The sequence below is a fragment of the Aotus nancymaae genome, unplaced genomic scaffold (genome assembly GCF_030222135.1).
Source record: "Aotus nancymaae isolate 86718 unplaced genomic scaffold, 86718_ANA_hifiasm-v0.15.2.pri h1tg000008l, whole genome shotgun sequence".
Lineage (NCBI taxonomy): Eukaryota > Metazoa > Chordata > Mammalia > Primates > Aotidae > Aotus > Aotus nancymaae.
In genome coordinates, this window is record NW_026988419.1 from 35905367 (window position 1) to 36049545 (window position 144179).

The following is a 144179-nucleotide window of genomic DNA, read 5'->3' on the forward strand; positions in this document are numbered from 1 at the left end:
GTATTAGTTGCTATCATAAGCCTTCCAATAGCAGAGTGTTTTAAACTATTTAAGGATGTTGGAGAAACTAATTACACACATAACTGTCTCTCCTTTGTGATTAAGTAAGTCTTTTTATGAAAATATTTTAATACAAATTTTTGTACTCTGCTGTTTTAATTAGCATATGATGTTTTCAACAAGAGAAACTTCATGTGGAAAGAAATCCTCAAAAATGCTATCTAAAGACTATAGTGCTGTTTTTTTAAACTTTACTTTTCTCCTTTTAGACTCCAGAAATAGTTTCTTCATAAAGCTGACTTCCTTTCTGGAAATGATTTTTGTTTCTAAATATGTTGAGAATCCATTCTTCTCATTTTCTCTCTCTCTCCACCCCCCTCTCTCTCTCTCTCTCTCTCTCTCTCTCTCTCTCTCTCTCTCTCTCCACCTCTCTCTCTCTCTCTCTCTCTCTCCACCTCTCTCTCTCTCTCTCTCTCTCTCTCTCTCTCTCTCTCTCTCTCTCTCTCTCTTCTCCTTTTGCTTTCTTGGTAGTAATTGAGAGGAAGGAGGGTAGGCGCAGGACAGAGAGAAGAGGGAAAACAGAAAAAGAATTGTATGGCACTATGTCTGAATATATCTTCTACTTGTAGATAATTACATCCAACTTGCCCTTTTGCCTTTTTATTTCCATTTTTGGGCACCTCTTTTTATCATCCACGGGATAGACAACGGGATAGACAAAGCACCGTTGGTGCCCTGAGCGACAGAACTCTGGTAGGGGGCTGGCTGTAAATTGACGTGGCATGGAAATTCTCTGCTAAGTTTTAGCAGCTTGCATGTTTCTCTAAGATCAAGCCCAGCCTCCTGGAGCTGTAGCTTAATCATGGGTTCAATGACTTTACAGAAAAATGGATAGAAAAATTATTCATCTCCTTTCTTTGGACCCAGATGTTTTCTTTTTGGTTATCTATGGTTTAGCTGAAAACAAAATCAAAGCAGCTAAATCTGTAACTTTCTTTTTGCAGCTTAAACAACAGATTTTGCTGCTCTCCCTCCCCTTTCTCGCAATATAATTCCTTACAGATTTTGCCATGGGGTGCGGACTTAGAAAGCTAGAAGACCCCGATGATAGCAGCCCTGGAAAAATATTTTCTACCCTGAAGAGACCGCAAGTGGAAACAAAGACAGAATTTGCTTACGAATATGCATTGCTGGATTTCACTCTACAAGGTATTTTTGCTTCTATTTTGTTTGTTACATGTTTCAAAGATAAGAGACTACTAGTTGTTTATAGTGTTGACTTATAAATTTTTAAACTATTCTTCATAATGAGATTGTATATTCAAACAATAATGCTTTGCTTCTTAATTGTATTTTATAAGATTGTTGTTTTGTTGTTTGCTTCATTTTTTTGGTAACATGGCTCATATGTACCTTCTAAAATTAGGAAAATTGTTTGGAAATGCTTCTTTTGTTTTTAAATCAAATACTTACTTATAGAAGGATTTATGAAAAATGCCTGATTTCCAGGACAAATAGCTATAGCTTTAGTGACGTTTGTATTTTGAGAAAGATTTGAAAATCACAAGAAGGTATTATGTAGAAAATATTACTTGCATCAAATTGTGGAAGAGTGTTTGCTGAGACAATTCTGAGGCTTCCAATTGTGTTAGACTCTGTGATTATGGTAGTCATTTGGTATTTTTGACCAAACTAAACTATAAGGTTTGAAAATGTAGTTAAAAAAAGAGAAAAAAAAGATAGCCTTCTGTGAGACACTTCCTTTGCTCAGTGCCCTGTCCCTAACAGAGAAACTCTCTGTTCCAGAAAGTTGGAAACACAAATAAACAAGCCCAGATGGCAGCTCTGTGGAAGGAATTGAGGCGGTTCGATTTCACAAATGCTTTGCCTTGTTTCTTTTGGAAACTTTAGAGTCCTGTACAACTGCATAGACAAAGCAGGTTTTAAAAAGAGCTATATCTTTAATTATGAGGTACTAAAAATGAAATTTAGAGTGCCTTGCTTACTGTTAAAGTTATCCACTATTAGTATTTAAAGTTCTTATTATAGTTATATTTTTAATTCTAATGAGCCACACATTTTATCAGTTCACAAAAAGTTTATACTAAATTATCATGTTGAATATTATCTTAATTTCTTTTCAAATTTTTTGTTTATACACATTCTTTTTTTTTTTTTTTTTTTTTTGGTTTGCTCTAGAAACAGTGCATCTTTGTGCAAGAAGCAAGAGCAGCCCATTTTTCTTTGTCAAAAATTAAGCTGGCCAGCAAACAAACTCCCTTCCAGGGACATACACAAAATCTATACATAGACTTGTAATGTGTTCACATCCTATTTTTATTTAAAGCTAAAGCTACTGAAAGAAAAAATATTAATATTATTAATTTCTTAATTTTTTTTAATTATGAGAGTTAGAAATGGATTAAGATAATGGTGATTATCAGAGAATCAACCAAACAGTTGTATGAATTTTTTCTATGCTTTTTCAAAAATCTTCATCTGAGAAAATATTTGTAATGTGGTGCTATGTTCACACCATCGATTTTCCTTGTCAGTTTCTTTTTTAGGACTGGTTTCTATAAATCTATAGGAGACAGACACATACTCTCCTTAATCTTGAAACACTGTCTATCAACAAATTCAGGTCAGAACCATTTTGATCTGTATCTTAGGATTCTCTGCACAATCCATTGGAGGATCATTGGGTTTAAAGTAACTTGAAAAGTTTTTCTGATTCATTTCCTTCCAACAATATTTACATCTCAAAATAATTTGTATAAATGCAGTCACCCTTGAATCAGAAATATCTGTAGCTTTATTCAAAAGTCATTTGGGTTTTGTTATTATCAGAAGCCCTTTTCTCTGTGAAAGGGGTATGATTTCTACCTTCCACTCTAGGTGCTTAGAAGAGACAACAAAGTATTACACTGTAAAGTGTAAGTATGGGCAGAGTGTGTAAATGTTAGCACATAAAGCAGGCACATACTTTAAAGCTGCACCTGGTTCCTATTTGGTAGAGGCGCCTAGTCTCCTGGTGCCCAATTGCTCTCCAGTGTTTCCATATGTTTTTGCTTTAGTTTTTTCTTTGTTTCTGTCTTCTCCACTGCCTTTGCTTCAGAAGCCAGGACTGAGCATCAGCCCAGCTCCACAAACCACCTTCCAGGTCATAGTTTCCCTGCCGCTCTTCTGTTGTCTCTGACCTCCAGCCGCCACTCCAGTGTATATAGCAGTGGGTCATGGGTGGGTTAAAACATGCCAGCCTTCTGTTTGGCACTGGTAATTCTCTCCTGGGGTTGCTGGGAAGAGTCTTGAATAGTGGCACCTCTTGCCTGTCAGAGGCCACCATGGAATGAGCAACCTTTCAGGAAATAAAATGGCAGGGTGACAGCTGTGTGTGCTCATGATGAGGCCCGTCTCTTACATTATTTTCCTCTGTTTTTTCCAAATAGAGGCCATGGCACAGAAAGTAAAGTTCCAATGGGGGCAGGAGGAGGAGACCCTCTGAAAATCCACAGTGCCCTTTCCTGCATTATGGTGGTTGTAATTTTCTTGAACAACTTATTTTCCGTTCAATTATATATCACTTTCAAAGCTCCACCCAGAAAACAAAACAACTTCACCTCCCATTTGCTCCTTAACTCTGTCTCTGTCTCTTTCTCCTTCTCCCTTCCCCACACTTTTCTTTTTCTTCTTAGCCTTTGACTCATTATTTACATCTTTATAGGAGAAATAATAACATAGTGTTGAAGCATACAAAGCTCTGGAGTCACAGTTTTGGGATCCTGCATCTAGGCTGAAAACTGTGGCAAATTTGTAAACCATGCTCTATCTCAGTTTTCTCATCTGTAAAATGGGTATTCTCATAGTGTTGACATCACAGAGTTGTTTAAGGATCAAAGGAGGTAATACAAGATGATCTTCTTGGAAAAATATCTGGCACTTAGTAAGCACTTGATAAAAGTTAACTGTTAATGATCCTTCCTCTGAGAATATCCTCTGTCTCCACATTCCTCCCTTAAACCCAGCTCCTGCAGGATACTTTTTGACCAACTTATTGAGGTCATTAAAATAATTCCTTCATTTCCCCTCTGATATATAAGCATCAAGTATTGGTTACTTGTATGTTCTCTTCAAGGATTCATACACATCTTTCTTATTCTGGCCATAAAATTATTAGTCTGTGCAACTATAACGACAAATGTTTTTGGAGTCATTCCTGATTACGCTGTTATGCTGTGTATCTTAGGGACTATAAAAGAAATAAAATACATAGCCCCTTCTTTCAAGAAATGTAAAGTCTCATCCAGGTAGACCGAGTTTTTCTGGAGCTTTATGCCAAGTCTACCAACTGCACTAATGTGGGTTCAGTAAAATGTTTGTGATATGTTTTCTGGATTGTTGTATAGTAATGATTTCTTTCACCATATCATGATAAAGTAACAATTTGTTACTCCTTTTTATTAGTGAAAATTTGAAGTTGCCTAGAAATTTCTTATAGTATATCTATTTATATTTGTTTATGAAAGTATATAATGTATGTATATATGAGTGTGTTATAGAATTTCTTAACAAAAAGTTAAAATAACTCTGCAAATGATCCAAAAGGGTTAATTTACTTTCTTGTACAATTTCAGGAAACAATCTGAATAATAATAGCCTAAAGAGTTTTTAGAGCATTTATAGCTTTATGAGTAAAAAGAGGTTCTACAATACTAAAACCCAACAGAAAATTGGATGATAGCTTCCTTAATTGAATTTCTGGTAGAAATACATAAAATATGAGTGAAATTTTGCCAGCCTCTAGCTTTCTTCGCTATTATTAGAACCAGAAATTCTATTGTCTTTCATCATCACCATTAACAGCAATAGATATATATTATATATGTACTCTGTAGAAAATGCTGATTAGGCCGGGCGCAGTGGCTTACGTCTGTAATCCCAGCACTTTGGGAGGTCGAGGTGGGTGGATCTCTTGAGGTCAGGAGTTTGAGACCAGCCTGGCCAACATGGTGAAAGCCCATCTCTACTAAAAATACAAAAAGTAGCCAGGCATGGTGGTGGGCACCTGTAATCCCAGCTACTCAGGAGGCCGAGGCTGGAGAATTGCTTGAACCCAGGAGGTGGAGGTTGCAGTGAGCAGAGATCGCACCATTGCACTCAAGCCTAGGCAACAAGAGTGATACTCTGTCTCAAAAAAAAAAAAAAAGAAAGAAAAAGGAAATTCTGATTGGCATTAGAAATATAAAGAATAAGATAGTTTCTGCCCTCAAATGTTTTGTATTCAATTTGGTCAAACTGGACAAGATCATGAACTCCTCAAGGTTAGGAACTATATCATCTCCATCTTTGTACACTCTGTGTCCAGCACAATGTTTGGAATATGAGTGATGGTCAATATTCTTTGTTGAATGAATGAATGAACAAAAAATTACAATACAAGGTACATGTGGAAGAAATCTTGTACTACAAATGTCAGAAAAAGGAGAAATCAATTTTGAGTAAGATCAGTGGAACTAGAGTTAGGACTTTAACTGATCCTTGAAGAAAGTGGCTTAAACAGAAAAAGATTAAGAGGTTGAAGTAAGTTCAAGGGCCAGTGAACAGAGCAGTGAGCTAAAAGAGGTTTTTTAGGGAGGAAGCAGAAAGTAAGATTGTAAACTAAGGGAGTATGGGAAGGTTCTGGCTAAGCTAGGGAGTTAAGACCTAATTCTATGGAAGATAAATGGCATTAAAGGCTCTTTGAACAAGTAGTTGATAGGTGCAGAAAAGTGTTTTAAGAAGATTCATGTGGAATTACAGTGAGGAGGGATGGAGGCAAGAAGTCAAGGCTAATGATGATAAGGACTTTAGGGTGAAGGGCAGCAATAGGGATAGGATACAAAGGGTAGATATAACAGATGCTTTGAAGGAGGAACTTAGCCTGTCACTGCCTGGATATGAAGTGCAGAAAGAAAGAGGCAGCCAGGATGACTTCCCAGTTTTGAGTCTGAATGGCTATAGAAATAATGAGGCCTCTTACAGAAGTGGGGGCACCCCAAAGGGAGTCTGTTTGTGGTCAAAGAGTAATTCCATTACAGTCATGTTCCATTTGAGGTGGCAGTGGAAGATCTTAGTAGGGGCACTTACTGATGCACAGCTGACAGTGAAAATTTCAAGAGAGAATTGAAATAGAATTTTTTTTTTTGAGACAGGATCTCACTCTGTTGCCCAGGCTGGAGTGCAGTGACTCAGTCACAGCTCACTACAGACATGACTTCCCAAGCTCAAGCAATCCTCCTGCCTCAGCACTGGAGTAGCTGGGACTACACATGTTCCACCATGCCTGGATTATTTTTTAATTATTTGTAGAGACGGGGGTCTTGCACTGTTCCCCAGATTGGTCTCAAACACCAGTGTTGGTAAATTGTTAGAACCATTTGGGGAAAAAAAATGTTTGGGATTATCTACTTAGCTAAAGATATACCCAACAGAAATGGGTGCACAGGTGCACCATGAGGCACTACAAGAATGTTCATAGAAGTGTTATTTGTAATAGCCCCAAAGGGTAAACAACCCAGAACTCCAAAAAAAAAAAAAGAATGGAAAAATAAATAGTGGCATACTCACACAATACTGCAGAAATCAGCAAATACTCTCTAAAGTGTTGGATAGTAAATATGAGGTCTCTGTCACAACTATTCAACTCTGCTGTTGCAATGCTAAAGCAGCCATAGACAATATGTAACAAAACAGGCCACAGGCCACAGTTCACCAGCTCTTACCACACTGCAGTGAAAATGGAGGAACCACAACTATGCAAGACGGATTCCACAAGCATAATGTTGAGTGAAGACAGACACACAAGTCCATGCTATATGATTCCCTTATATGGATCAAACAGAAGTATAGTGTTTAGGGCTGCATTCTGGATAGTAAACTAAAAAGAAAGTCATTATCATAAAAATCAAGGTATTGCATAGGGGACAGGAGCGTTGTGACTGGAAAGGGTAAAGGCTTCTGAAGTGCCACTACTTCCTAATTTTTGAATGGATAGTGACTACCCTAGTGCAGGGGTCCCCACTCCCAGGCTGCAGACTGATACTGGTCTGTGGCCTGTTAGGAACAAGGCCACACAGCCAGAGGTGAGCATCAGGCCAGCAAGCATTGCCACCCTATTAGCAATGACATTAGATTCTCATAGGAGCATGTATTGTGAACTGCACGTGCAAGAGATCACACTTCTTAGGAGAATCTAACTAATGCCTGATGATCTGAAGTGGAACAATTTCATCCTGAAACCATCCACTCCCACTCCCCATCCACAGAAAAAATGCCTTCAATGAAATCAGTCCCTGGTGCCAAAAAGATTGGGGTTGCTGCCCTAGTGTTGGTAGTTTTAAGTATGTTTTGTGTCTTTTTCTTTTGTATGTTACATTTTCACTCACCCCAACCCCCCAAAAAAAGTCAGAAAAAAAGGCTGAATAGGAAGTGAGTAGGGTTAAGGCAAACAAGGCTGAAAGACAAGATGCACAAATATGCAGAAGAGGGAGAAAATTCTGTCATCTGGAAACTGAAAATAAAACAGAATGGTAGAAATATAGCATATTAAGGAGATAGCAGGGAAACATAAGACTTCGGGAGTTAGATCATAATTTGATCCTTCATATATCTGCCTATAATAATGAACTACATAGTTTAATAGAGTTTTATTGTATTTTAAAATTGCAGTTAGAAAGAACCAAAATAGTGAGTAGATAATCATGCATTGAGTAGATCATCTAAGAGAGAACACTGGAATTCTGCAGAAAAGTGAAAGAAATACCTAAAACAAGGAAGGAAAAGGAAGTAAGGTAGCCTGCTTTGTTGGGATCAGCTGAGAGAGACTCACCAGTATGAGGAAAGGTTAAGTGAGAGACCCTTAGTAGTTCACCTTCCCACTGTGGACCCTGCAACTCTAACCATGGGAGAGCTCCTCAATCCTTGAGGGCCCTGAAACTAACATAGGGAGCTGCCAAGAGATTGTGCCACAGCACCATCCCAGGAAGGAAGGGCATACTGGGTGCCAAACACTCCCCAAGACTTAAGCAGCTACAGCAAGGCACCATTTTAGAGCCCCGTCCCCAATAGACTGAGTGCTGTCCTAGATCTCTGTGGTGCTAGGACTGAGTCACAAGAGAAATGCGAACTGTTGCCTCTTGACTGAGGCACAAGCAACTGCATGTGCCTGAGAGACACCCAAGGTGCAGGCTACTGCCAGGTGCAGGTACATGCCTCTGGGCTGAGGCATGAGTGACCACAGGCTACCACGCCAGGGCTGAAGTACGACCAAGGCATAGGCTATCATAGCAGAGGCCAAGGCACAAGCATCACATGTGTTCCCCATCTGTCTAGGCTGCCACCACTGAAGGCAGCACCACCTTCCCCAGTGGCAGGAAAGCAGTATGGCCACTGCTGCCCCCAAGCTGAGCATTCCACTGGTGGCCTGGGGATCATCCCAATCCTGCCTACCATAAATGGTGCCTGCACATGCTATCAGGGGACTGAGGACAGCTCCTTTATCCTAGCTTCACTCCCCTCAACGTGCCAGAGCACACAGCTCAGAGGTCAAGGGACTGTTCAGCTAAGTCCACCACCACTGGCACCTGAACATTCCTTCCAGAGACCTACCCACCTGGCTACTACCACCATAGCTTAGCATGCACCCACCTGCAGGTGGCTGCTACCACCTACCTGCATGCGCCCACCTGCAGGCCTAGAGACTGCCCTACTCAGCCCATAACAGACACTCTCAAAACCAGGGTACACTGCTTGCAACCCAAAGGTTGTCCCATTCCTGTCACTGCAATCACCCACACCACACTGGCTCTCCAGGGGGCCAAGGACCCTCCCATCCACCCAGCCCACTCTACCACTACTGGCAAAAGTAAGCTACCTGGAAATCCAATAATTGGCCCACCTGGACCTGCTAACACCAGTGCCAACATGTGCTTTACTGGGTCCCAAAGATAGACATGCTCAACCCACTGCTGCCACCACTGGGGCCCAAATACTGGCCTACCTGGCATCCCAGTCCCCAACAAAACTTCACTACAGCATCCACTAACAACCATAACCTAAGCCTCCATGGAAATCACAGTTACAACTGATGCTGTTTACAGCCAAATAAGTCATACAGAGACTAACTACTCCGTGCACCTAAAATCAAAGCCAAAGCATCCTACTCAACCAACACCATAGATACATCCTCAGGAAAAATCTTTCCTATAAAAGCAAATTCAAAAAATTGGAAGAAGTGGCTGTTACACCAGATGCACAGATATCAACATAAGAATGCAGGACACATGAAAGCACAAGGAACTGCAACACCTCCAAAGAAACACAATAATCTCAGGCGACAGATCACAAACAAAAAGAAATTCATGAAATTCCAGAAAGAGAATTCAAATTATTAACTCTAAAGAAGCTCAGTGAGATACAAGAGAATTCCAAAAAACTATACAAAGAAATCAGAAAAACAATTTAAGATATGAATGACAAACTTACCAGATAGATATAAAAATGAATCTAGCCAGGTATGGTGGCTCACACCTGTAATCCCAACACTTTGGGAGGCTGAGGCAGGCAGATCACTTGAGGTCAGGAATTTGAGACCAGCCTGGCCAACATGGTGAAACCTTGTCTCCGCTGAAAGAAAAAAAAAATAAAAATTAGCCAGGCATGGTGGCACATGCCTGTAATCCCAGCTATTCAGGAGGCTGAGAAAGGAGAGTCATTTGAACCCAGAAAGCAGTGAGCCCAAGTGCCACTGCACTCCAGGCTGATAGCCTGGGCAAGTGAGACTCTGGACGCCATCTCAAAAAATAAAAATAAAAATTGAACCAAACAGAAATTCTGGAACTGAAGAATTCATTGAATTAAATACAAAGTACATTCAAGAGCTTCAGCAATAGACTAGATCAAGAAGAAGAAAGAATCTCAGAACTCGAAAACAAGTTTTCTGAAATAACCCAGTCAGACAAAAGTAAAGAAAAAAAAGAATTTAAAAGGATGAACAAAGTCTTCATGACATATGGAACACCATGAAGTGACCAAATACTCAAATTACTGGAATCCCAGAAGGCAAAACAAGAATGAAAGAGCTAGAAGACCTGTTTAATGAAATAATCAAAACTTCCCAAGATTTGAACATTCAGGTACAGGAGACTCTGAAATCTCCAAACACACACAAATGCAAAAAGATCTTCTCCACAGCACATTATAATCAAACTGTCTAATGTTAAAGACAAAGAGTTCTAAAAACAGCAAAAAGAAAAGTATCTAGTCACCTATAAAAGAACCCCCATCAGACTAACAGCACATTTCTCAGCAGAAACTTAACAGGCCAGGAGAGAATGGAATGAAATGTTCAAAGTGCTCAAAGAAAAAACTGCCAGCCAAAAATACTACATCCAGCAAAATTATCCTTCATAAATGGAGAAATAGGGTTGAGTGCAGTGGCTCACACCTTTAATCCCAACATTTTGGGAGGCTGAGGCAAGTGGATCACTTAAGGTCAGGAGTTCAAGACCAGCCTGGCCAATGTGGCGAAACCCTGTCTCTACTAAAAATATAAAAATTAACCAGGCATGGTGGCAGGCACCTATGTAGTCCTCACTACTTGGGAAGCCAAGGCAAGAGAATTGATTGAACCTGGGAAGTGGAGGTTGCAGTGAGCCAAGATCTCACCACTGCACTCCAGCCTGGGTGACAGAGTGAGACTTTGTCTCAAAAAAAAAAGGAGGAAATAAAGTCTTTCCTAGCCAAGCAACAGCTGAAGGCATTCACAACCACTAGTCTAGCCCTACAAGAAATGCTCGAGGGAGTCCTAAACCTGGAAAGCAAAAGAACATTTACCATCATGAAAATCGGCAAAAGTGTAAAACTCACTGGTAAAGTAAACACATAAATGAGGAACAAAAAGGACTCAAATGGTACCACTACAAAATACCACCAGCTACAATGATACAGAAAGAGCAAAAGAAAGAAACAAAGAACATACAGAACAACCAGAAAACAATTAACAATATGACAGGAACAAAAACTCACATATCAATAATAACCTTGAATGTAAGCAGATTAAATTCTTTACTTAAAAGATATAGACTGGCTAAATGGATTTAAGAACATGATCCAATTACATGCTGCCTATAAGAAATGCACTTTACCTATAGAGACACATATTGACTGAAGTAAAGGGATAGAAAATGATAATCCATGTAAATAGAAACTAAAGAAAACAGGTATAGCTATACCTGTATTAGCTAAAACGGTCAAAATAGTAAGTCAAAAACAGTAAAAAAAAAAAAAAAAAAAATGACAAGGTCATTATATAATGATAAAGGAATCAATCCAGCAAGAGGATATAACAATTCTAAACATATATACACCCAACACTGGAGCACCCAGATTCATAAAGCAAATATTGCTAGATCTAAAGAGAGAGATAGACTTCAATGCGAGAGTAGTGGAGTACTTCAACCCACTTTCAGCATTAGACAGATCATCTAGACAAAGAAACATTGGATTTATTTATTATAAACCAATAGATTTTCATTTTGAGCAATTTTAGTTTTACATAAAAATTGAGCAGGAAGTATAGAGGGTTCCTACATATCTCTTCACTGCTCCCCCCACCACCATTTCCCTGATTATTAACTTTTTAAAATAATGTCAACTTTGATTTTAGATTTAAGAGGTACATATGCAGGTTTGTTATATGCCTACATTGCATGATGCTGAGGTTTGGGGTACAATTGATCCTGTCACCCAAGTGGTAAGTGTACTGCCCAGTAGTTCATTTTTCAATCCTTCCCCCACTCCCTCTTTCTAGTAGTCTCAGTGTCTATTTTTGCTATCTTTGTGTCCATGAGTACCCAATGAAACACTGGATTTAAACTGGACATTAGATCACATGGACCTAATAGACATTTACAGAACATTTATCCAACGACTTAAGAATACACATTCTTATTAGCACATGGAATATTCTCCAGAATAAATCATACGTTAGGCCAGAAAATGAGTCTCAACAAATTTTTTTTTTGAGATAAGCTCTCACTCTCTTGCCCAGACTGGAGTGCAGTGGCACAATTATCGATCACTGTAACCTTGACCTCCCAAGGTCATGTGATCCTCTCACCTCAACCTCCCAAGCTGGGACCACAACCATGCACCTCCACACCCAGTTAATTTTTTTATAGTTTTTGTAGAGCTAGAGTCTCACTATGTTTCCCAGGCTGGTCTCAAACTCCTGGGACAAGCACTCCACCTGCCTCAGCATCCCAAATTGCCAGAAGTAGAGGCATGAGCCACTGTACCTAGCCAAAATTTTTTTTCTTTATTTTTTTGAAATGGGGTCTCACCCTGTCTCCCAAGCTAGAGTGTAGTGGCACAATCATGAATCACTGCAATATCAACTTCCTGGGCTCAAGCAATCCTCCCACTTGAGCCTCCTAAGTGACTGGAACTACAGGCACATACCACCACATCTGGCTAATTTTTGTATTTTTTGCAGAGATTGGGTTTTGCCAGGTTGCCTAGTCTGGTCTTGAACTCCTGACCTCAAGCAATCTGCCAATCTCAGCCTCCCAAAGTGGTGGGATTACAGTCATGAGCCATCATACCCAGCCACAGTTTTTTAAAAATTGGAATTATATCAAATATCTTCTCAGACTACAGTGGAATAAAACTAGAAATCAATACCAGGAGGAACTTTGTAAATTATACAGATACATGGAAATTAAACAGCATACTCCTGAATGACTATTGGGTCAATGAAGAAATTAAGAAGGAAATTAAAAAATGTCTTGATACTAATAAAGATGAAAATATAACATATCAAAAACTGTGGGATACAACAAAAGTGATACTAAGAGAGCAGTATATAGCAATAAATGCCTACATCAAAAAAATTAAAAAGATTTCAAAAACAGTCTAACAACAATGCACCTGAAAGAACTAGAAAAACAAAAACAGAACAAACCCAAAATTAGTAAAAGGAAAAAAATAATAAAGAATAAACTAAACAAAATAAAGGGAAAAACAATACAAAGGATCAACAAAACAAAAAGTAGTTTCTTCAAAAAGATAAACAAAATTAATAACTGCTAACTAGATTATCCAAGAAAAGAGAAGACCCAAATAAAATCAGAAATGAAAAAGGAGACATTACAACTGATACCACAGAAATACAAAAGATCATTACAGACTATTATGAACAACTACACACTAACAAATTGTAAAACCTAGAGGAAATGGATAAATTCCTGCATACATACACCTACCAAAACTGCATCAGGAAGAAATAGAAAACCTGAACAGATCAGTAGTGAATAACAAAATTAAATCAGTAATGAAAAGTCTCCCAACAAAGAAACTGGACAGATTCACTACCACAGAACTGTACAGATTCATTAACACATTCTACCAAACATATAAAGAAGATCTAATATCAATCTTCCCCAAGCCATTTCAAAAGATTGAAGAGGAGGGAATTCTCCCTAATTCATTCTGTAAGACCAACACAACAAAAAAGGAAAATTACATGCCAATATCTGTGATGAACATAGATGCAAAAATGTTCAACAAAATACTAGCAAATCAAACTCAATAGCACATCAAAAAGATAATACACTATGATCAAATGGAATTTATACCAGTGATGCAAGCATGGTTTAACATATGCAAATCAATAATCATGACACATCACATCAACAGAATGAAGGACAAAAAACATATGATCATCTCAATAGATGTAGAAAAAAAAATTTAATAAAATACAACATCCCTTATTAATATAAACTCTCAACAAACTAGGTATAGAAGGAACATACCACAAAATAATGAAGGCCATGTATGACAAGCCCACAACTACAAGAAAACTACAAAATACTGAGAAAAGAAATTGAAGGAGATCTGGCACAATGGCTCATGCTTGTAATCCCAGCACTTTGGGAGGCCAAAATGAGAGGATTGCTTGAGTCAAGGAATTTGAGACCAGCCTGGGCCACAAAGTGAAAAATCCATCTCTAGAAAAAATTTAAATTTTTAAACTTTTTTAAAAAGAAAGAAATTGAAGAGGACATCAAACAAATGAAAAGACATCTCATGCTCATGGATTGGAAGAATTAATGCCGTTAAAATACTGCCCAAAGCAATCTATAGGTTCATTTCAATCCCTATCAAAATACCAATGTCATTTTTCACAGAAATAGAAAGAAAACTAAAATTTTTATGGAACCACAAAAGAGTCAGAATAACCAAAACAATTTTAGGAAAAAAAGAACAAAGCTGGAAGCATTGAACTACCTGACTTCAAAATATATTACAAGGCTATAGTAGCCAAACAGCATGGTATTGGTATAAAAATAGACACATAGACCAATGGAACAGAATACAGAACCCAAAAATAAATTTGCATATTTACTGTCATCTTCAACAAAAATGTCAAGAGCATACACTGAGGAAAGGACACCCTCTTCAATATATGGACATCCATATGCAGAAGAATGAAACCAGACCACTATCTATCTGTTACCATACACAAAAATCAACTCAAAATGGACTAAAAACTGAAACATAAGGCCCAACACTATAAAACTACTAGATAAAAACATAGGGAAAACACTTCAGGACATTGACCTAGGAAAGATTTTATGACTAAGACCCCAAAAGCACAGACACCTAAAATAAAATTAGACAAATAGGATTATATTAAACTGAAAAGCTTCACAGCAAAGGAAGGAATCAACAGAATAAAGAGAAAACTTACAGAATGAGAGAAAATATTTGCAAACTATTCATCCAACAAGGGACTAATATCCAGAATATACACAAGGAATTCAAACACCTCAACAATTTTTAAAAATTACATTAAAAAGTGGGCAATTGACATTAATAGACAGAAGACATACAAATGGCCAACAGGTATATGAAAGAATGCTGAATATCACTAATTACCCAGGGAAATGCAGACCCAAACCACAATGAGATGTTAACTTTCCCCAGTTAGAATGGCTATTACTACAAACACAAAAAGAGATGCTGTGGAGATGAGGGCGTAGAGAAAAGGGAGCAGCAAGGCCAGCAGTATCCAGAAGTTCTCCCAAGCCCACAAGCTCATGTGAACTTTTTTTAATAAAAGCCACATTCTTCCCCTTAAATCATTATTTGTGGTACAATCTTCTCCCAAATTTCTCTCCAGATTTCATTCAAAGATGAAGCTAATTAAATCCCATATAGTTCCACCTCTCAATATTTTTTACTTCATTTGTAACATGGCTTTTTCTCATTGTAATATCATTAAAATGAGGAACATACAGTGGAGCCTTATGTGAGAGACTCCTGAAGTGAATATCACCTTTAACTCTATTTATTTGGATTCTCACTATGTTCTTAACCATCCCCACTTCCATGATCGAAATAATTTTTACAGATTCCACGTCACTGCCTATGTTCTTCTTTGTTTCATCTCTCTTCTCGAAGTCCTAGATAACGTGAACAATTGTTCCTGAAATTGCTAACCTAACTTTTTTTTCCCAGTAGCTAACTTTGATTGCTTGCCTTTTTTATGCAATAATTTCATTTCTTAATTCCCCTTATGAGCAGTATTTCCAATTTAACATAGTGACCTAAGGAACATGCTAGACATAGAAAGATATGAATAAGGTAGGTTCCTTTCCCTTAAGGAATTCTCAGTCTAACAGCAAAGACATATAAACAAATAACTATGATACAATCTGACAAGGGCACTAGTAGAAGGATAGGCAGCCCAGAGGAAGGAATTATTAACTCAAGCTGGGGGAACAGGGAAGGAAATGAAGGCCTGGTGGCATGAAACAGAGTGGCAGGTTCAGAAACTCCAAGTCCTTCCAGCATCCCAAAGCAAGACATGTAAGAGAAAGACTAACAGAGTGGAAGCTGAATCAATAGGCAGAGGCCAGACCATGAAGATGCTTTCGTATCACGCTAAGGCATTTCCACTTCCTGCAGTAAACAATTTTCTTTACATTTTTTAAGGATTAGTATATAGTTCTAAAAATAAGTTTAGGTTATGTTTCATTCCTCAGTCTTAAGAGTTGCTTCCATTTTGTTATAGTTTTTCAGTTCCTTTGTTTAGAAATCAGAGTTGCTAGTCAAAATACTAAAGAGTAAAACCAAATGAATCACAGAATTGCCACACCACCAAGCAGGGCTGGGCTGTTTACAAGGAAGCCCAGCTGTTTCTTCAAAGTCCAGGATCATTCTCTTTGTTTTCATTCCTACTCATAATGGTGAAGAAAATATATTGTAAGTAAAATAGTAACTTAAATCCAAAAGAGGGTGAAAATTGGAGGAAGTGGATCCTTCCTGGTTTATGTAACTTTTCTGTTGAGTGTTATTTTAGTTTTTGAAGTTGGCATGAATACCCACTGGTGGTGGATTTCTGTTTCATCGAATGGATACTAATGTCAGGGGAGGAGGGAATTTCCTCTGGCCCTTCTTTCTCATCTGCTTCTTAACCTCTTTCCTGTGCTCAGGCAACCAGCAGCAGTTCTTTGCTGGACACCACTCACCACACTGACAGAGGTCAACAGCCAACTAGACCCATATCTGAAATTAATTTCATATGCCTTGTTACTTAAGAGATAATCAAAATGCAGGTCTATTTCTAGATATTAATTCTTAATCATTTTTCATACAATGAGAAATATTGTTGTAGAAAATAAACTTGTTATTCAAACTAATACTGCTGAAACAACAAGAACATTTACCCAAATAACATACTCTTTTTCCTTTTACTATTCTAAAGTCTATACAGATAGTGCTATTCTACAGTTTCTACAGATTTGCTCTTCTTCAAGGAATGGTTTAATGGCAAATCAATTTTGCATTTAAATTTCCGCTACATTTAGACTTTTTATTTATTAAAGAGAACTGCTGGAAATCTTTACTTTTTCATTCACCTTTATGCAAGCATTTACATCAGTGCCATAAGAAATCATATGTTTAGCTTCCCAGATAAACTTAAAACACAGTGCTTCTGAAAGAGTAATTAGAAATAAGAAAGCACTTGACAAGTGCTGTTTAATAAATGCCATTTCTCCCATTTCTAATTATTAGGTTGATATAAATTTTATTTTTGAGAAATTATGCATCTCTTCTGGGAGCAGTGGCTCACACCTATAATCCCAACACTTTGGAAAGCCAAGGAAGGAGCCTTGCTTGAGCTCAGGAGTTTGAAATCAGCCTGGGCAACATGGAAAAACCTCGCCTCTACAAAAGATACAAAAATTAGCAGGGTGTGGTGGCACACACCTATAGTCCCAGCTATGTGGAATGATCGCTTGAGCCCAGGGGGTGGAGGCTATAGTGAACCATGATTGTGCCACTGCACACCAGCCTGGAGGGTGGAGTGAGACCCTCCCTCAAAAAAGAAAAAAGGAAAAGAAAAGAAATTATGCATCTCCTCTTGTCCAGTCATAAAAATTGTCGGCTTTTCAAATTATTGTGTCTCCTATGTATGTCTTCAATATCTATTAATGGAAATATAGTCACTCAAATGAAATCCTAAAAATGAAACTGCCTTAATTGAAAAAAAAACATGTAAGACATTGTATTTCTGCTTTAGACATATCGGTGATATTATATGTCTACTAATTTGTAAGGTCACTTTTCCTTTTTCTGAAATGACTTTAAAAATGTATAAATACATTTTTAAATTGTACACCTACAGGTGTAGGCTCACACCTGTAATCTTAGCACTTTGGGAGGCCAAGGAGGGCAGATCACGAGGTCAGGAGATCAAGACCATCCTGGTTAATACAGTGAAACCCTGTCTCTACTAAAAATACAAAAAATTAGCCGGGCGTGGTGTCACACACCTGTAATCCCAGCTACTCAGGAGGCTGAGACAGGAGAATCGCTTGGACCTAGGAGGGGGAGGTTGCAATGAGCCGAGATTTCATCAGTGCACTCCAGCCTAAGCAACAGAGTGACATTCCATCTCAAAAAAAATTTTTTAAGTGTAAATACATGTTAAATTAACTTTATTTGAGATTAAGCCATTGGAGATTTTTTTTTTTTTTCTTCATAGACAGGGTCCTGCTGTGTTCCTGCTATGTTGCCCAGGCTGGTCTCAAACTCTTGGGCTCAACAATCCTCCTGCCTTGGCCTTCTAAAGTGCTGGGATTACAGGCATGTGCCACTGGACCTGGCCAAGATCTTTTCCTACTCATTAGTATTATCACACATAGGTAGAAATAATGTATAATTCAATCTTATGAATGTGCAAATTTCTCTTTGCTTTTGATATTTCAGCTTCATCAAACCCAGCAGTCATCAAAATAAATTCAATTCTAGATATCGTAACAAAAGTGGAAGACTATTATCTTAAAGGATATATTGTTGGGGCTATTCATCCTGTTATACAACCTGTGGGGCAGCGAAAACACCTACCTGCAAGTTACCTCTATAGAGTGGTGCTGTCGCGCTTGAAATTAAGGTAAGCACGCTGCTCAAGAAAGAAGCAGGTGAGAGTGACAGTTCTCTTTGTCTAAAAGAAAAAGAAATTTTGAATCAAGTGACAGAGAAGAAAGAATAATTGAGGGTTTTAGTTTAAAGCACATTTTCCGCAATGGAACCTGGATCGGAGCAAGGAAATTTACACCTCCTTCCTTAAAACTCCTGACTGATTTTTGCTTCTTGCAGACAAATGGGTCCTAAGTGAGGATGTCAATGAACAAAGGGAAAGCAAAATAGATTCCAGAGGCACCTGGAAGCTCCTGTAGGCACTTCAGCAGCTGCAGGAGTAGCAGTGAGCTACTGATATTATCACTAAGCTAAAGAGCTGACCAGGCCTACCAGGTCCACTTTCACTAAACTTTCTGACTGTCCTGCATTGTTTTATAATAGTGGCAACAGAAACCATCTCTACATTCTAAAGCTTTTTTTTTTTTCAAGACAGAGTTTAGCTCTTGTTGCCCAAGCTGGAGTGAAATGGCACGGTCTCAGCTCACTGCAACCTCGGCCTCCAGGGCTCAAATGATTCTCCTGCCTCAGCCTCCCGAGTAGCTGGGATTACAGGTGCCCGCCACCATACCTGGCTAATTTTTTGTATTTTTAGTAGAGATGGGATTTCAATATGTTGTCCAGGCTGATCTCAAACTGCTGACCTCAGGTGATCCACCCTCCCCGGCCTCCCAAAGTGCTGGGATTACAGGCATGAGCCACTGTGCCCAGCTCATTCTAAAACTTTTAATAACAGAAAGACCTAGTATGACAAGTTCTCACAAATTGGATAGACCTCTGCCCTTTTCCCAAAATAGAATTTAAAAGCTAACCCTTGTAGTGTTTTTTATTTTAATACCTACTTTTCCAAACAATACTGCAGCCATTTTTGCCAGCCTAGATTGTAAATTTGATGGTTTTCATAGTAAAATACTGTTGCTCTTTCCAATGAAAAATAAAGATAACCGGACAAATATCTTAGATTAACACATTAAATTTTTTTACATAACTCTTCAACTACTATGTCACTTAATGCCAGGGATGCGTTCTGAGAAGCGTGTCCTTAGGCCGTTTCATCATTGTATGGACATCATAGAGTGCACTTCCACAAACCTAGATGGAACAGTCTACTATCACCGAGGCTATATGGTATAGCCCATTGCTCCGAGACTACAAGCCTGTACAGTCCCTTACGGACTGAATACTGTAGGCAATAGTAACACAGTAATAAGCATTTGTATAGCTAAACATGCCTAAAGATAGAAAAGGTACAGTAAAAATACGTTAATCTTATGGGACTGCCACTGTATGTGTGGTCCATTGTTGACAGAAACATCATTATGCAGTGCATGACTGTATATCAAAACCATCTCAAAGACCAGGGAAAAAACTGTGTTTTCTCTTTATTGTGATGGATCAACAACGATCACTTTATGAGAGGGCTAAGCAGAGAAGGAAAAATGAAATTAGAGGGAAACCAAGAAAATAGGAGACTTTAAAAAAAAAAAAAACAAGAAAGGGCCTTAAAAGGAACACCTGGAATCCCAGCAGTTTGGGAGGCCAAGGTGGGCAGATCACAAGGTCAGGAGATCGAGACCATTCTGGCTAACACGGTGAAATCCCGTCTCTACTGAAAATACAAAAAAATTAGCTGAGCATGGTGGCACACACCTGTAATCCCAGCTACTCGGGAGGCTGAGGCAGAAGAATCACTTGAACCAGGGAGGCAGAGGTTGCAGTGAGCCGAGATCGTGCCACTGCACTCCAGCCTGAGTGACAGAGTGAGGCAAGACTCTAAAAAAATTCCAGGTGTGTTTTTAAGGGACAGTGTCTCCCACGAAGTAATTACATACTTAAACATGTCTGGTGGGTTGTACAGGCTTCAGCTTTCACTAAAATATAAAGCCTCATCAGATATTTACTAGTTCAAGCATTACTAAGCAAACATGACATTTTTGGACAGTAGTAATGCTCATGTCCTAATTACAAATCTTATCAACCATGTGTGAATTATCTTTTCTGCTTTAAAATTACTTCAGATAGACTTAGCAGTATCCTGGCAAGTCTAAGAATAAGCAAAGAAAAAGGATCAGAAAAGAAGAAAAAGGAAAAAGGGCAATATTTATTTGCATTTAACTAGAATTTTTACTTGTGCTTTTGTTGGATAAGCTATAACAACAACCTAAAATTATTTCTTATAACTTTTATTAAAACAACAGACTTGAAGCTTTTCTTTCTTTCTAAATTACAAATTAAATTAATAGTAGTTTAAGGAAATTTGAGTTAATAGAAGTTACTGTGTTTTTCTGGTATTTTTATGTAAGAAGATAGCCATAAGGCTTGAAATAACAAAAAACGATTACTTTGACCTAGTTTGTGAGTTGCTCACTCATTTTCACATGGGCATATTAGCTGAAAAGTAGCAATTGGCCTCCAATCATGAACATATTCCCTCTGTTACAGCCCAAAGAATTCAGCAGCACTGAGTGGACAAAGACGCCCAAGGCTTGTGATTGAGGAATGTCCTCTAACTTCTGAGGCACAAACAAATGACGCAGCAAAAGAACTGATAGAAAAGGTACTAAATTTATGCACTTTTTCATGGGCTATTGAGAAACATTTGGTATTTCTTCTTTGTCAGTTTTCTTTTTTACCCTAAAAAGAATAGGAAAATGAAAAAAAAGAGAAATAAAAATAAAAATGTGATAGAATATGTTAGGAAGAATAAAAAAAAGAAAAAAGACAAATAAAGAATAGGCAAATGAAAGGTAACTTTTCTACCAGAATTTAAAACATATCGAAGCACTTGTGCCAAATTGAAAAGAGTTTAAAACAGAAATACAGGCCAATGAAACAAAATGGACAATCAGAACTAAATGTAGACAAATATAAGAAGTTTAATGACAAACCTGATGAAATAAAATGGAGGAGCAACCATTATTTAATGAATGCTGTTGGGAAAGTAGATAATTGCTCTGCAGAGAATAAATTCCACATTTCAGATGAGATAAAGAGGTAATTTTTAATATAAAAAATAAAATGAAGAGTAAATATATACAATGACTACATTAAGGAGTTTGAGTATATAAATATAACTTAACTGTACTAGGAAAATTAAGCTTAAAAAGGAAGAATCGAAGGGAAATCTGCAACAGATGTGTCCTATGAGAGCTTCATTTTCAAAATATACATCACAGGAAAGGAGTACAAATCCATGAAAGTAATATGCAGTCTTAAATAGACAGACAGAGACTATGGACAGCAAATATAAAAGTTAGAAACATCAAATAATTAGAAGACACTTGGTAACAGGTTCAACCTAATAATGTTTAATGTAAATAAAAACTGAGAACTCACCAGTGTTAAATTGGGAAATTTAATTAAAATTAAGTGTTAGCAAAGCTTTAAGAAAAGTTAAGTCCAGGTGTGGTGGCTCACACCTGTAATCCCAACAATTTGGGAGGCCGAAGTGGGAGGACCACTTGAGGTCAGGAATTCCAAGACCAGCCTAGGCAACATAGCAAGACCCCAACTCTACAAAAACTGAAAAAAAAAAATCAGCTGGACCTGGTGGCATGTGCCTGTAGTACCATGTAATCAGGAAGGTAAGGCAGGAGGATCACCTGAGCCCAGAAGTGAGCCTGCAGTGAGCTGTGATCAAGCCACTGCACTCCAGCCTGGGTGACAGGGCAAAACTCTATCTCTGATAATAACAATAATAAAAACAAAGAAAAGTTAACATTCATAATACAAGTGGAATTGTAACAAATTAATGCAATATTCTTGAATACCTATTTAGTAAGAAGAATCATAAATCCTGTTTTGTTTTGTCTTGTTTTTTTTTTTTAGAGAAAATAATCTGAGTGCGGTGGTAAAATCATAGCTCACTGCAGTCTCAAAGTCTCCAACTCAAGCAATTCTCCTGCCTTAGCCTCCCTGGTAACTGGGATTGCAGGCATGTGACACCACACCCAGCTAATTTTTTTATTTTGTAAAAACAGGAGTCTGTGTTTCCCAGGCTAGTCTTAAACTCCTGGGCTCAAGTCATCCCTTACAGATATGTCAATGGGAAAAGTGCTGAGTGTGAAAATAAGCATTAAGTTCTCAAAAATTATTTCACTGGCATTATAGCATATGCATTAGAATCCTATTCTTTAATCCTCCAAGTTTTAAAATACCATGTAGGTATGATTATCTGTGGTTTGGGGATAGCCAGTTATAGTTGCTAATGATTATTTTCCATTTAGTTACAAAGTCACACTATTCAATAAGGGTTTTTAGGAAAACTCTTTGAGACTCAATTTGGAAACAAAGTATGCATATTGTTTATTAGTACTATTCGGGGAAATTTTTTTTCTGGTAATAAATCCACTGCAGCAAATTTCTTTTGAAAACAAAAATGTAGCTACTAATTTAGTCTTAATAGATCATCATCAGAGCCCTTGTTTTGCATTTGACTTCCTGGACACAGTTAAAGATCTGTTTAAAAAGGAAAGTACTGTTATTTCAGCAATTCGAGTAACGGGGTTATTTCATTAAGAGAAAAGCTTCAGGAAACATAGCACATGAAATATTTGAGCATTGCTCCAGGTATGAACAAGAGCCATAGATGAATGCCAAATATTATTTTTGAGTGGCTGCCTTGTGTAGAGTTGGTTGTTGAACAGCTAACTTTAAAGTTCTAACATTATACCAGTGTTCACCCTAATTTTAAAATTAGGTTTCTCAGAATTTTAAACTAAAAATAACATTTTAAAAATAACAATCCTCCAATTTGAAAAATGGAAAAAAAATTAATATTATATTTGTTACCAGACCTTTCCAGATAAAATTTCCTAGTAACAGAAAAAAGCAGCCAGGCACGGTGGCTCATGCCTATGATCCCAGAACTTTGGGAGGCCAGGGTGGGCGGATCACGAGGTCAAGAGATCGAGACCATCCTGGCCGACATGGTGAGACCCCGTCTCTACTAAAAATACAAAGATTAGCTGGACGTGGTGGCGCATGCCTGTAGTCCCAGCTACTCAGGAGGCTGAGGCAGGAGAATCACTTGAACCCGGGATGCAGAGATTGGAGTGAGCTAAGATTGCACCACTGCACTCCAGCCTGGTGACAGAGTGAGACTCTGTCTCAAGAAAAAAAAAAGAAAGAAAAAGAAAAAAGCTTTTCTGCATCTTTTTGCTGAAATCAACTAATAAGACCTAGAGAAAGCACTGACAATAAATTCACCCATTTCTACCTGCAGAATGCCATATCTCTATCCCTCCTTATTCTCTCCCAGGACAACTGATATAAAGGAATATTTGTGGTTATTTTAAATGGTTACAATCTCAATATGTTAATTCATGGGAATAAATGCTATTTCACCAGCCCTAGTCCCTTGTCCTAGCTCCACACACCCACACTCTCTGCCCCTTGTCAGAATTCTCCTGCTTCACTGTAATAACCTAACCTGGGTTAGCCTAACTGACTCCATCTTAGCTGCAAACCTAGCTTCCCTCTCCCTACCACAGCCCCTTTGGGTGCATAACTGGGCCGCACTGACGCTGTGCTTCTGTCATGCTGACTCTGTGCTTGTCCTACCATATAACTAATGTAACTAACTGCATCCTGCTTGGCAAGCACACCTGCTATTGTGTATAACTCTCTTTGAACCCCCCTTGGTGATTGTTTGGAAATACCCTTAGCAACCAACAATACTGGGAACCTCCTCCCAGCTGATTACTAGCTAACTTGCCTGTTCTGCTTCCATAAAATTCCGCTTCAGCTAGGTACCCCCCTCCCCTACCTAAATCAAGGTATAAAGGAAAATCAAACCCCTTCCTCGGGACCGAGAGAACTTTGAGCGTTAACCATCTCTTGATCACCAGCTAATAAAAAGGACTCTTAATTTGGAGCTCAGTGTGTGGCGCATTCCTTCTAACTCGCTTGGTTATTACATCACAAGCTGGAGCTGAGTGAATTAAGTTATCCCCATTGACTGGGCATTGCTCTCTGTTCTGCCCCAGTTCCTCTTGGCTTTCCTCATTCCATTTCATTCTGACTCTAAATGTTTGCATTTGCAACCTCCATCAGAATTCTCTCCTCTCCTTCCAGGTAACATTTAAAACATTTAGTTTAAATGTTTAAAACAGTAACCATATAAAAGACATTGCTATTTCTTCGTTTAACTAACAAGTATTTATACAGCACCTATGAGTACAAAACACTGCAATACAAAGAAGGATAAGACATAGTCCCTGCCTTCAAAGGAGCTGCCAGTTGAACACATGAAGAAGACAAATAGAACAAAGAAATGAAGTAAAAACAGAGAGGAACATGCCTTAGGTTTTTGGCTGTTATATTTAAATAAGAGTTAAATCTTACAGATATGTCAATGGGAAAAGTGCTGAGTGTGAAAATAAGCATTAAGTTCTCAAAAATTATTTCACTGGCATTATAGCATATGCATTAGAATCCTATTCTTTAACTGATAGGATTGAATCTAATCCTATGTATTTGGCCCAGATAGCAGACAATAGAATAAAGACATAAGCTGATCAGAATGCTTTGTAAGAGTAGTGGTATGAATTGGGCTTATGCTTTATATCCATGTTTGTCTAGAATCAGTCTTTTAACATTTTTCTTTGTTACCATCAAATAAACAAAACTACATGTTTTTTGCTTTTAAATTAATAAAGCTCTTGTTTATTAATGAAGATGTATTTGGTAATGCTAGTTTTAGGGATTTCTTGGACTAGGTATTAATTTTCCTCCAACTGGAGACATTATTGTTAAATGATCTGCAAAAATCATGCTACAGAATTACTAGTTCTTCCCAAACAGCGGCCCTTCAGAGAAAAAGTAATTCCTGTTTTCATAATTTTTAAAGTATATTTGGTTCTGTTTGAAGGTCATGATGATCGTGTGGCATGGTCTTGGGAGCAGAGCTATTTTACAGGTGATTAATTAGTTTATGAAAGAGTTTTTTGTAACTGGTCAAGTTACTCCATATTCTAGTGGATTTCCTCAGTAAGCCTAAAGGTTAATTGATAAAGTAATCAATGAAAATAGAGCTTACATTTTATTCTGCCATTTTTTTTAAATATCAGATTAATGCCGCTGCTAAAAGAGGAATGAAATTTGTTGGATTCATATCGCAGCATTATTCTCCATCTAAATTCTGCAATGGAACCAACCATGATGGAGATATAGAATCAATGCTACATGTAAGACACGGTTCAGATGAAAACTGTAGAAGTTGGAATGAAGGGACATTAAGTGGGCAATCATCTGAAAGTGGAATTGAAGAAGAACTTCATCATGAAAGTGAACAATATCAAATGGGACAAAATGGCAGCCCCAGTTCCTCTAAATCAAGAAAGGAAGAAGGTAATAGATACGATTGGTTGAAAGAAAAGATACTATAGTTTAAGCAAAATACATTTTTGAGGTTTTCTTTTAGAAATAGGCTAAAGATTACAACAACTAAATGAACTAATGTAAACTTGTCATGATTTTTAAAAGTTATTACAGTCAGCAATAAGGCAGGGCAGTTTTTTAGACAATTGTGTCTGGCAGGACATACAATGCCATCCACATAATGAAACTTTGTGTTGAAGACTGGTTTCCATCTAGTCATAAAAAATTCCCTTGTAAATTGGAGGCTGTACATGTGTACCAAATAAGTGAGTCTATTAAGTCTAAAAAGCTGTTCTGATCTATGTTTGTACTAATAAATAGCGTGTGAGAATTTTTGTTTTGGCCTTTCCCACTTCATGGGTGGTTTTCACCTTTGAAATTAATTGGCTTTCTTTAATCATCAACTAGAATATGAAACTGGCACATCGTGATGAAACAATTAATATAACAATAGTGCCTGTATTCGAAAATAACTTTGAACAACAGTTGTATTCTTCTGTGCCAGCTAGCAAGTTTTCCCAAGAAATTGAGAATATTTTATTTACGCATTTAGGACCATTCAAAGTTTTCTGATACCTTTGTGGGCATGCTTTTAAAAAAGCACTATCAGAGAAAAGCAAAGCCTACACATATGCTCTGGAACCAGATATCTCAATTTCTTTATAAAAAGAGGGTAATAGTAGGAACTTCCTCAGTGGGTTGTTGTGGGAAGTAAATAAGAAATGTCTACAAAGTGCTTCACCCAGTGCCTGGCACAGAATAAACTCTATGTTAACTGCTATTAACTGATGCTTCAATCAGTCTTGGCACTGGAGGAGCACACCTCGGTATCAGGCTTTCTGGGTCATGTTTTGATGTGCTTAGCATCCTATACATGGCAGAGATTCATTTAGCCACAAAAGTTGCACCTCCTGAAAAAATAACTAGGAGCATTTACCAACTTAGATCTCACCCATCTCCACCACCACCACCATCATCCTCTTTTCTCACCTGTTCCCTAGCTAACAACTTCCCTGATTTTTCTGCAATGTAAAAATTATAGGAATGTATATTAGTCTGTTCTCATGCTGCTAATAAAGAAATACTTAAGACTGGGTAATTTGTAAAAGAAAGAGGTGTTTAATTGACTCAGTCCAGCATGGCTGGAGAGGCCTTGGGAAACTGGCAGTCATGGCAGAAGGGAAAGCAAACATGTCCTTTTTTACATTGTGGCAGGAGAGAGAAGAATGAAAGACTAGCAAAGGGGGAAGCCCCTTCTAAAACCATCAGATCCCGTGAGAACTAACTCACTGTCTCTAGAACAGAATGCAAAAAACTGCCCCCATGATTCAATTATCACTACCTGGTCCCTCCCACAACATGTGGGGATTATGGGAACTACAGTTAAAATGAGATTTGGGTGGGGATACAGCCAAACCATAACAGAATGTAAAAGTGAGCAAGAGATATTGGAATTATAGTAGGAGAGCAATTCACTATCTCCCACCCACTGCTACCTTTAAACTCCATATGAGTTCCCACCCTCACTTTGAGCAAATCAGATGTCTATTTCCAGTCCTTTAAGTTCTAAATCCAATATAGTACTTAATGTAACTACCAATCATTAGATTCCTCTCTTTCTCTGTATTTTTAAACTATATACTTCTCAATAACCTTTCTGCAGCAGTGGTTTTTAATCAGAGGAGGGAGAATGGGAGAATGCACAAAAGACCTTTCTGAGTATCTGGTGAAATCCATGGAACCCAGATACTTTGGTCTGTCATACAGGTGATGTTAAACTTCCTAAAACACAACCATAGGTGTAGATCCTTTGACCCCAAGTTAAGAATTTGCTAATTCCTAGTAAAGTAGAAGGTATGATCCAGCATTTCCATGTCTGTTCTAGAGTCAGTCTCACACATGTCCAAGGAGATAGAAAGTTTGTAATAACAAAAAAATTGAAAATAATGTATATGTCCACTAAAAGGAGAATAGAACATTGGCATTCTATGTAGCAGTTAAAATAAATGAATAAGGTCTATATGGTTATTTACATTTTAAAGACATGTTGAACAAAAAGTCAATTCATATCTACAGTATGATACCTTTTTTAATGTTTTCAAACTGTAAAATGTTACATATAATTTGTGGGTATATAAAGATGCATTAAAAGAATAAAAGCTTGCGTGAGAATAATAAACACCAACTTCATTATAGTACTTATTTCTGGAGAATAGAATTAGAGGATACTACTTAGTAGCCTCGACTGTATCCATTTCTCATTTCTTTGAAAAAAATAGGCTGAAGCAAATATAATATTGATATTTAATTAAGTTGAGTGCTTGTTTGTATGCTTGGATTATCTCATGACTAGTGAGAAAATTAAGAATCTTTAATCAATAAAATTATAATTTTCCTCTTTTTTCTCCTTCTGAATGCCTAGCCTCAGACAACAAATTATATACAGTCTTCAATGTTTTTGACGATGATTCAGCCTCCTGGACCTATCAGGAAGGCATCCTGTCAATGAAAGTAACGAGAAAAGGATCAGTCATTAGTACACTTGATGCCGATTGGCTGGAATTAACTACATTTTATTATAAACAAGGCTTGTCTTTAATTGATTCTTTTGTATTCTGGGAAACATCTAAGGGTAAGTTTTATGTTAATGATATTTTATATCTAAAGAATTTGAACTTGTATCAAAATCAGTGAAAATGTTTTTGCCTCCTAAGTTCTATGGCTGAAAGGACAGATATTATTCCTAAGGAAATAAATTCCAACTGTTACACAGACATGGAGCTTTAATTTAAAAGCTTAAAGCTCCTTAAGCGCAGTGGACACCTGGTGTGTGGGCAGAATTATAACGTAAAATGTTCACTGTTGGGTTGTAACTGGGAAACCACTGCATGATTTACTAGGAGAATTTTCCAAATAAGATGTATTATAATCGTCCAAATGGGAGGTTTATGATGGCATTTCATGGTTACTATTCATATTTATTACATTATCCCAATTTTGGACACTACCATGTATAGAGTCAATCTATACCTGATTCTTTCTATAATTTGTACAGAAAAGTAATCTTTGGTTTAGAAAGTGATGTTGGCTCTGTTCTTATTTCTGTCTTCATCTTGTCTTTCATCCCTCTCTAGCCTTTCTCATTTAGTTATAATGGAGTATGTAATCATTTGTGTCTATCACAAAAACAAAGACAATTAAAAATTCTCAAATATGACTTTCTAGGGAGATTTTTTAAAGAGATGAGTGTTGAAAAAAGAAGAAGAAAAGGTAGTAAGGAAACTAGAAAAATGAATTAGGAAAGGTGAAGGTTATGAAAGCCAGGATAATTAGGAACCCTAACTCTATGAGGTTAGAGGAAAGCATGAAAAGCAAATTAGATCTCCCTGTACCTTACTATTGTTAAATCAGCCTAGTATTACCTTAACTGATGCAACTAAAGACTTTGGATGATACTTTAAAATCAGGAGTCATGTTCCAATAGGCCCTTTTAACTAGCAATATTAAGGATCAAGCCCATTGGAGCACCCAGAAATATAACACCTTGCATAGTGCTTGGCACATAGCAGGTGCTTAATAAATATTTCTTAGTATTTTTCAGTAGGCCAGTCATTGTGGCTCACACCTGTAATCCCAGCACTTTGGGAGGCCAAGGCAGACAGATTGCTTGAGTCCAGGAGTTCGAGACTAGCCTGGGCAACATGGCGAAACCTCATCTCTATAAAAAATACAAAAAGTTAGTCGGGCATGGTGGCAGACACCTGTATTCCCAGCTACTCAGAGGTGAAAGGATCAAGGCTTCAGTGAGCCATGATTGTACCACCACATTCTATCCTGGGTGACAGATTGAGACCCTGTCTCAAATATATATATATGCATATATAAATAAATTAAAAATATTTCTTAGTATTTTTTGGTTATTGGAAGCTTCTTCCAACTTGACCTTTTACAATAACAGCAAAGTTTCATAGGAAGAGCATGAGCTTTAGAATCAGACAGATCAAGGTTTAAATCCTATGTCTTCTACTTATTAGCTTTGTCATTTGGGAAGTTTGTTGAGCTCATTGAGCCTCAGTTTCCTAAAGAGGAATAAAAATACTCCTACTTTTTATTTTTGTGAGAATGTAATAAGATATAATAAATGTAAAGTGACTCCTATAATGCCTAGCCAACAGTCAGAGTTCATTTTCTGGCATTAGTTTTCTTTCCTGCCACTTGTACTTGTTATGTGCAATTACAGTACTTTTAGTGTGGATCATCTATTTAGAGGTCGGTTTATGCTTCATAATCTCTCTCTCTCTCTTTCTCTTTCTCACCTGTTTCTCTTCTCTCCAAAACGTCTAAGTTGAAGCCATTTCAAATTTTGATGTGTGACTAACTGCTGAACAGAGAAACAAAACATACTCTTTTTGCAGTCTCTCTCAGGCATCCCTGCCTTGGGTCCCGCCTGATGAAAATAAAATTAGCCACAGCAGTTGCCAGCCAGGCTCTGTGTGGCTTTTGTTCTTAAAGCCTCAGAAGCTATTTAGAGAACCCCAGGGAGACTCCCTCTCTCAGCAGCTCGTGGGGGGTGGGGGGATAGGGAGGGATGCAGAATCTCCCCCTCTCAGCAGCTCTGGAATGTCTCATTAGACATTTGACATTACACACTATACCAAGCCCCTCACAAGCCACATCAGTCTGTGGGGTCTGCCAACTGGGCATGTCATTTGGGACTTTCCTGGGAGTACACAGGGAAGTTGCCGAGGGGAAATTGTGACCAATATCTGTGTCACTGTGAGAAGCAAGTCAAAGGAAGCAGGGCTGAATTGGTGGTTTTGTTCTGGGACGTTTGATGCCTGACATCTAAAGCACATGAGGACGGGTGGTGGGGGCAGGCAATGCATATTTTTGGTCTTGCTTCTGTCCTCTTCCAAAATATTGTCAGAAGTTAGCCCACCATGAGGAATGGAAGAACAAAACCAGACAGTGCTCCGAAATTTAAATATATTACCCCACAAATCACATTGAATAAAATGCCTCCCTCCAGAAACACAGAGAGAGGGGGAACAAATGTTTAGAAAGTTTTCGCTTCAGCAGAGTCAGAGGTAAAAGTTGTAAGATCTGTGAAATTCCTTCTCAGTGCCCCTCCACACTCACTCTAACAGCCTTTTTTGCTGTGAAGCACACCCTGGGACACACAGGCACAATCACCCTTGAGGCGACTACACTTCACCAGCCTCCAAATGCCCCACTGCCCCCAGAGCATAGTCTTCCTGCACCTTAGCATATCACATCTAAGGCTACATTCTGATTTTTTTCTTTTTTTTTTTGAGACAGAGTCTCACACTATTGCACTCCATGGTGTGATCTTGCCTCACTGCAACCTCCGCCTCCCAGGTTCAAGTAATTCTCCTGCCTCAGCCTCTTGAGTAGCTGGGATTACAGGTGCGTGCCACCACACCCGGCTAATTTTTTGTATTTTTAGTAGAGACAGGGTTTCACTATGTTGGCCAGGTCTTGAACTCCTGACTTTGTGATCCGCTCATCTGAGCTTCCCAAAGTGCTGGAATTACAGGCGCAAGCCACTATGCCTGGCCTTACATTTTGAATTTTTATGAATTCTTATCAGCCTTTACTTGTTATTCATTTCAATCTTTCCACTCCTGTAAAAATATTTGTGTGGCGCTAGTGGAGGAGAGGTAGTACAATGAAGAGTCGGGATGGAGTAATAACATTCAAACGTCTCTTTACTCATTTCATATGTGCCAGGCCCCATGCCAGGCACTGGGTTTATAATACTCTTTCCTACTCTCAAGGCACTAGCTGTGTGGCATCGGGCAGCCAGGCAGTAAAAGTGTCAGAACATATATATCTAATTTTAAAACTAAGAAAATTGCGTGACATGACCATAGAGGATATTGTGGCGAGAGTACCAGGGAAGAATCCGCTTCAAGAGGTGGTCAGGAGGTCCCCTCTGAGAAGGCAGCCATCACACTGAGGCTAGGCAGCTGGAGAGGAGCAGGCCTGTGAGAACCAGAGCTAGACCATTCTAGGCCGAAGAAACACATCTAAAGGTACAAAGACCTTTGGGCAGGAAAGAGGAACTGGGAAAAGGTCTGTGTTTCTGGAACAAGGCAGGCAAGAGAATGGCTGTGGACATAGTGGAAGAGGTAAGCAGCAGCCAGTCCCTGCGGGGTCCTGAACAGGAAGAATGCAACGACCGCAGCAAACACCTAGTTTGTACTTTCTATATACCAGCGTTGTGCTAAGCACTTTGCATTCATCAACTCATTTAGTCCCCACAGCAACCTGTGAGGTAAAGATGATGATTTCCTGGTTTTTTAACTTTATTTATTTATTTATTTGTAGATGGGGTCTCACTCTCACCCAGCCTGAAGTGCAGGGGTACGATCATAGTTCACTGTAGCCTTGAACTCCTGGGCTCAAGCAATCCTGACACCTCGGCCTCCCGAGTAACCAGGACTCCTTGCACGTCACCACACCCAGCTAATCTGTTAAACTTTTTTTGTAGAGATAGGTCTCACTTTGCTGCCCAGGCTGGTCTCAGACTCCTGGTTTCAAGTGATCCTCCGGCCTCAACTTCCGAAAGTGCTGGGATTCCAGGCATGAGCCACTGTGCCAGGCCGTGCTTATTCTCCTTTTACATATGAAGGAACTGAAGCACAGAGATTTTAAATAAGGTGCCTGCGTTCACACAACTGGAAGGTGGTGGAGCCACCTAGATAGAGTGTGTGCTTTTACCAAGATATTTATTCCAATTCATTCATTTAAGATTTAAAGAGAATCATGATCTCATTTGAATTTTTTGAAGAATTTCTGGCCGGGAGCAGTGGCTCATGCCTGTAATCCCAGCACTCTGGGAGGCCAAAGCAGGCTGATCACCTGAGGTCAGGAGTTCAAGACCAGCCCAGCCAACATGGCAAAACTCCATTCTCTATTAAAAACACAAAAATTAGCCAGGCTTGATGGGCACTTATAGTCCCAGCTACTCAAGAGGCTGAGGCAGGAGAATCTCTTGAACCCAGGAGGCAGAGGTTGCAGTGAGCCGAGATCATGCCACTGCACTCCAGCCTGGGCAACAGAGTGAGACAGAAATGGAAGAGAAGGGGAGGGGAGAGGAGGGGAGGGAAATTTCTTTGTCCTCATTATGAGAAATGGATTAGAGGGCAAGAGTGAAAGTGTGGTGGGGAAGCTGCTAAGAGGCTGTTGCAGTGGTCCCTAGAGAGATGATGGTGGAGATGGAAAGAAGTGGATAGGCTAAGATTCCTTTTAGAGTTATCATATGTGCCTGCCCTCTACTTCAAAGATGGTTCTGGGCCCACCTCTGGTGGGCAGTTGAATACCAAAAATGACATGGTAAACAAAATACTAAAATGGAGTGTTACCTCTCAGCACCTTTATAGGAATGTCAATGTCATATCTAGCTAAAAGACAAGACATATCCAGAAAAATAAGCAATTCCCTGGGAGCCCTTCAAACATGTGCTTTTCAAACCAGGGTTCAAGTACCCTCAGGATATGCAGCCTTGTGCCAGGGAGCACACAAGTTCATAAGTTCACAGTCTACAACTCTTCCTGGAGTGTCAATATTACTTTAAGATTGAGTGGCTTGTAAGATGACTATATTTGAAAAGAATGGGCCAGCACAGTGGCTCCTGCCTTTAGCCCCAGTACTTTGGGAGGCCAAGGTGGGAGAATCCCTGGAGGCCAAGAGTTTGAGACCAGCCTGGTGGTAGAGGGTCTTCCCTCTGTGTTGATGGCGGCTGACTGATCAGGGTGGTGGTTGCTAAAAGTTGGGGTAGCTGTAGCAATATCTAATTTAATTTTTTTCACTTTTGAGACAGAGTCTCACCCTGTCGCTCAGGCTGGAGTGCAGTAATGTGATTTCAGCTCAGCTCACTGCAACCTCCGCCTCCTGGGTTTGAGCAATCCTCCCACCTTGGCCTGTTGGGTAGCTGGGACCACAGGTGTGCACCACCACACTGGCTAATTTTTGTACTTTCTTTTTTAGAGATGGAGTCTCACTATGTTGCCAGGCTGGTCTCGAACTCCTCAGCTCAAGTGGCCCATCTGTCTCAGCCTCCCAAAGTGCTGGGATTACAGGCATGAGCCACTGCACCTGGCCAGCTGTGGCAATTTCTTAAAATAATACAGTGAAATTTGCTGCATCAATTGGCTCTTCCTTTCAAGAAAGATTTCTCTCCAGCATATGATGCTGTTTGATGGCATTTTAACCACAGTAGAACTTCTTTCAAAATGGGAGTCAGTCCTCTCAACCCCTGCCACTGTTTCATCACCTAAGTTTATGTGATATTCTAAATCCTTCTTTGTCATTTCAATAATGTTCACAGGATCTTCACCAGGAGTAGATTCCATTTTAAGAATCTAAGCTGGGCACAGTGGCTCACACTGTAATCACAGCACTGTGGGAGGCCAAGGCGGGAGGATCACTTGAGGTCAGGAGTTTGAGACCAGCCTGGCCAACACAGTGGAACCCTGTCTTTACTAAAAATATAAAATTAGCCAGAAGTAGTGACATGCCTGTAATCCCAGCTACTCGGGAGGCTGAAGCAGGAGAATTGTTTGAACCCAGGAGGCAGAGGTTGCAGTGAACCGAGATCATGCTATTGTACTCCAGCCTGGGCAACAAGAGCAAAATTCCATCTCAAAAATAAATAAATAAAAATACAAAAATTAGCCAGCATGGTGGTACATGCCTGTAGTCCCAGCTACTCAAGAGGCTGAAGCACGAGAATCACTTGAACCTGGGAAGCGGAGGTTACAGTGAGCTGAGATCATGCCACTGCACTCCCGCCTGGGCAACAGAGTGAGACTCCAAAAAAAAAAAAAAACAGAAGGAAAGAAACCACTTCCTTTCTTTGCTCATCCATAAGAAGCAACTCCTCATCCATTCAGGTTTTACTATGAGATTGCAGCAATTTAGTCCTGTCTTTAGGCTTCACTTCTAATTCTAGCTCTCTCACTGTTTTCACCACATCTGCAGTTACTTTCTCCACTGAAGTCTTGAACCCCTCAAAGTCACCCATGAAAATTGGAATCAACTTCTTTCAAACTCCTGTTCATGTGGATATTTTGACCTCGTCCCATGAATCACAAATGTTCTTAAAGGCATCTAGAATAGTGAGTCCTTTCCAGAAGGTTTTTAATTTATTTTGCCCAGATCCATCAGAGAAATCACTATCTGTGGCAGCTATAGCTTTACAAATTGTATTTCTTAAATATACGACTTGAAAGTCAAAGTGACTCCATGATCCATGGGCTGCAGAATGGATGTTGTGTTAGCAGGCATGAAAATACTAATCTTCCTGTATATCTTCATCAGAGAGCTCTTAGGTGAGCAAGTACATTGTCAACAAGCATAATATTTTCAAAGGCATCTTTTTTCTGAGCAGTAGTTCTGAATAGTGGGCTTAAAATATTCAGTAAGCCATGCTATAAACAGATGTGCTGTCATCCAGGCTCTGTTTTCCATGTCTAGATCATAGACAGGGTAGATTTAGCATAATTTTTAAGGGTCCTAGGATTTTTAGAATAGTAAATGAGTGTTGGCTTCAACTTAAAGTCACCAGCTGCCTTAGTTCCTAACAAGAGAGTCAGCCTGTACTACAAAGTTTTGAAGCCAGACATTGACTTCCCCTCTCTAGCTATGAAAGTCTCGGATGACATCTTCCACTATAAGATTGTTTTACTTACATCGAAAATCTGTAGCTTTGTGTAGCCACCTTTATCTGTTCTCTTAGCTAGATCTTCTAGCTAACTTGATGCAGCTTGTACATCAGCACTTGCTCCTTCACCTTGCAATTTCATGTTATGAAGATGGCTTTTTTCATTAAACTTCATGAACCAACCTCTGTTGGCCTCCAACTTTTCTTCCACAGCTTCCTCACCCTCTCTCAGCCTTCATAGAATGGAAGAGAGTCAGGATCTTGCTCTGGATTAGGCTTTGGCTTAGGGACTGCTTGTGGCTGGTTTGACCTTCCATCCAGACCACTAAAACTTTCTCCATATCATCAAGAAGGCTGTTTTGCTTTCTTATCATTCATTCACTTTTATTTTCCTTCAAGAACTTTCCCCTTACATTGACAACTTGGCCAACTGACACAAGAGGGCTAGTGTACCGCCTGTCTCAGCTTGGACATGTCTTCCTTGCTAAGCTTAAACACCATTCCCAGCTCTTGATTTAAAATGAGAAACTTGTGACTCTTCTTTTCACTTGAACATCTAGAGGCTGTTTCAGGGTTATTAACTGGCCTAATTTCAGGGAATGGGGCCTCAAGGAGAGGGAGAGAGATGGGGGAAAGGCCAGTGAGTGGAGCAGTCAGAACCCCCACAACATTTCTCAGTTAAATTCACCATTTTATATGGGCATGATTCCCAGTGGCCCAAAGCAATTACAATAGTAACATCAAAGATCATTGATCACAGACAAACATAACAGATAGAATAATAATGAAAAAGGTTGAAATACTGCAAGAATTACTAAAATATGACACCAAGACATGAAGTGAGTACATGCCTTTGGAAAAATGACACTGATAGACTTGCTCAGTGCAGATTTGCCACAAACCTTCAATTTGGAAAAAAAAAAAAAAGTATCTGCAAAACACAGTAAAGCAAAGCACGATAAAACAAGGTAGGACTGTGCTAGCGCATCCCAATACCGAGAGCGAGAAAACAGACCTGGAGCCACAAAGCCCAGCGTTTTCACATTATTTACTCCCAAAGTAAGAAAGAGGCAGATTATAATTAACTACGTAATTATCACAGCATACAACTAATTTTAAAACACATACCTTTAAAAGGGAACTTGGGACACGTACAATTGTAAAGACGATCTAGTGATGCGCTAAACTTTCAATCAGAAACAAATTTGATTCCACTAGTCACTTCGGTGAGACGGTAGATAAGTATGTTTAAAGGAAATGAAATATATATTTTAATTAGAAAACCAATTTCAACTAGGAAACTAAACTTTACCGGGTTCTTGGGAACCACTCTGAACAATGCAAATTCTTCACGGTGTTCTGCCCTAACCGCGACTGATGTCAAACAATAATAATAATGATTTTTTCTCTTAAAATGTATAGCCTGATAAAAATTAAAACAGATAATTACATTGAAATTACTTTTGTCTTTTTTTATCTTTAAAGATAAAAAGCTTAAAAGATCATTTGAAAACTTTGCAGGCCTTTAAAATTTAGATCTGTCAACCAGGGAAACTTTGATGTGACATTGCGCTGCATAAAAACCAAAATGTTTAACCAGCACATGGCCATGGGAAAAATGTCTCCTATAGCAAAATAGGAGACAAAAGAACTTCCATAAAATCAGTTTCGTGTAGGCCAGCTGGTTATTGTCAACTATTCAAGAAAAAGTCAGAGAGGCCCTCCCTTAAAACTTCCTTCCCAGCAGGAATTCTTTTGACAATGACTTCTGTTTAGGGTCTTCCTGTCCCTGTTTTTCTTTTTTTTTTTTTTTGGCCCATCATTGAGGTAAAACATTGTTCTGTGTTCAGGTCTTTTGAAGTAATCTTACCTCGCATTAATTTTAATATCATGCCTTTAATTTCAAATATTAACATTTTTATGTTGTTTCTCTTAATGGTATAATTAACATGCATGCAACATATCGATCCGAAACCAAATTTTGATTTCAAGAGATGACAACTTCCAGTTGCCTTTTAGGTTGATTTTCCACTTGCTTCTCACTCTACCATATTATTTTATCTTGTTTTTGCTATTATAGTTTTTATGCATATAGTTGGATTTTAATTCAATTAAGTAAAAAAAAAATATTGATCTTTGGGGAAAAAGAAAAACTTTCAAAGAACAGGAAGATATTATTGATTTAGCCAAAACAAATGTTTTTAATTGAAATGTTTTTCCTTCAGTTTCCTATAAGGGTTATTTAAGGATTTAGACGGTTTTACGAGCCACTTAGTATTTACAACCCTTCTTAATTGTATCCTCTTCCTCACAGGGGAACATTTGCCTAAATCTTTGGAAGGATTTTTTATCTATGAAGAAGAAGGTTCTGGAGTTCCAGGTTCTAGTAGGAAAGGAAAGGATGCCATCGTAGTAGAACAATGGACTGTGATTGAGGTAAGCTGCACTTTTCTGACAATTTAGCTCTCTATATAAATATAATACATAGTATGTAAATATTATATATATACACATACATATTTATATGTTTGGTTTGGGGTGGTTTTTTTTTTATATAGGGTCTTACTCTATCACCCTGGCTGTAATGTAGTGACTCTATCACAGCTCACTGCAGCCTCAACTTCCCCTGGCTCAGGTGATTCTCTAACCTCAGCCTCCCAGGTAGCTGGGACTACAGGCGTGCACCACCACACTCAGCTAATTATTTTGTATTTTTTGTAGAGATGAGATCTCGCCATGTTGCCCAGGCTATATATTTTATTTTACATGTTAAAGATCTTCATTGCCTGGCACATGCAGTATCCTTAAACATATATTTGTTTAGTGTTTAAAATCTCATCACAAATGCATGAACAAACTTCTTTCAGATTTGTGAAAAGGTAATTTGCTTTATCCAGTGTTAAATGTTTTTGCAAGATAGAGAAATAATTATCTATGCATAAATAGCAGTAGGTTCCCCAAAATTTTAAGCCAAAAAACCATCTCCTGGCACTGAGATTCTTTTTACACCATTCTGTGACAACTGATTGAAAGAAAACAATCCAGTCACTCACCTAGTGTTTTATCTCCAATCAACCAATGTGACTGAGTTTTTTTTTTTTAACCCTATGAATGACTTTCAAAGGCAAAAATGTCCAAAAGATGTTTTCTCTCTCACCAGGCCAAATATATACACACAGCATTGTCCTTCACAATCAGAGATGACATTGCTGCTGATACCCTGAATTCAGATGTCACCGAATGGACTGCCCTTGAGGTGCACACACTGAATTCAGGTATATTCTGTTGTGTGTATGAGGCCCTCCCTGACAGGCTCTTTCAGGGAACCTTTTGCCTTTCTGACCTTATACAGGTTAAAGTGACATAGCCCATTTTCAAAGAAACTAGAAAATCCATTGAGTGGGGAAAAAGGATTTGGGGGAAGAGGTAAAGCTCCAGGCAAAACTCAATTCCAAATTGAGTAAAAAGCATGAAAAGACTCCCCACACCCAAGCGCCCCTCACCTTCAATACCCCAATTGCCACTCCCCACTCTTGTCCTCACTTCCTAGTCCCTAGACCAGTGTTTCTGAAAATGTGTTCTGGAAACTCCTTGGATCCGAATCCCCTATGGGACTCATGTTAAAATTCAAACTCTACCTGGTATAGCAGCTCACACCTGTAACCCCAGCACTTTAGGAAGGTGAAGTAGGAAGATAATTTGAGACCAGGAGTTCAAGACCAGCCTGGGCAACATAGTGAGACCCCATCTCTACTAAAAAATTAATCAGGCATAGTGTCATGCACCTGTAGTCCCAATTACTCAGGCAACTGAGGCAGGAGGATAGTTTGAGCCCAGGAGATCGAGGTTAAAGTGAGTCATGATTATGACACTGCCCACTAGCCTAGATGTAGGAGTGAGACCCTCTCTCAAAATAAAATATAATAGCCAGGTGCAGTGGCTCACACCTGTAATCCCAGCACTTTGGGAGGCTGAGGAGGGCAGATCATCTGAGGTTGGGAGTTCGAGACCAGCCTGACCAACATAGAGAAACCCCGTCTCTACTAAAAATACAAAATTAGCTAGGCATGGTGGCACATGCCTGTAATCCCAGCTACTCAGGAGGCTGAAGCAGGAGAATCACTTGAACTCAGGAGGCAGAGGTTTCCGATGAGCCATGATCACACCATTGCACTCCAGCCTGGACAACAACTGCAAAACTCTGTCTCAAAAAATAATAATAAAATATAATAAAATGTAGATTTCCAGCTCCCCAATCCCATATATTAAATTTCAAGAACCACTGCCCTAACAAGACCAAACTTCCAACAACCAGACAGAAACCTCTCTCCATTACCAGTGTTACTAACTCGGTTCAGTGATTAGAAGGAAGCAGAGCAGAACATGAAGCCCAGGAAGCCTGCAGCGATGAATGTGAACTCTCCTCATCCTAACAGGCATCACCCTTTGTTGTAATTGTGTAGTTGGTTGTCTTTGCTATTAGACTATGAGCTCTTATGCTTTTTCATGCAGGGATGTGAAATCAAAACAGATTATGGCCCTCTGCTGCACACTCTGGCTGAATTTGGATGGCTTCTGACAAGCGTGTTGCCCACACCTGTGTTAAGACATGACAGGTAAGGCAAAAGCATTCTTACATACTCTCATTTAATTCTAATATATAATTTCACTTGTTAGATAATTCAGTTTAACAAGTATTTGTTTAATGCCTACAAAAAAACATTTCACTGAGCTTCTAATTTGATTTTATAGACCTTGGAGGTTAGTAAATTCAGTCTTTGGCATTATAGATGTATAAGCTGTTAGGCTCTGCAGCACAAATGCAAAACTGTCCTCACCTCAGCACACAGCCAGGTTTAGGACACAGTAGGGTTCCAGAGCAAGCAGGATGGGGGAGCGCTTCTGCCACCTCCCCTCCAGTGTGGTGAGTTAGTTCCCCTCAGTAGCTGTTTCCATTAAAATAAATAACTGCATTAGAACCAAATGCCAATATTTCACAAGTACTAACTTTCCTTTTCCTTTTCTCCTTTTACCAACTTTCTTGGAAAGGAAAAATTGAGTCTTACTTTTTTGAGACAGAGAAACAGAGACCAAGTAAGTCATTATGTAAAATGCTTTGCTATTCCTGGGACCCAGAGATGTGTCCTCTGCCTGCTTAGGCATCCAGGAAATGACTGACTGCCAAAGCTGTCCTGCCTGGGCAGGTGACTACCTGCAGAGGACAGTGCAGCACCAACTGGGCCTTCCCTTTCAGCAAAGTCAAGTATGCGTTAACGTTCTGAGTGGTTGTCAGCTGTCATTAAGGAAGGCAACTTCCCCTTCCTTAGTCTAACCCACTTCACTCACCTTCTCTGGACTTCCTGGTTTAGCAACTTAGCCCTGTCCAGTATCCCAATACCCTCAACATTTAAAAACCTTTGATTGGCATGGCTTTATCTTAAAAGCCACACCTTCGTCAGGTAGGAAAAGGAATTTGGTGGATATAAAGACAAGACACTCAAGCTTGAAGAACAAAAAAGGAATGTTTAAAATAAGCAAAACAATTAATTTACTTCCCAGAGCTCTGTAGTAACTGTTCTCAAATTGAGTGATGACCCCTGAAGCATGATTTCCTAACCTTTTCCACTCTGTGACGTACCTGTCATATAACAGAACGGTAGTAATTCTCAAGATTCAGTCTTCATGAAATGAGAGAATTCCCTGACTCCCTTTGCAGGACATGTGACAAGGGTGTGGCTTGTCTGTTCAGCGGCTGTGTGCTCAAACCCCTTATGGGAGGGGGAGCACGCAGATGGGCAGGTGCAGGAGCTGGGGCAAGTGCTTTGGGGCTCCGGCCTCATGGTAGCATCTAGGGTTGGGTGCCTGCGACTCCCAAAGCCCAAGTAGGCATGTGTTACAGTGCTCTTTTAGCTTTGCTGTCTACAGACAGCTGAAATGTTAACCAGCTTAGTGTCCTTTTGGTACCTAGGTCCTTGTCCAGGGTCCAGGAAGAATCAAGTTGCACAAAGAATTGAGGATGGTGATTGTGGAGGTTTTACTGAGGGTGGAAGTGGGATGGAGTGGGAAGATGATCATCTGGAGTTTGACCATCCAGCAGCCAATCTCTTCTCCAACCATCTTCAGCCAAACTCCTCTCAGCATTCAGATGCTCCTTCTCTTCTCTCTGCCATGCCATTCTGAATTTTAAACTTTAGAAATCAAATCTAAAAGGCAAAAAGTCAATCAATAAATAAAAACGTGGAAGCTGTGCATAGTTTCTGGCCCTGATGGAGCTTGTGAGCTGGTTAAGCTTACATTTCATGCATAGTAAACAAGGGGCTTCCATTCTGGTCAGGGCAGATCAAGCTTATGTATTTGTCAATATAATACAGTAACTCATCAGGCTGGGTGTGGTGGCTCACGCCTGTAATCCCAGCACTTTGGGAGGCTGAGGCAGTGGATCACCTGAGGTTGGGAGTTCAAGACCAACCTGACCAACATGGAGAAACCTCGTCTCTACTAAAAATAAAAATTTAGCTGGGCGTGGTGGTACATGCCTGTAATCCCTGTTACTCTGAGGCAGGAGAATTGCTTGAACCCAGAAGGTGGAGGGAGCAGTGAGCCAAAATCACACCATTGCACTCCAGCCTGGGCAACAAGAGTGAAACTCTATCTCAAAAAAAAAAAAAAAATACAGTAACTCATCAAGGGCTAAGATGAGGTGGCTTAGTCTATAGGTTCTACAGAAATATTAAAAAGAAGAGACTTTTTAAACTGTCAAAGTTAGATAGGATCTTCAAATACTAAAGAGATTAAAGGGCAGCAGCATCACTATTTAGCAGATTTCTATCTAGGAATATGCTCATAACTCTGTATAGAAGATAGTAGAAAAATGTAATTTTAACAGTAATCGCCCTTATGCAACAAGGCACACTACAACACACAATGTCTACTCTTCTTTTGTATGCCAAGGAACATTGTGTAATATTGGTGTTCATTTTGTTCCTTTGCATTTTGTAATTTGGGTCCTGCCAAGTGCCTGCAACACAGGAAATATAGGATGAAGGTAAAAGTTCATGGTCATTTGGTAACAAGGATCGTTGGTAAAGCTTGTTTATCCTCTGCCTTTTTATTCTTGTGCAAATGTATTGTCCCTATGACAGTCACATGCTGTTCTTGACTGCTGTAGTACACACAATGATGGGAATCATTGTCAATTATGTAGTCTTTAAAAATAAAGAAAAACATTATATACAGCTGACCTTGGTCAAGGTAGAGGATAGAGCCTGAAGTTTTTAGTCTCTGAAACTAGAGGAGTGGTTAGGAGCCCAGGCTTTGGAGCTAAGCAGATCTTGTTTTAATTATAGCTTCATCATTGTCTAGCTGTATGATTGGGGCAAGTCATCTAACCTTTTTAAGATAAATTTCCTGGCCGGGCGCAATGGCTCACACTTGTAATCCCAGCACTTTGGGAAGCCAAGGCAGGCAGGTCAGGGGGTCAGGAGATTGAGACCATCCTGGCCAACACCGTGAAACCCTGTCTCTACTAAAACTACAAAAAAAATTAGTTGGGCATGGTGGGACACACCCATAGTCCCAGCTACTCCGGAGGCTGAGGCAGGAAAATCACTTGAACCCGTGAGGTGGAGGTTGCGGTGAGCCGAGATCGCACCACTGTACTCCAGCCTGGGCGACAGATGACAGAGCGCAACTCCGTCTCAAAGAAAAAGAAAAAATAAATTTCCTTATCTGAAAAATGGTATGATAATATCAACTTTAGTGGATTATCACAATGGCTAAGATAATACATGCAAAGTACCTACATAGGGCCTGAGCATATCAGGATAATGTTTTGGGACCTAATCCTTAGCAGAACCAAAATTCCTGGTAAGTTGAAACCAATGTCCAGGCATGATAGCTTGGCCTATCCTAAATCAGGATGTTTCAGAAAATGTAAATACTGTAGTTCGCTATATAAAAAATCATCACTGAAGATGACAAGACAATAAAAGCAACAGAAATACAGAGTGACATTATTAAGATATCTGCTTTCACATATTCTCATACCCAGAAAAATGAATGTCTATCATCATCTTTCTTTTATGGCTCACATGTCAAAAACATAACAAAACTACTGCTAGTGAAAACGTTCTTCCTTATATGTGTTTGTCTTACATGTAACAATAGAGTCTTAAGTAATTTCAACATTTCTGTGGCATAAAACACTCAAATAGAAAGTGCATAAAATGCAAGCCAGGTGTGGTGGCTCACATCTATAATCCCAGCACTTTGGGAGTTCGAGGCAGGCGAATCCCCTGAGGTCAGGAGTTCAAGACCAGCCTAGCCAGCATGGCAAAACCCTGTCTCTACTAAAAATACGAAACTTAGCCTGGCATAGTGTCGCATACCTGTGGTCACAGCTATTCGGGAGGCTGAAATACGAGAGTCGCTTGAGCCAGGAAGCAGAGGTTGCAGTGAGCCAAGATTGCACCACTGCGCTCTAGCTTGGGCAACAGAGTGAGAGTCGGTCTCAAAACACACATGTCTCAAAACACACATGTGTAAGCTTCCAGAAGCAGACTTGCTGGGTCACAGGGCACTTCTTTAGCTTTGTTAGATAAATACCAGATTTTTTTCAAATAGATTGTTTCCATGTACACTCCTATTAGCAGAATGTCAGAGACACCATTGCCTCAACACAAAATACTATCATAGTTGCAAATTTTGCCATTCTGATTAAGACTATATAGTCTGATCTCAGTCTGACTTTCATTTATAGTTTCCTAATTACTTACTGAGATTGAGCACATTTACATATGTTTACTGGCCACTTGGATTTTTCCTTCGTAAAGTACCTGTTTAAGTCTTTCTGCCCACATTTAAAATTCTAAGGTGTTTGTTTGTTTTGAGACATAGCCTCATTCTGTAGCCCAGGTTGGAGTTCAGTGGCATGATCTCCACTCACTGCAACCTCCACCTCCTGGGTTCAGGCAATTCTTCTGTCTCAGCCTCCCAAGTAGTTGGAATTACAATCACTCACTACCATGTCTGGCTAATTTTTTTCTTTTCTTTTCTTTTCTTTTTTTTTTTTTTTTTTTTTTTTGAGTTGTTTTAGAAGAGACAGGGTTTCACCATGTTAGCCAAGCTGGTCTCAAATTCCTGACCTCAGGTGATCCGCCTGCCTCAGCCTCGCAAAGTGCTGGGATTACAGGCGTGAGCCACCATGCCTAGCCTAAAATTCTATTCATAAGGCCAGGCACAGTGGCTCACACCTGTAATCTCAGCACTTTGGGAGACTGAGCTGGGAGAATAGCTTGGGCCCAGGAATTCAAGACGAGACTAGGCAACATAGCAAGACCCATCTCTATAAAAAAATTTTAATATTAATTTTAAAAATCTCTACTTATAACTTATTTAAGTATAACAAATAAAGAGTCCTTTATTATGCATGCTGCAATTATCTTCACTAATTCTGTGGCTTGTCTTTTCACTCTATGTCTTTAACAAAAGTTTTCGATTTTAAAATCGGCAAATGTATCTGTCTTTACCCTTTTTGATATATTGTTTAAGAAATCCTTCCCGTCATTGAAGTTAGTAGAGAAAAGAAAGAGTAAATTATTTTAAAATATGAGGCATTTTAATAGTTCAAATTCATATAAAATTCTGTAGGCTATGTTTATTGTAGGGTCATGTAGATGAAAAGTTTTGTGAGGAGTAGAAGGAAGAGTTAAGATTGATACTAAATGGATCAAGGAACTTCATAGTTGTAAAAAGACCTAGAAAAATAAAAAATAAGGACCTAGCAAACCCTGTTTTTTGTTTTTTTGAGACAGAGTCTTGATCTGTTGCCCAGGCTGTAGTGTAGTGAACCAGTCATGACTCACCTAGCAAAGCTTTTGTCTCTTCTGCAAAGCCTTTGCTTTCTTGTCATGATTGGTTTTTTTATTTTTTGAAGTATGTTCCCTGGTTTCAATATATTATCACAGAAACCAAATGACCATTTATTTATAAATTCTTTGATTCTTTAACTTTCTACTGAGCACCAGTTTCTGCTCATTAATGTGGAAGATGCAGAGATGAGAAGAAAAGCTCCTGAAGGAGCTTAGATCTGGTGGAAGGAAAATGTGTGTGCAAGTAGCTATATCATCTGGTCAAAGGGATTAAGCTCCCTAAGAGGGACCTGTGGGAGCCCTGAAAAGGGGGTGCTGCTCTTCAGTTGGAAGGTTAGAGAAGACTTTATGAAAGAGGTCACACCTGAAACTAATCTCAAAAGATGGGCAGGGTGGGAACAGGCAGAGGTGGCAGAGTGGACTCTCCAGATGGGAGGGAGAATGCCACAAGCTGAAATTCAGAGACAATCAAAAATGTCCTTGGTTTTTATATCTTAAAGAATGTAGAACAACTCTCTTCCACCTATCTATAAATTCAAGTACTCTAGCTCTCAAAGATACTTGAAATTATAGGCACATATTGAACCAAGAAGAAGTTCAAGTTATCCTTTTAAGTTCCTACAAAAATTATTATTATTATTTTTTAGAACAAGTCATGCTCTGTTGCCAGGCTGGAGTGCAGTGGCGTGAGCTCAGCTCACTGTAACCTCTGCCTCCTGGGTTCAAGCAATTCTCCTGTCTCAGCCTCCGGAGTAGCTGGGACTGCAGGTGCATGCAACCACGCCCAGCTAATTTTTGTATTTTTAGTAGAGACGGGGTTTCACCATTTTGGCCAGGTTGGTCTTGATCTCTTGACCTCATGATCCACCCGCCTTGGCCTCCCAAAGCGCTGGGATTACAGGCAAGAACCACCGCACCCAGCCCAAAAATGTTTTTTAAATTTAATTATCAGCCGGGGTTAGTGGCTAACACCAGTAATCCCAGCACTTTGGGAGGCCAGGGTGGACAGATCACCTGAGGTCAGGAGTTTGAGACCAGGCTCGCCAACATGGTGAAACCTCGTTTCTACTAAAAATACCAAAAAAAAGTTAGCCAGGCATAGTGGTGCATGCCTGTAGTCCCAGTTACTCAGGAGGCTGAGTCAGAAGAATCGCTAGAACCTGGGAGGTAGGGGTTGCAGTGAGCCCAGATTGCACCACTGCACTCCAGCCTGGGTGACAGAGCAAGACTCTGTCTCCAAAAAAAAAAAAAAATTATCACTAAAGATATTATCAAAGCATAAATAGAATTGCTTTTTAGTTTCATTTTTGTTGCTTGTTTGTTTTACAACTAGTGCAAACCACTCTTGGCAAAACTGAATTCATTTGGCGGAATTTTAAAGCAAAGCTTTCAATGATTAATCAATAATTAACAGCACTTTATGGATGAAACTTTTTGTAGAGAATAAGATGTGGGCTCTGTCCTCTGAAATCATCCAGGGCATTTGAAACATCCTCTCAGGTCCCATAATGACCACCATTTTGCTAAGGGAAAAGTATTCTATCCCAGCTCTGTAAATAGCTCAGGAACCACTGGGAACCATAAGGGACTTACTTGCTCTACCAAATAGATGTCCCTCTATAAGACTTCAGACTTCTTTCCCTTAGGTCTACCGTAATTACAGTCTCGAAACCAAAACAAGTTCCACATGGTCTCACAGCTGGTCTGAAAATAGTAGGACCTATTTTAAATCAAAATGGTCCTCAGAAAATCAGGGACATAGAAGTTTCAGACGTATCTCAAATTAGGGATCTGACTCTGAGGACCTCCCCAAGAGGTAGGCAGATGCTGACCTCCCAAAGTCTTATTTGGGCATCTGAATGCTGTCTAAAGTTGTCAGCCTTTGACAAACCATCTCCACGTTTGCTTTTCATCTCATTAGACTCCCCAAACCACTCCTCATAGAGCCACTGGAAGGCATTACTCTTCAGTTTCAACCCAACAGTTTTAAAGCTCATGCTTAGGCCAGGCGCAGTGGCTCAGGCCTGTGATCCTGGCACTTTGGGAGGACAAAGCAGGTGGATCACTCGAGGTCAGAAGTTCAAGACCAGCCTGGCCAACAAGGTGAAACCCTGTCTCTACTAAAAATACAAAAAATTAGCCAGTGTGGTGGCGCATGCCTGTAATCCCAGCTACTCAGGAGGCTAAGGCAGAAGAATTGCTTGAACCCAAAAGGCAGAGGTTGCAGTGAGCCACAGTCATACCACTGCACCGCACCTGGGTGACAGAGTGAGAATCTGCCTCAAAAAAAAATTTAATTAAATAAAGCTCATGCTTAAAAAGCTTCTGCCCTTTCAGAGGCAATCCCCTTCACACCGCAGGAGGAATAGGTTTGACAGTGCTCTTGCTTCACTGAAGTAGCTACAGGGGGTTCACCTCCCCTATGCCACATGTCTCACCTCTCTGCATCCTGTGTTAAATATCAAGCAGAACGCTGGCAGAGAGAATCCTATTTCAACATACAGGCGATGATTCTCAATCCAGGATCGAGCACTGTAAGTCACACCATCTGAGGACTTTTTTCCTTGACGTACACCCCTAACCTACCTACCTCCACCTCTAACCCACGGAGCCTTTGATAAGCCATCTCCTTCCTCTTTCTCCATCCCCCACTGCCTCGGGATCCACCGATAGAGATACTCTCATAATTTGGGATTGCTGCCAGGAATTGTGTCAGACTGCAGAGGGAGTAACTCCTCACCCACATTCCAAAATATAAAATTCCTTTATATTTTAGACAAGTCAGGTCAAGAATACATTGAGAAACTGCAGATGGTTAAACGTATGTGTCTTCAGTATGGCTCTAGGCAGCCTATCTGGCTAAAATTGTCCAAAAAACTTAAGGATGCATGTCACATTAGAAGAATATGGTAAAATAGACATCAAGGATGCTTCCAGAAAATAAGTCCTTTTTGGTTCCACAGTCCATACCAAGAGGAACTCTTGGTGGGTTTTATTATTCAAGGAAAACCAACAGTGAATGCCTTTGATAGAAGGAAGTATCACCAAGTAATCCCCAGGTCCTGCGAAGTCCACACTTCCAAGTCTGTGTCTTCTGGTGATGGTTCCCAAGTGTATTGTGCATTAGGGCCACCTGGGGAGCCTGGTGAAATGAAGATTCCATAGGCATCGAGTGAACCCTGGAATCAACAGGCACCTCAGTGTTTGGAATGCACAGTAAAGTTTGTAAAGCCTGCCGTAGGCCAAACATTACATCTTAGTGCATTCAGAATTGCCCCATCCACAGTTGGTCTGTAAGCAATCCTGTAAGGTCTCCAGCAATCCCTACCCCAATGTGCTCCTGCTTGCTCTTCAAGAAGAATAATTCTACCCTGATCCCTCATTCCCGTCTTTGGATCGTTCCAGGCCTGGTTCTTTCATGTGATTCTCTACCTGGATCACACACCTGGAACATGAATTAGAAGGCCTCTTCTCCATTCCCATGTACGCTGTCCCTTGAATTTGTTTTTCTTTTTTCTTTACTTTTCCTTCCTTCTTTCTTTTAAGATAGGTTCTCTCAGCAGGACGCAGTGACTCATACCTTTGGGAGGCCAAGGCAGGCAGATCACCTGAGGTCAGGAGTTCAAGATCAGCCTGACCAACATGGAGAAACACTGACTTTACTAAAACTACAAAATTAGCCGGGCATGGTGGCAGACGCCTGTAGTCCCAGCTACTCGAGAGGTTGAGGCAGGAGAATTGCTTGAACACAGGAGGTGGAGGTTGCAGTGAGCCAAGATTGCACTCCAGCCTGGGCAACAAGAGCAAAACTCCATCTCAAAAAAAAAAAAAAAGGTTTTCTCTCTCTGTCACCATTCTAGAGTTCAGTGGTATGATCATGGCTCGCTGCAGCCTCAACCTCCGGGCTCAAGTGATCCTCTTACCTCAGCCTCCCAAGTAGCTGGGACCACAGGCATGTGACACCACACTTGGATAAATTTTTTTTTTTAATGTTTTTGTAGAGACAGGAGTCTCAGTATGTTTCCCAGACTAGTCTCAAACTCCTGCACTCAAGGGATCATCCCCCGTCAGCTTCACAAAGTGCTGGGATTACAGGCATGAACACCATATCTGGCTGTCCCTGGAATTTGCCCTCTGGAAGATATTCTTGATTCTGAAACTTTTCCTCCCTTCCCTTAACTGCACCCTATATTTCACTAAATGAATGGAAAAGTGGAAAGAAATTACATTTGTTGTACTTATTCTAGTGGCAGACACAATGGGAGGCTCTTCACACATGCTTTTTCTTCACTTATACTTATCGAGGTCCCTGACAGAAAACAGTCAGAGAATTTAAGGTTTAATTAATTAAAGGTGTCAACTACTAGATACTATGACAGAATTTGGATTTGAACACAGGAACTGTCTAGTTCCAAAGCCATGGCTTTTTCCAGTATACTTCATGCTTCCAAAACATATGACCAGCCTTTTCTGTACACATGCTAATCCTATCCATGTACCAAAGCCTTATGATGATTTGTTCCCAAAGTTACTATATGTTTTACATAAGCTTTTTGCTCTAATGAGATTAGACTAGAAAGAGTCTTTCAAAAATGAAAATAAAAAAGAAGCAGTCTCCTGTTACCACTTTGAGAAAGATTTGATATTTCTCAAAATTCAGTGGTATCAGTAAGATTGGGATTTTCAAATGGTGTGTAGTTGACATATAACTCTAAAGCCAGAGTTTCAGTGTTGCATTCATTTTCCAGAAAAAGAGCTCAGCATAAAATGCAGCTAATAGTAAGGTTTTGTTGGGGTTTTTTGCATAATAAAAGTCGTAACTGAGCAACATTAGCTACAGACACTCCTCCCCATAAATCCATGGAGACTCTGTGAAAAGCATTTCAGAGGAATACAAACCCCAAGTAGTCTTTGGCAAGGGGTAATTTGCCATGATGATAGTTAAATAAGGAGAATACTGAGTAGCTGACTACAAAGAAGCATCTGAAAGTAAAACTAGCTATAGTTGAAGTCCCTCAATTGAAAATGAATGTAAATTTTCTCACATTTGGCAGCCTAAATTGGTCTCTTATGTTTATGAGGCAAATTTGACAATGCATACCAAGAAGTTTAAATCATAAGCTTTGACCTAATAATCCCACTGCTAAGTATTCATTTCAAGAAAATAATTCATAAGATGAATACAATACATACTTTTTATAACAGCATCATTTATTTATAACTGGCAAGAAATTGGAAGCAACCTTATTTTCCAATAATAAAAGAAAGGTTGAGTACATTTCGATATTTTAATTCTTTGAGTTATTATGCAACCATTAAAAATATGATTACAGTGTACAAACAAAAAAAGATTGTTCAGTGAAGGGCATAGAAACAAAATATAAATATGCAGTGATTACAGACATGCAAATACACAGGCTGATAAAGACTAAGGGGAAACAAAGAAACAAAAATATTGATGTTAGCTTGGTGAGGTTACAAGAGTCTTTAAACATTAAAATTGTTTTCTTTTTAGTGACCATATTCAGTTTTTTAGCGGTTGTTCTTGTTTTTTCAGATGTGGTTTTTATAGAATTATGTTTTACATTTTTTCCATCACTGGAAGAAAAAAAAGAATTATGTTTTATAATTATTTTCGGTCAGAAGATTATTTTACAAAACTACATATGGAACATTCTAGCCAATTATGAAATATAGAGAATTACTAATTCACAAATACTAATACTATTGTTTTAATTTGCAGTGAAGGGAATTTGGCTACAAAGCAGATCGTATTCCTTCAGAGGCCAGTTATGTGGAATTCAGCTGTTCAAACACCAGATGTGAGTAAAATTGATGTTTTATTAACTGAATGTTATATTGAAGCATTTAATCCTTAAACTCTCATTGTAATTCCAAATGAGGAAGCGTGGACATGATATGGAAACAGTCCTCTGAACCAATCTATAAGGGAAATGTGCTAGCAATCAGGCAACATGAAATAGCTCCAAAGGGGATTCTAATATGCCATCTCAAAATATGCCATTTCGACATGAGGATTATTTTGAGCTGAAGGCAATTAAGAAACAGCAGACACAGGAGGAACTCTCTGTCCTCTATCTTTCTGCTGAAAAACAGGGCATACATTTCACTTTATAAAGGCGATGTAAATTTCCATTTGTAAAGGTGTCTAATCACCAGAGATAATTCCTACTGATGAGTCTGCAAAAACAAACCTTACTAAAATAAGCTTGATCTTCCATTAGTTTACCCCATGTATTTGCCTTCTCACAATTTACTTCCCCAGAAGCCCAAACTCCTTTTCCTTTGTCTAGTCACCTGTCCACAACTTATCACCCTTTGTTAAAATGGTATATAAACTCCCAGATCTTCTACACCAAACTGCCTCATTGAGGTTTTGCTACTTTTCTGTGAAGAGACTGTGTGCATTGAAAATAAACCGTTTCTCCTATTGATATGTCTTTTGTCAGTTTAATTTGTAGTTCTCAGCTACTGAAACTAAGAGGATAAAGGAACAGTTTTTTTCTGCCCCTACAGCTTTAAATCTTGTGAATGAATGTGCCTGATCTTGCAACACATCGATGCAACCTTGGCTATCTTGACCTTGGGCAACACTTTTATTTTATATTATCTTCTCAAGTCTATATTTTTTCAGCACTTTGCTGAAGGGCTATTCTGAGCTTCAAGTGACATTGTTCTTACTGGATGCACAGCTAGAATACAATGATTGAACGAGGCAATCTGGGTATTAATAAAGCATAACTTGCAAAACAAGAAATTTGCAAATGGACCAGAAAACTATTTAAAGTGATTCTTTTTTTGTACCTAAATCAAGAAAACATTGTTTTATGTTTGGGGGCAAAGCCGCAGGTATTTGAAAAAGAAAACATTATTTAGTAAATTTTAAAGTTATCTAAACTATCAAAGAGCTAGACTGACTGTGTGTATAATACAGCCATGTTAAATTGTCTCACATTAATTTTGGAAAGAGGCTGGCTGGCTCGGTAGGTAAATAGGTAGAGAGGTAGAGAGGTAGATGGGAAGATGGAGAGGCAGGAGAATAGAATGACCAAGTACACAGATATTAGAAAGATCACATTAAAGCCCACAGGTGAGCACTGCACCCCTCCACAACAATGAGATTGACTCAAGTTCATGTGTTTATTAAGAAATATTCTGGGCCGGACGCAGTGGTTCACGACTATAATCCAAGCACTTTGGGAGGCCAAGGTGAGTGGATCACCTGAGGTCAGGAGCTTGAGACCAGCCTGGCCAACATAGTGAAACCCCATCTCTACTAAAAATACAAAAAATAAACTCAACTGGGCAGGGTGGCGGGTGCTTATAATCCCAGCTGCTTGGGAGGCTGAGGCAGGAGAACTGCTTAAACCCTGGAGTGGGAGGTTGCAGTGAGCCAAGATTGTGCCATTACACTCCAGCCTGGTCAACAAGAACAAAATTTCTTCTCAAAAAAAAAAAAGAAAGAAAGAAAGAAAAATACTCTGTCTAGGCCGTGCAAAAGGGCTCACACCTGTAATCCCAACACTTTGAGAGTCTGAGGTGGGAGAATTACCTGAACCTAGGAGTTTGAGACCAGCCTGGGAAACATTGGCACACCCTGCATCTACAAAAAAATAAAAAATAAATTAGCCAAGCATGGTGGCACATGCCTGTAGTCCCAGCTACTTGGAATATAGAAGTGAGAAGATCACTTCAGCCCAGGATTCAGCGCTGCAATGAGCTGTGATAGTGCCACTGCATTCCAGCCTGGGTGACAGTGAGACCCTGTCTCAAAAAAAATTAAATGAATAAAAGAAATATTCTGCTAAAATAAGCAAAGATGGATATATGTAGAGAATGGCCAGAAAAAGTTGTCTTTTCTTTTTCCCCCAAAGCAAACTTCTCATCATGTCACAACCTCTTTATTTTTTCTTTCTTTTTTTTTTTTTTTAACAATCTACAAATGGCCATTATTTTTAAGAAAAATCATCAGAATTCATAGCCTCATGGAGTTTTAATTTACTGAGGGCCATGAAGTTGTGTTTGTGAAAATATAAGCTCAAAATCCAGCTACTTCAGAGTCTCTTTTACTTAATATTAGATATCAGGTTTTTAATTCCCTGAAAATACTTAGGCCCTTTTTGTTTATCATATTTTACTTTTTTATGAGACAGGGACTCCCTGTGTTGCCCAGTCTGGTCTCAAACTCATGAGTTCAAGTAATTCTTCCACCTTAGCCTCCCAAGTAGTTGGGGTTACAGGTGCTCACCACTGTACCCAGCCCTTTTTTGTTTAACTTTAGATACATCCAGTAGTCTCTAGTCGTAACTTTTCTTTAGGTAATCTTTATATTTCATTGTAATATGAAATTACTGGTTCATTTACATAATGGGAAGTATATATAGTTGACTTGTATCAATGACAAATCTAACAATAATTATCTTATAACTTACAATTCTGCTTCTGAATGGATTTACTATTTCTTCATTTGACAAGTGTTTAATTTTTCTAGTAAGAAATCTCAGGATCTTGAGATTATTTCAGGGCAGAACAGATTAGGTAGGAGCCAAAGTGTCTAACAGCTACAACAGAAAGCTGATTTGGAAATTCTTTCAGTTTTTACTTAAGGAAATAATTTCTTACTGTACTTCAAAATGGTAGTAATACTTTTGGGAAAGTAAACTATTAATATCACTATCGAGTTAATTTATTACCAAAAAATTAATTCAGCTATTTCATACATATTTATGAAAGTTGTATTTATAATATGCCTTGAAAAAATTTATGCAGTCAGAGATCCATAAAAGCACTCTTCTTTGTTAATACCTTGAAATCAGTTATAGTTTGGAAGGGGTTGATGGGGGGATTGCTTCATTTATAAAGTCTTTCAAAGAATTTTGTTCAAAGATGTTTAGTTTTAAAAACAGTTGCCAGATATTTCAGACATTACAAGTGTTGTCCTAGGATTGTCAGTGCATTTTCATTAAACAATAAATTTCATGGGGAGTCTGACCTTTGAAAAGAATCTCTCTTGTTTCTTTTACTAAGACTAATGTCAAGAAATATAAGACTTTTTCTATCCAATTTCACTCACCACAGAACAGTACTGTTATATTCAACAAACCCATTTCATGCCCTTGTTGAGGAAATTGAGAATTGCACAATGAAGAAAGCATATCATCGGAATGTTTTCTTCTGAAGTTATGGAGGCCTTTACTTTTGGAATTTGTTTTATATTTCACAGATATATCTTACGCAATATTCTAGATATTTGTGAATGTTTTTAAACATGAAAAATGTCATTTCAAAATATTTAGACTCTCATTTACTGCCTCAGTTTTCTCTAAGCTATTAAGAGATAATTCATTTTAGTAAAACTAGAAAACTATTAGGGAAAAAACATAGGAGAAAATCTTCATAAAGTGGAGTTAGGCAGAGTTTTTAGGAGCCAGGTGCAGTGGCTCACACCTGTAATCTCAGCATTTTGGGAGTCTGAGGCAGGAGGATCACTTGAGTCCAGGGGTTTGAGACCAGCCTGGTCAGCATGGCAAAACTCTGTCTCTACAAAAACTACAAAAATTAGCTGGGCATGGTGGCGAGCACCTGTAATCCCAGCTACTTGCGGGGGTGAGGTGGGGGGATTGCTGGAACCTGAGAGGTTGAGGCTGCAGTGAGTCATGTTCGCACCACTATACTCCAGCCTGAGAAACAGAGTGAGACCTTGTCTCAAAAAAAAAATGGTTTTTACACAGAACACCAAAACCATAACCTATTTAAAAATTGAAAAATAGACTTCATCAAAATATAAAACTTTTGTTCTGTGAATGACATTGTTAACAGAAGGAAAAGACAAGCCACAAACTGGAAGAAAAAAAAACTCAGAAATTATATACATGGCAAACGATTTTACCCAGAGGGTATCAAGAAAGGACTCTTACAATTCGGGAGTAAGAAAACAATTTAGTTAAAAAATAGTTAAAAGACTGGAACACCTCACCAATGAGGATATGTAAATGAGAAATAAATACATGAAAAGATACTTCAATCACTAGTCATTAGGGGTGTGCAAATGCAAACTCATAATGAGATATCATACACCTGTTAAAATGGTTAAAATAAAAAATAGTGACAATACCAACAACTAGGGAGGATGAGGAGCAATCAGAACTCTCATACACAGCTGCTGGGGATGGAAAATGGTATATCCACTGTATTAGTCTGTTTTCACACTGCTGATAAAGACATACCTGAGACTGGGCAATTTACAAAAGAAAGAGATTTAATTGGACTCACAGTTCCATGTGGCTGAGGAGGCCTCACAATCATGGTGGAAGGCAAAGAGGAGCAAGTCACATCTTATGTGGATGGCGGCAGGCAAAGAGAGAGCTTTTGCGGGGGAACTCCATTTTTAAAACTATCAGAACTTGTGAGGCTTATTCACTATCATGAGAATAGCATGGGAAAGATCTGTCCCTGTGATTCAGTTCCCTCCCACCGGGTCCCTCCCACAACACATGGAAGTTATGGGAGCTACAAGATGAGATTTGGTTGAGGACACAGCCAAACCATATCATTCACCCTGGGAAACAGTTTGGCAGCTTCTTATGAAGTAAACAGACACTTACCATATGATCCAGCAGTCCCCATCTTGGGTGTTTACCCTAGAGAAATAAAAACTTATATTCACACAAAAACCCTACACACAAATATTTGTAGCAATTCTATTCATAATCACCTCAAACTGGAAACAACCCAAATGTCTTCAACAAGTGAATGAATAAACAACAGTGGTACATCCATACAATTAAATACTCGGAAATAAAAAGGACTGGGCACGATGACTTACATCTGTAATCCCAGCACTCTGGGAGGCCAAGATAGGTGGATGGCCTTGAGGCCAGGAGTTTGAGACCAACTTGGGCAACTTGGGACCCTGTCTCATAAAAAAGTAAAATAAGATAAAGTCTGTTTCTACAAGTAAAAAATAAAAATAAATAGGAATAAACTTACTGATACACATAACTTGGATTAATCTCAAAGGTATTCTGATGAATAAAAGAGCCAGCCTCAAAAGATTACAGACTGTATAATTCTATTTAAATGACATGTTCAAGAAGACAAAACTATAGTGTAGAGAATAGATCAATTGTTGCCAGGGATTAGGGCTGGTGAAAGGGTGTGATACAGGGATATATAGAGGAGTGTTTTGGGGTGGTGGAACTGTTCTGTGTAGCAAATGTGGTTAAATCTAGACACATATTAAAATTCGTAGAATTGTACATCCCAAAGTCACTTTTACTATATGATAATTTAAAAAATAAAATGTCAAAGGATCATTTGCTCTTTCAATTGCATATACTATATTTTTTGTGTCTTTATCCTTCAGTGAAGACTGTCCTTGGGTCATGGAATGCTTATGAAGCTTAGTGAAGTTGTTAACTTCTCTTCTCTGTGTGGTGTTGAAAGGCCAGGGTCTTTTTATCTTGCTCTTCCTTTCATCTATTTTTATTTTTCTTTATTTTGGGGAGAGGCCTCTAAATGGATTCAAGGAAATGATAGCTATGCTGAGTAGGGTCAAAGACTCTAATCAGGACTTTATCTCCAACTGTTAAATGCGCTTTTCAAGTTTTCTTCCAAGACCTTTCGTAATTTTTTGTTTCTTTTGAAGACTCAAATAAAACTCATCAGACTTTTTGTATTACATAAAAGTCTCTATTTCAGTCAAATTTTTGAGTCCATACTTCCCCTTGATACTTATTTACAAGAGATAAAAAGTCACTTAAAGAATTTGGTTGCCACTAACTCAGAGTCAGGTTCTTACTCAGCGGTGGTCTCCAGAGTAGACAACAAACTCTGAAAGGGATTCCAGGGAACTGGAGTGCAGGAGAGACACAGCTTCAGCTATACTCTCCAAGCCCCCATTTCCTCATCTATAAAATATGGCCAACATTAGGACATGCCACAGGGCTCCTAGGAGATTCAGTTAGAAAACATATGTAGATGTGTCTGGCACAGTGCCTAGTAATATGAGATGTTGCTAATTTTTCATGGGAATATTTTTCTTTTAATACCAGATGATTAAGCACTACTAACTATATGGAGAAACTGAAGAAAAATCTGGACACTACAAATGAGCCTCCATTTTCTCCAGCTAAAAATGACCTTCAACTAGTATAGAGAAGAGTAGTGAGCCGGTCATGGTGGCCCTCACCTATAATCCCAGCACTTTGGGAGGCCAAGGCAGTTGGATAGCTTAAGCCCAAGAGTTTAAGACCAGCCTCAGCAACATGGTGAAATCCCACCTTTACAAAATATACAAAGATTAGCCAGATGTGGTGACACACGCCTGTAGTCGTACCTACTTGGGAGGCTGAGGTGGGAGGATCCCTTGAGCCCAGGAGGTAGAAGTTTCAGTGAGCCATGAGCATGCCTCTGCACTCCAGCCTGGATGACAGAGACCTTGTCTCAAGAAAAGAAAAAAAAATGTAGTATATTGATATTTTTTGATATTCTAAAACACACTTACAGCCATGCACAAATACGCATATATAAAGCAAATATGGCAAACTATTAACAAGTGTTGGATGAGGTGGTAGGTACATGGATGTTTATTATACTATCCTTTAAACTTTCTGTATACTTGAAGTTTTTCATTACTGAAAAATTGGGGCAATTATTTTAAGTTAAAAAGCATGGCTAGGAGTGGTAGCTCATGCCTGTAATCCCAGCATTTTGGGAGGCCAAGGCAGGTGAATAACCTGAGGTCAGGAATTCGAGGCCAGCCTGGCCAACTTGGTGAAACCTTGTCTCTACTTAAAATACAAAAATTAGCCAGGCATGGTGGTGGGCACCTATAGTCCCAGCTACTGGGGAGGCTAAGGCAGGAGAATCACTTGAACCCAGAAAGCAGAGGTTACAGTGAGCTGAGATCATGCCACTGCACTCCAGCCTGGGCAACAGAGCAAAACTCCATCTCAAAAAAAAAAAAAAAAAGCACTAGCCACCAACAACTTTTTTCTGTGCTAGTCGTTAATTAGTAAATAATTAGTTACTAAGTTGCTCCAACAAAAAGACCCAGTGGAGACTGGCTTAAATACAAAGGAAGAATTTTCTCTCTCTTGTAATAGTCTAAAGCTGGGCAGGCACCCTAGGGTGAGTAATGGCTCTACCTGATGACTGGTCTGCCCTGCCACCCTCAACATATGGCTCTTGCCTCAGGACTGCTGCTGCAGTTGTTACCATGTCCAGCCAGGGAGAATCAGAAAAGAGGAATTCCAAGCATGGTTCTAAAGCAATGACCCCCAAGTCATAGACCTCATTTCTTCTTATATTCCTTTGGCTTGAACTTATTTTTGTCACCACATGTATGTGCAGGGGGGTCTGGGAAATGTAATCTGGCAACCGCATGCTGGTAGCATGGTGAAATACCATATGCCCAGCTAAAAACTATGGGGTGTTACAGGAGGAAGGGTTCTGTTACTGAAAGAAATACAGAGGTGTGGCTGGCAAGATGGCCGAATAGGAACAGCTCCGATCTGCAGCTCCCAGCAAGATCGACACAGAAGGCAGCTGATTTCTGCATTTCCAACTGAGGTTCCCGGTTCATCTCATTGGGACTGGTTGGGTGCAGCCCAGGGTAGGGTGTTGCTTCACCTGGGAAGTGCAAGAGGTCAGGGGATTTCTCTCCCCTAGCCAAGAGAAACCATGAGAGACCGTACCAGGAGGAACGGTGCATTCCAGCCCAGATACTGCGCTTTTCTCCTGGTCTTCGTAACTGGCAGACCAGGAGATTCCCTCCAGTGCCTATGCCACCAAGGCCCTAGGTTTCAAGCACAAAACCAGGCATCCGTTTGGACAGACACTGAGCTATCTGCAGGAGGTCTTGTTTTTGTTTTTTTTATACATACCAATGACACCTGCAATGCCAACAAGACAGAACTGTTCACTCTCCTGGAAAGGGGGCTGAAGCCAGGGAGCCCAGCAAGCTAAGATCCAGATCCACTGGCTTGAAATTTTCACTGCCAGCACAGCAGACTGAGGTTCCACTGGGATGCTCGAGCTTGGTGGAGGGAGGGGCATCCGCTATTGCTGAGGCTTGAGTAGGTGATTTTACACTCACAGTGTAAACAAAGCCATCAGGAAGCTCGAACTGGGCGGAGCCCACCACAGCTTAACAAGGCCACTGCAGCCAGACTGCCTCTCTAGATTCCTACTCTCTTGGCAGGGCATCTCTGAAGAAAAAGGCAGCAGTCCAGTCAGGGACTGATAGATAAAACCTCCATTTCCCTAGGAAAGAGCACCTAGGGGAAGGGGTACCTATGGGCACAGCTTCAGCAGACTTAAACGTCCCTGCCTGACAGCTCTAAAGAGTGGTGGATCTCCCAGCACAGTCCTCAAGTTCTGCTAAGGGACAGATTAACTCCTCAAGGAGGTCCCTGACCCCTGTGTCTCCTGACTAGAAGACACCTCCCAGTAGAGGCTGACAGACACATTATACAGGAGAGCTCTGGCTGGCATCTGGTGGGTACCCCTCTAGGACAAAGCTTCCAGAGGAAGGAACAGGCATCAATCTTTGCCGATCTGCAGCCTCCACTAATGATACCCAGGCAAACAGGGTCTGGAGTGGACCTCCAGCAAACTCCAGCAGACCTGCAGCAGAGGGGCATGACTGTAAGGAAAACTAACGAACAGAAAGGATTAGTATCAACATCAACAAAAAGGACGTCCACTCAGATACCCCATCCAAAGGTCACCAACATCAAAGACCAAAGGTAGATAAATCCACAAAGTTGGGGAGAAACCAGCATAAAAAATTTCAGGCCAATATCCCTGATGAACATTGATGTGAAAATTCTCAATAAAATACTGACAAACCAAATCCAGCAGCACATCAAAAAGCTTATCTATCACAATCAAGTCAGCTTCATCCCTCGGATGCAAGTCTGGTCCAACATATGCAAATCAATAAACGTAATTCATCACATAAACAGAACCAATGATAAAAACCACATGATTATTTCAATAGATGCAGAAAAGGCCTTTGACAAAATTTAACAGCCCTGCATGCTAAAACCTCTCAGTAAACTAGGTATTGATGGAACGTATCTCAAAATAATAAGAGCTATTTATGACAAACCCACAGCCAACATCATACTGAATGGGCAAAAACTGGAAGCATTCCCTTTGAAAACCGGCATAAGACAAAGGATGCCCTCTCTCACCATTCCCATTCAACATAGTATTGGAAGTTCTGGCCAGGGCAATCAGGCAAGAGAAAGAAATAAAAGATATTCAATTAAAAAAAGAGGAAGTCAAATTGTCTCTGTTTGCAGAAGACAAGACTGTTTATTTAGAAAATCCCATCCTCAGCCCAAAATTTCCTTAAGCTGATAAACAACTTCAGGAAAGTCTCAGGATACAAAATCAATGTGCAAAAATCACAAGCATTCCTATACACCAATAATAGACGCACAGAGAGCCAAATCATGAGTGAACTCCCATTCATAATTGCTACAAAGGGAATAAAATACCTAGGAACACAACTTACAAGGGGTATGAAGGACCTCTTCAAGGAAGAGGTCCTACAAACCTCTGCTCAAGGAAATAAAAGAGGACACAAACAAATGGAAAAACATTCCATGCTCATGGATACAAAGAATCAATATTGTAAAAATGGCCATACTGCCCAAAGTAATCAATAGAGTCAATGCTATCCTAATCAAGCTACCATTGACTTCACAGAATTAGGGGAAAAAAAAAACTACTTTAAATTTCATATGGAACCAAAAAAGAGTCTGCATAGCCAAGAAAATCCTAAACAAAAAGAATAAAACTGGAGCCATCACACTACCTGACTTCAAACTATATACTACAAGGCTACAGTAACAAAAACAGCGTGTTATTGGTACCAAAACAGAGATATAAACCAATAGAACAGAACAGAGGCCTCAGAAATAACACCATACATCTACAACCATCTGATCTTTGACAAACCTGACAAAAACAAGCAATGGGGAAAGGATTTCCTGTTTAATAAATGGTGTTGGGAAAACTGACTAGCCATACGCAAAAAGCTGAAACTCAATCCCTTCCTTACACCTTATACAAAAATTAACTCAAGATGGATTAAAGACTTACATGAGACCTAAAACCATAAAAACCCTAGAAGAGAACCTAGGCAGTATCATTCAGGACATAGGCATGGGCAAAGACTTCATGACTAAAACACCAAAAGCAATGGCAACAAAAGCCAAAATTGACAAATTGGATCAAATTAAAGAGCTTCCACATAGCAAAAGAAACTTATCATCAGAGTGAACAGGCAACTACAGAATGGGAGAAAATTTTTGTAATCTCTTCATTTGACAAAGGGCTAATATCCAGAATCTACAAGGAACTTAAACAAATTTACAAGAAAAAAACTGACCAGTGCCCCAGTGCAGGGAAGAAAGTGTCATTCTCAAATTTTGTACCTTTTCTGAGAGTGAATCTGTCAGGTTCCACTGCATATATTAAATTCAACAAATTTGGTGAATAGAAATAAACAGGAAAAGAACCGAAGAGCTGATATTTGCACTTGATGAATATCAAATGCATTTCCACTGGGTGCCAATGGGAAACGTGACAAACACCAAACTGTATCCAACTTGGGACCATGAAGGTGGGCCTTTGTTGAGGAAGGACCTACTGTTGACGTTGTGATATATAAGACAGGTCTCAGTTAATTTAGAAAGTTTATTTTGCCAAGGTTGAAGACTCAAGCCCATGACACAGCCTCAGGAGGTCCTGAGGACATGCGCCCAAGGTGGTCAGAGCACAGTTTGGCTTTATACATTTTAGGAAGACATGAGACATCAATCAACATATGTAAGATGAACTTTGGTTCGGTAGGAAAGATAGGACTAAAACTGGGAGGGGGCTTCCAGGTTACAGGTAGATAAGAGACAAGTGGTTGCATTCTTTTGAGTTTCTGATTAGCCTTTCCAAAAGAGGCAATCAGATATGTACTTATCTTAGAGAGCAGAGAGGTGAATTTGAATAGAATGGGAGGCAGGTTCGCCCTCCGCCATTCTCATCTTGACTTTTACTTTGAGCTTAGTGATTTGGGGCTCCCAAGGTTTATTTTCCTTTCACAACTTTTCCCTTAAACTTGCCCAACTCCAGTAACTTGGCCAAGAAAAAGATGAGCTGCCTCTGAGCTGCCAATACACTCCTTTCTACGCAACCCCCTGTGGCTGCCTCTTCCTGTACAAACAATGGCATAAACGGCATTACATTCCACAGTAGCTCACAAAATCTACCTTAATAAAACTGTTTGTTTACTTTGTATATTTGCTGTAAAAACCAGCAGAAAATACCCCAGTATTTTACACACTACATTTCAACAGACAAATCATTAACAAACTTTTGTAAGATCAGCCTGGGCATTCGATTTCAATGATTTTTCTAAGAATTTTATAATTTTAGCTCTTACATTTAGGAAAATGCAATCCTAGTTCCCAACTAACATATAAATGAATGTTCAGTAAACGGGTTCTTTGTAAACTGGGAAGTTACTATGATTTTTAAATGTATCTTTCAATCTATATTCCGTTTTATGTGCCTAGGAGTATATGATCATGTTCTCTAGTATCTGCCATGTTATCAGTGTTAAATAAGCTTTTAAAAGGGCCAGATGCAGTGGCTCACACCAGTAATCTCAGCACTTTGGGAGGCAGAGATGGGCAGATCACCTGAGATCAGGAGTTCAAGACCAGCATGGCCAACATGGTGAAACCCTGTCTCTACTAATAATATAAAAATTAGCTGGGCATGGTGGTGCATGCCTGGAATCCCAGCTACTCAGGAAGCTGAGGCAAGAGAATTGCTAGAACCAGGGAGGCAGAGGCTACAGTGTGCTGAGATTGCACCACTGCACTCCAGCCTGGATGACAGAGCAAGATTCTGTCAAAAAATAAAAAGGCTCTTAAAATGAAATCTCATCAGGAGTCTGAACATCACAAGTTAAGCAGCTAATTATCCTTGTTGTGCTTTCCTTTTATTGACTTAGCTACCTTATTTTTTTCATATGTGTGTGTATATATATATATATGCACATATATAGGACCTGAGATCTCACTATGTTGCCTAAGCTGGCCTCAAACTCCTGGGCCCAAGCAATCCTCCCATTCCAGCCTCCTGAGTAGCTGGGACTACAGGCTCATGCCACTTCATTCAGCTAGATACCTTATTTTGACTTAAGTTTCCTTGGCAGAGACGATGTCCCTTTATTCTGGACTAAACCAAGAACATTCTCTCTGCCCTCAGTAAATATTTATCAGCAAAAACATCTACAGATGATCACAGAGTCTGAATGAGCTGAACGGAATTATTGAGCATTTATACTCTGTCAGGCAGAAGCAGTTTGCAGCAGGACAAGGAAAGGGTCCACTTCACCCTTGAAGACATTCTAGACACTCGCTCAAAATAAAAGTCTGAATTATCTGTGTGTATTAGTCTGTTCTCAGCTGCTAATGAAGACACACCCACGACTGGATAATTTATAAAGGAAAGAGGTTTAATTGACTTACAGTTCCACGTGGCTGGGGAGGCCTCACAATCATGGCGGAAGGTGAATGAGGAGCAAAGTCCTGTCCTACATGGTGGCAGGCAAGAGAGAACATGTGCAAGGGAACTCCCCTTTATAAAACTTCAGATCTCATAAGACTTATTCACGGGATGAGACCCATCCCCATGATTCAACTACCTCCCACTGGGTCCTCCCACAACACATGGGAATTACGGGAGCTACAATTCAAGATGAGATTTGAGTGGGGACACAGCCAAACCATATCACTGTTACTCCTCTGTGCAGCCTGTGCCTACATAAAATGGGTGTAAGGAGCTGATGATGATAAATAAGAACACAGAAGCTGTAGCTGAACACAGGCTGTCTGTTGGGCTCCCTGAACCAGCCCAGCTTGTATAGGTTCTGGCTAAACCAGAGCATCAGGAGCCCACCTGCCTGAGATGGCCTCACACTGTCACCCAGCTGTTCTTTGATCACTTTTTTCTAGATTGATTCTCTCCCATGCATTGAGCTCCCTTCTAGCTTCAACAGGGCAGAGTCCTCCTCCAGATCTGTGTAACTTACATCTGAGTATCTGGGAGTAGCTAAAGGACACATAATTTCTTCCAAACATCAAGCCTCGGGATTATCGGAGCAAGCAGGAAGCCAGTAACCTTACTCTGTCTGTTAGAGGTGGAGAATTTTCCTATGGTTCCCCTCATTTCCTGATGTGTATTTTCAGATGGATTAAATATTCTCCTGTTTCAAAAAAAAAAAATGGGTGTAAGGTGGCCATTGAAGCACCTTTTCTGCTGTATAGATCCCAACTAACACTAAGAAGAAAATGGTTTCTACCTTGCTTTGTTCTCCCAAAGTATGATTTCAACAAATTTATTTCCTTAGAGATGTCCTTGAGGGCCGAGATGTGTACATAACGTACCTGGCAATGAGAATGATGTGCCAGGAATCTACAGAGAGTTGCAAAACAGGGAGAACGGAGTTCACTTGTATTTGGGTGGAGAGGGGAATGTGGAGGTGGCCCTGAGCTGGTCGTTGAAGATGAACAGGATTTTGAAGAGCTGGGGGGTTGGGGGGTGGCGGGGAAGGACATTCCAGGAGGCAGAAAGGCAGCATATGTTAGAGCAGAGGGACAGGAAACACCCAACTTTTTAACTCCTGGTCGCCAATGTCTTGTGTTTCAGAAGAAAGCCAGCCGCCACATAAAAGGTGAAGACAAGAACAAAGCCACCAGTAGGAGCATCGGATTAGACACAACCGCATCACAACCTGCAGAGAGCAGACACCCACCTGAGGAGTGCCCCCTTTCTCCCTCCAGGGAATGCTGGACAAGGGAGGGGAGGCTGGCACAGCACAACAGCTTCTCTGGGTTCAGCAGCAGCGACAGTGTCCTCCGGGAATTAGATGACGGACAGTTAGATCAGGAAGATGGAGTGACTCAGGTCACTTGTATGTGAGCCATGAGGTGAAGCAAAGGAAGGCCCTGTATATAATTGTTAAAATCACTGTCAACTGACCTTATTGTATTACTTTCTCTGCATTTATGTAATATTTTTGAATTTTTCCAGACTCAGCCTTTCCTCTAATCTATGTAAACTTTGGCACAACCTCCCAGACAAGGAAGAATAACCAACATATTTATACATTTAGAATCATACTTACACGTCTCTCAACTAAAACATCTGGTTAAACAGATGTCCCATTTGGTTACTACATGATAATCTATTTCAGCTTATGAATGTACAAAGTAGACTTTTCTTACAATTCTTGTTAAGGAGACTGAATATCTCAATCAGTGTTTTACCTAATTAGAGAGGGTTCTCAGGAAGTTATAGTCTTATTTAAGCTGAAAAATAATCTCTCTCTCTTCTTTCTCTCTGTCTCTCGAACACACACACACACACACACACACACACACACACAAAGCTAATTAGTGAAAATAAATATCTATTTCCCAAATATAATAGTTAATCCACGTTTTATCTTTAAGTATAGCATGTATATACAAAGCAAGTCCCTATATGTTAAAGTATTTTTTGAAAAAAATATTTTTTATATTGTCTTTGCTTTTAAAGGGTCATCATGTCACCAACCCTGTACTGATTCATTGCAAGTAAATGTTATTGCTCCTAATAGCCTAAAAATGCAGACAGCAAAGCAAAATCTCTTAAAATTCAATATGAAAAGAACCCATAATCTCAACACATAAATACCTTAGTAGACAGTAAGATTTAATTTGTTTACTTTAAAGTGCAAATACTATGAAGAGGAAAAACATCAATTTCAAGTGGAAACTGAAGTCTTTTACATCAGTTTAGATTTGAATTCTGCTTTTATTGACTTGCTAAATCCTGCAGAATGTTGAAATCTAGAATTTTCAATCCGGCAGGAGTAGAAAGAGCTCATAGCACATGCAATGTGTATGATAACTATTTGTTTCACCTTGCTTTTCTTTCCCCTTCTAATAGAGGTGGCTCTGCCTTGACCCAGTCTTTAACAATCTTCAAAATTCACAAAATAGAGGATTTTCATTTACCTATAAAAGGCTTACTTTCAAAGATGGAATCTTCAAGTGAGTTACAACTTACTCTATCATTGATGAATTCAGCCTGTTATCTATTTTTATTAACATTGATGTTGACATTGTAAGATCTTAATAATAAAACATCATTTTTATTGGGTTATTGTTTTATTGAACACAAATATTTATATGTTTTGTTTTTTTTTTTTTGTTTTGGGGGTTTTTATGGTTTTTTTTTTTTTTTTTTTTGAGACAGAGTCTTGCTCTGTCACCCAGGCTGGAGTGAGTGGTGCAATCTCAGCTCACTGCAGCTTCTGCCTCCTGGGTTCAAGCGATTCTCCTGCCTCAGCCTCTGGAGTAGCTGGGACTACAGGTGTGTGCCACTGTACCCACCTTATTTTGTATTTTTAGTAGAGATGGGAATTCACCACATTACCCAGGCTGGTCTCAAACTCCTGAGCTCAAGCAATCCACCCCCGTCAGCCTCCCAAAGTGCTGGGATTATAGGTGTGAGCCACCATGCCTGGCCCTCATGTTTTATAATATAACAGATACATATTACATGTTACCAACTGTATAGTATATCTAAACTAAGTCAATATCCATGAACTGCTGATAAAATTAACAGGAATTATTCCACTTTTATCATCCAGAAGTACAGTATAAAGGAATTTAAGAATATTCTGCTCAGTCTTATTCTATAGAAATATGTATCAACAATATTGCAGAAATGGTTTTTGACTTTTAGATGGACTTGAGTTCCATAGTCAAAAGTTAGTGGATTTTTGGTAGAAACAATCAATGCCTCCAGAGTCCACGAAATACAATGAAGTTAAGAAGCACAAAGAACAAATCAGAAAGATCCATTTTTCCCAATGCCAGAGTCCGTGAGAGGTAGAGACTCCTTTATCATTCAGTCCATATACATAGGGGATTGGAAGCAGTCAATCAAAAAACAGAGATAGAAATTTATATTTGACTAAGAAAAAACTCAGAAATATAGCAATAGTTTTTTTTTTTTGAGACAGAGTCTCACTCTGTCCCCCAGGCTCCAGTCTCGGCCCACTGCAGCCTCCCAGGTTCAAGTGATTCTCCTGCCTCAGCCTCCTGAGTAGCAGGGATTACAGGCATGCACCACTACACCCAGCTAATTTTTGTAATTTTAGCAGAGATGGGGTTTTACCATGTTGGCCAGGCTGGTCTTGAACTCCTAGCCTCAAGCAATCCACCTGCCTTGGCCTCCCAATGTACTGAGATTACAGGCGTGAGCCACTACTCCCAGCCAAGCAATCACTTTTTTAAAAAATTCATGTAAGCATACTTTTTCATTTTTTTCTCCCCTCCCCTCTCAGTTTATTTTTAATCTGAGTTATTTCTTCTTATTAAAATAACTTTTATTAAAATTAACTTACTAGTCTGTCATATCCTCAAAACCTATTTTAGAAGCATTTGCTCCAACAATTACCTTTATGTTAGGTGATGAATTTGTATGATAGCGAATAATTTATGACCAAGTAGTTCTAGGGCATTTTAAATATGCATAAATAATTCTGAGTCTATTCTTTAAAAAAAAGAACAAGGCCGGGCGTGGTGGCTCATGCCTGTAATCCCAGCACTTTGGAAGGCCAAGGTGGGTGGATCACAAGGTCAGGAGTTTGAGACCAGCCTGGTCAATATTATAAAACCCCATCTCTACTAAAAGTACAAAAGTTAGGCGTGGTAGTGGGTGCCTGTAGTCCCAGCTACTCAGGAGGCTGAGGCAGGAGAATTGCTTGAACCAGGGCGGTATAGGTTGCAGGGAGCTAAGATTACACCACTGCACTCCAGCCTGGGCAACAGAGCAAGACTCTGTCCCAAAAATAAGTAAACAAATAAAAGAACAAAACTTGGACTCTCTATGCCTAAGAGGTTAAATGTGTCTAATCTTATCATTACCTGTCAGTTATATATTCATTTCTTTTTATAACACTATGGATTTCCTTAGGGGCTCTGGCATGTGAATTTTTAATACCTGTAAGTTATAATGAAAGGTATCAAGAGCCCAGATGTGGGGTGAAGATCTGTCGTTCCCCTTGGTGTAGTATCTGTGGCATTTTCATCATAGTTTTCAATAACCAAGAATTAATTCCATTTCCTTTGGATTGAATATCACCCTGTTATCTTTCATGGACACATTTAACACCTACCTAATCATCAGGGAAAGCTCTATCGGTGTCACTACAATTCATTTCGGTGAAAAAGAAAAGGAAAGGTCACCCTCTTTGAGAGATTCTAGGGCGTTTAAGAGGAAGAGGAGCAGGAGACAGCACTACCACCGACCCAAACCACAACTATCTCCAAATCATTTGTGTTATCAGGAGCAAATGTTTATATATTTGAATATAAGCGTACCAGATGCATTTTCATTTCTTTCATTCTGGAGTGGAGGGGGAGCTGTCTTGTTTTCCTACCCTTCCCTGTTATTGATTCCTCACAGTTCTTCTTGGCTGGAAGGAATGTGGCTCTTTCCCTCCACATATGGCTAAAGAGGATTTCTTTCTCTTAACTCTTCAGGGCCCCAGAGTATGGAAAGAGCAAATTCAGATAGAGAATCAAATGAAGTGAAATTGCTAACAATGGGACAGTCTATAACTAAGTGCACATATATAAAAATTTACTGGTGGATACATAGAAAAACTAGCTAAATGCTACTCATCAGAACTTGTAACATACCTACTTAAATAACATTTGTTGGCAATCTATCATCCCTTGAGAATGAATTTTATTTGTGCAATAGTGCAAAGTTTGCAGAACCAGGTCTGCCAGATACTTAAGTTCTGAGAGAGTGTTTGAGGCGGAAAATTAGGCAAAACTGTAAAATAATAAACCTTAGTCGTGACGAGGTTCATAAAGTTTTGGTTGAGGCGACTGCAAAAAATGGATTCTAAAAATGTTTTGAGCATTCAAATTATTTTTGTAAAAATATCAACTAATCAAATCAATAGAGGGAATAAATAAATCATTTATGTATAGGATAAATGTGTAAGTATCAAAGTGAGTTTTTTGTTTGTTTGAGACAGAGTCTCGCTCTGTCACCCAGGATGGAGTGCAGTGGCGTGATCTCGGCTCACTGCAACCTCCACCTCCTGGGTTCAAGCAAAATTCTCCCGCCTCAGCCTTCGGAGTATCTGGCACTACAGGCACACACCACCCTGCCCAGCTAATTTTTAGTCAAGTAGGGTTTCACCATGTTAGCCAGGCTGGTCTTGGACTCCTGATCTCAAGTGATCCACCCACCATGACCTTCCAAAGTGCTGGGGTTGCAGGCGTGAGCCACCATGCCTGGCCAAGGTAAGTTTTTGAAGGCTTATGTAAGCCACATTACCTATAAGCAACAGAGCTTACCTTGGCTTACTTAGCAATGAAGGAATTTTTTGTTGTTTTAGGTTTTTGTGGGGTTTTTTTGTTGTTTTTTGAGACAGAGTCTCACTCTGTCGCGTTGTCTAGCTCACTGCAGCCTCAATCTCCTGGGTTCAAGTGATCCTCCTACCTCAGCCTCCCAAGTAACCGGGACTACAGGCATATGCCACTACATTGGGCTAACTTTTGTATTTTTGTAGAGACAGGGGTTCACCATGTTGCCCAGGCTGGTCTTGAAATCCTGGGCTCAAGCAATCCCTCCTGCCTTGGCCTCCCAAAGTGCAGGGATTACAGGCATGAGCACAATAAAGGAGTTTATTTCAAAAGATATCTGGAGGCCAGGTGCAGTCACTCACACCTATAATCCCAGCACTTTGGAAGGCTGAGGCAGGCATATCACTTGAGACCAGGAGTTGCAAACTTTTGTTCTACAAAAAATACAAAAATTAGCTGGGCGTGGTGGCTGGTGCTGGTGGTCGCAGCTACTCAGGAGGCTGAGGTGGGAGAATTGCTTGAGCCCAGGAGGCAGAAATTGCAGCGAGCCAAGATTACACCACTGCACTCCAGCATGGGCAACACAGCGAGACCCTGTCCCGCCACCCACCCACCTCCAAAAAAATATCCGGAATTGGACTTTATCAAAATTTTAAATTTCTGGCTGGGCACAATGGCTCATGCCTGTAATCCTAGCACTTTGGGAGGCCAAGGCGGGTGGATCACTTGAGGCCAGGAGTTAAAGACTAGCCTGGCCAACACTGCAAAACCCCATCTCTACTAAAAATACAAACATTAGCCAGATATGGTGGCGTGCGCCTGTAGTCCCAGCTACTCAGGAGGCTGAGGTGGGAGAATTGCTTGAATCCAGGAAGTGGAGGTTACAATGAGCTGAGATCTCACCACAGCACTCCAGCCTGGGCAACAGAGCAAGACTCCATCTCAATTTTTTTAAATTTTAAATTTCTGTTAATCAACACCTGTAATTTAAGAAATGGCAGTCCACAGACTAGGAGACTATATTTGTAAAGCATATATGACAGAGGATTCATTTCACAAATACAGAAACAACTCCTCTAAAATCATAAAGAGATACGACACCTAATTATAAATGGGAAAAAGGCTTAAACAGACACTTCACAGAAGAAAATACACAGACCTCTGCTTCTAGAAAGATGGAATAGATTCCTCCCATGATCTATAACAAAAAACCCTGAACATCGTATGTAAAAAAAACATAAGAAGACCAGTGGTCAGTTCCTTGGTTTTATTTTTTTATTTTTTTTTAAAAAGAGACGGGGTTTCACCATGTTGGCCAGGCTGGTCTTGAACTCCTGACCTCAGGTGATCCACCTGCCTCGGGCTCCCGAGCCACTGCACCCGGCCCCTTGGTTTTATTTTTGCCTAATATATCTCAGACTTGGAGCTGAAAAAGCCAGCAACTTGGAAATACTAATGTTCCAGACAAAAAATCTCCAGCAAAAGCCTAGTAAGACCAAATATTCAGACAATAACCACTCTACTCCAGCCAAATACTGCAGAAGAACCTGTGGCCCCATCCCCCTCAACACCAGCAAAAGCCAAGTGGGAAGCCCAGATTTCCACCCTTAAGAGACTATAACAAGGAGTCCTAACACCCCATCAAGATGGTGACAGAGAGGGATTAGTAAGGAGCTGGGACTTACATTCCCACTGGACAGTAACAAGCCCCCCAACCCTTACGCCACAGTGTCAGTGGAGATTGTGCAAGGAGCTTGAACTTCCACCCCCACCAGAGTACTGAGGCACCCCTCTTCTCTCCACTGGGGTGATGTCAGAGCAGGCTTAGTGGAGAGTTAGGACTTTCACTATTGCCACTACCACTGAGGTGTCGATGGAGATGATAGAGAGTTAGCATGCCCACCTCTGCCCACAGGAGGGAAGAACCTCCCCACTTAGGTGTCAGCAGATGTTGAGTGGGAAGACGGGTCTTCCAGCTCCACTTGGCAGTAACTAGGCAGTAGGCCCCATACCCCTGCTGGAGTAGTGTCAGAAAAAGCCAAGTAACATAGAAGGCATAAATAAGACCCAGAGACATATCAAAATGCCCAGGTGTCAACAGAAAATTACTCATGCCAAGAACCAGGAAGATGCCAAACTAAATGAATAAAGATAATAAAGAGATGCCAACACTGACTGAGATGGCAGAGACGTTAGAATTATCTTTTAAAAATTTTGAAGCACCCCTGATAAAAATGCTTCAATAAACAATTATGAAATAAATTTAAAGATAGAAACCCTCGGCAGAGAAATAGAAGTTAGAAGAACCAACTGGAAATTTTAGAAATAAAAAATATAGTAACCAAAATAAAAAGCTCAGTGAATGAGTTCAACAGCAAAATGGAGGGGACAAAAGAAATCTATGAACTGGAAGATAGAACAGTATAGAAATCACCCAATCTGAACAACAAAGAACAAATAGACTGCTCCCAAAAAACCAACCAAACAAATAGACAACAGCAGACTCTCAAGACCTTCCACTATTAAAAGTTAACAAAAGTAGATCTAATATTCATGCCATTAGAGTTATGGTAGAAGGACTGGAGAAACAGAATCGGGCTGAAAAAGCGCTTGAAGACCTAATGCCTAAAAACTTCCCAAATTTGGTAAGAGACATAAATTTACAGCTTTAGGAAAGTAAAACAATAGTCATGGAAATCAGAATAGTGACTGCCTGTGGGGGTGGGGGTGGGGGGGGCAGGAGCTGGTTGACTGTAAAGTCACTCAGGGGAACTTTCTGGGGTGACAGAAATGTCCTATCTGTTTGGTTGAAAGTGAACACTGGTATATACAATTGCCAAAACTCATTGAACTCTGTACACTTAAGATAGGTATATTTTGCTATATGTAAATTGTATCTTAATTTTAAAAATATTTATTGAGCGATTCACAGAATTGTTGGAAGGGCTAGATAAACAAGCTCAATGCTAAACTTCCGCGAACAATGTGCACACCTACACAAGAGAAGAAGCCTGTTATGTTAGCTGCACCAAGCACAGCTGCCAGGAGTCCAGCCATTCAGTCTAAAACTGCAGCTCCTTTTCAGGACTGCACACTCCCTAACACTCAAAACTCAAATGTTTCTGCTGCCACCCTGGCCAGCAAAATGGCTGTCCTTTGAGCAGCTTTCTTCCTCTCATGCCTCACTTGTGGATCTGAGTATTGATTGCATCGGGGAGCCTATGCTCTAGCTTGGTAGTATTCTCATCCTGCAGAATGCAGAATACGCAGAATATGAGTATTTCGGGTTCTGGGTAAGCAGAACTCATCAGGCTCAAGATTCCCCAAACATGGCACACATATTTAAAAGATGCCAGTCAGGGGCCGGGCGCAGTGGCTTACGCCTGTAATCCCAGAACTTTGGGAGGTCGAGGCGGGTGGATCACGAAGTCAAGAGATCGAGACCATCCTGGTCAACATGGTGAAACCCCATTTCTACTAAAAATACAAAAAATTAGCTGGGTATGGTGGCGCGTGCCCATAATCCCAGCTACTCAGGAGGCTGAGGCAGGAGAATTGCCTAAACCCAGGAGGCGGAGGTTGCGGTGAGCCGAGATCGTGCCATTGCACACCAGCCTGGGTAACAAGAGTGAAAACTCCGTCTCAAAAAAAAAAAAAAAAGATACCAGTCAGCCAGAAAACATGACACATGTGTATTAGTCTGTTCTCGAATTGCTATAAAGAAATACCTGAGACTAGGTAATTCATAGAGAAAGGGGGCTTAATTAGCTCACAGTTCTGCAGGCTGTACAGGAAGTATGATGCTGGCATCTGGTCAGCATCTGGGGAAGCCTCAGGAAACTTTCAATCATGGCAGATGGCAAAGAGGAAGGAGGCATCTCTTACATGGCTGGAGCAGGAACAAGGTGGGATGGTGCTATACACCTAAAACAACCACATCTCATGCTAATTTACTCACTCACTATCTTGAGAACAGCACCAGGGGATGATGCCAAACCATTAGAAACCTCCCCCATGACCAGTCACCTCCCACCTGGCCCCACCTCCAACACTGGGGACTACAATTCAACATGAGATTTGGGCAGGGACACAGATCCGAACCATATCAACATGTTTACTATAAATAATGACCTTCAATCAGCTTTGCTTTAAAGAAGCAAACTCATGACCTAGATGGTCTTGGTCCTGGGTCTCATTTATGGACAGACACATAGTATCATAGCTAGATAAAGCTTATCTTCACCAATTTGGTTAAGGATCCTGCTTATTACACCATGTTAGAAGAAATATTAAAAATGCAGGCCAGGCATGGTGGCTCATGCCTGTAATCCCAACACTTTGGGAGGCTGAGGTGGGCAGATCACCTGAGATCGGGAGTTCGAGACCAGCCTGACCAACATGGAGAAACCCCATTCCTACTAAAATACAAAAAATTAGCTGGGCATGGTGGCGGATGCCTGTAATCCCAGCAACTTGGGAGGCTGAGGCAGGAGAATTGCTTAAACCCTGGAGGCAGAGGTTGCGGTGAGCTGATATTGCACCATTGCACTCCAGCGTGGGCAACAAAAGCAAAACTCCATCTCAAAAAAAAAAAAAAATTAGCTGAGCATGGTGGCATGCACCTGCAGTCCCAGCTACTTGGGCAGCTGAGGTGGGAGGATCACTTGAGCCCAAGAGTTCAAGGCTGCAGTGAGCTGTGATCCCATCACTGTACTCCAGCCTGGGCAACAGGGTGAGACCCCAACTCTAAAAGAATTTTTAAATTAAAAAAAAAATGCTTTTAATTTGTGCAGCAGCAATAGAAGCAGTTTTAAAAAAGAATTAAACTTTTTTTTAAAAGACGGGGTTTCACCATGTTGGTCAGGCTGGTCTTGAACTCCCAACCTCAGGTGATCTGCCCGCCTTGGCCTCCAAAGTGCTTGGATTACAGGCGTGAGCCACCACGCCCGGCTTAATTAAAGTTTTTTAAACTAAAATAATATAAGTAAATATTTACAGCATGTCGGGAGTGGTGGCTCACACCTGTAATCCTAGCACTTTGGGAGGCAAAGGCGGGCGGATCACGAGGTCAAGAAATCGAGACCATCCTAGCCAACATGATGAAACCCTGTCTCTACTAAAAATACAAAAATTAGCTGGGTGTGGTGGCACGCGCCTGTAGTCCCAGCTACTCAGGAGGCTGAGGCAGGAGAATTGCTTGAACCCAGGAGGCGGAGGTTGCAGTGAGCCGAGGTTGCGCCACTGCACTCCGGCCCGGCACCTGGCGATGGAACGAGACTCTGTCTCAAAAAAAAAAAAAGAATATTTACAGCATAATTCAAAACCCAGAGCCATAAAGGAAAAGACTGTGTAAATACTAAGATTACAAAAACATTTAAAACTTCTATGCAGCAAAACATCCTATTAGCAACAGTGGGGTAATTCCAGCACTTTGGGAAGCCAAGGCAGAAGGATCACTTGGGGTCAGGAGTTCAAGACCAGCTTGGGCAACCTAGTGAGACTCCATCTCTACAAAACAATTTTTAAAAATTATCTGGGTGTGGTGACATATGCCTGTAGTCCTAGCTACTCGAGAGGCTGAGGCAGAAGGTTTGCTTAAGCCCAGGAGTTCAAGGCCAGCCTGGGCAACATAGTAAGACTCTCATTTCTTAAAGATAAACAAATATGTATATATATGTATATATGAAGGGAGGTTTCCGAAGATGGGCAGCAGCGTGCACTCAGGAACATAAGAGGCAGCATAGCAGAAAGAAGAAGCCAAGTTTTGAAGCCAGGACTGAGTTCTGATCCTGACCCTGCTACTTAATCTTATGAACACTACACAGCTACTTGGAAGCTTGACTTACTTGTATGTGAATTGGGGATGATAACAAATGTTATTGTTTGGAGATGAAATGAGATTATGTGGGAATGTGTTTAACACAGTTTCCAACATCTGGTTAGGGGCTCAATTAATTGAAACTATTTTTTTTTTAAGTCTGATTTTAAGTTTGCAAAGAAGTTCTTTTTCATATGGACAATAAGATTATGCTTGGGGAAACAACAGAATAAATACAAGGCATCTTTAAAATTAGTACCCACAGACATTTAAGCATATTTCCATGTGGTTAGTAAAAAGATTCATCGCTACTTTGCCAGGTATATTAGGTAGTTCACAGGGTCTCCAAAGGGCCAAGACAGGATGCTAGCGGCCAAGACAGGATGCTAGCAGCCAAGAACAAATCATGCTGTCAAAGTGTCCGCAGAAGACCAGTCTGCTATCACTACAGGCACAGAAGCCACGAATGGCACATATCTTCAATAAAAGACAGAAGAGGAAGAGATATCTTAAGAATGCTTTTGGGCAGGCGTGGTAGCCCATCCCTGTAACCCAGTACTTCGGGAGGCTGAAGTGGGCAGATCACTTGAGGTCAGGGGTTTGAGACCAGCCTGGCCAACATGGTGAAACCCCGTCTCTACTGAAAACAGAAAAATTAGCCAGGCATAGTGGTGGGTACCTGTAATCCCAGCTACTCAGGAGGCTGAGGCAGGAGAATTGCTTGAGCCCAGGAGGTGGTGGGTGCAGTGAGCCAAGATTGCACCACTGCACTCCAGCCTGGGTGACAGAGTGAGGAAAAAAAAAAAAAGAATTCTTTTTAGTTTTTAATGCTCAAGATCTGAATAAAGGCCTCATCCTGAAATAGAATCCCTGTGATAGGATTCGAGTTTACTCTCTCATCCATTCACTTATATAACAAATGTTTAATGACTCTCAGTCAGATGCTCTGCCAGACGCAGTCTTGCCCTTATGGAATCAATAGGCTAGTAGAGGAGAAAAATAGTAAATGAATGATTATACAAATAATTATGTTATATGTCTTTGATGGAAATACTTGTATAGGGAAGAGAATTTTGCCAGAAGCACATATAATTGAATAACCTACTATATTCAAGGTCAGGGAAGGTTAATCATATTTGATAAAATACACTTCTAATAATAGCATGTGTTGGTGGTGTAGGGGCAAAAAGGTAGTATCTTTTCCTCACCCAGCACCAGGGTCATCGCAGATACCCCTATGACAAAAGACAGATTAGCAAGAGAAAAGCATAAGTAATCTATTTAACAAAGTTTTACATGACACAGCTGTTTTCAGAAATGAAGACCCAAAGAACCAGGGAAAATTGTATTTTTACACTAAGTCTGATGAAATAAGTGGATAGATGTGGTGAAACCTGATTGGACAAAAGGGTATAATCTAATGGTAATAAACTGGGAAACTTAGCAAGACCTGTTTATTCAAATTCTTCTTGGCCTCTCTGTGTAGCGTTCCCTCCCCTGGGTATGAAGCAGAATCCCTCTAGAATGAAGGTCCTTTGGTATCTAAGATGTTAAGAAAAAAATAGAATAAAAATAGAATGAAGGTCTTATGACTTACTTACAGGTGAGGTAGATTAGAGAGGGACTTTTCTAGGTTCTATGGCTTGCTTGGGGAGAGAGTAATACTAGTTTTACAATCTGCCTTCAGAGAGAATTCTGGTTTCTACGGCATAGGGGAGAAAGGGGTGAAAAGAAAGGAAGGCAAGAGAAAGTCAGAGAGATCTTCATTCTGAATCTCTCCCAGTCTCCTTTCTCTCAAAGTACTCAGTGGTGGCTCATGCCCATAATCCCAGCACTTAGGGGGGCCAAGGCAGGTGGATCACCTGAGGTCAGGAGTTCAAGACCAGCCTGGCCAACGTGGCAAAATTCCATCTCTACTAAAAATACAAAAATTAGCTGGGCATGGTGGCTTACACAACTATAATCCCAGCTACTCGGGAGGCTGAGGCAGGAGAATTGCTTGAACCTGGGAAGCAGAGGTTGCAGTGAGCTGAGATTGCGCCACTCCACTCCAGCCTGGGTGACAGAGCGAGACTCTGTCTGAAAAAAAAAAAAGTACTCAGCATGCCAAGGCACCAGACTTTGATGTATCATTTTCTGAGCCCCAACAGTGTTGTAAAATTATGAGCTGATCATTTTTATACATGAAGACCTATGATTTTTTTAGGGGCCCCCAAAAATGCTTGAGAGTTGTAAAAAACATATACATTGACTCTAAAATATGAAAACTGTAAAATTTTAAATTACATGGCTATATAGTATAACATATACCAACAGTATTATTCCCGGTCACAGTCACAAAAATGTCATTAATTTAGAAACCAATTTGTAGATTTAACTTTTCTCAATTCACAGGAATTCCAGAGAATATGTGATACAGGTTGAGAGCATCCCTAATCCAAAATCCAAAATGCTCCATCCATAACTTTTTGAGCAACATGGTGTCACAAGTGGAAAATCCCACATAAAAGTACTTCACACACACTTTGCTTCATGCACAAAATTCTTTAAATGTTTTATGAAATTGTCTTCAGGCTACGTATATGAGGTATATATGAAACATAAATTAATTTTGTGTGTAGACATGGGTTCCACCCCCAAGATACTCTCATTATCTATATGCAAACATTCCAAATTCTTTTTTTTTTTTTTTTAAGATGGGGTTTCACCATGATGGCCAGGCTGGTCTTGAACTCCTGACTTCAGGTGATCCACCCATCTCGGCCTCCCAAAGTGCTAGGATTACAGGCTTGAGCCACCGAGCCCGGCCACATTCCAAATTCTTAAAAAATCTGAAATCCAAAACATTCCTTGTCCCAAGCATTTCACATAAGAGATACTCAACCTGTATTGATGAGACACCTTGGCCAATTGTAAACCAAGTGACCAACAAGAGCTCAATTCTTAAAAACCAATTACCAAAACACCGTTCAATTTTTTTTTTGTTTTTGAGACAGAGTCTCCCTCTGTCACCCAAACTGGAGTGCAGTGGCACAATCATGGCTCACTGCAGCCTCGACTTCCCTGGGCTCAAGCAATCCTCCCACCTCAGCCTCCTGAGTAGCTAGAACCACAGGTACACGCCATCACATCCAGCTAATTTTTGTATTTTTGGTAGAAACAGGGTTTTGCCATGTTGCCCAGGCTGGTCTCAAATTCCTGAGCTCAAGAGATCCTCCCACTTAGGCCTCCCAAACTGCTGGGATTACAGGAGTGAGCCACCTTTGCCTGGTTGTGTCTTAATGGTCTTAAAATTGTCCAATTTTAAGAAGTAGGGAAGTTCAGGGCAGAGGATCTGAGTGTGCAGAACAGCAAATGGCTGTGTCAGGACTAAGATCAGGGAGCACAGAAGGCTTCTTGTTGGTAGATATAAGGTGCCACAGGCCTTGGGAGGGAGCTATCAATAGAGAACTCACAAGGATGAAAAATTCTTCTGCAGGTCACAGAACATTGGCATTAAGAGAAATCTATTCCTTCCCTGGTGTCCATGGGGATGTTAGAAAAAAAAGAGGAATTTATTCCTATCTGTTTTCCACTGTTTGGCCTCCCTCTCACCACGACCACCACATTTCTAAGCCACCTATCTTTCCTTTTTTTCACTCTCCATTCTAATTGTACCTGAGTAATGATTTTGTGAAAGGAAAATAAATCTCCCCCAAATCACTAAGCCAAAGAAAAAAAGTGAAGCTGGGAACTCTGTGGGGCAAACCTGCATCCCATTCTATTCCTAAATAAGATAGCTACAATGATTCTTAAAAGCTACCTACCTCCCTGATGATTTGCCCACAAGGAAATTTACTGTGGACAAAGGACAGGCAGAACTCAAAGTCATCCCTCTGCTCACATGAGACATATACCTATTTTATTGCTTCCTTTGCCCTATCATTTCACTAAACCAGATTAGTTCCTTTGCCCTATCATTTCACTAAGCCAGACTAAGGCATTAGTGATTATTCCTGTAAATCATGCATTTAGTGAAAGGCTAATCAGAAACTCAAAATAACGTGACTGTTAGGCTGGGCAAGGCGGCTCACTCCTGTAATCCCAGCCCTTTGGGAGGCCAAGGTGGGTGGATCACCTGAGGTCAGGAGTTCGAGACCAGCCTGACTAATATGGTGACATACCATACCTACTAAAAATACAAAAATTAGCCAGGCATGGTGGTGTGCGCCTGTAGTCCCAGCTACTTGGGAGGCTGAGACAGGAGAATTGCTTGAACTCAGGAGGAAGAGGTTGCAGGAGCTGAGATCGTGCCACTGCACTCCAGCCGACAGAGCAAGACTCCATCTCAAAAAAAAAAAAAAAAAGGAATGCAACTGTTTGTCTCTTATCCACCTCTGATGACCTGGAAAGTCCTCTCCTCACTTTTGAGTTGTTCCCCCTTTCCAGACCGAACCAATATACATCTTACAAATATTGATTGATATGTCTCCCTAAAATGTTTAAAACCAAGCTATGCCCCCACCACCTTGGGCACGTGTCATTAGGACCTCCTAAGGCTGGGTCACGGGCGTGTCTTTAACCTTGGCAAAATAAACTTTATAAATGGACTGAGACCTGGCCGGGTGCGGTGGCTCACACCTGTAATCCTGGCACTTTGGGAGGCCAACACAGGCGGATTGCTTGAGGTCACGTGTTTGAGACCACCAGCCTGGCCAACATGGTGAAACCTTGTCTCTACTAAAAATACAAAAATTAGCCAGGCATGGTGGTGCATGCCTCTAATCCCAGCTACTTGAGAGGCTGAAGCAATAGAATCACTTGAACCTGGGAGGTGGAAGTTGCAGTGAGCCGAGATGGTGTTACTGCACCCCAGCCTGCGCTACAGAGCAAGACTCTATCTCAAAAATAAAAATGTAGACTGAGACCTGTTTCAGACATTTGGGGTTCACAATTTTTTATTTCCATGTGATTACATCATGAACTCTTGTGAGGCCTTGAATGTTTACTTGCAGATCACTGGAGTCTGAGGATTGGCAGAAGAAATGATGCCTTGGACTTAGAGGGCCTTGATAGTAGAAGGGCACACTCCAAAAGCCCCATATCAAAATTCCTAAGGACCTGATAGAGATGAGTTATGCAAAACCAGAGTTAACAGTAAATGTAGTTATATTAGCTTGTGATAAAAAATAGCCATCAGGTTCAGGCACGGTGGCTCACGCCTACAATGCCAGCACTTTTGGGCTGAGGCGGGTGGATCACAAGGTCAGGAGTTCGAGACCAGTTCGAGGTCACGTGTTTGAGATCACCAGCCTGGCCAACATGGTGAAACCCCATATCTACTAAAACTACTAAAAAATTAGCCAAGTGTGGTGGTACGCACCTGTAATCTCAGCTACTCATGAGGCTGAGGCAGGAGAATCGCTTGAACCTGGGAGGCCGAGGTTGCAGTTAGCCAAGACCACACCATTGCATTTTAACCTGGGCAACAGAGTGAGACCTTGTCTCAAAATAAATAAATAAACTGTAGGGCCAGGCGCAGTGGCTCACGCCTGTAATCCCAGCACTTTGGGAGGCCGAGGCCGGTGGATCACAAGGTCAAGAGATCGAGACTATCCTGGTCAACATGGTGAAACTCCGTCTCTACTAAAAACACACACACAAAAAAAAAAATTAGCTGGGCATGGTGGTGCGTGCCTGTAATCCCAGCTACTCAGGAGGCTGAGGCAGGAGAATTGCCTGAACCCAGGAGGCGGAGGTTGCAGTGAGCCGAGATTGCGCCATTGCACTCCAGCCTGGGTAACAAGAGTGAAACCCCGTCTCAAAAAATAAAAATAAAAATAAAAATAAAATAAACTGTAAATTGTAAGATATTACACATTTCCTTAGATAGAAATTAAAAACTTATAAAGATGTACTTTTTCATAACATATTTCTTTCCTTTCAAAGTCACAAACATCACATTTCTTCTCCATTAGTCTCGGTTCTAGCTTCTAAAAGGCTGTCCTGTTTACATAGCTGTTAACTAAAATTTCTTTTCTAATATGCTTCCAAGATGATAAATACAATCTTTAAAGTACTTCATTTACTTACCTGTCAAGACAGATGCAAATATATTATCAAAGAAAAGGTTTTTTTTTTTTGGAGACAGAGTCTTGCTCTGTCACCAGGCTGGAGTGCAGTGGCGCAATCTCAGCTCACCGCAACCTCTGCCTCCTGGGTTCAAGCGATTCTTCCGCCTCAGTCTCCTGAGTAGCTGCGACCACAGGTGAGTGCCACCACACCTGGCTAATTTTTGTATTTTTAGTAGAGACAGGGTTTCACCACGTTGGCCAGGATGGCCTTGATCTCTTGATCTTGTGATCCGCCCACCTCGGCCTCCCAAAGTGCTGGGATTACAGGCGTAAGCCACCGCACCCGACCCCAGAAAATGCTTTTTTAAAAAGAGAAACCATTTGTTAAATAGAATGGCATCTGCACTAAGTTTACAATTTCTTGATTTAGTTACTCACTTAACTGGATCTAGATTAATAGACTGAATTTTTGCAGGGTAATGATTTGAAATTTCATATTTTATATTAAATCATTTGATGAATAAGAGAAGGACCAAGTGATAACAACAGCAATGTGCAATTCTGACTAAAGAAGCACATTTGGATCCAACTTAAGAAATCATCAGGTTAGTGTAGGAAGCCCTGGGGAAGAATGGGTACATTGTGAAGCTTCTGGCATACTTGTAAAATAGCTAGTGAAAGCTAAAGGCAGATGGGATTTTAGCCAGTTAACGACTGGCCTATTTTTAATTTAGAATTGTAAACAGGAGAAGGGTCCATTTTATAATCAACCAAAATCACAGTAGTGATTAAGAGACCTCTGGGAGTAAATCAGGGGTTTTAGAAGTCCCCAAACATCCCTACTATTTAGCATACTATAGCATGCTGCTATACCGAATATTCTAATCCGTGAAAAGATTTCATGCAGCTCCCAAACTCTAACCTACTCCCACAGACTCAATGACTACAATGTTAAACTCTGGCCCCAGGAAGCATTTTTGGGTCTAACTAGAGAATCTTATCGTTTACTGTTGGGATGGATCATAGGATTTGGCTAAAATGCAACTTAACTTCATATCCTGAATTTCCCAGTGACTTCCAGAACTAGTAGCATATGAGTCACCTGGGAAACTTTAAAAACTCGGAATCAGATCCTCCCATTCTCAAAGCAGTTTCCAAGGTGGAGTCCAGGAATCTAGTTTTAAACTCTCCCTTTTGTTTTTTGATGTACAATAAGACTTGGAAAACTTTCTTCCACCTTATTTTCTTCCATCTCTCCTGAACTCTGTCTTTCATAAACTGGCAAGCAACATCACTGAAGCACATCAGCAATGTGGTTTTATGCATCAACTAAAAGATCATATTGTCCAGAAATAAATCCATGCATATGCAGTTAACTTATCTTCAACAAGGTTGCCAAGAATACACAAAAGGGAAAAGGTAGTCTCTTCACTACATGGTGGTGGAAAAACTGGATATCCACATGCAAAAGATTGAAACTGGACTCTTATCTTACATCATACACAAAAATCAACTCAAAATGGATTAAAGACTTCAAAGTAAGACTCAAAAGCATAAAATTTCTACAAGAAAACAGATGGGAAACATTCATGGCATTGGGTGTGGCAATTTCATGCATATGACATCAAAAGCACAGGCAATAAAAACAAAAAACAAGTGGGATTACCTCAAACTAAAATGTTCCCGCACAGGAAAGGAAACAACAGTGTAAAAGGTAACCTAGGGAATGGGAGAAGCTATTTGCAAACGAATCTCTAATAAGAAGTTAATCTTTAAAATATATAAGGTACTCCTCCAACTAAATAGTAAAATAACTAACAGCCCAATTAAATAATGGGTTAAAGACTTGAATAGACATTTCTCCAAAGAAGACATACAAATAGCTAACAGGTAAATGAAAAAATATTCAATGTCATCAGTGAAACACAAATAAAAACCACAGTAAAGGCTGGAGCGGTGGCTCATGCCTGTAATCCAAGTACTTTGTGGGGCCGAGGCAGGAGGATCACTTGAGCTCAGGAGTTCAAGACCAGCCTGGGCAACATAATGAGACCTCATCTCTAACATTAAATTTAAAATTAAAAAATTTAGAAAAAGAAAAGAACACAATATGATATCACCTCACACCTGTCAGGATGGCTGTTAATAAAAAACAAACGTATTGTGGAGGACGTGGAGAAATTGGAACTCTTGGATGCTGTTGGTGGGAATGCAAAGTGGCGCAAAATGGATACTGTTGGTGGGAATACAAAGCTTCCATGAAAAACAGTATGAAGGTTCCTCAGAAAATTATAGAACTACCATGTGATCCAATAATCCCACTTCTGGGTATGTATACAAAAGAATTCATGTCAGGATCTTGAAGACATATTAACACTCAACTATTTAACACAACATTTGTTTGGCTTCATTCATCTGTCAACGAATAAAGAAATGTGATATATACATACAATATAATATTATTCAGCCTTTAAAAAAGGAAATTCTTGGTCGGGCATGGTGACTCACACCTGTAATGCCAGCACAGCACTCTGGGAGGCCAAAGGGGGAGGATCGCTTGAGCCTAGCAGTCTAAGACCAGCCTGGGCGACACGGTGAGGCCCCATCTTTACAAAAAATTAAGAAGTTAGCCGAGGCTGTGGTCTCAGCTACTGGGCTGAGGCTGAAGAAGCTGAGGTGGGAGGATTGGTTGAGCCCAGGAGGTTGAGGCTGCAATGAGCTGTGAATGTCAGTGCACTCCAACCTGGACAACAGAATGAGACCCCACCTCACAAAACAAAGACAGGAAATTCTCCAATATACTACAAGATAGATGAACATTGAGAACATTATGCTAAGTAAAATAAGCCAATCACAGAAAGACAAATACTGTATGAATTCACTTATATGAAGTATCTAAAATGGTCAAATTGGCCAGGCACAGTGGCTCACACCTATAATCCCAGCACTTTGGGAGGCTGAGGCGGGTGGATCACCTGAGGTCAGGAGTTCAAGACCAGCCTGGCCAACAAGGCGAAACCCTGTCTCTACTAAAAATACAAAATTAGCTGTACATGGTGGTACATGCCTGTGCATGGTGGGACAGGAGAATCACTTGAACTTGGGAGGCAGAGGTTGCAGTAAGTCAAGATTGTTCCACTACATTCCAGCCTGGGCAACAAGAGCAAAACTGTCTCAAAAAATAAATAAAATGGACAAATTCATAGAATCAGAGGTTACTAACCAATGCACATACAAGTCAAACAAGATGAATAAACTCTAGAGATCTGCTGTAAAACATTATATCTATAGTCAACAATAATGCATTGTACAAACATCTGTTGAGAGTGGATCTCATGTTAAGTGTTCTTACCACAATAAATTTTTTTTTAAAAAGATCATACCAAGAACTTAGTTATATATAAATAGATCAATACAAGGAGGATGTAGCAAATGGTAACCTTCAGAAAATGATCCCAAATTCAACTTTTTCAATAAGAGACTTAAATGATGCCTGTGTGGTTGAGAGACATGAAGAAGTGGTTAACAGGCAGGAAATAAAAAGTCCCACTATCCAAGTAAAAATTAAGTCCATAGCACGAGCTATGAGATTAACAATGTAAATTTGTGTTTTTTTGTTTTGTTTTGTTTGAGACAGTCTCGCACTGTCACCCAGGCTGGAGCGCAGTGGCACGATCTTCGCTCACTGCAACCTCCACCTCCTGGGTTCAAGCAATCCTCCTGCCTCAGCCTCCCAAGTAGCTGAAATTACAGGCACATGCCACCACACCCAGCTAATTTTTATATATTTTTTTTTAATAGAGAAGGGGGTTTTGCCATGTTGCCCTGGCTTGTCTTGAAACCCTGACCTCAGATGATCCACCTGCCTCAGTCTCACAAAGTGCTAGGATTACAGGCGAGAGCCACCGTGCCTGGCCTAACAATGTACATTTCACCAAGGCGGGTGGATCACCTGAGATCAGGAGTTTGAAACCAGCCTGGCCAACAAGATGAAACCCCATCTCTACTAAAAATACAAAAGTTAGCCAGGCATGGTGGCTGTACTACCAGCTACTCAGGAGGCTGAGGCAAGAGCTTGAACCCAGGAGGTGGAGGTTGCAGTGAGCCAAGATCATGCCACTGCACCCCAGGTGACAGAGCAAGACCCTGTCTAAAAAAAACCAAAACAAAACAAAAAGTAAATTTGAGGATTGCTTTGTAGATTGAATAAAGGCCCCCAAAATGTCCATGTCCTAATCTCTGGAACTTGCATGGTATTTTATATGGTGAAAGGGACTTTGCAAAAGTACTTAAGGATTTTGAGATTGGGAGATTATCCAAGTGGGCCCAATGATGTAATCACAAGTGTCCTTGTAAGAGGAAGTCAGAAGGAAATACCATCACAGAAGGAAAAGCAATGTGAAAATGGACATAGGGACTCAAATTATTATGCTGGCAACCACCAGAAGCTAAAAGCAGCAAGAAAATAATTCTCCCCTGGAACCTCTAGAAGGAACCAGGAATTGTATTTTAGTCCAGTAAAGCTAATTTTGAACTCTGAACTCAGTATGACAAAATACATTTATATTGTTTTAATTCACTAAATGTGTGATTTACTGTAACAGCCACAGGAAATGAATACAATTACTGACATGGTATTTCAACAGTCAGAATCCAAGATCTGCATCTGTTTCATAAAATGCTTTAAAAGCACCAAAAATTTAAAAAGTGGTTTAAAGATTACCAAAATCAAGGCAAGCATATGTATTCTCTATGTATACATATCTGGTTTTAAAAATACAATGGCATCTTTCAGGGCAGGTAACTAGGGACTTATTCTCAAAAGTCAAAAAGATCCTACTGAGATACAGGAATTGGGTGAAGGGATATCTCATTTGCTATTGCCATAATGACTATACCCACGATTACTTCCTCATCTCTGGAGTTCCCTTGTTCCTTTATCAACTCCCCTCAATCTAACTCTTGACAGAGGTGGGGGAAAATACAAGGATGGAATCCTATTATTCTTGATTTAATCTCTTACTTTTAAAACAAGGAATAAGGCTTTTTTTTTTTTTTTCAAAGAAACCTAGCATTTTCTTGCAGACATTCATGCTAAGGAAAACCAAAAATATTTATTTTTTGAGGCAAGGTCTCACTTTGTCATGCAGGTTGGAGTGTAGTGGCACACCCATAGCTCACTGCAGCCTTAAACTACTGGGCTCAAGTAATCCCCGCCAAACCCCTGCCTCAGCCTCCCTAGTAGCTAGGATCACTGGTGTGCACTACCATATTCAGTTAATTTTTAAAATTTTTTTGTATAGACAAAAATTGGGGTCTCACTATATTGCACAGGCTGGCTCAAACGCCTGACCTTAAGCAATCCTCTGGCCTCAGCCTCCCAAAATGCTGAGGTTACAGATGTGAGTCACTGTGCCTAGTCATCAAAAATATTTAAGATCAGCAAATACTTGTAGAGATACAGAGAATGATTTTACATATAGCATATTGCATGAGCATGTTCCTGTGACACATAAAAAGGCAGAGATAATACTACAACCTGTAACATAAACTAGAATTTTTAAGTAAATATTTTTCATTGTTATGTAAGATATAGGTGGCTCTCTTGAGGTCCACCCAAAATAAAATAATGAATACACTATTTGGCCGGGCGTGGTGGCTCATACCTGTAATCCCAATACTTTGGAAGGCCAAGGCTGGCGGACCACCCAAGGTCAGGAGTTCGAGATTAGCCTGACCAAAATGGTGAAACTCTATCTCTAACAAAAATACAAAACTTAGTCAGATGTGGTGGTGCAGGCCTGTACTCCCAGCTACTTGGAAGGCTGAAGCAGGAAAATCGCTTAAACTTGGGAGGAGGTGGTTGAAGTGTGCCGAGATCACACCACTGAACTCCAGCCTGGTGACAAAGTGAGGCTCCATCTCAAAAAATAAAATAAAATAAAATAAATATACACTATTTATGGAATTACAAACTGCTTTTAACAAGGTTTATAGGACAAATCCAGATCAACATATCGTGATCTTAAGAAAAAAGTTTACTAGTTTTAAATATTGATGTCACAAGTTAATCCTAGAATCATTATCACTCAGTTGACATACTTCATGGATTTAAGTTCAGGATGTCAATGTTTGCTTGTTTGTTTTTTGAGATGGAGTGTTGCTCTTGCCCAGGCTGGAGTGCAGTGGCACAATCTTGTCTCACTGCAACCTCTGCCTCCCGGGTTCAAGTGATTCTTGTATCTCAGCCTCCCAAGTAGCTGGGATTACAGGTGCGCACCAGCAGTCCCAGCTAATTTTTGTTATTTTTAGTAGAGACAGGGTTTCACCATTTGGCCAGGCTGGTCTCAAACTCCTGACCTCCAGTGATCCACCAGCCTCAGCCTCCCAAAGTGCTGGGATTACAGGTATGAGCCACCGCACTTGGCCAATGTTTTTATCTTTTGCAAATTTAGGTTAATACAAAAATTTAGTATTCTCTTTGCTTAATTACATTAGGTGCTCACTCTTGATATGAAGCTTTATGTACTATTAAAAAAAAAAAAAAAAAATGGAGGCCGGGTGCTGTGGCTCATGTTTGTAATCCCAGCACTTTGGGAGGTGGAGCCAGGCTGATCACTTGAGGTCAGGAGTTTAAGACCAGCCTGGCCAATATGATGAAATCCCATCTCTACTAAAAATATAAAAATTAGCTGGGTGTGGTGATGCACACCTGTAGTCCCAGCTAATTAGGAGGCTGAGGCTGGAGAATTACTTGAACCCAGGAGGCAGAGGTTGCAATGAGCCAATATTGCACCACTGTACTCCAGCCTGAGTGACAGAGCAAGACTCTAAAAACAAAAAAGGAAATAGCAGAAAAATCAAACAAAAAAAGAGTAAGGCTCCACAATGACCCTATTATTAGATAGGTAATCTAACCCTCTAGGGGATTCACTTGGTAGCATTCCAGTTTTATAGTGTACCCTATACTAATAATGTATATTTTTTCAGGAAACAGATTTGAATGTTCTGATCCTCTAAAATAAACTGCTAAGCATGTTACACAAATATCTATGTATTGTTGTTTTTGTTTTTGAGACGGAGTCTTACTCTGTTGCCCAGCCTGGAGTGCAGTGGCACAATCTTGGCTCACTGCAACCTCCACCTCCCAGGTTCAAGCTATTCTTCTGCCTTAGCCTCCCGTGTAGCTGGGATTACAGGTGTGAGCCACCACACTTGGCTAACTTTTATGTTTTTTTAGTAGAAATGGAGTTTCACCACATTGGCTAGGCTGGTCTTGAACTCCTTGCCTCAAGTGATCTGTCCACCTTAGCCTCCCCAAGTGCTGGGATTACAGGCGTGAGCCACCCTGCCTGGCCCATATGTATTATCTATTTAGTTAACAATGAGATAGTTAAAGAAATAAAAATCAACTACTTTTACTAAAATATTTGCATAGCATGGAAGAACTACACAAAGAAACCTTTAGCACATTCAAGAAGTATTCACAAAATAAAGTATAAAAAATTTAAAATTTAGCTGCTCAAAAAAGGTATCATATAGGCAGTAGGGCAAAGTACTCATGTAAAAAAAGTAGTTCTACAATTACAGTGAATTTTACATCAACCAGTAAATGTGTTTATAACCGTAACACAGTCCTTACTAACAATGTTAAGAAATCAAAGATTTCTAATTCTATTCTGATAGTAAAAGTTAAATCATCAAGAATTTAACTGAGAAACTGTTCCAGAAATTCAAATTTGACTTCTCAAGTCAGAGGAAAGGAAATGTATATATACAAAATAACTTACTTATGGGAACATAAATAACTAAAAGTTAGCTACTTTCTCAGACATGATAGGAAAAGAAGAATGAATTGACTATATGATCTTTTAAGCCTAATTTTACCTTTAGATCTATATAGGGTAATTCAAACAAAAAGTGGAGCCTAACCTCCCTATCACAGAACTGTGAATTCTCCATTTCCCCTCTCAGAACACTTACTTTTATAAATCAATGGTTTGGCAGGCTCATTAATTTAACAGTATTTATCTACAATAAGTACATTTTCAAAATTCTGAAAACAGTATTAAGGAAAAACAGGAACTGTTTCATTTAGGTCTTACCTAGTACAGTGAATCAACTTCACAGTGCAATGAATAAGATACCAACATGAATACAAAAGCAAGACTACAAACATTATTTTCTTTTGGAGATTTTATGATCAATTCCAAATATACAGTACAGGGTAGATGAAATGATTAAGAAAAAAAATCATATTTAATTCCCCATCAACACTAAGCCATATTATTCAAAATGTGTTTCAAAATACTTAGCCAGATCACCAAATCTCAGTCACTACCTTAGTTTAAATATTCACTAAGAAAATAAGCAACAGAAATCCATTGTGAGACAGCATCTAGAGAGAACAGCTACACTGCTATATATAATTTATTAACTTAGTAGTTTTAGTCTCTCAATATTTAGCAAGTTTGTTTAAAAATTACCATTCCCATTGGTTTATAGTGACATTAATATAAATCCATAATTTCAAAGTCAACATTCCTTTCACTGTGAACATAAGACTTCTTAAAAGATAGTTGTGGGTTGGGGAACAATAATGACTATGGCTGGTGGGCACTGTTCAAAGCCAGAAAGACTGGCAGGCTTAGAAATGCATATACTACATATACACGCACCCTCAGTACACTACTGTTCCCCACATTTTTGCTGTACATTCTTGTCTCAAACTATGGTATAAATCATTCCATTAAATTTGAAAAACAAGATGAATACATCTTCATCTTCATTTCAAAATAACCCTTTTAAATGAAAAAGAAGTTCCTCATGTTTGTTAAATCCATTCAAAAGTTGGATTTAAATACTTTCCTCACAACATGTACAATTTTTTTCACCCTTAGTGCCTCATTACAATCAGTTTGGCAGTAAGACTTCCAATGCTTTATCAAAAATGGCATTCAATAGATTATAAGATTGTTAAATCTGCATTTGAATCATTCTTACCACAATGAATTATAACAAAGTCCAAAAAATGTATGACTATTCATCAACACCCTTGGAACCTATCAATTATTGCAAATAATCTCACACGTGCATATAATTCAAACATAAACTTTGTGGGGAGGGGGTATAAAATAAATACTACAGTATTTCTTCAATTCTGTTTAATGCTGCCTAGCTGGTAAAATGAAAGATTAATATTACTAACAGGAAGAGTCAAACTATTTTAAGGACTGTTTTCTAAGTAGAACAATTTTGCAAAACAAAGATAAGCAAGAGCCTACGCAAATACATTTTCTTGTAGTGTAATGTAATTGCTAATATGAGGTATAATCTGTAAGCAATTAATACAAATATAAATAGGTATAAGCCACCACTAACTCACAGTCTGGTGAAAAGCTTCTCAGCTAAAGTAGTTTGAGGATAAGGTTAAGGGAAATGAGAAGGGGTGGACAGGGCAGGTTTCCAGTGGGAACATCATTTACGTGCCTTATCATTATCATAATCCTGTATGTACCAGTCCATTGTTGCAGAAAGGTAAATCCTTTCCAAGTACGTTATACTTTATGTAGCACAGTAAAATTATTTAAGTCTTACTAATGCTTCATTTGCATCTGTATTTAGATATACACATAATTATATATGCATATCAAAAACTATAAACAGAATTTTAAAACACTTTTATCTCATTTGGGAAAAGTTAACTGGTAAGACAAAACTATATACTATAGAATTTTTTAGGATATCTAAACTCAGGGTAAAACCAAAGGAAAACATTTATAACTCTTTAGTAAATGGCTTGTGTGAAACCTCAAGCTCTCATTTTTTTTTTACAGATAGGTTTGTTTGATGAGGATTGTGATCCAATGATTGTTTAGCAGCAATTTTACCAAACTGTAAATTCTTTTATTAACAGGCATTATAAACAGATAATACTAATCTTATTTAAAAACCATGAGTGCCACACTGGTGAATATACAGCTTATGAATAACTTAAAAAGTATTTCCCATTTTAAAAGGCAAACCCAGCATACAAAAACCTATACTAAACAAAGAAGCTATAATATGGATATATGATTGATGTGTCTAAAATGATATATACAGTACATAATTAATGTTAATTATGTGATCAGTACATTTTTCCATATGATTCCCTTCATGCTTCACTTTCCCCAGAAACTGAATTCTGTACTTCCTCTTCTAAAATTGGTACAATCAGGTTATCCTTGGACATCAAATTATATTTCATCACAAATTTAGTAAACCGATGACATAAAAATGTTTCATTCTGTAGAGAGGAAGAAAAAAAATGTTCTTTTAATTTACTATCCCAACCAAAAGACTAGAAATAACAGAAATAACATCAATATATATTACTGTCATTCTGGTAAGAATGTATCGAGATAATTAGTGAAATATACTTACTTCATATTCATCAAATATCTGCCGATGATGAAAATAAGCATGTGAAAATATTCTGTAAATCCTACGGCATACTGATCCTAGTTTCGCTACAGATGATTCCTTTATGCTAACTCTAGAAGTAGAAAAGAAATCACAGAGTCTTAGAACTGAATAGAATCTTAGAAACAATATAGTACAATTTTCTCAGTTTACAAGTGTGGAAACTGACACCTAGGGAAAATAAGTGACTACTCCAAGGTCACACTGAGAGTAAATGCCTGGAGCCCCCGGCTCCTCACTTCTGGCCCAGTGTTCTTTCCACCTAACCACAGTGGCTAAGTTAAATTCAGTTTTGAAACTTTGTAACAGTTTAATGCAGTTAGAATAAATCCTTGACTGTTCAAAATTTACTAAAACATCTGTTTCCAACATTAATACACTGTCCACTAGAGGCGTTTAAAACTCCTGAAAGGAATTAATGTTTTTTTCTACAGAACTAGATTATTCTTCCTTTTTTTAAGAAATTAAGGCCAGGTGTGGTGGCTAACGCCCGTAATCCCAGCACTCTGAGAGGTCAAGGCATGTGGATCACCTGATGTCAGGAGTTCGAGACCTGCCTGGCCAACATGGTGGAACCCCGTCTGTACTAAAAAATACAAAAATGAGCCAGGCGTGGTGGTGGGTGCCTCTAATCCCAGCTATTTATGAGGCTGAGGCAGGAGAATCACTTGAACCCGAGGCAGAGGTTGCAGTGAGCTGAGATTGCATCACTGCACTTCAGCCTGGGTGAGCAAGACTCCATATAAAAAAAAAAAGAGAGAGAGAAATTGTTAATATTGTCTGCATATTTCTGATATTCTTTTTTAAAATATGTATATACAGAATATTGAGGCCAAAAGTCAGTATTTTTCTTAACATATTTCATATGAACTCTTTGAAGCTAATCATATTTTGGGGGAAAAAAATCTCTAAATCTATCCATCTGGTAACAAATAACCTTAATAAAATAAAAGGCAGTCATAAACTTCACTGATAATATATTACATGTACAGACTTCCCATATCTTAAAAATCAATGAGCAAGGATATGGAATCCTTCAAAAACAAGTAATTCAACTTAGAAAAGTCTGCTCTTTAGGCATGCTACATAGAGGGAGGCTAAGTCTAACTATCTTACAGATTCAAGTGATCAAGTATAAAAATATCCCAACTCCAAAGCATGAGAGGGAGAGCTCTGCAGAATGACATACAGCAACAGATACCAGCCTTAGATCGAAATGGCCTTGAGCTTTGAGAGCCAAGTGCTGCTGTTTAACCACAGTCCTAATTTCAAAACTTGAATAATTTGAACAAGCCAAAAACAAGAGCTAAAAAAATAAATACAATAATGCATTAACAAGAAACCTAATTTTACTTTTAAAATACCGATCTTGAAGGGTATGGCGGCTCATGCCTGTAATCCCAGCACTTTGGGAAGGTCCAAGAGGGCGGATCACCTGAGGTCAGGAGTTTGAGACCAGACTGACCAACATGGAGAAATCTCATCTCTACTAAAAATACAAAATTAGCCAGGCGTAGTACTGCATGCCTGTAATCCCAGCTACTTGGGAGGCTGAGGCAGCAGAATTGCTTGAACCCGGGAGACAGAGGTTGTGGTGAGCCGAGACTGCCACTGCACTCTAGCCTGAGCAACAAGAGCAAAACTTCGTCTCAAAAAAATAAATATAAAATACCAATCATATAAATTAAATCTAAAATGTTTAACACTACGTTTAAAAGTTTCAATTACCTGCTGGGAAAATATTTATTGCTATTCAGAAGACATGCAGCACCATCAAGTGTGTGTCTAGTATAGTCAATAGCAGGACACTACAAAAGAAAGAACAGAGAAATGCATCAACAAACAGCTCTCTCTTAGGTTAGATATATTCATTATATGAGTATACCTTATTCTAAAGACATAAGCATGTTCTAAGAATAAAGTTCGTTACAATTTCAGAATCCCTGTAAAATACAATGTTACATTAATAAGGTTTATTATCCCCATGAACTATATCACAATTCTAGATGATACAAAAACAAGTCTCCCAGTTTTATTCCCAACATCATTACCTAAGAAGAAAATAACAATTACAGATGATAAGAATTCTGATTTATCTCTCTTTTTTGAAACAGGGTCCCACTCTGTCACCCAAGCTGAAGTGCAGTGGCATGATCATGGCTCACTGCAGCCTCTACCTCCCGGACTCAAGTGATCCTCCCACCTCAGCCTCCCGAATAGGTGGAACTATAGGCATCTGCCACCGTGCCTGGCTAAATTTTAAATTTTTTTGTAGAGACAGGGTCTCACTATGTTGCCCAGGCTGGTCTTGAACTCCTGGGCTCAAGCAACCCTCCTGCCTTGGTCTCCCAGAGTGCTAGAATAACAGGCATGAGCCACTGCACCTGCCTGAATCCCTGATTAATCCAACCCTTTCCCTTTACAAATGAGGAAACTGAGGTTTTGAATGGTCAATGACTTATGCAAAATCATACAAGTAGGAAGAAGGACTCAAATTCAATAACCCAAATATACTGATTCCTATCATTTATTTTACCAAGCAGCACAGATGCTTCCTTTCCTTCACAAGTATCTCCAGGGATGCCTTCTTATATTCTAAACAATATCCCTTATTATATCCCTCACATTCTATTACCAATCTAGCAGTCCTCTAAAGAACTTTTCTCCCAAATCACCTTTGAATTTTAACATGAAATACCAAAGTTTCTTTATATTTTAACAAATCTGACTTATTCTATTCCATTTATCAGAAACAATGAGAAAAAGAAACAATAAAACACTGTCTCATGGCAACTCAGTAAATTTATTAAAGGAAAAATAAAACTGCAAAGTAATTTTCCTCATCCAGTCCTGAGGGCAGACAGGGAGCAGTATCAAGCGGAAGGCAGTCTACAAACAAATCAGGTAGTCAATCAGAAGGAAAAAACAACTAGAGGAAGGAGTTAACAATGACTCTAGCTAAATGACTCTACCCAGTAATTATTTTTCAAGTTTGAGACTGAAGCTGTTACTGAGAAATACAGTTTAACCAGCCGGGTGCAGTGGCTCATGCCTGTAATCCCAGAATTTTGGGAGGCCAAGGCAGGCAGATCACAAGGTCAAGAGATTGAGACCATCCTGGCCAACATGGTGAAACTCTGTCTCTACTAAAAATACAAAAATCAGCTGGGCATGGTGGTGCGTGCCTGTAATCCCAGCTACTCAAGAGGCTGAGGCAAAAGAATCACTTGAACCCGGGAGGCAGAGGTTGCAGTGAACCGAGATTGCACCACTGCACTCCAGCCTGGCGACAGAGCGAGACTCCGTCTCAAAAAAAAAAAAAAAAAAAAAAAAAAATACAGTTTAATAACACTAAATATGGCTTAGTGCCATGGCACTAAAAAATTTTCTAATAAAAAAGTACTTTTCTAACACTATATCCATAGGAATTTTTTATTAGTGGAATCACTGCCAAAAAAAGTACCATGAGCAATATTTACTGAAAAAACTACCTTTCTCCATATATATGACCACAGATGGGTTGGTCAAAACAAATATCCCAAGTCACTGTGTTTCTCATATTTGTCATTTGGGTAAGCCATTGGACAATTTTACAACCTTTAAACCAGAACCATCAACAAAAAAACAAGCAGACCCTTGAACAACACAGGTTTGAACTGCATAAATCCATTTATGCTCAGATTTTCCCAGAGACAGCAAGACCAACCCCATTTCTTTCTCCTCCTCCTCAGCCTACTCAACTACATGAACACAACGAGGAAGAACTTTATAATGATCCACTTAATGAACAGCAAATATATTTTCTCTTTCTTATGATTTTCTTTTTTTTTTTTTTTTTTTTTTTTTTTAAAGAAATAAGGTCTCACTATGTTGACCAGGCTGGTCTCAAACTCCTGGCCTCAAGCAGTCCTCCCATTTCAGTCTCCCCAAAGTGCTGGGATTATAGGCATAAGCCATCATGCCCAGCCCCTTATGATTTTCTGAATAATATTTTATTTTCTCTAGCTTACTTCATTTTAATACAGTATATAATACATACAACATACAAAGTGTGTATTAATTGACTATTATTGGCAAGGCTTCCAGTCAACAGCAGGCTATCAGTAATTAAGTCTTGGAGGAATGAAAAGTTATATTCAGATTATCAACTGCACAGAGGGTTGGCACCCCAATCCTTGAGTTGTTCAAGGGTCAACTGTTATGATGCAAGCCATATATTTAATTTAAAATTTTCTAGGCCTAGTGCGGTGGCTCACTCAGTAATTCCAGCACTTTGAGAGGCGAAAGCGGGAAGATCACTTAAGCCCAGGAGTTCAAGACCAGTGTGGGCAACACAGGGAGATGCCCCTATCCCTACAAAAAAATTGAAAAATTAGCCAAGCAAGGTAGCACATGACTGTAGTCCCAGTTACTAAGGAGGCTGAGGCAGGAGGATTAAGGCTGAGCACAGGAGGTCAAGGCTGCAATAAGGCAAAATCATGCCATTGCATTCTAGCTTGGATAACAGAGTAAGATTCCACCTCAAAAAATTAATTAATTAACTTTCTAAGAGATACATTAAAAGGTAAAATGAGGCCGGACATGATGGCTCACGCCTGCAATCCCAGCACTTTGGGAAGCCAAGGCGGGCAGATCATGAGGTTAGGAGTTCAAGACCAGCCTGGCCAACATTGTGAAACCCCATCTCTACTAAAAATACCAAAAAATATTAGCCAAGCATGGTGGCACACGCCTGTAATCCTAGCTACTCAGGAGGCTGAGGCAGGAGAATTGCTTGAACTCAGGAGGTGGAGGTTGCAGTGAGATGAAATTGTGCCACTGCACTCAAGCCTGAGCGACAGAGTGAGACTTCATCTCAGACTAAAAAAAAAAAAAAAGGTAAAATGAAAGAGGTAAAATTAATTTTAATAATGTAGTTTCTTTGCCCCACTATATCCAAACTATTACCATTTCAGCAGGTAACTGACATAAAATTATTAATGGGATACTTTTTGTCTTTTAAATTAAGATATAATTGATACAACTAAAATTTACTCTTAAAAATTGAGTAGTTCCAATCGGGCGTGATGGCTCACACCTGTAATCCTAGAACTTTGGGAGGCCAAAGTGGGCAGATCACCTGAGGTCAGGAGTTTGAGACCAGCCTGGCCAGTATGGTGAAATTCCATCTCTACTAAAAATACAAAGTTAGCCAGGCATGGTGGCCCATGCCTGTCTGTAATCCCAGCTACTCAGGAGGCAGGAGAATCACTTGAACCCAGAAGGTGGAGGTTGCAGTGAGCCAAGATCGTGCCAATGCACTCCAGCCTGGGCAATAAGAGAGAAACACTGTCTCTAAATAAATAAATAAAAACTCAGTAGTTTCTGGTACATTCACAAAATTGTGCAACCATTACCACTAAATTCCAGAACATTTCATCATCCCCCCAAAAAAACCTTGAACCAATTAGTAGTCACTTCCCATTCTCTCCTTCCCCTAGCCCTAAGCAACAACTAGTTTCTGTCTCATAGGTAAGATTTACCTATTCTGAATATTTCATTAAAACGAAATAATATAGTCTGGCTTCTATTGGTTTTCAAGGCTCATTCATGGTGTAGCATGAATCAGTACTTTATTCCTTTTTTTAAAATTCAAAACTTTTTAGCCTTTAATGGTTTTTTTTTTTTGAGACGGAGTTTTGCTCTTGTTACCCAGGCTGGAATGCAATGGCACGATCTCGGCTCACCGCAACCTCTGCCTCCTGGGTTCAGGCAATTCTCCTGCCTCAGCCTCCTGAGAAGCTGGGATTACAGGCACGCCCCACCGTGCCCAGCTAATTTTTTTGTATTTTTAGTAGAGATTGGGTTTCACCATGTTGACCAGGATGGTCTCGATCTCTTGACCTTGTGATCCACCCGCCTCGGCCTCCCAAAGTGCTGGGATTACAGGCGTGAGCCACCACGCCTGGCAATGTTTTTAATATATACAAAATACTGTACCGTACATTTCTCCCTTTTTTTTTTTTTTTTTTTTTAAGACAGAGTCTTGCTCTGTCACCAGGATGGAGTGCAGTGGCACGATCCTGGCTCACTGCAACCTCTGTCTCCCAGCATCAAGCGATTCCCCTACCTTAGCCTCCTGACTAGCTGGGACTACAGGCAACTACAGCTAATTTTTTGTATTTTAGTAGAGACAGGTTTCAGCATGGCCAGGATGGTCCTGATCTCCTGACCTCGTGATTTGCCTGTCTCAGCCTCCCAGGAAGTGCTGGGATTACAGGTGTGAGCCACCGTGCCTGGCCATGTTTCTCCCTTTAAGAGTTCATTCCTTTGGCCGGGTGTGGTGGTTCACACCTGTAATCCCAGCACTTTAGGAGGCCAAGATGGGTGGATCACCTAAGGTCAGGAGTTCGAGACCAGCCTGACCAACATGGCAAAACCCCATCTCTATCCACCCCCCCAAAAAAAGAGTTCATTCCTTTTTATGGCTGAATAATGTTCCACTGTACACATACACAGTCAGCACTTTGCATCTGTAGATTCAACCAACGGCAGATCAAAAGTATTTTTAAAACCCCACAACAAGAAAAAATAATACAAGAAATACAGTATGACAACTATTTACATAGCATTTACATTGTATTCAATATTATATGTAATCTAGAGATGATTTAAAGTATATAGGAGGATGTGCATAAGTCATATGCAAATACATGCCATTTTATATAAGAGACTTTGGCATCTGTTGTTTTGGTATTCAAGGGGGTCTTGGGACCAATACTCTAAGGATACTGAAATATGATGCAACACATTTTGCTTATCCATTCATCAATTGATGGATATTTGGTTGTTTCCATTTTTGGGCTATTATACATAATGTAACTGTGACTATTCATGCACAAGTCTTTGTGCAGATGTATGTTTTCATTTTGGGGGACTGCATACCAAGGAATGGAACCGCTAGATCAAATGCAACTCTATGCTTAGCATTTTAAGGAACTTCCAGTTTTTCAAAATAGCTGAAGCATTTTACAATCCCATTATCAATATTTAGGGGTTTCACTTCTTCACATCTTGGTCAGCATTTGTTATTGTCTATCTTTTCTATTTTAGCCATTATAGTGGGTGTGAAAGTATACGCCATTTGGGGTTTTGGTGCTTTTTTTCTTAACATTTAAAAAAACTGTAGTAAAATGTATATAATATAAAATTTTCCATTTTGACCGTTTTTAAATGTATAATTTAGTGGCATTAATTCACAATATTGTGGAACCATCACCACTGTTTCCAACTCCCAAAGAGAGACTATTATGTCTAGGAACAGTAGCTCATGCCTATAACCCCAGCAAACCAGGAGGCCCAGGCAGGTAGATCACCTGAGATCAGGAGTTTGAGGAGCAATCTGGTCAACATGGTGAAACTCTATCTCTACTAAAAATACACAAATTAGCTGTGCATGGTGATGCAGCCTGTTGTCCCAGCTACTCAGAAGCCTGAGGCAGAGAATTATTTGAACCCAAGAAGTCGGGGCTGCAGTGAGCCAAGATCATGTCACTGCACTCCAGCCTGGGTGGCAGAGCAAGACTTTGTCTCTTTAAAAAAAAAAAAAAAGAAAAGAAAAAAAAAAAAGAGCCAGGCACAGTGGCTCACGCCTGTAATCCCAGCACTTTGGGAGGCCGAGGTGGGTGGATCACGAGGTCAGAAGTTTGAGACCAGCCTTGCCAACATAGTGAAACCCCGTCTCTATTAAAAATACAAAAAATTAACCAGGCATGGTGGCGGGTGCCTGTAGTCCCAGCTACTTGGAAGGCTGAGGCAGGAGAATCACTTGAACCTGAAAGGCGGAAGCTGCTGTAAGCCAAGATCATGCCACTGCACTCTGCACTCTAACCTGGGTGACAGTGCAAGACTCCATCTCAACAAAAAAAAAAAAAAGAAAAGAAAAAGAAACTCAGCTGCACTCAGTAGCTCACGTCTATAATCCCAGCACTTTGGGAGGCAAAGGTGGGCAAATCACTTGAGGTCGGGAGTTTGAGACCAACCTGGCCAAGATGGCGAAACCCTGTCTCTACTAAAAATTTAAAAAATTAGCCAGGCGTGGAGGCGTATGCCTGTAATCCCAGGTACTTGGGAGGCTGACACAGGAGAATCGCTTGAACCTGAGAGGCAGAGTTGGCAGTGAGCCAAGATCACACCACTGCACCCTGGGCAACAGAGCAAGACTCTGTCTCAAACAAAAAAAAAAAAAAAAAAAAAGAAACTCTATTACCATTAAGCACTAAGTCCCCACACCCACATCTCCGATCTCTTGGCAGCCTCTACCTACCTTCTGTCTATATGAATTTATTCACTCTAGATAACTGGATTGCTACAGTATCTGTCCTTTTGCATCTGACTTGTTTCATGACACATAATAAATACTGGATTTTAAAAGTTAATCTATGTTGTAGCATGTATCAGAACTTCATTCCCTTTCACAGCTTTTTAATATTCCATTTTGTATATCTATGCTACATTTTGTTTCTCCATTCTCACTGTGGTTTTTCTTTTTCTAATCAAGCATAGTTGTGGGGGAGACAATGTTAACCAGCTTAACAATAACGTTAGCCTAACAACCCTTGCACCAACTCTCTTTGTGGTTTTGAGATCTGCATTTACTTAATGACTAATGTTGAGCATCTTTTCATGTACTTACTGGCCATTTCTGAATCTTTTTTTGAGACAAGGTCTCTCTCTGTCACCTAGGCTGGAGTATAGTGGTGTGATCTTGGTTTACTGCAACCTTTAACCCTTGGGCTCAGGCGATTCTCCCACCTCAGCCTCCCAAGTAGCTAGGACTACATGTGCACACCATCACACTCAGCAATTTTTTTGTATTTTTAGTGGAGACAGGGCTTTCACCATGTTGCCCAGGCTAGTCTAAAACTCCTGGGCTCAAGCTATCCAGCCACCTTGGCCTCCCAAAGTGCTGAGATTACAGGCATGAGGTACCACACTTAGCATCATGAAGATTTACAACTATGTTTTTCTCTAAGAATTTAAAAATATTAGCTCTTACATTTAAGTATTTGATCCATTTTGAGCTAATTTTTGTGCACAATATAAGGTAGGGGTCCAACTTCATTTTTTTGTATGTAGATATCCAGTTGTCCCTCAATGAGATATTTTACATCATCTTTTTGTGCTGTCTTTTTTTTGTTGTTTTTTTTTTTGAGACAGAGTATCACTCTTGTTGCCCAGGCTGGAGTGCAATGGTGCGATCTTGGCTCACTGCAACCTCTGCCTCCCGGGTTCAAGTGATTCTCCTGTCTCAACATCCCAAATAGCTGGGATTACAGGCATGTGCCACCATGCACAGCTAATTTTTTTGTAGTTTTAGTAGAGAGCATCTCAACCATTACACAGTATATATAAGTACAATGTGACAGATGTTAATCTGTAATAGCCAGTAGATCATGGAGTTCTAACTCATGTAATTGCCCAATTATGAGAAATGATGCTAATCATAAGAAATTCTAAAATAGCACAGTAGCAATAACCCCACAGCAAGGAACTCAAAATGAAACGGCAAATGAACAGTGAACTAAAAACCCTAAAAAAAAACTTGTCTGTTGTCTTGGAGAGATACAGGCTATAATAATTTTATTACTCTATTTCATAAATCCTCACCTCTTTTGGAGTTTTATGAGCTGCACAAAGAAAAATCCATTGTTCAGTTGCTGTCATTTGAGTGCAAGTATCTGGATGGCATTCACTCTGTTAAAAATAATTATATTTCTTAATACGTAAAATAATAAAAAAGCTTATCATTTCTGTTACTATATTTTCATTAAAAAATTCTAGCAGAAAGTAAGTTAGAAATTTGGACAAGTTTTTGTAAGCACATTATGTTATAAAAACAGAGAAAGAAATCAGAACTTTCAATTATAACTCTGACTTAAAGAAAATATTACCTGAAGTTTGACAGCAAGTCCATTTAGCTCAAGGCAGAATTGCCTGTAAATACAAATATATAAACAAAAAGTCATATCTATTCTCCACCATAATTTTTAGACTATTAGCTGCAAAAAGAGAATCTCATCGGTATCATCCTTCCTCCCTTATTACCATCAAAACCACCTGAACTGACAATAGCACATTTCTTCCAAAGACTTACAGAAAACAGAAATATTTTCTAAAAATAGAAAACCAATAACCCTCATAACATTCAATACCAAAGGTCAGTGAGCTGATCATTCTCATATATAATAGAAATTAGTACAATTTTTCAGGGAAAAATTGTACCAAGACTTTTAGGAAATGTATACTTTTTGACTAAGTCATTCTTCTAAGAATCTGTTATAATGAAATAATCAGATCTGCCTACAGATAAATGTATAAAGATGTTCACAGGAGCTATATATACTTATGAGAAAAATTCAGCAATTGGAGGGTAGCAAATTGTTGGTACATAGAAAAACTCAAAGAAATTACAGCTGGGCATAGTGGCTCATGCCTGTAATCCCAACACTTTGGGAGGCAGAGGCGGGCAGATCACCTGAGATCAGGAGTTTGAGACCATCCTGGTCAAAATGGTGAAACACAGTCTCTACAAAATTATAAAAATTAGCCGGGCATAATGGCTGTAATCCCATAATGGCATAATGGTGCCTGTAATCCCAGCTATTCAGGAGGCTGAAGGGGCAGAATTGCTTGAACCTGGGAGGTGGAGGTTGCAGTGAGCCAAGATCACACCATTGCACTCCAGGCTGGGAAACAAAGTAAGACTCCGTCTCAAAAAAAAAAAAAAAAAAATTTACATTGAGGCCATCAGTTTTAGACAGTTATTTGATAAAAAGACAATCTTCTAAGTTACAAAGATACTGTTTTATAGCTGCCAAAATACTGAATGTGTTCCCTCTAAAAATCCTACCTAGTAAAATTTAGTTCAATGTATCAAGTTAGATAAATCAATACTATGTTTCCCCATCAGAAAAACTGAAACATTTTAGTTCCCAAAAAAATGCAAAGCTAAAACCTATATAGTTAGAAGACCAAAAAAAAAAAAAAAAAAAAAAAAAAATTCCCGAGAAAAGAAACAAACCGGGACATATATGAACAAATTTGTTAGGCAAAACTTTATTTATTTATTTATTTACTGGACATTGTAACAGAAGAAAACAAAAAGGCAAGGGTCAAATTTTCAGTTGTTTGTAACTGCATTTCCTTTCCAGATCCCTAATAATGCTGTCCTTAGTTATAAAAATAACATCATTTCTAAATCACCATATCATCCTCTACTGCCCTATATCTAGTAGGCTGCATGTTATGTGTTTTTGAGTTGTTTTCCACTAAGTGGTAATAAAGACTGGTGGTGGTAAGTGTCAAGTTTCTTACCTAACCTAACCCTTTTTTTTTTTTTGAGACAGAGTTTCGCTCTTGTTACCCAGGCTGGAGTGCAATGGCGCGATCTTGGCTCACCGCAACCTCCGCCTCCTGGGTTCAGGCAATTCTCCTGCCTCAGCCTCCTGAGTAGCTGGGATTACAGGCACGCGCCACCATACCCAGCTAATTTTTTGTATTTTTAGTAGAGACGGGGTTTCACCATGTTGACCGGGATGGTCTCGATCTCTTGACCTCGTGATCCACCCGCCTCGGCCTCCCAAAGTGCTGGGATTACAGGCGTGAGTAACCTAACCCTTTTACAGCCAACAGCAAAATTAACTTGATTCAGCACTGCTGTGGGTATAATCTGTGGCAAATAATGCAAAACTTAACAGCTTCAACTTAATGTAATACAGGGCTAACATGTACACAGTTGTGCAGCTGAAGAGACCAACCAGAGCTGGAATCTAGCCTACATTCCAGTCACCATGCATGTATCCTGACATAAGGAGTACCTTTTCCTAATCACAAAGATTCAACATGAGCTAGTGGGAGATGTGACTGAAGTCATGACCCAAGTCAAATTAACATCATTATATAATCAACTGCATTAACTAAAAATGGCAAGTATACATCCTCAAATCAATAAAGGATGTGTGGGGGAAAAAAAAAAACTCTTCCTGGTCAACTAATAAAAACAAACACAAGACAATAAAGAAATAAAATATATATATATATACACGATAGTTACTACACAATCCAGTCCAAAAAGTGGCCAGTAGAAAAAAATAAGAAAAGTAAAAATAGCACTAGAATAAAATACTTGTGAGCAATATTTTACATAAAGTTTAATGTAACGTTTTAGTATGTTTTGTATAATGTATGTTTCATAGAATAAGTTAAATAGGGAGGAAAATGTTTTCTTAGACCTGAAAAAAAAAACCTTGTACACTAAAATCAGCCCTTATTTGTTAGGAGTTATGCTTGTAATGAAAAAAACAGCCAGGCATGGTGGCTGTCACCTGCAATCCCAGCATTTTGGGAGCCAAGGCGGGCAGATTGCAAGGTCAGGAGATCAAGACCATCCTGGCCAACATGGTGAAACCCTGTCTCCGCTAAAAATACAAAAATTAGCTGGGCATAGTGGCATGCACCTGTAGTCCCAGCTACTTGGGAGGCTGAGGCAGAAGAACCCCTTGAACCTGAACCTGGAAGGTGGAGGTTGCAGTCAGCCGAGATCACGCCACTGCACTCCAGCCTGGCGACAGAGCAAAATCCCATTTCAAAAAAGAAAATAAAAAAACATGCTTACTTTCATCATTAATGCCAAAATATAAGAAAGCAGTTATTTTCAAGGCTGATAAATAAAGCAAAAGACATACTAAAGTGCTCTCTACTTGGATTGTAAAAATGGAAAAATATCTACAGACTCATAATTTCAATTATTGTGCATTTAGATATATAAAAAAGTTAGAAAATAGTCAAGTAAATTGGCTAAAAACTGGCAAAGGGTACAAAGAAGTATTAGCATCCTTAAATTGCTGAATTGTTATGACATGACATTATGTCTTAGCCATATCTAAAGAAGTGTGCAGCATCAAAAAGTAAATATTTTTTAAAAGTACCTTCCTTGTCTACAAATTGAGGCACACAACACAGGAAATATATTCTAACTTATTGAGGAAAAGTCATATTTCTACTCTACTTACCTAAAAATCAACTTACAAATAATAAACTCCAATGAACACATAGTGCATTCTCTGTATTTATTAATTATCTGTCAACTCATCCCAGCTCCCATTTGCACGGAAATTTTATAACTTCAAGAAACACCTAGTAACTTCGGAATATATCTGCTTCTAAAGTTATCTCCACCTAGCCACTAGTTACCAATTTTTTCATTCAAAGGGTATTATAAAAGCACCAAAACTCCTTACTTCAGGATTACAATTAATCTCTATTTACCAAAGAGATGACTGGAAGTTTGCAATAATTTACAGGTAACTTATCAGATACCAAACATAGACTAGGAACTAGAGGTAATCTTCTACAAAAACATAAAGTGGTCAGGTGCAGTGGCTCATGCCTATATAATCCCAGTGCCTTGGCAGGCCAAGATAGGAAGATCACTCAAGCCCAGGATTTTAGGACCAGCTTGGGAAACATAGTGAGGCTTCATCTCTACAAAAACGAAGAGAAAAAAAAAAGACAAAAGACAACAGAAGTTACGAATAAATGGGGAAATGGGCCAGGAGGTGGCTCACACCTGCAATCCCAGCACTTTGAGAGGCCAAGGCGGGTGAATCACCTATGGATGGGAGTTCAAGACCAGCCTGACCAACATAAAGAAACTCCATCTCTACTAAAAACACAAAAACTAGCTGGGCATGGTGGTGCACACCTGTAATCCCAGCTACTCGGGAGGCTGAGGCAGGAAAATCGCTTAAAACCCAGGAGGCGGAGGTTGCAGTGAGCGATCACATGATTGCAGTGCAATGATCATGCGATTGCACTCCAGTGTGGGCAACAGGAGTGAAACTCCATCTCAAAAAAAAAGTGGGGGAAAAGAAATGCTGTATTAGTGGTTAAGAGGTACAACCAAGGAAAATCATGAAATAAGATAATAAACCCCAAGCTGGCATGGTGGCTCATGCCTGTAATCCCAGCATTGTGGGAGGCCAAGGTGGGAGGACTGCTTGAGCCCAAGAGTTTGAGACTAGCCTGGGCAACATGATGAAACCCTGTCTCTACTAAAAATACAAAAAATTAGCCAGACTTAGTGGCATGCACTAGTAGTCCCACCTAATCAGGAGGCTGGGCAGGGAGGATTGCTTCAGCATCAGAGACAGACAGACCTTAACAAACACATCAAGATTGCAATGAGCCAAGATTGCACCACTGTACTCCAGCCTAGTCAATAGATCAAGACCCTGTTTCAAAAAAAAAAAAAAAAAAAGGCGGGGATAAGGCCCAAATCAATAAATGTAGAAAGTATGACTCAACACTTTGGGAGGACAAGATAGGAAGACTAGTTGAAGCCAGGAGTTTGAGACTAGCCTGGGCAACATAATGAGATCCTGTCTCTACAAAAAATTTAAAAATTAGTGGGCATACTGGCCACACACCTATAGTACCAGCTACTCTGAAAGCTGAAGTGGAAAGATTGCTTGAGCCCAGTAGGTAGAGGCACAGTGAAGTGATTGCATCGTTGCACTCCAACACAGGCAATAGAATGAGACTCCACCTCAAAAATAAAAAATAAAAAAGGTAGAAAGGTGCAGAGACAGGTCCAAGTTACCAGCTCTGAAACCACCTTTCAAAATGAGTGACTCTGCAGCATAATTTGATCAGGAAACAACCAGTGAACAAAGTTGAGAACCCTGTAACACTGAAAATGCCAAACCTTTAAAATTTGGCTTCTTAGTCTGCAGTTACATGGTAAATTTTATGATTCATAATTATCATTAATATGAAAGGTAGTTTTACGAGGGGCACTATCAGTATTTTAATATAGCATGAGGACCTACCTTAAATGTTCATACTTCCATACACCTTCATCTTGGCCTTCAGGCGGTTCAAGAATTTTGTCAATATTGGAGCAATCGGCTCTTATATTCTGTTGAATATACTAAAAACAAAGAAGTTCTTATGGTTAATTAAATTATACCACCTGGTAAATCTTATGTTAAGTACATATAATTTTTGAATACATAACTGTTCTTGTGGTTCAACTTGGGTTATACACTAAATAGGAAACCAAGTATACAATCAAAATCAGTAACTCAGAAAAAAAGTAGGTTACCCTTACTTACTTACCCTTCAACTTCATTTGAATAGAATCTACTACATAAATGCAGACATTGTATTTATCAGGACTGGAACTGAGATCAAAATTGCAAACCATAATTTCTTTTTTTTTTTTGAGACTGTCACCAAGGCTGGAGTACAGTGGCACAATCTCAGCTCACTGTAATATCTGCCTCCTGGGCTCAAGCAATCCTTCCACCTCAGCCTCCCGAGGAGCTGGGACTACAGGCACACACCATCACACCCGGCTAACTTTTCTATATTTTGCAGAGACAGGGTTTCACCATGGGCAATGTAAATATAACTATGTCATATTTACATATATTACGTGAGGATTTGTATGGTATGCTCATTAGATCCAATAAAAGTTGTTTTAAATGACTAACAGAAAAAAACTAAGTTTTTTTAAAAAAAGAAGGTAAGGGAGGGTCACTCTCAATTTTTAAAATGTAGTAACATAAAAATTTAAATATTGTGATTCCATTTACATGAAGTGTCTAGAACAAGGAAATCTATTAAGACAGAAAATAGATTTGTACTTGCATAGGGCTTGAGGGCAGAGAGGAAGGCAGAGGAGAATGAAGATGGCTGCTAATCGGGATGAGGTTTCCTTTTAGGAAGGATAAAAATGTTCTAAAATAAGACTGGTATGGCTGTGCAACTGTGAATATAATCACTTTAACTGTATGGGGATTTGTATGGTTATGTTCATTAGATCCAATACAAGTTGTTTTAAATGAGTAACAGATAAAAACTAAGTTAAAAAAAAAGAAGGAAAGGGAGGGTCACTTTCGATTTTTTAAATGTAGTAATATAAAAATTTAAATTTCAGATCTGTTTGATGCTTTATACAATCTATGATTTTGATATTCTGAAATCTGAATAGGTTAGATTAAAAGGCATGATTACAAAAACTTACTAACCATAAGGCTTTCTTGAGCCAATCAATTTTGCCTACTTCAGGCAATCTTTCTTATCAGTAGCTTACTCAAAAACGTTTTTTCCCAAACAAAAGGTCTCACATATTTAGTACTGGAACAGCCTACTGCAGAGCGTAGAAACCAAAATGAAACCATTGTTCCAAGACAACATGTCCAACTGTATGGTGACATGATAGTGACCTTGATACAATATTAAATATGTGTGCCATCTCACGTACAATTCCTTCTAGACCCATGCTTGGTTCTTTTCTAATGTCTCCTCTTAGAGTTGTACCTGATTTTATTACTCAGTTTTCATCTGAATCCACTGGGAAATGGGATGATTTTGCTTTTGCTTCTTGGTGGGGAATCACTTTATTCTAAAAGTCTTGTGGAAAGACATGGCAAAAAACAGAGTCACATACACACACCACAATGACAGGGAAAGGGATCAAACACTTTTTTTGAGACGGAGTTTTGCTCTTATTGCCCAGGCTGAAGTGCAATGGCACAGCCTTGGCTCACTGCAACCTCTGCCTCCTGGTTTAAGCGATTCTTCTGCCTCAGCCTCCTGAGTAGATGGAACTATAGGCATCCGCCACCACGCCCACTAATTTTTGTATTTTTTGTAGACAGGGTTTCGCCATGTTGGTAAGGCTGGTCTCAAACTCCTGACCTCAGCTGATCCACCTGCCTTGCCTCCCAAAGTTCTGGGACTACAGGTGTGAGCCACCACGCCCCAGCCTCAAATACTTTTTAATGACTCTTAAATTACTGTTTAAACCACTCTCTCTGACTTTTTTATCTCATCCTAATGTTTCAAAGTTTTGATCCCCTCTCCTTGAGGAGATACAACTAAATTGTATAACTTCTCCACAGTCCACCTTAAATTCCACAATTCTGTCCAAATGTCCCGTTCTCCTAGCATTCCCTGATTATTCTAGTCCTCACAGAACTCTGTCCAATTTCCTGCCACATTTGTAATTTGTATAATCTAAATTAGCAATCTGTCTATTCATTTTTGTATTTCCCGTTCCCACTATACCTTCTACGGACAGAATTTTTTGGTGTTTTTGAGACAGAGTCTCGCTCTGTTGCCCAGGCTGGAGTGTAGTGGTGCAATCTCAGCTCACTACAACCTCCACCTTCCAGGTTTAAGCGATCCTACCACCTAGCCTTCCAAATGGCTGGGACTACAGGCGTGCATCATCATGCCCAGCTAATTTTTATATTTTTAGTAGAGACACGGTTTCACCATGTTGGTCAGGCTGGTCTTGAAGCCCTGACCTCAAGTGATCCACCTGCCATGGCCTCCCAAAGTGCTGGGATTACAGGCGTGAACCACTGCACCCAACATTCTATGGCTAGAACTCTTAACAGCATTTATTTCACACTTAACAGCACCACTTACTAGCACTTATTTTCATGTGTCTCCATACAGTGAGTCCCTGAACAAAGAGACTTTTTTTTTTGAGACAAAGTTTCATTCTGTCACCCAGGCTGGAGTGTAGTGGTGTGATCTCAGCTCACTGCAACCTCTGCCGCCTGGGTTCAAGCAATTCTCCTGCCTCAGCCTCCCAAGTATCTGGGATTAAAGGCTTGTACCACAACACCTGGCTAAATCAAGACCGCCTAACCTAATTCAAGACCACCTAGGCTAGTCTTGAACTCCTGGGCTCAAGCAATCCTCCCGCCTCAGCCACCCAAAGTGCTAGGATTACACGTATGAACCACTGGGCCCAGCCCAATTTTAATTATTTAAACATATATTTAGTAACTGACTTTACTTATACAATTATATATAGTATATACTTACACTATACTTATACATACATATATGTATACTTATACACACTATACTTATATACACTTATGTATATACTTTTATATATATATAAATATCGGATACTTATATATATGTAAGTATATCGGATACATATATATATATATAAGTATCGGATACTTATATATATGTAAGTATATCGGATACATATATATATATAAGTATCGGATACTTATATATATATAAGTATATCGGATACTTATATATATATAAGTATATCAGATACATATATATATAAGTATAGGATATATATATAAGTATAGGATACATATATATATATATAAGTATAGGATACATATATATATATAAGTACACGTGTGCACATATATATATACCCTTATATAAGTATAGTATAAGTATGTAAGTGTACTTATCTAAGTATAGTATAAGTATACAAGTGAAACCCTGTCTTACTAAAAATACAAAACTTAGCCAGGCATGGTGGCACATGCCTATAGTCCCAGCTACTCAGGAGTCTGAGGCAGGAGAACCACTTGAACCCAGGAGGCAGAGGTGGCAGTGAGCCAAGATTGCGCCACTGCACTCCAGCCTGGGCGACAGAGCAAGACTGTCTCAAAAAAAAAAAAAAAGTACTTTAAGAAATAATGGCAGTTGCTATGGTTCTGAGGGCAAGACTATGGGAGGCTGCCCTGTATGGAAAAGAAGAAATGGCAATAAAGAGGGCAACCATCATTCCCCCCAGCCCAAAAGGAGTAAGAGAAGCCCTGACTTTCAGGATTCTTGAGATACAGAGTTTTCATGCAGTGATAAGGAAAGGAGCAGCAGCTACACTAATATCCCAGAGAGAGCAAATGGACCAGAAGGCAACTTAAACCAGATTGTTACTGAACCCAATACAAACATTCCCCAGTTCTTGCACCAGGGGTATGTACTATGCCAAGGTCTTTATTCCCACATCAAGCAGATCTTGAAGAAGGCTCACTTCAACAGCCTGCAGCAGCGAGGACAAGCTCCAGCATGATGAACTAGGACTTCCTTATTCCAACCTACCTAATCTGTGTTTATAAAAGCAATCGCATACACACCAAAAAAAAAAAAAAAAAAAAAAAAAAAATGCTTGGCTTTATAAGTGTCTGGTTAATTTTTTAAAAATAGAAAAAAAAATAATGCTGAGAATTTTCCAAGTTTGTAAAAACATATAAGCTTGCAAATTCAAAGAGCTGAGTAGGCTGAGAACAAAGAGGAATAGGGAGTTACTGGTTATTGTTTAATACGTACAGAATTTCAGTTGGGGAAGATGAAAAAGTTCTGGACATGGATGATGGTGATGGTTGCACAATGGCAATGTACTTAATGCCACTTTAAAACAGCAAAAATGATAAATTTTATGTCTCATATATATTGCCACAATTTAAAAGAGCTGGGTAAACATCAAACAAGATAAACCCAAAGAAATCTACATCCAGGCACATCATAATCAAATGGCTGAAACTCAAAGATAAGGCCAGGTGTGGTAGCTCAGGTCTGTAATCTCAGCACTTTGGAAGACCTAAGCAGGAGGATCACTCAAGCCCAGGAGTTAGAGACCAGCTTGGGCAACATAGTTAAGATCCCATCTCTACAAAATTAGTCAGGAATGGTGATGCATGCCTGTAGTCCCAGCTACATAAGAGGCTGAGGTGGAAGGATAGCTTGAGCCTGAGAAGTCCAGGCTGCAGTGAGCCAGGATCATGCCACTATACTCCAGCCTAGATGACAGAGTGAGACCCTGTCTGAAAAAAACAAAATAAAACAAAACAAACAAACAAAAAAACACTATGAAGCCAGAAAAATATGAATGACAGCTTCTTTCTCATTAGAAACCCTGGAAACAAAACGGCACAACATTCTTAAAGTGCTGAAATATTTAGGAGGCTGAGGCAGGAGGGTTGCTTGAGGTCAAGAGTTCAAGACCAGCCTAGAAAACATAGCGAGACCATGTCTCTACAAAAAAAAAAAAAAAAAAAAATCAGCCAGGGGTGGTATGCTCTTGTAGTCATTGTAGTCACAGCTACTCGGAAAGCTGAGGTGGAAGGATCTCTTAAGTCCAAGAGTTCAAGGCTGCAGTGAACTATAATCATACCACTACACTCCAGCCTGGTGACACAATGAGACCCTGCCTCAAAAAAATTAAAAATAAGGCTGGGCACAGTGGCTCATGCCTGTAATCCCAGCATTTTGGGAGGCCAAAGCGGGTGGATCACTTGAGGTCAGGAGTTCAAGACCAGCCTGGCCAATATGGTAAAACCCAGTCTCTACTAAAAATAGAAAAATGAGCCAGGCATGGTGGCATGCACCTGTAGTCCCAGCTACTGAGAAGGCTGAGGCAGGAGAATCACCTGAACCCAGGAGGCGGAGGTTGAAGTGAGCCGAGATCGTGCCACTGCACTCCAGCCTGGGCGATGGAGCGAGACTCTGTCTCAAAAAAATAATAAATAAAAAATAAAAATGTGCTGAAAGAAAAGAGTTGTCAAGCCAGAACTCTATATCCAACAAAAATATTATTTAGAAATGACAATCAGCCAGGCGCGGGTGGCTCACGCCTGTAATCCCAGCACTTTTTGAGGCCAAGGCGGGCAGATCACTTGAAGTCAAGAGTTCAAGACCAGCCTGGTCAACATGGTGAAAACTTGTCTCTACTAAAAATACAAAAATTAGCCAGCAGTGGTGGCCCATGCCTGTAATCCAAGCTACTCGAGAGGTTGAAGCAGGAGAACTGCTTGAACTCAAGAGGCTGAAGCAGAATTGCTTGAACTCAGTGAGCCAAGATTGTGACACTGCACTCCAGTCTGAGTGACAGAGTGAGACTCTGTCTCTAAAAAATAAAAATAAAAATAAAAAAAAGAACTGCTAAGGGAAGTTCTTCAGACAGAAAATAATACAAAAAAAAATTGGAAACATCGGGAGCAAGAGATCTTGTAAAATATCTGGGTATAAATAGACCATTCTTCTCATGACTTCTTTAAAATATGTTTGACAGGTAAAAGCAAAAAGATTAACGATGGGGTTTTCAATGTATATTGATGTAATGTATAACAACTATAGAATAAAGGGAAGGAAAAGGGGTGCATATGATGGTAGAGTTTCTACATTTCAATTAAGGTGGTAAAATATTGATTCTAAGCAAACTGCGTAGAGCACTCATTTAGTAATCTCTATAGCAACCACAAAAAAGTATACAAATAAGTCAAAATTAGAACTAATTAGAATACTAAAAATGTTCGAATAACCCTTAAAAAGACAGGAAAGGGGAAACGGCAACAAAGAAAAAGCCCAGAGGGAACAAACTAAAAAGTAATAAAATGGTAGATCTAAATCTAAATAATAATAAATATTTAGTGATTACATCAACGTTAAATCATCTGAATACACCAATTAAAAGAGAAAGTCTGTCAAAATGAACTAAGAAGTATGAGCCGACCATATGCCGCCTACAAGAAACTTACTTCAAACATAATTATATAGGTAGGTCAAAAGGATGGAAAAAGAAATATCATACAAATACAAATCAAAAGAAAGCCGGAATGTAAAGGTGGTTCAACATTTAAAAAAAAAAACAGCAACAATGCAATATACTACATTAACATACAAAGGGAAAAAAGCACACAATCATATCAATGCAAAAAATATATTTGACAAAATCCAACATCTTTTCATAATAAAACCACTCAGAAAACTAAGCATAAAAGGAAATTTCCTCAACACAATTAAAAGCACTCATGAGAAACTCACAGCTATCCTCATACTCAAAGGTGAAAAACTAAAAGTCTTTCCATTAAAACCCAAATGAGACAAGGATGCCCACTTTCACCACCGCTATTCAACATTGTACTAAAGTTCTAGCCAGAGCAACTAGACAAGAAAAAGAAATAAAAGATATCTCATTTGGAAAGGAAGAACTAAAACTATATCCACAAATGACATGATCCTGTATATAGAAAATTCCAAGGAATCCACAAGCACGCTACTACAGCTGAAAAATGGTTCAGCAAAGTGGTAGAATACACAATCAATACATAAAAATCAGTTTTGTCCATGTGTGTACCTATGCAACAATCTTGCATGTTCTTCATATGTACCCCAAAACCTAAAATGCAATTTAAAAAATATCGGTTTTGTTTCTATATACCTGTAAGAAATAATTTAAAATGGAATAAAGAAAGCAATTCCACTTACAATAGCACCTAAAAACTTTTAAATACCTAGGAATAGATTTAAATAAGGAGATAAAATTTTTTGCAAACTGAAAACTACAAAACATTGCTGCAATTAAAGAAGACCTAAATAAGTGGAAAGACATCTTGTGTACATGAGTAAGAAGGCTTCATATCGTTAAGATGTTAATGCTACCTAAAGCAATCTAGAGATATGAGGCAACCTCTATTTAAATTCCAATCAACACTCTCCTTTTTTTTGCAGAAATGGAAAGAGTGATCCTCAAATTTACACAGAATTGCAATGGTTTCCGAATAATTTTTTTTAAATATTGAAAATAAAGAACAGGCCAGGTGCAGTGGCTCATGCCTATAATCCCAGCACTTTGGGAGACCAAGGCAGGCGGATCACGAGGTCAGGAGATAGAGATCATCCTGGCCAACATGGTGCAATCTCGTCTCTCTAAAAATACAAAAATTAGCTAGGTGTGGTGGTGGGCACCTGCAGTCCCAGTTACTTGAGAGGCTGAGGCAGGAGAATTGTTTGAATCTGGGAGGTGGAGGTTGCAGTGAGCTTAGATCGCACCACTGCACCCCAGCCTGGGCGGCAGAGTGAGACTCTGTCTCAAACAAACAAACAAAAAAGAATAAATTTGGTCAGAGCATGGTGGCTCATGCCCATAATCCCAGCCAAGGCAAGAGGATCACCTGAGCTCAGGAGTTTAAGACCAAGACCAACATGGGCAACATAGCAAGACTCTGTTTCTATTAAGAAAAATAAAATAAGAAACGAAGTTGGAGGATTCAAACTTCTAGAATCCAAAACTTACTACAAAGCTACAGTAATCAAAACTGTACTGGCATAAAGACAGGCATATAAACAAAGAGAATTAAATAAAGAACCCAGAAATAAAGTCTCACATACACAGCCAAATGATTTCAACAACGCTGCTAAGACCATTCAATAAAGAACAGGCACTTTACCCATTTTTAAGTGTACAATTCATTGGGAATTCCCAATGTTGAGCAACCAAAGAAAAATCCTGGGTCTAATGGCTTCACTGGTAAAGTGCACCAAACATTTAAAGAAAAACTAACACCCATGTTGTATGAAAGGAGAGAAGGTTAGCACTTCCCTTAACAAGGATGGAAGAGGCCCTAGGGCCTGACAACATACATATGGTTAAGGCATTGCCACCTACTTCGTGGCATCTAACCATCGTTTATTGGGAGGAAGAAATACATTTTATAAAATGTTACAGTGAAGCCCACAGTGAAGCCTCCTGTTGACCTTTGACTAACAGGAGTTTTAAGTATGTTAAAAATCTGTACTGGACAGTTATAAGAAATTACCAGAGAAAAGCTTTTGAGCTCACCAAAAAAGGACTTCAGTGTAGATTCTGTCTTTCTCAAACGAACTTAAGGAACAAATGACAGTTAAAGTTTGAATGGAGGAGCCTGCCGTTGTTCCACATCTGGCTGTTGCTGTTTACGTTCCTTTGTGGAGTCTACATCTTCCTAAGCTTTTTAGCAGTATATATTTGAACACTTCTGTTTCATAGTTAAGACAGAATCAGAGGCCATGGATACTGACGACTGATTTGTCTTTTTTTTTCCTGTCTTTTTCCATGACTCTTATCTACTGCCTCATCTTGATTTATAAGCAAAACCTGGAAAACCTACAAAAATAAGTGTCATGGTTTATTTAGAAAAATATGGAAAATATTGCTGTTATTTTTGGTAAAGAAAATCAATTTTGTATACTTTATTTCAATCTAAATAAAATGTGAATTTTGTTTAAAGAAAAAAAAAAACTAATACCACCTTCTCAAACTCTTCCAAAAAATTAAAAAGGAGAGAATACTTTCTAACTCATTCTATAATGCCATCATTGCCCTGACACTAAAGCCAAACGAAGACACTATAAGAAAACTACAAACCAATATTCCTCATGAACACAGAGGCAAAATTCTCAGTAAAATACAGGCAAATCAAATTCAGTAGTACGTTAAAAAGATTACAAAAAAGATTATACACTATGACCAAGTGAAATTTATTCCTGGAATATAAGGAATACAAAGATGGTTCAATATCCAAAAAGAACCAATCAATCAATGTATTACATAGACAGAATGAATGGGCCAAGCATGGTGGCTCACATCTGTAATCCCAGCACTTTGGGAGGCAGAGGTAGATCACAAGGTCAGGAGTTTGAGACCAGCCTGGTCAACATGGTGAAACCCTGTCTTTTCTAAAAATACAAAATTAGCTGGGTGTGATAGCACACACCTGTAATCCCAGCTACTTAGGAGGCTGAGTCAGGAGAATTACTTGAACCCAAGAGGTGGAGGTTGCAGTGAGTGGAGATTGAGTCAGTGCACTCCAGCCTGGGCAAAAAGAGCAAAACTGCATCTTAAAAAAAAAAAAAAAACAGAATGAATGAAAAAGAAACACTTGATCATCTCAATAGCTGCAGAAGAGGAATTTGACAAAATTTAATACCATTTTATGATCTAAAAGCACTGAACGAACTACAGATAAAGGAAAAGACTTCAATAAAGACCATATATGAAAAATCCATAGTGAACATCATACTCAACAGTGAAAAATTAAAAGCTCTCCTCTAAGATCAGGAAGAAGACAAAGATGCCCTCTTTCACCACTTTTATTCAAAGTAGTACTGGAAGTTCTAGCCAGAGCAATTAGGCAAGAAAAAGAAGAAATTATCTGTCTGCAAATGACATGGTCTCATATGTAGAAAACCTGAAGATTTCACACACAAAAAACCTGTGAGAATGAACAAATTCAACAAAGTAACAGGACACATCCCTGTTTTTAAAGAGATACCCATCTGTACATTTTTCCTCAAAATTTACCCAATTTCTAGGTAGAGAGCTAGATCTAAGTTTATATTCCTTTATCTTCCATAAGGTCTACCTCATTGCTAGCTATATAGGGAGAACCCAATAAATATTTGCTGATTGAATACTTTTTTTTTTTTTTGAGACAGGTTCTCACTCTGTCACCAGGCTGGAGTGCAGTGGCACAATCATAACTAACTGTAAACTCTAACTCCTGGGCTCAAGCTATCCTCCCACCTCAGCCTCCTGAGTAGCTAGGACAACAGGTGCACATCACCTAGCTGAACGTTTTTATTTTTTGCAGAGGCAGGGTCTCACTATATCGTCCAGGCTGGTTTCAAACTCCCAACCTCAAGTGATCCTCCCTCCATGGCCTCCCAAAGTACTGAGATTATAAGTGTGAGCCACCACACCCAGATGGGTGGTTTTTAATGCTCAAACAATTCAACTATATGTCTCTCTTGTTAAGACCTTCAAATAACATAATAACTCCAAATACCTATCTACTTTTATTATCTGGCTATCAAAATGAGGCCAAACAACCTCTATTTATGGTGTATTTTCCCTTTAAAAATGTTACCTTCAGCCAGGGCAACACAGTGAAACCCTGTCTCCACAAAAAATTAGCCAGACACGGCAGTGTGCGTCTATAGTCCCAGCTATTTGGGAGGCTGAGGTGGGAGAATCACCTGAGCCCGGGAAGTTGAGGTTACAGTGTGCCATAATGAGGCCCCTGCACTCCAGCCTGGGCACTGGACAACCTCGTCTCAAAAAAAAAAAAAAAAAAAAAAAATTGGTGCAGTGACTCACACTCGCAATCCCAGCACTTTGGAAGGCCATGGTTGGTGAACTCCTTGAGCCCAGGAGTTCGAGGTGGGCAACATGGTGAAACCCTGTCTCTATCAAAAATACAAAAAAAAAAAAAAAAAAATTTACCCAATGCCTAAACCTATATACTAGTACACTCCAATTTATGTAATTTTTATTGGCCCCGTAATGAAATCTTTAATAATTAACAAAAACTATTTTTCTCAAACTCCAGATTTTATTCATTATGAAAGAAACTTTTAGGCTGGGCGCAGTGGCTCACGCCTGTAATCCCAGCACTTTGGGAGGCCGAGACAGGTGGATCACAAGGTCAAGAGATTGAGACCATCCTGGTCAACATGGTGAACCCCGTCTCTACTAAAAATACAAAAAATTAGCTGGGCATGGTGGCGCATGCCTGTAATCCCAGCTACTCAGGAGGCTGAGGCAGGAGAATTGCCTGAACCCAGGAGGCGGAGGTCGCAGTGAGCCAAGATCGCGCCATTGCACTCCAGCCTGGGTAACAAGAGCGAAACTCCGTCTCAAAAAAAAAGAAGAAGAAAGAAACTTTTAAAAAAACTAACACAGTATACAGCATGATTCTCAAGAAGAATGTATAAGAATTTCCTAAGGACTTTTCAAACCACACATGCTACAGAAGACCACATCTTTAAGAATCATGGCCTTAGAAAGCTACTTTACAAGAGCAAGAACCCAAAGGAAAGCATTCTTATAAAACCCCATCTCTACAAAAAATACAAAAAATTATCTGGGCATAGTGGTGCACGCCTGTAATCCTAGGAGGCTGAGGCAGGAGAATCACTTAAACCTGGGAGGTGAGCTGAGGTGCAGTGAGCTGAGATGCAGTGAGCTGAGATGGTGAGCAGGAGAATCACTTAAACCTGGGAGGTGAGCTGAGGTGCAGTGAGCTGAGATGGTATCACCACACTCCAGCCTGGGCAACAGAGCAAGACTCCATCTCAAAAATAATAATAATAGCTTTCCACCTCGGACCCAACAGAATGGCTCCCGCAAAGAAGGGTGGCGAGAAGAAAAACTGCCATTCTGCCATCAACGAGGTGGTGACCCGAGAATACAACATCAACATTCACAAGCACATCCATGGAGTGGGCTTCAAGAAGCGTGCCCCTCGGGCACTCAAAGAGATTCAGAAATTTGCTATGAAAGAGATGGGAAATTAAGATGTGCATATTGATACCAGGCTCAACAAAGCTGTCTGGGCCAAAGGAATAAGGAATGTCCCATACCAAATCTGTGTGTGGTTGTCCAGAAAACGTAATGAACATGAAAATTCACCAAATAAGCTCTATACTTTGGTTACCTATGTACGTGTTACCACTTTCAAAAATCTACAGACAGTCAATGTGGATGAGAACTAATCACTGATCGTCAAATACATCAAATAAACTTTAAAAATTGGAAAAAAAAAAAAATAATAATAAATTCATTGTGAAACCTAATTTGATACCCTAATTTGGTACATAACAAAATAGTAAAATGTATTTAGGTTTAATATGCCTTTTTTTCATCTCATTATAGAACTTTTTTTTTTTGGAGATGGAGTGTTGCTCTGTCGCTCAGGCTGGAATGCAGTGGCATGATCTTGGCTCACTGCAACCTCCCCCTCCCGTGTTTAAGCAATTCTCCTGCCTCAGCCTCCTGAGCAGCTGGGATTACAGGTGCACACCACCACACCTGGCTAATTTTTGTATTTTTAGTGGAGATGGGGTTTCACCATGTTGGTCAGGCTGGTCTCAAACTCCTGACCTCGTGATCCGCCCTCTCTCCTCAGCCTCCTAAAGTGCTAGGATTACAGCGTGAGCCACCAAGGCCTTTTTTTTTTTTTTTTTTGCGACGGAGTCTCACTGTTGCCCAGGCTGGAGTGCAGTGGTGTGATCTCGGCTCACTGCAAACTCCATCTCCCAGGTTCAAGTGATTCTCCTGCCTCAGCCTCAGATTCTCCTGCCTCAGCCTCATGAGTAGCTGGGACTACAGACGCACATCACCACACCCAGCTAATTTTTGTATTTTTAGTAGAGATGGCGTTTCACCATGTCGGCCAGTATGGTCTCGATCTCTTGACCTCACGATCCACTCGCCTCAGCCTACCAAAGTGCTGGGATTATAGGCATAAACCACCATGCTGGGATTACAGGTATGAGCCACTGCACCTGGCTTCTTTTTATTTTTTTAAGAGACAAGATCTCACTCTGTCACTCAGGTTGAAGTACAGTGGCACAATCACAGCTCATTAGACCCTTGAATTGGGATCAAGTGATCCTCCTGCCTCAAACTCCCTAGCTTCTAGGACTACAGCTGTGTGCCACTCTGCCTGGCTAATTTATCTTTTTGTAGAAACAGGGTCTTGCTATGTTGCTCAGGCTGGTCTTGAACTCCTGGTCTCAAGTGACTGACCTCCCACCTCAGCTTCCTAAAGTGCTGGCAGCCACAGTGCCCAGCTTAATATGTCATATTAAAACAAAATGAGGGTTGTTTAAACTTTTAAATACGCATTCCATTAATTCAGTGGAATCTGGTCTATGCTAAAAGATATAAAAATACTTAACTATGTTAAAGAGGTAAAATGCTTAGGTTACTGGAATTGTAAAAGAAGCTATTTTTATTACCTGTTGAACAGCTAGTGTACTGTCCATTTCATCAAAGGATTCATCAGGCCAATTATAGAAATCCTATAAAAATAAATTCATGGTTAAAGCACATACAAAATACTATTATGATTAACGTCAATTCTTAATAAAGATCCAAAGCTCATACTAGAGAGGAAGAAAAAGCTTTTGCAATGTAATTATCAGTGAAATAAGGAAATACATTTTATTCAACTTTTCTTTTTTAGAGACAGGATCTCATTCTGTAGCACAGGCTGCTGTGCAGTGGCACAATCATAGCTCACTACAGCCTCAAACTCCTGGGTGTAAGCAATCACCCCACCTCAGCCTCTGACCTTAGCCACTCTAATTCTTGGGATTACAGTCCTGACCCACTGCATCTGGCTCTGTTTAATGTTTTTAAATGAATATCAAGATTTTATTTAATTGAACTACAAACTATATTTTTTCCAATCACAAATTCCTCAAATATAGCTCCCATAAACCTTTAATGTATTACTTAATTGAGGAGATAAGTCTATCACTTTTTTATTTATTATGGTTAAATATCTCTCAAAAAGTTGCAATGAAAAAAATCTCCAGACAACAAAAAGTCAATCAGATTTTTACCAAAAGAGAATAGCTAGCCTTAGTTGCTAATTTACTGCTCCGTAAGTTTTTTAGACAGAGTCTCACTCTGTCGCCAGGCTGGAGTGCAGTGGTGCCATCTTGGCTCACTGCAACCTCCACCTCCCAGGTTCAAGCAATTCTCTGCCTCAGCCTCCCGAGCAGCTGGGACTACAGGCGCATGCCATCACACCCAGATAATTTTTGGATTTTTAGTAGAGACAGGGTTTCACCATGTTGGCCAAGATGGTTTCGATCTCTTGACCTTGTGATCCGCCCACCTCAGCCTCCCAAAGTGCTGGGATTATGGCGTGAGCCACTGTGCCCAGCCCATAAGCATTATTTTAAAAAGAAATTATAAATTATTCTTCTCATTCTAAATAGAACTTTAAATTTCTAAATCAAAATATGAACACCATTAAAAAAGTAATCATTAGGCCAGGCATGGTGGACATGGTGGCTCATACCTGTAATCTCAGCACTTTGGGAGGCAGGGTGGAAGGATCACTTGAGGTCAGGAGTTCAAGACCAGCCTGGCCAACAAGATGAAACTCCATCTCTACCAAAAATACAAAAATTAGCCAGGCATGGTGGCAGACGCCTGTAATCCCAGCTACTCAGGAGGCTGAGGCAGGAGAATCACTTGAACCTGGGAGACGGAAGTTATGGTAAGCCAAGATCACGCAACTGCACACCACCCTGGGCAACACAGCGAGACTCCATCTCAAAAAAAAAAAAAAAGTAATCACTCATGGATACAAAAAAATAAATGAATAAGACCAAGACCTAGTATTTGCTAGCACAACAGAATGATTATAGTAAAAAATAATTTAATTGTACATTTTTAAATAACTAAAATAATCTAATTGGATTTTTTGCAACAAAAACCACAAATGCTTATGATGATAGATACCCCATTTACCCTGACGTGATTATTACACATTGCATGCCTGTATCAAAATATGTCATGAAACCTACAAATATATACACCTACTATAGACCTACAAAAATTTTAAAAAGAGAAGTAAACATCCAAACAAAGCAGGCTTCTATTAAGGGGAATATTTTTCTTTCTTTTTTTTTTTTTTTTAAGAGCGAGGTCTCGCTTTGTTGACCAGGTTGGTCTTAAACTCCTGGTGGCAATCAATCCTCCAGCCTCAGCCTCCCAAAGTTCTGGGATTACAAGCATGAGCCATCATGCCCAGCCTAAAGGGGATATTTTTATAGAGCATCTTGCCCTAGTTCTGAATCTCTCTGCAGATAATACAGTTAACAGACATTCCCCTACTTAAGAACCTTTCCATTTGACTGATTTTTCACTAAGTTTACCTACGTATCCTCAGTAGGTAGCACAATGCCTGACACATTGCTGGTGTTCAAATGTCTCTGAGGTAAAATTTGGTGGGGAGCGAGGAAGAGTAAACCAATAATCTATAAACCTGCATATAAACCTGTAAAAGCAATCAACAAAGGTAAGACTTTAAAACCTTGAGTAAAAAAAGCAAATTGGAAGAAAACACAGTGTATATAAAATGAATAATAGTTTAAATGCAAAGCATACTTATAGATATAATGCATATATAGTAAATGTATAGAGAAAATAAAAGGAATGATAGGGTAGAAGACAGAAGAATGTCTTCCATAAGGATTTAAATATATTAGCCATGTCCTTGTTCTGACAGTAGGTAATGAGTATACCTTTTTAAGTGTCTTAAACATTTCATCTTTTTTTCAATAGCTGCCATATCTGGATGAAAATAAACTTAATTTTATTAAGGGAAAACATCAAGAAGTAAAACAATCTTCTGAAAATAGTTCCAGGATTCCTTTTCTTAGACACTATCTAAATATAAAGAGCAGTTTTATAATTTTTTCCTATATGATTTACACTAAAAAGTTTCTACCAATACCCTTCGTCTATTCTTTCCTTTTTAAAAAATGAAGAAAGTTTACAGAATATTGTTTTTAAAATATTAGAAAAAGCATGTAGTTACGAAGTTGGCTTTCCGTATCTGCAGGTTTCATCTGCAGATCCAACTAAAAACACCTAAAAAAAAAAAAAAAATTAGCCAGGCGTGGTGGCACACACCTGTAATCTCAGCTACTTGGGAAGCTGAAGCAATCACTTGACCCCAGGAGACAGAGGTTGCAGTGAGCAGAGATCAGACCATTGTACTCCAGTTTGGGCCACAAGAGCAAAAATCTGTCTCAAAAAAAAAGAAAACCAATTATGTGCCTATATTCCAGTCTAACCAACTTTTTTTTTGAGTAGGAAGATACTCCACCTACTCTATCATACTTTTCTTGCTTATTTGTTTTTGAGGTGAAGTTTTGCTCTTGCTGCCCAGGCTGGAGTACAATGGCGTGATCTCGGCTCACTGCAACCTTCGCCTCTCAGATTCAAGCGATTCTCCTGCCTCAGCCTCCTGAATAGCTGGGATTACAGGGGCCCTTACAGGGGCCCGCCACCACACCCAGCTAATTTTTGGGGGTTTGTTTTGTTTTGGAGACAAAGTCTTGCTCTGTCACCCAGGCTGGAGTGTAGTGGCGTGATCTCGGCTCACTGCAACCTCCACCTCCCAGTTTCAAGCAATTCTCCTGCCTCAATTGACCTCCTGAGTAGCTGGGACTACAGGTGTGTAACACCATGCCCGGCTTTTTTTCTTTTTTTTTTCAAGTAGAGACGGAGTTTCACCATGTTAGACAGGATGGTCTCAACCTCCTGACCTCATGATCTGCCTGCCTCGGCCTCCCAAAGTGCTAGGATTACAGGTAATTTTTTGTAATTTTAGTAGAGACGGGGTTTCACCATGTTGATCAGGGTGGTCTTGAACTCCTGACCTCAGGTCTGCCCGCCTCGGCCTCCCAAAGTGCTGGGATTACAGGCATGAGCCACTGCACCCAGCCCTCTATCATAGTTACTTTTTTTTTAACTTTTCTTTTGACCCAATAAGGAAGGAGATATAGTTCTAAATATATCATTTTAGAACAGACCCATTTCACTGAAGAAAATTAATTCATGGTATAAACAAGATAGGACAAACTGCTCTGTAAGCAGTCTTTTTATTTTTTATCCTCATTTTTCTGTTATATTTTATCTAACAACGTTGATCCATGACAATGCGAAAAAAAAAAAGACAAGAAGCTTTCTTCTGTGTGACCCACAGCAACATAGCAAGCATATGTTACAATATTAGTTTATTTTATTTTCTAATCTTTCAAAATTAAGAACGAATAAATGAGATGACTCAGAATGTGAACACAAAAGTCTACTTCTGAATATAAAAATGCAATCAGAAACAATGTTTCCACAGAATAAGATGTAATGGTATCTGAGAAAAGAGCATTTGGAAGGTGGAAAAGGTAAAAAGCAAGCATATGTAACTGATAAATTTCCAGTAGTATGAAAACAAAACTGCCAGTAGGAGTAATGTGACTCCAAAATAAGACTTTAAAGTTTTCTATAAAATTCAGCATTAAAAGCAGCTTGTTAAAGAGAAAAAGGTCACCAGTGAATTAAGAATCAAGAGACTATGTATCCGTGGGCGAATCCAGTTAATTCTCTTGGGCTTCAGTTCCTTATCTGTAACATGAATCTGGGGTAGTAATCATACCTGTATGCCCCCTTTGAAAGGTGTCCTTTCCGTAATTCTGTATGAGAAATTAAAATCTATTCTCAGATATACAATCAAAGATCCACAGTTGTTTTGTTTCAATTTTCATTTGCATCACTTTTTAACATTTTAAACACATCTCTTCCAATTTTAGAGCATCTAGTCTATAGCAGGCCATTTTGGCTAGCAAAGTATTAATCAGTTCAAGTCTGGATGCCGATTGTATTATTATTGTGAGGCATCCTATCTTTTCCAAACCCTAAGAACCAATGCCTAATCAAGCACCAATTTACCACATATAATGGTCTCAAAAAAAAACTGACAAAATTAATCAGTTCATTCCCTGACTATGCTTCATGCATATTAGCAATGAATGACATCTAAGTCACAACCTGGTGATGAAAACTTGCTGGACCAGAGAACAGCTCCAGGGAAAGCGGCAGGGAGAGGTGGGAAACAAGGAGAATAAAGTAATTATCGTCACCCGGATCTGGCTAGACTAGCTAGATGGCAGGAGCCGGGCTGGTACGTCTCAGGCCAGGTAAAAACTGGATGCCGGGTCCAGGTAGGCTGTGTTCACACCCGCTCCCACCTCGCGGCCCCGACCTTCAGGAAATCCCGGGAACTCCACCAGGCTGGTCGCGCCCCTCCAGTGCTTGTCACCTGGGGCTCAGGGACAAGGAGAAGCAGCCGTTGCTGCTGACAGGCTTGCAGCCCCGGGCCTCCGCAAGCGGACACCACCCACAGCCCCCACCCGCCCGTCACGCCTACCCCCCGGGTCGGAGCTCCGCAGGCCTCACGGCGGCCGTCACCGCCTCAGCCAAACTGAGGGGCTGTAGCTCCGGAAGAGCAGGCCGGGCACGAGTGCCCCAGCCCGCTCGCCTGCCGCCCCGGCTCAACCTCCCCGCAGTCGCCGCCAGCTTCCGGGCGCGGCACTGCTCGACACCTAGTTGCCCGTCAGGAAAGGTGTGGATATGGTACCTGCGCCTTGGTGCCCGGCCTGTTCCGCCTCAGCACTGCCGTCCCCTCCGCCATGACCATAGTGCCAGCGTCTGGGCGGCTGGAGTCGGTACCCGGATGTAGGGACGGCTGCCTGCGCGGGGGGCGGGGCAGAGCGCCGCTCTGCGTCTGGGAGGAGGAGCGGCAGCCGACGGAACAGCCGCAGCCTGAGCCGGGCACGACGGGAGAACCGGGAGCCTTCTGGGAGGAAGCCGGATTGGCGGAGGGCGAAGGCGAACGAGGAGCAGCCGGACGGCGTCGGGCGGCGACAGAGGGACCGGAAGGCGGGGGCCTCGAGTGTCGTTGGGAGGTCCGCCGGGCGGTTTGAAAGGTCGTGATGGCTGCGGCAGTGTGGACGGCTGCGTTGCACGGTGGTTGGTGTTGGGCTCCGGTTAGTTACACGGGAAGAACGGACTTCTTACAGTGGCGACCGTTTTGTAAACCTATGTGCAAGCAAATACCTAGAGAAGCATAATTCTGTCCCAGAAGCCGCCTAGGGAAGCAGAGTACAAACAGGCCAGCAGTCTGGGGAAATTCCACTGAACTTGCGTGAAATCGACCCAATCTAAAAATCAGACTGGGGGTTTGAGTGTCAGTGTTAACTTCCGTCATCTGGCGACTTCAAAGCCAAGGACTTTTTCAATGACAAGTTTGTTTACGTAGATAAAAGACGCAGATGTCAATTCTGTGAGATGAAGAGTGGACATCTGGTTTTGTGCGTTAGGCAGACAGATTTGGCTTGTGTTTTTCAAGTCAGAAGCAGGAGGAGGAAATTAGTAGTCCTTGATAGATGGTGAGGGTTTTACATTTTACAGGATATAAGATTTCCTTTGTTGCAAATTTTAAGTGTTCTCTTAAGAAACCACAGCATTTTCGCAAACTTTTTTTCCTGCTTAGAAACCTTGATCTGGGATGAGGGAGGCCTTGGAATATCAGATGGGAAGATAGTTCAGAAAGTAAAAACCTCATACAGTAGCATGATTTCCAAAAGAAGGAAACATCAAATATCCCTAGATAGAAGATGTACTGAGAATGCTGAGGGAAGGGCCACGTAACAGCCTCCAGAAGTGGAAGTTGAGAGTAGAGGAGAGGTTGAGTGGGTCACTAGCAGAGTAATTGTCAGTGACTTACAACTAGGCTTTGAAAGGTTCAACAGCAGGAAGTTGGTTCTCTCTAGAAGATGTATAGACTGGTAACTCCAAGAATGGGCATTTAATTTTGCCCTCCCAACACCAGCGTCTAGATATGAAAAGATTTATTCGTTCAGTAGATACTCATTCAGCCCCACTGTACGGTAGGCACTAAGGTACAAGTATGATGAATCCCAGTCCTTCACTACAAATTGCCTAGACTCTAGCAACAGAGACGTGCAAATCACAAATTCTTAAATGGGTTAAGTACCCCTTATCTGAAATGCTTGGGAACAAAACAGTTTCAGATTCCTGATTATTTTGGATTTTAGAATATTTGTGTATACATAATGAGATATCTTGGGGATGGAACCTATGTTTAAACGTGAAATGCATTAGTTTTCTATACAACTTACACATATAGCCTGAAGTTAATTTTATACAATATTTTAAATAGGCCAGGAGCAGTGGCTCACATCTGTAATCCCAGCACTTTGGGAGGCCGAGGTGGGCAGATCACTTGAGGTCAGGAATTTGAGACCAGCTTGACCAATATGGTGAAACCCCATCACTACTAAAAATACAAAAATTAGTCAGGTGTGGTGGCAGGTGCTTGTAAAACTTTAAATAATTTTGTGCATGAAACAAAATTGTGACTGCAACCTGTCATAGAAGGTCAGGTATGGAATTTTCCACTTGTGGCATCATGTGGATGCTCAAAAAGTTTCAGATTTGGGAGCATTTCTGGACTTCTCAGATTATGGATGCTCAACCTATATTAAATACAATGAGAGCTTAGGACAAGTGACACCCAAATGTTGCCTCCCTTAGAGAGATGGGTTGGGTCTGTGAGATAGCAGAGTTCCAGGGAAGCCTCTTGGTCTACAGGTAACCCACCTCACTTACTGCACGGATTAAGTTTACGTTTCCCAGTTTGTGTGGTAATTCCCTTAGCTGTAAATAGTCACCTATCCTTAAGGGGTCATCTTCACCTTCTGTTAATTCCAGATTTGTTAAACCGTTTCAGCTCATCTGAAACAAATAAAAAAAGTGAATGAGTAGGCGTTACATTCCAGAACAAAATGCTCATTCTTTGTTTTTGAAAAGTTCAGTAAAGTTGCATTCTGATGTCAACCCTGGCCTTGTTCACAGGAAGGACCTTGTGCTTTAGGGATAGAATGTTTCTAGCTCATAACCTTCACATTTTCATTCCTCTGTCAGCCTGTAGATTATGTACCTCCAAACAAGACTAATTTTATAACTAGGTTAATTTTTCCAGAGAGAAAAGAAAAACAAAAAGCATGATCAGTAATAGCAATTACATGAAATACTTGAATATTTCAGGTAAAGGAGGAGTGATCTGTTTAAAGGCAATATGCATCAACAGGAATAACTCTAGACTGGGATTCAGAAAATGTAGATTATCTTGCCTGTTAACTGTAAGACATTGAACAAGCTATCAAATAAATGTTTCTTCACGTGTAATGGAGATTGTACATAGCAATTATTTCCCTCTGCCCCATAAAGTATGAAAGCAAGCATAAAATTAAATATGGACCTCTCGAAGTTGTAGAAGAAAATATTTTATAAAGCCAAAGTATCATAAATAATTTCAAATTATCCATGAGCTTCAAATCGTTGGCACATTAAAAAAAATTATCCAATATGAAATTCATTTTGGGGAATCTTTAAATCCAAGTAAAAGACTTAATGCAGGCCGGGCGCGGTGGCTCAAGCCTGTAATCCCAGCACTTTGGGAGGCCGAGGCGGGTGGATCACGAGGTCAAGAGATCGAGACCATCCTGGTCGACATGGTGAAACCCCGTCTCTACTAATACAAAAAATTAGCTGGGCATGGTGGCGCGTGTCTGTAATCCCAGCTACTCAGGAGGCTGAGGCAGGAGAATTGCCTGAACCCAGGAGGCGGAGGTTGCGGTGAGCCGAGATCGCGCCATTGCACTCCAGCCTGGGTATCAAGAGCGAAACTCCGTCTCAAAAAAAAAAAAAAAAAAAAAAAAAAAAAGACTTAATGCATATTATGTACAAGGCACTGGGGCTAAGTGCTGAAAAACATGAAGATATATAAGACAAGCTTTCCTCAAAGAGCCCTGAAATTAATGGGAAAGCATCTTACGTAGATTACTACATTACAGGGGAATAATAATAAAATAAATAATAAAGCAAAGAAAATAAATGTGAATGCCTTAAATATTGAAGCAGCCCCTATCATCACATGCTCTTTGCAAACAGACTCTGATCTTCCTCAGTGTTCATCTCTCTATGACCAGGGAAAGGTAAACCCATGTCTAGCTGAGGAATAAATTCCTATTGGCCTAAGTGTGAAAGGGCCAGGCTCGTGGCTCACACCTTAATTCCAGCACTTTGGGAGGCTGAGGTGGGAAGATTGCTTGAGACCAGAAGTTCAAGACCAGCCTGGGCAACATAGTATGATTTCCCCCACATCTCTACAAAAAAATACAAAAATTAGCCTGGCATGGTGGCGCACACTTGTAGTCCCAGCTACTCAGGAGGCTGAGATGGGAGGACTGCTGGAGCCTGGGAGTTCAAGGCTGCAGTGAGCCATGATTGCACCACGGCACTCTAGCCTGCGTGACAGAATGAGATCCTGTCTCAAAAATAATAATAATAAAGTAAAATAAAGCAAAGAAAAGAAATGTGAAACGATGTGATAAAGCACTTTGGAGAAAGATTTACTTGCTCTTGAGAAGATACCAAAAGAGATGCTCTCTTTTTTCTGCCAATGGACATCACCCAATATGAGCCTGCAGCAGCCATTTTGGCTTAAAGGAAGCCAGCCTGGGCCAGGTATGGTGGCTCATGCCTGTAATCCCAGCACTTTCAGAGGCCAAGACAGGCAGATCACGAGGTCAGAAGTTCAAGACCAGCCTGGCCAACATGGTGAAACCCCCGTCTCTACTAAAATACAAAAATTAACCAGGTGTGGTAGTGCATGCCTATAATCCCAGCTACTCAGCAGGCTAAGGCAGGAGAATCACTTGAACTAGGACCCAGGAGGCAAAGGTGAGACACTTTATTGCCCAGGCTAGTCTTAAATGCCCGGCCTCAAGAGATCTTCCTGCCTTGGCCTCTCAAAACGCTGGGATTACAAGTGTGAGACACTGGGCTTCACCCTTTCTCTTACCACTTGAGACAGGGTCTTTTGCTCTTGCCCAGGCTGGAGTGTAGTGGCATGATCACCACTCACTACAGCCTCGACCTCCTAGGTTAAAGTGATCCTCACTTTAGCCTCTCAAAGTGCTGGGATTACAGGTGTGAGTCACTGTGCCCAGTCTGTCTTTTTTTTCTTGATAACATTAATCTGTATCTAAAATCATGCTATTAATTTAGTTATTTACTGTGTGCTTCCCCCATCTTATTCATCCCTGTATATCCGGTTCCTAGGACAGTACCTGGTACATATTGAAAAAATGAGTGACTTAAAAATACTATAATAAATTAGACTTTTTGAACTGACATTCAAACTAGATAAGTAAATAACCATTGATGTTTTTCCAAGTCATGTCTTCAGGTTAAATTAGACTGAAAGAGCATTTTGCAAGCTAAATGTTAAGTGTCTTAAAGAATTAGGCTTAATCTATAACAAGGTAGGGGAATTTTATCTATTCCTTTTGTCTTTTAACAGGAAAATCTACAGATTGAGCCAAAATCAATTTTTTTTTTTTTTTTTTTTTTTTTTTTAAGAAAAACCCAGACCGGGCGTGGTGGCTCACTCCTGTAATCCAAGCACTTTGGAGGCCAAGGCGGGCAGATCACCTGAGGTCGGGAGTTCAAGACCAGCCTGACCAACATGGTGAAACCCCGTCTTAAAAAAATAAATAAATAAAAAATAAAAGCTGTAAGTTTAAAAAAAAAAAAAACCCAAACTAGGCTGGTGCAGTGACTCACACTTTGGAAGGCCGAAATGGGCCGATCACCTGATCCCAGCACTTTGGGAGGCTGAGGTGGGCTGATCACCTGAGGTTGGGATTTCGAGACCAGCCTGAACAACATAGAGAAACGCTGTCTCTACTGAAATTACAAAATTAGCTGGGCATGGTGGCACATGCCTGTAATTACAGCTACTTGGGAGGCTGAGGCAAGGAGAATTGCTTGAACCTGGGAGGTAGAGGTTGCGGTGAGCCTAGATCGTGCCATTGCACTCCAGCCTGGGCAACAAGAGGGAAACTCCATCTCAAAAAAAAAAAAAAAGAAAGGAAAAGAAAAACCCAAACTATAAAAAATATCTAAAGAAACCATTAGAAAATATCTAAAGAAGAAACTTTAAGTTTTAGAGAAGACTTTTCAGAGTGTAACATCATACCCAGAAGCCATAAAGAAAACCATCTATTAATTCAAATACACCAAAATAACTTTCTACAAGTGCAAAGCATAAACAAAATCAAAACCCAAATGACAAACTAGAGGGGAAAAAAACCACACCAAAAAAATACTTTCTCTAGTAAATAAAAGTCATAAAAATCAAACAAGCACTCAGTCAAAAAATAGGCAGAAGAGATTAAGTGAATAGGAATAATCAGTTTAAAAGGCTAAGCAAGGTGACTCATGCCTGTAATCTCAGCACTTTGAGAGGCTGAGGTGGGCAGATCGCTTGAGCTCTGGAGTTCAAGACCAGCCTGAGCAACATGACAAAACACCATCTTTACAAAAATTAGTCAAATGTGCTAGAATGCATCTGTAGTCCCGGCTACTTGGTAGGCTGAGGTGAGAAAATCACCTGAGCCCAGGATGTCAAGGCTGCAGTGAGCCGTGATGATGCCACTGCACTCTAGCCTGGGTGACAGACAAGACCCTGTCTTCAAAAAAAAAGAAAAAAAAATTCCTTTTTTGTAGCTTACCCTCATCCATGATAATAAAAAGTAAAATTATCAGATTGGCAAAATAAGAACTTTATAACATCCTGTACTATAGAGAGTAAGAAGAAAAAAGCAGTTTTATACACTGCTAGTAGAACTGTTAATTGATGGACCTCTTGGCTGGGCGTGTTGGCTCACACCTGTAATCCCAGCACTTTGGAGGCAGGTGGATCATCTGAGGTCAGGAGTTCAAGACCAGCCTGGCCAACATGGTGAAACCTCATCTCTACTAAAAATTCAAAAATTAGCCAGGCATGATGGTGAGCAGCTGTAATCCCAGCTACTCGAGAGGCTGAGACAGGAGAATTGCTTGAACCCAGGAGATGGAGGCTGCAGTGAGCCAAGGTCGTGCCATGGCTCCCCACTCTAGGCAATAAGAGCAAAACTCTGTCTCAAAAAAAAAAAAATGATGGACCTTCTATGAAGGACAACTTGGGAGATCCATGTCTGTATATGTGTACATGTATGATTAAAATTCACAGACCTTTTGACAAAGCAGTTCTATATCTGGGAATTTATCTTATACTTGTTCACATGTATATATTTAGTTATGCATACATTTATTCATTGCAGAAGTGTTTCTAATAGAAAAAGATTAGAATAACTTAAATATCTATCATTGGCGTGGGGGGCATCCTGAAATAAATTATGGCTTATCCATGTAATTGAACATTATACAGTTGTAAAGTGTCTTTATGTATAGATTAATCCCAGAGACCAATTATTAATGTGAAAAAGCAAGTTGCCAAACGGTATGCATGGAATGTTATTTTTTAAAAAAAGAAAAATGAATATATATTTCATATACATGATACATATATATATATATACACACTCACATTTACATATGTGTGTATATACATAAAACACCCCTGAAAGGAAGAACATAAAGAGTTATGGCCGAGTGCTGTGGCTCATGCCTGTAATACCAACACTTTGGGAGGCCAAGGCTGGCAGATCACAAGGTCAAGGGTTCCAGACCAGCCTGGCCAATATTGTGAAACCCAGTCTCTACTAAAAATACAAAAATTAGCCAGGCATGGTGGCACGTGCCTATAGTCCCAGCTACTCAGGAGGCTGAGGCAGAAGAATCGCTTGAACCTGTGAGGCAGAGGTTGGAGTGAGCCGAGATCATGCCACTGACTCTAGCCTGGGCAACTGAGCAAGACCCTGTCTCAAAAAAAAAAAAGGAGTTTTACTAGTTACTTCTAGGGATCAAACTGGGTGGCTTGGGGGACAAGGATAGAGAGCATTCTTTTCAATATATATAATTTTAAATTTTTAACTCATGAACATATTATTTATTTTTAAATGAATAAAAGTTTAACAAAAAAATAATAGGCTTGACTCAAAACATTAAGAGGCAATTCTAGGCCGAGCATGGTGGCTTACACCTAATCCTAGCACTTTGGGAGGCCACGGTGGGTAGATCACAAGATCAAAAGATCGAGACCATCCTGGTCAACATGGTGAAACCCTGCCTCTACTAAAAATACAAAAATTAGTTGGGCATGGTGGCATGTGCCTGCAGACCCAGCTACTCGGGAGGCTGAGGCAGGAGAATTGCTTGAACCCAGAAGGCGGAGGTTGTAGTGAGCCAATATCATGCCACTGCACTCCAGTCTGGGTGACAGAGCCAGACTCCATCTCAAAAAAAAAAGAGGCAAATCTAATGCCCTTGTTTTGCAGTTCATTCATAAGCTAAGAGGGGTTAGGTAATTTGTCAAATGTAACAGAACTAGTATGTAAGCAATGCAGGACAAGAGCCTAGGTTTGATTGGGCTCTCTCATAGAGGTTGCGTAAGGGTAAAGGAAAATATATTTAAGCTGGGTGCAGTGGCTCATGCCTGTAATCCCAGCACTTTGGGAGGCCAAGGCAGGTGGATCACTTGAGGACAGGAGTTCAAGACCAACCTGACCAATATGGTGAAACCTCGCGTCTACTAAAAATACAAAAAAATTAGATGAGTGTGGTGGCACAGGCCTGTAATCCTAGCTACTTGGGAGGCTGAGGCAGGAGAATTGCTGGAACCTGGGAGGCGGAGATCGCAGTGAGCCGAGATCGTGCCATTGCACTCCAACCTGGGCAACAAGAGTGAACTCCTTCTCAAAAAAAGAAAAGAAAAGAAAAAGAAAATATATTTAAATGCTCTTCACACAAATAAATCAAAAGTTCAAAACTCCATTTTTATGTGGGTGCAGTGAAAACAATAATTAACTTGCTTGAGGAAGCATTACTTGGAATCACACTGAAGAACAAGCTGGCAGCTCATATAGGAACAAAAAAACATACTCTCAGCCAGGTGAGCAGGTATAGGGAGGACTTGCCTTATCAGATATCAAACTTAAATATAAAGCTATTTACATTGAAAGCAATGTGACAGAATAGGGAGGACAATGGAACAAATTATTAAACCCAGGAATAGGCATATTTAGAAATGTCATGTATGATAAAGGTAACATATCTGATTTCTGGGCACAGAGAGAAGGGAGGTGGGGGGTTGTCAAGAAATGCTGAGTGTATGATAAAATATATTGTTTGCTAAGAAGAACAATGGCAAGGAAAACCTAGCCGCCCCCACTCCCCAAGTGGAAAACTACTTGGGGCATTCTAAAGTAGCAAGACAGTATATGTGCAAGATACACATATACTGTCTTGCTTAAAACAATTCTTTAAGCATGGGATATGTGACCCTGCCTCCGTGGCTTCCTTGTGGAGAATACTTCTAGTTTGTCTTTGATTAGTGATAAGCAGGCACCAACTGCCTACCTAGTTTATCTTGGTTCTATGAGAAAACACAGAATACCTGTTTGTTAATGATAATCACCTGTTCAGAGAGAATAAATATGTGGGTCAGAATCTGCTCAAGGCCCTCAGCCCAGAATGCTGTCAGCCCCTGAGGTTCTCAGCTCAGAAGGCTATTGGCCCCCGGATACTCCTACTTTGCTGTTCTATCTGGGTGTCTGCTTCTTAATGCCTCCAGCGCCACCTGGGTGGGGATCTCAACAGTCGAGCTGGTCTCAGTAGGGGGTGGTGTGCAAGAAGAAGAATGGATAATCCAGTAAGTAAAGTTGCAACAACAAGCTACACATTAATTAAAAAAATAAAGTAGTCCCAGCTTCTCTGGAGGCTGAGGCAAGAAGATTGCTTGAGCTCAGGAGAGCAAGACCAGCCTGGACAGCACAGTGAAACCCATCTCTAAAAAAATAGGTACATACACCATTCACCAAAAAATAAATTATGCACCTGTAATTCCAGCACTTTGGGAGGCCAAGGTGGGAGGATCCTTTGAGCCCAGGAGTTTGAGACCAGTCTGGGCAATTTAGTGAAACCTGATCTCTACAAAAAAAATACAAAAATTGGCTGAGTGTTGTGGCTCATGCCTGTAATCTCTGCAGGTTGGGAGGCCGAGACAGGTGGATCACCTGAGGTCAGGAGTTCAAGACCAGTCTGGCCAACATGGTGAAACCCCATCTCTACTAAAAATACAAAAATCAGCTAGGCGCAGTGGCAGACGCCTATAATCCCAGGTACTCAGGAAGCTGAGGCAGGAGAATCACTTGAACTGGGAGGCAGAGGTTACAGTGAGCCAAAATTGTGCCACTGCACTCCAGCCTGGGCAACAGAGTAAGACACTGTCTCAAAAAAAAAAAAAAAATTAGCAAGGCATGGTGGGATGCATGTGTAGTCCCAGTTACTTGGGAAGCTGAGGTGGGAGGATCAATTGAGCCTGCGAGGTCAATGCTGCAGTGAGCTGTGATAGCACCATTGCACTTTAGCCTGAGCACTAGAGGAAGACCCTGTCTAAAAAATAATCACCCACACATGGTGACACAGGCCTGTACTTCCAGCTACTCTGGAGGCTGAAATGGGAGGACTGCTTAAACCCAGGAGTTCGAGGCTGCAGTGAGCTATAATCATACCACTGCACTTCAGCTGGATAGACAGAATAAGGCCCTGTCTCAAAAAAAAAAAAAGAAAAAAATATATTTCTTTAGCAATTCTGCTAGGCAAGCATCACAGTAAGACTGCTTCTGTGTTCAAAAATTCTCTTATTCTTCTGATTTAGTAGGTTTGGATGAGGCCCTGAAATTTTAAGTTTACTAGGCAATTCCGAGGATGAATCAAGCTTTCGGACCTATTACCTTAGATATCAAAACTAATTTGTTTGGGTCTTAGGAAAATAGCATTGGAGAGTAATGGGAAAGCCATAGCCTTTGAACGGACTCCTAACTCTACAAGTTATTAGCCACATGGCCTTGGCTAAGAAATCCTTGAAGGATTTCTTCATCTCTGGAGTCAAGGTTTCTCATTGGTAATACAGAAAAATATGAGCTCCCAAGGTTATGATGTGCAAAGCATATTATCTAGCTGTGCGTGAGCAGAGTATGATAATTCACTTAGGTAATATAAGAAAGAACTTTTAGGCATAATTCCAGTATCTAAGTTTGACAAAATGTAAGCTTTAATATACCAAAGGCAGTAACACGTGCATAAATGTAAATATACATATAGTGGAAGTACCTACTACTTTACAGATGAGAAGATGATCAAAAGTTGAGATCATTATTCCATGCCATTTAAAACTTTAGATTTTAATTCCTTTCAAAATAAATAGGGGACACAACCTTTAAAAGACATGATCAGACTATAGAGAATTAAACCTAGAAAATAAGTTTGACTACTAAGACAGCTGATAGCTGATAGTTGAGTTTAAGGGTTGGTAATCAATTCTAGTATAGGATTTTTTTTTTTTTTTAAGACAAGGTCTCCTTCTGTCACCCAGATTGCAGTGTGGTAGCACAATCTCAGCTCACTACAGCCTTAACCTCCCCACCTCAGCCCCTCGAGTAGCTTTTTGTATTTTTGTAGAGACAGGGTTTCACCATGTTGCCCAGGCTGTCTCAAACTCCTGTACTCAGGAGATCTGCCCACCTCGGCCTTCCAAAGTGCTAGGATTATGAGCACAAGCCACTGCACCCAACCAAATTCGAGTAGCATTATTGGATTTTAATCTTAACACTTCTCCCTAGCTGCTACAGCTACATAAAGCTATTTATCCTCTGCTGTGACTGTTTTATTTGTTAAATTCAACACATGGTGTACTAGGCACCCAAGTGCCATACACCATTTGGTATTACCCATTACCCATACCACAGTGGGTATCACCAGGATTAATTGAAATAATGTGTATTAAGTGCTTAGAATTAACAAAGTAGCCAAGGCTATAAAGGATCAAGTTTTAAATAGCAACATCTGGAGGTGAACTGTGTCTGAATCCTGGCTTTTCCACTTACCACTGAGCCACCTTGGTTATTACTTAACCCCTCTATGCCTTAGCTTTCTCATCTGCAAGATGAGAACAGTAGCTATCCCATAAGGTTGTTGAAAGATTAAACGAACAAAAAAAAAAAAGAGAGAGAGAGAAAAAACCGAAAGATTAAACCAATTAACACATGAAAAGCACTTTCAACAGTAGCCAACACCTAGAAAATGCTCCTATTAGCTACTCTATCACACAGTGCCCATCCTGGAGAGAAGGCATTCAGCCAATGTTAGCTGTTATATATATATAAATTTTTTTTCTTCAAGACAGAGTCTCACTCTGTCACCCAGTGCCACAGTCATGGCTCACTGCAACCTCTGCCTCCTGGGTTCGAGCAATTCTCCTGCCTCAGCCTTCTGAGTAGTTAACTCTACAGGTGCATGCCACGACTACACCAGGCTTTTTTTTTTATGTTTAGTAGAGATGGGATTTCACCTTGTTGGCCAAGCTGGTCTCAAACTCCTGACCTCAAGTGATCCACCCACCTCGGCCTCCCAAAGTGCTGAGATTACAGGTGTGAGCCACCACACCTGGCAATTATTTGCCTTGGATTTTTTTTTACCAAATTATGTAGTAGTATTAAGTTTTTAAAAATGAAATGGGCCAGGCATGGTGGCTCACACCTGTAATCCCAAAACTTGTGGGAGGCCAAGGCGGGTGGATCACGAGGTCAGGAGATCGAGACCATCCTGGCTAACACAGTGAAACCTCGTCTCTACTAAAAAGACCAAAAATTAGCCAGGCGTGGTGGCACGCACCTGTAGTCCCAACTACTCAGGAGGCTGAGACAGGGGAATCGCTTGAACCCAGGAGGTGAAGGTTGCAGTCAGCCGAGATCACGCCATTGCATTCCAGCCTGGGTGACAGAGGGAGATTCTGTATCAAAAAAAATAAATGTTCTCCTAGGAATTAAATTTTCCTAAAATAAACAAAAAAGACATAAAAAAAACACTAGGAGGATGCCAGAGCACCTCCACTGTTGCTAAGTGGCCTTACGTACTTGGCCACTGGATGCTGGGCAGCTTCAGGTGAAGATGGTCACTGAGGCTCAGGTAACCATGGAGAGCTTCTCAGCACCATTCTTTTCAATGCATACAAAAAGAAGCTTAAAAGACGCAATGTATCTGAGAAGTTAATTGGGGTCAAACTATGGTTTACAGCTGAGCCAAGGGAAAAATTTACCACAGCTGAGCTGGCTGACCCCCTGGTGAGCTCACTGCTTTTGTCATTGCTCCTAGATTCCAAGGACGATCACCCCTCAAGGACTATGTCTTGCCTTTTCCTTTTTCTTTTTTTTTTTTTTTTTTTTTTGAAACGGAGTTTCGCTCTTGTTACCCAGGCTGGAGTGCAATGGCATGATCTCGGCTCACTGCAACCTCCGCCTCCTGGGTTCAGGCAATTCTCCTGCCTCAGCCTCCTGAGTAGCTGGGATTACAGGCACGCGCCACTGTGCCCAGCTAATTTTTTGTATTTTTAGTAGAGACGGGGTTTCACCATGTTGACCAGGATGGTCTCGATCTCTTGACCTCATGATCCACCCGCCTCGGCCTCCCAAAGTGCTGGGATTACAGGCGTGAGCCACCGCGCCCGGCCCGCCTTTTCCTTTTTCTTTGTGAGATGAGTCTCACTCTGTTGCCCAGGCTGGAGTGCAATGACACGATCTCGGCTCACTGCAACCTCCGCCTCCCAGGTTCAAGCAATTCTCCTGCCTCAGCCTCCCGAGCAGCTGGGACTACAGGCGTCTGCCACAATGTCTGGCTAATTTTTTTGTATCTTTAGTAGATGGGGTTTCACCATGTTGGCCAGGCTGGTCCCAAACTCCTGACCTCATGATCCGCCCACCTTGGCCTCCCAAAGTGCTGGGATTACAGGTATGAGCTACTGCGCCCAGCATTATGCCTTTTTCACGTTGTTACAGAAACTTGTGATAGGACATCATGTCTGATACTAGATGCCAATATCAGGTTAGAAACTACACTGAAGTCTTCCTGTTTCCTACCTCAACTACACTGATCAGGTGAGCATGTGGCTGTTTTCCAACCCTGACTAGTGTCAAGTTGAAAAGCATAGATAATATAACCCACCACCATTAAAAAAAAGGCAAGTCCTAACTTTAATGTAGAGAAGCTGAATTTTCCAAAATACTGACCAACTCAAAAGTTCTAAAAAAAAAAGTTGCCAGATGTGCTGGCTCACTCATGCCTGTGATCCCAACAGTCTAGGAGGCCAAGGCAGGCATATTGCTTGATCCCAAAAGGTTTAAGACTAGCTTTAATACAGCAAAACCCTATCTCTACAAAAGATACAAAAGCTGGGCACAGTGGCTCACACTTGTAATCCCAGCACTTTGGGAGGCCAAGGCGGATGGATCACAAGGTCAAGAAATAGAGACCATCTTGGCCAACATGGTGAAACCCCTATCTCTATTAAAAATACAAAATTAGCAAGGTGTGGCAGCAGGCGCCTGTAGTCCCAGCTACTCGAGAGGCTGAGGCAGGGGAATCACTTGAACCCAAGGCGGAGGTTGCAGTGAGCTGAGATTGCGCCACTGCACTCCAGCCTGATGAGACTGAAACTCCATCTCAAAAACAAAAAAAATAGATCCTTTTGTAGTTCATGATGATGATTGGGTATTCACACGCTTGTGTAAAATGTGCCACCCTTGAACCTTGTTACATCGGCACATTACCCATCTGGCCTGAAAAAAAAATAAAAAAGATACAAAACTTAGCAGGGCATGGTGACAACCCTAAAACCACCTTAAAATAACTAAATATTAAAAAAAAGGTAACTAAATATTAACTACTCATTTATATATTTTTACTTGAAAATGTTTTTATCAATACAAGGAAATGATTTTGGAGACACTGGATGTCATCAGCTATCATGAGTTTATTATAACTAATGCCTGTAGTCCCAGTCACTCAAGAAGGCTGAAGTGGGAGGATCACCTGAGCCAGGGAAGGTGGAGGCTACAGCGAGCCATGATGGTACCACTGAACTCCAGCATGCCTGGGTGACCAAGTGAGACTGTCTCAAAAAAAAAAAAAAAAGGAAAAAAAGGAAAGTATAATTCTTCTCTCAATTTTCATGGTATTTGTGTACCTGGGCATTTTTTACATTAAACCATGCAAAAAAAATACTTTGTACTTACATAAATTGGAGTTAGGAATGAGGAGGAGTATCTGCAAAGTATGGAAGACCTTAAGACCTGTAACTCTGAAATCTGAATGTTGCAGCAGGGCACGGTGGCTCACGCTTGTAATCCCAGCACTTTGGGAGGCTGAGGCAGGTAGATCACTAGAGGTCAGGAGTTTGAGACCAGCCAGGCCAACATGACAAAACCGTCTCTACTAAAAATACAAAAATTACCTGGGCCTTGTGGTAATCCCAGCTACTCAGGAGGTTGAGGGAGGAGAATCACTTGAGCCTGGGAGAGAGGTTGCAGTGAATCAAGATTGCACCACTGCACTCCAGCCTGAGTGACAGAGTGAGACTCTGATTCAAAGAAATAAAGTAAATCCATGGCTTGTTATCAGTATCAATCATCTATTAATAAACCTAAAATCTGGGAGTGGTGGCAGGCGCCTGTAATCCCAGCTACTGGGGAAGCTGAGGCAGAATTGCTTGAACCTGGGAGGCAGAGGTTGCAGTGAGTGGAGATCGTGCCACTGTACTCCAGTCCCGGCAACAGTGTGAGACCCCCCAACTCAAAAAATAAAAAATTTAAATTCTGTGTGAAAATGTACCGACTAGAAAAATCTTGTTTCCCAAAATTCTCTGGTTACTTGAAAAACAGAAGAAAGCATAAACTAGAGAACCCTAAAACCACCTTAAAATAACTAAAGATTAACCACTCATTTATATATTTTTATTTGGAAACGTTTATATCAGTACAAGGAAACAATTTTGGAGACACTAAATGTCATCAGTTATCATTAGTTTATTATAAAAGAGAGACATGGAAATTATTTACATGATGAAAGATTTCAGAACTTCAGTGGAATGGGCAGCTTCACATTGATGCCATTTCAATAGTGACTTATTTCAGTCTACGTACTTTCCAAGAATGTCACCATCTCTAAATAGGAAATAATCCTGCAAGTGAATAAACCATTAGTTAAGACAACTAATTGCAAATATTTGGCTTCTTTTTAGAATTATTAAGTTTACACACCTTGTCATCTAGAACTACTTTGGTGCCTCCATATTCTGGGAGAAGAACTTTATCTCCAACTTTCACGCTAACTGGTTGAATCTCTCCACCCTTAAGAAAGGAAGGATGTTTATTAGCAGACATCTAGTTCTCCAAACTTATACAGTTAACTTTCACATCACTACAACTAATGAAACATGCTCACTCAAATCCAATTATGTTAAAAATATACTTGGTGGCTAAGTGATACGATTCATACTAGAACTGTAGATTGTCACTCAAAAATACCACTGTAGTTAAACTCTGAAATAATAAACACACAGTGGCTTAAACTAAAACCCGACTCCAATGTAAAATCTCAAGAAAATATTCTGGAAAAGCTAACTTTAGTTAACTAACTTTATAATTGTTAAATATTAACATAACCAATCAACTATGTGAAATAAACCTGCAACAGTAGCCAGCACCCAGAAAATGCCATATACAAATGGTCATATTTTCCTTCTTTCAACATTTATTTTTCTGGATTTAGAACATAGGCTTCTCTTGTGATTGTTCCTTTTTCTGAAGTACAGATTTGGGGAAAGGTACTGCAGCTAAGTGTCCATTCCCCAAAGTCTTCCTATTCCTAACTCTGTGATAGCTCCTGAGTAGAGATTTCTTTCTTAGAAGCAACTGGAACAATGCAGTTAACGTTATTTAGCTCCAACAGCATTTACTGTGTATTTTGGCTGACACCTTTAGAAGCCTGAGGTCTAACCAGTTAACTGAGGAACATCTAAAACAAGAGTGTCCAATCTTTTGGCTTCCCTAGGCCACACTGGAAGAACTGTGCTGGGCCACACATAAAATACACTAGCATTAACAGTAGCTGATGAGCTTTAAATTGCAAAAGAAATCTCATGTTTTAACAAAGTTTACAGATTTGTGTTGGGTGGCATTCAAAGCTGTCCCGGGCAGCAGGACAAGACTGACCAACCTGTTCCTCGCATAGGTATACCAAGGCCCCAAGTGGTTAAGATTACAGCAACTTCAATGTGTTAGGGGTTAAACGAACAGTCCAAGTTTCCTCTCAATTTTTAAATGTCCCATCACTTTACCTTGAAGCATATCTCTTTTTTTAGAGTTTTTTTTTTGTAGAGAGGAGGTGTGTGCTGTCCAGGCTGGTTTTGAATAGGTGTAAACCACCACACGCAGCCTCTTTTGTCTTATTCCAGCTACTCGGAAGGCTGAGGCAGAAGAATTGTTTGAAACCAAGAGGTGGAGGTTGCAGTAGAGATCGCGCCACTGCACTCCAGCCTGGGCGACACAGCGAGACTCGTCACAAAAAAAAGTTCCACTACATCCCCCATTTACCTTTCCTTTAGAACCCGATCCAACAGCGACTACTGTTGCTTGCAACACTTTTCCTTGAGATTTTTCTGGAAGCATAATGCCTCCTTTGGTTACAGTTTCAGCAGCACTCCTTTCAACCAGTACTCGGTCAAAGAGTGGGAGAAACTTTCTAAACGCCTGTCCTGCCTGTAGGAAGAGAAATGTTTTGAAACAAACACTAAATGTAATTACATTGTCAATAAGCAACGCCACCGTGTTATACATCTCAACACGTTGTGGCTTTGAAACTTAACATCAAACCTCATTACTCGTTAAAGAAACGCATTTGAATGTACTAACCAATATTCCAAGTTTAATTCCCGATTCCTTACGACGTCTGTTAGGGGTCGTTGTCGCTCCCCCGGTGAGCAACCTGACCAGCTTTAAGGTCAACCTTAGTTTATTCCAAGGTCAAATGTTTTTCTTTTTCAGGTTTCTCCAGAAAAATTTCAGGAAACGCTGGGTCAATCTGCCTGCCTGAGACCATGCTTTTCACTCAAGATATTACACACCCACAAAGGTCCTGCAGAAGCAGGTGGGACGCTGCGCGTGGGTCCGGGTTCCCACCCCCCCACCGCCTCACACATCCGCAACACACGCGCATGCAACGAGCCCTCGGTGGAGAAGAGGATCCGGCAGGCCTAGACGCTCCAAGGTACCAGCGGGCGCCGGTCACTGAGTGGCCCCCAACCCCTCCCGCCGGGCCCAACAAAAGAGGGCCGTCCAGGCTCCCCGTACGTCTCAGACAGGCCCGGGTCTGCCGGCCTTGAGGCCACGCGGGACTCACCATGACTCCCTCAGCCTCAGACTCGTACTCCGGTCTGGCGCACCGCGGCAAGCAGAGACCCGCGATACTGCCCTCGCGACACGTGAAAAGGCCGCCCAGCGCGCAGGCGCGCTCGCCCCAGCCCCGGCCGCTGGCCCGTCGCCCCTCCCCGCGAGAGAGGGCGGTCGCTCTGAAGCGCGCCGCGATTCGCCCCGAGGGCCCTGCGCAGGTCGCTGACGCGAGGACAGGGAGGCGGAAGGAAAGAGGAGCTGTTTCTAGGCTTTTCTAGGCGACCAGCCGAGGTGAAAGAACTCTCTCTTCATCCCCCTCCCGGAAATGACGCGATTTGACCCTTGACCCATAAGGAGCGCGGCACTTTCCGGAAAGTTCTGGAACCTAACGCGGCCCGGGAACTAGCCTAAGCCGGCGGGAGAGGCTGAGTGCGCTGGCCCACACTGCGCGGGTAGGGAGGGGCGGGGCTCGCGCGCCGGGCGTGCAGATTGCAGGGCCCCGGCAGACGGGAAGGGGGTGGGAGCCTCCTGCACACGCGGTGCTGCGGGGCGGGGGGAGACGGGGAGGGAGGGGACACGCGCTCATTGCCGTGTGCGCCCAGCATTCTGTCCCTCACTCGCCGCAGACGACCTGCTTTTCCG

General features: G+C 40.2%; 3 protein-coding genes, 1 non-coding gene and 3 pseudogenes across 8 annotated transcripts in view; 6 read left to right on the forward strand and 1 right to left on the reverse strand.

Moving 5' to 3' along the window:
• Window positions 1–517: 517 nt before the first annotated feature.
• On the forward strand, window positions 518–66711 carry RFTN2 (raftlin family member 2). Its single transcript, XM_012454075.3, has 9 exons — window positions 518–1209; window positions 18316–18499; window positions 20968–21082; window positions 25596–25875; window positions 28328–28537; window positions 37908–38029; window positions 40106–40209; window positions 51206–51284; window positions 65212–66711. The coding sequence occupies exons 1-9, from the start codon at window positions 1071–1073 to the stop codon at window positions 65482–65484; spliced, it is 1506 nt and encodes a 501-aa protein (XP_012309498.1). The 5' UTR covers window positions 518–1070; the 3' UTR covers window positions 65485–66711.
• Window positions 66712–90740: 24029 nt separating this feature from the next.
• Window positions 90741–143054, reverse strand: LOC105718408 (MOB-like protein phocein). 4 transcript variants are annotated; one of them, XM_012454071.3, is made up of 9 exons: window positions 125861–125893; window positions 124880–124916; window positions 120660–120722; window positions 107147–107247; window positions 102209–102251; window positions 101925–102011; window positions 94005–94084; window positions 92238–92349; window positions 90741–92100 (listed from the first exon to the last, which is right to left on the reverse strand). In XM_012454071.3, the coding sequence occupies exons 3-9, from the start codon at window positions 120684–120686 to the stop codon at window positions 91969–91971; spliced, it is 582 nt and encodes a 193-aa protein (XP_012309494.1). In that variant the 5' UTR covers window positions 120687–120722; window positions 124880–124916; window positions 125861–125893; the 3' UTR covers window positions 90741–91968. The 4 variants fall into 4 exon arrangements, with proteins under 4 accessions (XP_012309494.1, XP_064229281.1, XP_012309492.1 ...); XM_064373211.1 differs by lacking the exons at window positions 124880–124916; window positions 125861–125893 and adding an exon at window positions 142743–143054; XM_012454069.3 differs by lacking the exon at window positions 124880–124916 and having other exon boundaries at window positions 125861–125965.
• On the forward strand, window positions 110804–111171 carry LOC105718410 (protein VCF2-like; annotated as a pseudogene).
• LOC135273749 (U6atac minor spliceosomal RNA) lies at window positions 115446–115571 on the forward strand. Its single transcript, XR_010341559.1, has one exon. It is a non-coding gene; the product is annotated as a U6atac minor spliceosomal RNA (small nuclear RNA).
• Window positions 119034–119417, forward strand: LOC105718409 (large ribosomal subunit protein eL31-like; annotated as a pseudogene).
• LOC135273762 (small nucleolar RNA U13) lies at window positions 139832–139929 on the forward strand (annotated as a pseudogene).
• A 659-nt stretch (window positions 143055–143713) lies between the features above and the next one.
• Window positions 143714–144179, forward strand: part of HSPD1 (heat shock protein family D (Hsp60) member 1) — a 12764-nt gene continuing 12298 nt past the window's right edge. The window contains exon 1 of one of the 2 annotated variants that reach the window (XM_021667739.2): window positions 143714–143828. The gene's annotated coding sequence lies outside the window, so the exon portion shown is untranslated. Of the gene's footprint in view, window positions 143829–144096 lie in introns of those variants that run through there. The other variant, XM_021667730.2, reaches the window with a different exon arrangement.

Bases quoted from the DNA above. Each gene is read 5' to 3' on its own strand.
- RFTN2 (XM_012454075.3), top strand. From the start codon at position 1,071: ATGGGGTGCGGACTTAGAAAGCTAGAAGACCCCGATGATAGCAGCCCT. The intron at 18,500-20,967 runs GTAAGCACGCTG...CCTCTGTTACAG, and splicing joins CTGTCGCGCTTGAAATTAAG to CCCAAAGAATTCAGCAGCAC. The intron at 21,083-25,595 runs GTACTAAATTTA...TTTAAATATCAG, and splicing joins CAAAAGAACTGATAGAAAAG to ATTAATGCCGCTGCTAAAAG.
- LOC105718408 (XM_064373211.1), bottom strand. From the start codon at position 142,985: ATGTATAACACGGTGGCGTTGCTTATTGACAATGTAATTACATTTAGT. The intron at 120,723-142,742 runs GTAAATGGGGGA...TTATTTTTATAG, and splicing joins GATCGGGTTCTAAAGGAAAG to GATTTCTATAATTGGCCTGA. The intron at 94,085-101,924 runs GTGAGGATTTAT...TTTCTTTTGTAG, and splicing joins CTCATAAAACTCCAAAAGAG to TGTCCTGCTATTGACTATAC.